Source organism: Falco peregrinus, chromosome 6 (genome assembly GCF_023634155.1).
Source record: "Falco peregrinus isolate bFalPer1 chromosome 6, bFalPer1.pri, whole genome shotgun sequence".
NCBI lineage: Eukaryota > Metazoa > Chordata > Aves > Falconiformes > Falconidae > Falco > Falco peregrinus.
The window spans coordinates 90439432-90550777 of record NC_073726.1 but is presented as its reverse complement, the minus strand read 5'-3'; the positions used below and the strand labels follow the sequence as shown (position 1 = coordinate 90550777).

General features: G+C 49.3%; 2 protein-coding genes across 2 annotated transcripts; both read left to right on the top strand.

The window, feature by feature from the left end:
* Window positions 1-34605: 34605 nt before the first annotated feature.
* On the top strand, window positions 34606-88387 carry FSTL1 (follistatin like 1). Its single transcript, XM_055808487.1, has 11 exons — window positions 34606-34734; window positions 34807-34866; window positions 73511-73615; window positions 74850-74979; window positions 76130-76162; window positions 77798-77928; window positions 80720-80838; window positions 81634-81746; window positions 82941-83051; window positions 84694-84791; window positions 85055-88387. The coding sequence occupies exons 1-11, from the start codon at window positions 34732-34734 to the stop codon at window positions 85097-85099; spliced, it is 948 nt and encodes a 315-aa protein (XP_055664462.1). The 5' UTR covers window positions 34606-34731; the 3' UTR covers window positions 85100-88387.
* Window positions 88388-91875: 3488 nt separating this feature from the next.
* LRRC58 (leucine rich repeat containing 58) lies at window positions 91876-109560 on the top strand. Its single transcript, XM_055808400.1, has 4 exons — window positions 91876-92418; window positions 102011-102139; window positions 103463-103740; window positions 105215-109560. The coding sequence occupies exons 1-4, from the start codon at window positions 91913-91915 to the stop codon at window positions 105421-105423; spliced, it is 1122 nt and encodes a 373-aa protein (XP_055664375.1). The 5' UTR covers window positions 91876-91912; the 3' UTR covers window positions 105424-109560.
* The last annotated feature ends 1786 nt before the right edge of the window (window positions 109561-111346 follow it).

The window sequence follows — 111346 nt, the reverse complement described above, 5'->3', positions numbered from 1 at the left end:
GGCACTTGGACAGAGCAATATTTTAGAGTGTCTTTTATTTTTGCTTTTACCATTGGATTGCTGAATTCCAGTTCATATCCATATTATCTGCAAAAATGAAAACAGTGTTTACTATTGTTCTTCCTTATTATTGACTGCTTTGGTAAGATCATGTTTGCCTATTTTGCATGGACTTTTGTTCATATGGATGGAAAATAAAAGTTATTTATAACTCCATACATATTTGTATCTAAACAATTGTATTCATCATGATGAAAATTAGTAGTAACTAAGGATAAACAAAATCTTATTTCATCAAACTAAACCAAAAAGTTTCACTAATTCAGTTTTTTTGTTTCTTCTGACTTCCAATATTTAAAAACAAAGTTTTGTTATTCTAATCACCAAGCCAAAAACCTGACAATGCCAGTGTTGGAAACCAGGCATATGTGCTTTATCAGGAACAGCAAACAATTTGCCAGCACCTCACAACCTGAAATACATTTGCATAAACTCTTGGATGAACACTCATCAGTGAGAAATACATCTGGGAAATTAGTCCTGAGTCCTCATACAGCATCAAAAAGCCCATGCTGGTTTGGAAATACATTTGTTAGAGAAAAGGTGGCTAGTTTTGCTGCAAGGTAAAATTTTTTGTTTCCCAATGACTGTTGGAAAGCCTCACTGTAAACAGAGTAGGACTGAGCCTCAGGCTGGTGCAAATTACCATGCACACAGTGTTTCTTCTTTGTTTCACTGTCAGTGTTCCTGAATTCACCTTACTGTGACTTCCCAACGGCATCCCTAACATCCTATATTTTACCCTGTATTTTATTTATAGTAAAAAAAGGGGGTAAGATGAAAATGGTTCAGATCCATGGTTGCTCTGGTTGGATTTCTATTGTCACCTCAAAGCAGAGGATGTGCTGCTTGTCACACTGTGCTGGCAGTGGCTGCTGAAGAAGACAGAAAATAAAACATGCTGTTTACTAGATGGTCTTTGCAGAAAAAGGTCACTGTCCTATTACTCTCTGCCCTGCATGCCGCAGCTCTGAGATGGCTGTGAAAAGGTGAGCATCCAGTTCAGTACCCTGCTTGCTTCCTCCAGGTAACAAGCTGCAGCAAGCCTCGCCTGCCCGTGCCCCAGCCGCTGCCTGGTGCCCGGCTGTTTGTCCTGGGGGACGAGGCAGAGGGTTATGACTTCAAGCAGAAAATCAGCTGCAAGGTGCCCAGTGCTGTCTTCTAAATACAAGCCCATTTCCAAGAGCTCTAGGGGGCAAAGAGGGGGGGTCCATTGCCTAGGACTCTCTTTATTATTCATCCTGCTATGACAAGGCTTTTCAGACATAGGGTGGCACGCCTCCTTTGCCTGAGAAAGGGACAGTCCCTGATGCTGAAAACAGGGGAGTACAGGCTTGCACAGCTTGTCCTGTAGCACCAGGAAACATCAGTGGCTCCGAGGCAGGGCTCTGGTCGCTGCACAAACCTGTGGCACGGTGCACACGGGGCAGAGCTGAAGCAGGAGACACGGCGTGTTGGGGAAGCTGCCCCTAACCAGGGTCCACGTGGCGTCAGGGTGCTCTCCCAAGCCATGCAAAGCGACAGCTGGCTGCCTTCCCTTTCACCTCGGCAAAAATTCTCAGGTACTTTCTTCTTCTCAGGCAGGTCTTGAGGTCCAGCCAAAAGGCTGAAAAGCAGGTATAGGGGGAGGGGGCAGGAAAAGGACATCAAACTCCTCCAGCGGGCTATACACGCCCGGCGCCGCCCTTGCTGACTGATGCTTCCCCTGGCAGGGGGGGAGCCCCGCCCTCTGGTGGCAGAACACGGGAGAAAGAAGTTTCGAAGTTCCAAATCTCCAGTCCGAGGGCACCAAGGCAGGATCTGTGTACCCTGAGCCCTGCCAAAACATTTGGCCGCCAGTTAATCTTGTACTGCCCTTGAAATTCAAGCGTCTCCCCTGTGAGGTGGGTTCCCCCACTGTGGTCAGGGTTTCCTTGCTGCAGCCAGAGGCTCGCCTGTCCTGGGTGCGCTGTCATCAGGCCAGGACAGTGGATTTTGGAGAAGTCCTCCAGTGACTCACTGAGAGCATGCCCTGCTGCCCAGTGCAGCTGTGCAGCTCCTAAGTATGCAGCCATTTGAGTGCTTCGATACCAGCTCGTTGCATGGCACAGTTAGGAAGCTTTTAATAGTTCACACTGAAAGATGAAGTTGATAGGGATTCAGATATGGGCGAAAAGCAAGCAGCAGAGTTTTGCTGCTTGCAGAAAGAGCCCAGAACAAATGGATTTTGGTAACACCTGTGATTAGGGTGAGTGAGCTGTTTATCAGATGGTGAAGCTTTCATTTCCTATGCATGGCGTCTTTATGCTTCCGGAGCAATCTTCTTCTGCACAGTGGCCATGTTGCTCTTGGCATTGGTGGTACCCGTCCCACATGGGACTGTGGCTTCATACCTTCCTGGGACCTTTCCCTTCATCCTCACTTTCTTCTTTGTGTATGAACTGCAGGTCCCCGGAGAATGAGTTTTAATGGTTGTTTTTCACCTAAAGTAATGTGGCAAAACCATTATATGTGAGCTACCTCAGCACAGCATCTGAATGGTGCTTGAGCGACTGACCATCCCCTTCCATCATGCTACAGATGCAGCATGGCACAGCACAGGCAGGAGCCACTGCTGTTGCATCCACTCCTGCTGAGGTGATCTTGCCACCCAAGTCTGGGGATCTTCAGTTTGCAGACTGTTTGGATCCTGGATGAAACAATATAGCTCCTAGGCACACAAAGCCTCCAAAAAACATCTGATCAATCCTGGTTCCTGTTAACTTTGCCACTAGAGGAGATCAGCAGCAACCTTTCTGCTGCAAAACCTTAACTGCTAAATGCTCCCCTCCCGCATCTTTCTTTGCACAGACAGTTGGGTGCAGACCACACAGGACCATGTCAGAAACCAGTGCATGTAGTAAAGAAGGGATAGAGGAACGTGATTTCTGAGCATCAGGTCCCTGGATCTGTTTCCTCATCAGTACAGTGGTACGTTATCACTAGCTGCAGTTGAATACACTAGATCTGCTGACTTTGAAAGGACTTTCCAAGTAAAAACTCCACCCAATTTCCCCCTTTCTGCCTCATCCTCAGCATTTCAGCAGTATGGAGCAAAAGAGCAAGGACAGCTTTCATCACAAAGGACCTCTGTATCTTGGTTTTGATTTTCTACTCCAGCAAGCCCACGGCTTGGTTCTTGGCATAACTCTTGCTGATGCTGGAGGGACATGGAACATGTTCATAAATATCTTTAAAGGTCTGCATATCACTGTGCTTGCAAAGATATCTCACCTAGTAGAGCTGTCTGTGCTTGGATATTATATTTTGGTGGTTAGTAGGATGTTCTGTTGTGGAGAGCACAGGAGAGCTTAGGTATGTGTGTAGCAATCTTTGAAATAATTAAAACAGCTCGTGTGAGAAGACTATATGGTCAGTCACACCTAAAATTAATTGCCAGGGAAGGCTGGTGCCATAAGTCTGTTAGCTGCGAAATTATTTCTCTAGCCTCATGCATAGCGGGTTGCTCAGTTCACTAAACCCAGTGGACCTGGAAAGACTGGTTTCAAATGGTAAAATAATATATTGAGATTTATTTTATAGGTACCCCACAAATGGGAACAGAGTGCACAGTCACGGGCTTTTTATTTCTTCACGAAATGTGTTGAGAGCCTAAAAGTGGTGGCTTGTTTTAATATTTTTAATGCTTAATTTTTGCTTTCAAGTGGGAATGCAAAGCCTGAAGTTTCATTAATTTTGTAGAGGTTTTGCCAAACCTTCAGCAGTGAAATAGGGATGTTGTCAGATCTAAGCTGAAAGGCTAGAAAACTTATCTATTCCCACAATTGTTTCTTTGCCATTTGAATTAAACTTTTTTAACATAAAGCAAACAAAAATAATTTTAACATATTAATAGCAATATAAATGACTTTTCAATTTAAATTTGTGCTCACTAGTGTATTATCTTTGTGATAATACTGCTATTTTTTCTGTTGCCCATAGAAAGTTCAAGAAAACGAAAAGTAGATTATACAGAATTAATCATGTAAACAACCAGTAGGACAAAAGAAAAAAAATTACTGTTTGCAGGAGGACTTTCAACTTCTCTTTTTGCACGAGGAGCAAAAGGTATTCTTGCCATTTGGAAGCAATTTTTAAGGATTCTGAATTACTAGAAAGGAGTACTTTCAGTTTCCATTCTATACTTGAGTTTTGCATAAATTGTTCTTGTTTGGGGACTGTATTTTTGTCATATGGATTCAGTATGTTATTGCCTTCAATTATTTATATATTTTGTGATAGATTTAGAACCTTTTCCACCCAAATACACATCTGGCCTATGTATTTCCAACTTGCAAAGTTGGAAATGTCTGTAACTAGATGTTAAAATACTGTCTTCGTTCACTGGTCCCTGTAGAATCAGAGCAATGATGCAGTAGCAAAATATATGGAAACTCCGTATCCCCTTGCAGCTGGTGGGGAAATATGATTTTGTAGAAGGTACTCTTTTTTTTATGCAGTGGAGGACTGCAGACAATGGCCTGCTGTTGGGCATTTTTTTCTGTCTGCGAGGTAACGTGGCGGATGGTTCTGATACCTTTTAATTAATTTACTTGTAATGCCTGCTTCAGCCACACTAAACAACCCTTCTAGTGCCAGACTAGTCACTCATGAGCAGTCTGTTGTATATGAGGCATTAAGAAGTGGCTTGGTAAACAATATCAGTTCTTCAGGGAAGATTCCTGTATTTCCTATAGTCTCCTACAGACTATAGGCTCCTATAAGCTCCTATATTTTATTGCGTCCACATTATCTATGCTGAGATGGCAAGAACAAAATGGGGAAGTCCTCATCTCAGGCAGGTTTAAATCTATGTTATTTAGCTGATGTTGCAATGTTGTCATCTTCTCCCTCTAGAATAACACCTTCAACTTTTGAAAGAAACTTCACATTTCTTTTTGGCTATTTTCACCTGCCTTAGCTGCGAAAAGGCAAAGATTGGAAACATCAGGCTCAGCCCCTTGCCCTGCTGTAAATTCCCTTTATGGTCCTTGGGAAACTGCTCTTGCTGTGGCTTGGTCGCTGATTTGTAATACAGCATATTGCCAACCAGTCTCCTGGTGCGTGGGGAGCAAAACTGCGTGGGTCAGTTACTGTAGCAAAACCTGAAATTGGGTGTGTATTTTCACAGGCACAGTGCTAGACATCCAGAGCGGTCCTCGGTGACCCGCAAAGCCCTGTGCAGCCTCTTCTGCTGCCTTTCAAACCTCCCCGGGCCTCATCTCACCTCTCTGCAGATGTGTGTGCAGAGTGGACAGCTGCATTTGAAGCACATCATGTCCCGCAAGGGCAAGGTGGTCAGTGTACAGCCAAGTGCTTGCTGCCCAGTATGTGCAGAACAGGATGGGACAGGGGAGAGGAGACAGCATGAAATTACTTTGGTCTGTGGGAGAAAAAGAAGGGGGCTCTCAGTTTATTCTGGTTTTTAGCAAAAAGCTAGAAGAGAGAGAACAGGAGGAGGAGGAGGGGTAGAGGGCAAGAAGGTAACAAAGAAATGTACTAAAGTGTTATTTCGAAAGCAAAGCCAGGCCACCCTACACACCCAGGCACTGAATTCGATTACACCTAAGGCTGTGGTGGGGGTGCCCCCAGGCTCCTGCAAATGGGGCTGGCAGCATAAAGTCCCCACCAGGCCTGAATGTGAGTTTAGTATTACCACACCGGGGAGGGGAACTATCCTGGCTGCTCTGCTACCTGCATCCTGAACATTATTTCCCTTCACCTCACGCTGGCTCTGGCACAGGGACCTTGGGGAGCTGGCAGCCATCAGGCTGGACTGCCCTGTCCACAAAGACAGCCAGGCTTCTCTAAGGGTGAAGTAACTCTTCTTCCAAGGCTTCCTTTTGCGGTGTAACAGGATGATGAGGAGAGGCATGCAATGCCTAGGGAGTCCCACCTGCAAGCACCTCCATCTCCCAGACTGTTTGGTGGCTGGAGGAAAAGTAAAAAATGCGGCTACTCTGACGGTGTGAGTCTCAGCAGTACCAGTGTGCTCCCACCTTGCATCGGCCTCTGCACTGGAGGGGTGGGCTTTAGTAGGGGTGAGGGATGAAGTGCATCAGCAGAGGTTGGTGAACGAGTCTGCAAGAGGTCTGTCTGTCCCGTGCCTCTGCGTGAGCAGCCATTCCCTGCCCTGAGAGGAGCGGTGCTCCCCAGGATGGCAGAAGTGCTTCTTTGGTTTCAACAGTCTGCACTGACTGGGAGGGAAAAGATAAAATTTGAAAGAAAAAGAAATGTTTTTGTAGCTGTTCCTTGTTTCAAACGTGCCAGCCTGCTTCCAGTCTGGAACAATCCCTTTGTTCACAAGGCTGGGACATTTCCCTTGGCCAAGAGGGAGCTGAGACACTTCAATTTGCAGCTAGTGCTTGGCATAGGGTTTTGCTGCTGCACACAGAAGAATGAATAAAATGAGCTTTGGGCTTCCAGGAGATCTCATGGCATCACAGCCAGGGATATTTATTATGCCTTCCCTGCAATAAGTGATCCTGGCTGGCACACACACAGCCCTGTGTTTTAGGTTTTAAGACAAGTTAGTTTTCTTTTAAATATGTTGCAAGAAAAAAAATATCTGTTTATTGTTACAGCCTGCTTTCAGGGGCATGGTTTGCCCTTGGCTGATTGTACTGAGCTACTTCTCCGTCAGAGCCCCTGCAGAAGTGTGCCAGGTTTGGCCAGCTGTGTTAGCAGAGGATTCATCTATACTATTAAATCTAAACATCTGTGCAGCTTAAAGATTAGCGTGCTCCCTGGCCATGTTTTGGCTTGTGTCAACAGGCTCCAGCCTAGAAAAGGCCTGGACACTGTTTAAGTAAGAGCTCATGAAGGGACAGTTCCCATTTATTTATTTATTAATCAATTAACACTGAGTCTCATCTCAGTTTCTGTTCACATCAGAGCCCCCTGGACAGGTCTGAGATAAAGCCAGCATTTACTTTCAAGGCTCTGAAGAACATACTGCATGAATACAGGTAACACCTTGCCTGGTGTTTGGCAGCATCTCTAGGTTGATGGACATATCAGCAGGCAAGAGAAGTTTGGATACAGCCATCCCCTTTCAGTGGAGAATTTTGGTGGCCGGACATGACTCATACCATGCCCCTCAGCTCTGAGATCTCTCCTCCTGTTTCATTTCATGACTTAGATGCAACCAAGACAAGGAGTGGGCAATCGCTTGGCTGGAGCAGCAGTGAGGACAACAGCTCCCAGGTAGTCCTGCTGCTGCCAGAGGCACAACCCTCCCACGCATGGAGGGGTGATGATGGCCTTTGTTCACCAACATGGGGCAATGCTGGGACCAGTGCAGGACACTTGGCTGCCTGCCACGCAGCAGCTTTCAGCAAGTCTGATCTCACTCTGCAGGGCCAGGCTGACAACTTTGTGATGGTTTTTTGAAGATACTTCTTCATTGCCTATTTGGCCTCCCCAGTGCAGATTGAACCAGACTCTGCATGGCCTGAACAGAGATGAGTTTACAGAGGTGACATTTCAACACAAACAAAATCTGCAGGAGATTATAGGATTGACATTCACCCTGAAGGCAACAGGGGCTGCTGAGCCTCTCAATGAGAAAAAGGAAAAAAAAAAAGGGAAAATGGAGAAGATCGGGTTAAGAAAACCAACTCTGCTTTGCTCAACTTGAAAAATGAAGCTGAGCAAGCCTGCGAGGATGGAAGAGGGCTTGAGCATAACAAATGTTCTTGCTATTGCCTGGCCCCAGCTCACTTATAACTTTAATAAATAGCACAACCTGGTGACAAGGAGCAGAAGCAGATGCCATAGTCAGTAGTGTGCCAGCTCCAGAACCGAAGTCAGATGTCTCTGGCTGCAGTAGGAAGGCAAGCAGAAGGAGAGCTGGGGTTGAGCTGCTGCTTTAAGAGGGCTTGCTTTTTCTCCTGCTGCTGTGTTTTCCAAGACTCACTGTTGGTTGAGCAGAGCTGATGTTTATTCTGGTCCCATCTGCTCTTCGCAGAGCTTTCAGTAGCAAATTCAGCTATGGCAGCCTGATATTGCTTCACAAAATTAGCCCTCAAAAGTCTCTGGGACAGCTGCTGAAGGGAGAGTCCCACATTAAAGAGCAGAGCAAAGCTGCCAAGAAATGGCATGGCGCTGCCACACACCCACAACATATGGACACATTGGCCATAGGCTTCCTTGACACAGTTGGACCTCTGCTCCCTGCAGAAGCCCATAGCAGTGGTTGTGTTCTCTTGGCAGGATCCAGCCCAACAGGATCCTGGTTCTCAATTGGGTTTCTGAGATACTGGTGACGTATAACCAGAGTTTCCTTTATCTCTGTCTTCTATGGAATGAAGTGTTTCAAAGACTCCTTGCCGCCTACACCAGGCATTACTGGCTGCTCACACCCTGCACATGGCATGGCCAAGTGGTCTGATCTCCACCTGCACAACAGAAACACAGATGCATGTAGCTTTGTCATGAGTTTCAAGTTTGTAGCTACAACCACAATGTTATCTCCCTTGCCTACAGCTGTTGCAGCCGGTGAGGATCAGATGTGGTGTCCTCCATAGGAGCGTGGCACTCTGCCCATTCATACCTCCAGGTGCCTCCTCAGTCGAGCTAAGTATTGTCTTAAAACCTGGGTGCCCCAAGACAGCCATTATCTGCCTGTTATTTCAGCAGGCTCTTGAAGAGTTGTTTTGTTTTCATTTTACAAGGGTACCTATACCAATCTGCTCCTGGTATGAGCCTTTGGGGATTTTGGTGCACAACCCAAATTCCTCTCGGATGCCTTTAGAGATAAAAAATGTCTCCTTTCTTAGTCATATTTTGTGTTGGTTTTATTTTGTAACAGTGGATGTTGGTTCACCTTCCTTTTTTGTTGAAATCTTACTTATATTGAAAATGCTTTATTCTACTTAATGCCCACGCTGCTTCCAACACACCTCCTAAAGTCTTACAGTTTCTCTGAGAGTGACATCCATTGCAGATATGCCTTCAGATGAGAGACAAACACTCCTCTGTTACTTACTCAACACAGAATAGGTGCAGCAAATTCCCCACGTGCTGCTGTTTCCTTTGTGGAGACAAGGGCAGACGCGAGAGAGTATCTCTTTGGGGATGAACAGATGCTTCCCAGCAGATCAGGGTGGTAGCTAGGCTGTGCAATACTTGTATGATCCCAGCCCATATTCCAGAAGCCACCTCCTGGAGCTCCTGCTCTGAAAGACAAGGAAGGGGTCTCTGCCTGTCTCCTCACGTAGACCTGCTGTCAACCCCTCTCCATGCTCTTGTACTCAGCCCTAGGTCAGAGGTACTTTCTGCAGCCCCAGCCAGTCTCTGCAGTGCAGGATCTGTGGAGCAACAGTTCACCTGTCCCTCCGTAGCTGCTCCAGCCCCTGTGTCTTTTGGCAGTGCCTATGGGATGGATGCCATGTGCCGCCAGCCATCCTGCTTCCACTCTATAGACGGTTTTCATACAACAGGAGACTTCTACTCTTCTGCTCTACCTGCATGGAGGATCAGGAAATGTATTTGTTGGTAAACCAGCCTGTTTTCCTAGCTAGGACTAAGTAACTACCATTCCCAGAGTTACTGATGGGTGGACATTTTATTCTTTAACATAAACCTAGACAAAATAGTTCATCAAAGATTTGCTATGCCTCTGCCACAACCTACTGTGAGAACAGCCCACCTCCACCTACTAGATCTTCTGTAAGCATCTTTTATAAGTACTCCTCCAGTTCGGCCAAGCTAGGGTTGAGGGCTGAATTTAAGCAAGCAGACCATGTCACCTCACAAAAAGAGTCTTTGCTCTTGAACTGGTTTGGATGTACAGCAAGATGGCCAACCTTCATAGCCTGGATACTTTTCAGATAGCTATTTATCTTCCATTGGCTATCAAATGAATGTATTGAAGCAGATGAGATTGTCCCAGATTTACACAGGTAGGAATGAAAACATCTTGCCTGGGATTTTCAGATGACTAAAGTGACTTTGTGTTTTCAGATCAATCTGCCACAAAGTGACAGGTGCAGTGGAGAGAAGGCAAATTTTATACTGGGATGTCACTACACAAATCAACCAAACTCAGATTAGAAAGGCAAAGCAATAGAAAGGAGTTTCAGAGGGGGGAGAAAGGTTAAGTCATATCTTCAGTCTGTGTAGACTTTTATTAATGTGGTATTCAAGAGAAGTGCTATTGTCCTCCTCCCTCTGCAGTGTCCTTTGCACAAAACCTTAAAGGAAAAATTGCTTTTGCTCTGTCAACATGGACATTGCTGCCACTTTTGCTCAGCATCAGCTCTAGTGGCACTGGGGACTCCAGTTTTTTCTGCCCCATGTCTGTCCAGTCCCACTGCAAATACTGGCTATCTAGGCCCTCGATTCCCTTTCGAGACCCAAAGGGAGACCTGAGCAGGTACCCACGATACAGAGATGTAGGTGATAGCAGATGAGCCTCCTGCTATTGTGGCCCCGCTACGGAAAAAGCTACTCAGTGGAAGAACAGGAGGCTACGAGCTGGTGGCAGAAGCATAGTAGCCCTTGTCTGCTGCACCAGGCCTCTGAGTGCTGGTAACTTTTCTCACTGCAGCCTTTGAATGCCACCTCCATCTAGCTGTGCCAGCCTTGCTCCCTCAGGGGTGCAATTTGGTCAACAGGAGTGCCTTGGCCCATACAGGTTATGCTGTTTCCCCAAAGAGAGCACAGAACTCTGGCTGAAAGGATTTTCTGGCCAGCATAATCACATTTACATGAAGGCTTTTACCAGCTTTGCTATATCGGTCAGAGGTAGGGAGTGGGCTGAGGGTAAGTGATACTCATAGAGATAGAGCTTTGCCAGAAAAACTTTTAGTGTGGCTTAGTCTAAACCGTTGCCATTCTGGTGCTGTATCTCCGATATATTTAGTTTGCCTTTGCAATGGACAGACCTGTACCTTTCTCATTAATAATGTGAAATTTGCCAAGTTCAGAGTGCACATTTTAATTAACTCAGTGTTTGCTCAAAAGAAAATGACACTACTGCACTTTCATTTGATAATTCAAGTAATACTCGCTGAGTGTTCACTCCTGACCTGCAAGCCCTCATATTTAAAACAAGCCAAGGGGTGGTGTGGGAAGAAAGGCATTTTTTGGCAAGGAAACTGCTGCCCTCAGGCTATTAATGCATCTTAATCCTGAAGAGAAAATGAAATCACCCTGGGCAGGTGCCAAGCAATGCAATAACTTTCCTCTGATTTCAGGGAGTTCTTGAACAGCCTTTCCCGCATGAAGTTAAGAGCCATAGTCCTATGGCTTCATTCTGCTTTTATACCCATTTTATACCCCTGCCAAGGCAGTGTCCCAGCAGAGTTTCCCCAGTTTAACAAAAGAAAAGCAGACCCCATTGGTACTGTTATTTATTATTTGTATTATGGCTCAGGGCCCATATTTACTGTTGCTGACACTGGACTTCATGCCTGCAGAGCCAGAGGGCACATTTTTTTTCCTGATTGTGCTTTTGAGCATAATTACCTCTAAGCTGCATCATTTGCTGGTCCCCTGAGAGTGTTACTCAGAAAGAAAGATGTCTGAACATCTCCCTGCAAGGCAGACCTGTGACAGTCATCAGGCTGCTCAAAGAAACCAAATAGTATCCCCTCGTCACTGATTGTGCTGGGGTGTGGGGTGTGGTCCTGTTTAGCTACTCTGATGCTGCAGTGCTGACAAAAGGGGCTGTCCCACTTCACTTCTGCTCCCTTGGGGGCTTCTGAACACCTCTTATCCTTCCACATGGAACTGGCATGAGAGGAAATGTCCACAGGGTGAGTGTCCTGTTCTGAGTGGCTGCCCAGCCATGCAATGATGGGGAGAGGTGCAGGAGCAGGATGGCTTCGGCTGCTGGCAACCCACACGTAAATATCCTCTGAGTAACAGGCGGTAAGATGCTGGCTCCCTGCTTGACGTGGGCAGAAATGCAGGTACAAGAGAGGAGCAGGAGATAAGTGGAAGGCACAGAGGGTAGCAGAGCAGGGGAACGGGGGATTTCTGGAAAGACAGCAAAAGAGGTGGGCTGGAGCTGAACGCTTTGTGGGCTGAGAACTGGTGAGAAACTTGGGGCAAATGGACAGGAGACAAAGCAAGCTCAGAGGGAAATGACTGGAAGGAAGCAAAGCACAGATGGGAGGAGCTGGTAGGGAAAAAGTGCAAAAGAAGTTGTCCAGAGCATAACAAAGTGTGGACAGAGGGATGTGATGGGGAATGGATGCTGCTGCCCCCAGACCTGATCTGGACCCCAACTTGCTGACTCCCCTCCCCAGCTGTCCCCACGGCTCCTTGCCATGGAGTGAAGAAGACTGGAGCAGAGGAGAGCTTGGATGGGTGCTCCTGAAGAGGGGGGAGCACAAACAGGGGATGTCTGCAAGGGCAGAGGGTGAGAGCAGGGTCCTGGGAGGAGGAGAGTGTGACCAGGGGTCTGGAGGGGAATGGCGCATGTAGGGAAGCTCTCCAAAAGAAAACATTTCTGCCCAAACACATATTATCCAGGAGAAAAAACCAAACTGGCAGGATAAGCCTGGTGGTGAGTGGGTTGCTGAGGCTATAAGGAAAACTGCTGTGACAGGCAGCAATGGTGTGCTGAAGGAGAAGGTCTTAACAGGGTCAAACCAGAAAGGGGCACAGAGAAAATTAGTGATGGAAGAGCTGTTTAGCACTTGAACAGAAGGGAGTCAGAGAGCACAGGCATCTAGAAGAATGTGGAGTGGTGGTACCCCATAAAACAGAGAGCCAAGGACAGCAGAGTGCCATGGGCATTGCTGAGAGAGGAGGGAGGAAGCGGAGGGCCCGAGCTACATCCAGCAATTAAAGCGAAATGTGCAGCAGAGAGATGTCAGCAGGATGTCGGTGAGACGCATTGCACTGCACAAAGCAACCAGCAGACCTGGCTCTTGGGAGTCCAGGTGAGAGCTTGTCATTGGAGCAGGTGGAGGGGTACCTGGCCCTACCCACACGTGTGACTGCAGAGCACCTCTGAGGACACCAATTCAGCAGCAGTGACACTGCACTCCTGACATGGCGCAGAGCAGGAGAAAAGCGGTGAGGCATCTCGAATTCTGGTAACAGGGCTTAGAAGACACGCTGTTGACACTGCATCTTCCCGTGGGGGCACAGGCCAGCCACCACCCTGGGACAGAGTAAAGGAGAAGCACAGCCCAAGCCACGCTGTGAACAGCTCTGTGAGACTGGCAGGATGCAGAGACTCGCATTTGGCACAGCAGGGAAATGCAGTGTTTCATGCAGGTGTACATCAACATGTCAAATATCTCCAGTTCTGTGCTATAGAAATGCCAACAAACCTAATCCTGGTACCAAAAGCCTTCACTCCCTGAAATCTGACAAAAAATCTTAAAGCTTGCCTCACAGTAGAGAGAAACAAATGTTTTCCTGGATTTTGAAGGCAGGGGATGGAGTGGAAAACACATACCTCATGAACAGTTTGTCAGGGCCCTGAGTGCACTCTCTACCTTCTAGCATTTTGGCTGGCAGCTCCAGACCAGCTAGCTAGTCAGAGCTGGTGAGGAAAAAAAGAATTGGAAGAAGTTTTTGTGGAGGATCCCCTGCATAGCTCTGCTGAGACACTTTTCTGGGCAGTCCCTGCTCCTTAGCCCAGGAACAACTTGTAAGTCACAGCTCTCTCACGCTTGGCCCCCGCCTGAGCTGTGCCATGGCTGTGTTCATGCCAGGGGTACCCTGCTGATGGGAGCCCTGAGCCTGCCTCAGGGTCTCGACTCCCCAGCTGAGCCTCAGGCTTGCCTCATCACTTTGGGCACTGCTGCTTCCTGCCATGGTTTCATTGAGGCTGCCAGGCTGGGGCAGGGGCACTTGTCCAGCAATGGAGCTGTGCTGTGGTGGGGGATGATGGATTATTTCCCCTCTGCTGCAGGGGAACTGAATCAGCAGGAATCATTGGGGATTACACCCCAGGCTCCCTTGGGATTCCCTGGCCGGTACAATCCCTCCCTGCAAGAAAGCAGTGGCTGCCTAAAATTATGAAGCCAGAAGAACATGCACCATGTCATCCGCCACTGGCAAGACTCAGAAAAGACTGAGGGGCAGAGCCTGTGCCGCAGCTGAAGACAGCTAAGTGGGTGGAAGAAATATTGGAATGATTTTGCTCGATAACCACAGGGAAAGAGAGATTATATCATATTATAATCTATAGCTGCATAGACTATTGAGAGACAAAGAAAGCAGTAAGAGAAAAAATTGCTCTTCACGCACCCAGGATGAGATCACCTATCTGCTCTCTACAGCAAATATACTTCATGTACTAACTGCTCCATCTGGGCACTAGCAGCTCAGGCTGGGCCAAAAAAGCAGGGTGTTAATGACTTTGGGAAGACAGCATTTCAAGTGGCTGCCTCTTAAAATGCTGCCTATCCTGGAGATAACCCCCAAAAGATTCATGAAATAACACAAAGCCAGTGAAGAGTGGGAGTCACTCTTGATGACATTCTTACGCATGACAGACCCAATGAAAAACATGACAAAACCCCCCTAATAGCATTACCTACAGGCAGCAGAGAGTGCAGCCCGAAACTGAGTCACAGCAAAATGCAAATCCACCAGAGAAACTGAATTATTTTGTCCACGCTGCAGAAAGCGGAGACTTCAGATTTAATTCAAAATAAAGAAAGCAGCTAATGAACAGCAACTTCCCCCGAGAAGTCAGCAGCTGCACAAGTAATATTGACATACCTATCAATATTTATACCATGAGCAGCATAAATGCACGCCTTATGAATTGGGAAAGGGTGTAAATGAGGAAAACTAAGAAGGGGTAGTGGCAAGGAAACCTTGAACAAGACCTCCAAAGCAATTGCTTGGAAATCAGGCTAAATCAGCAAAAGCCAAGAAAATACCATGTCAGAAAGTTAAAGTAGTAGGAGGGAGCTCTGGTAGTGTAGGGATGAACTGAAGCCAGTGCTGCGAAACTGTGTTCCTAGACAAGCACCTGTTGGCCATTGTCTGGATGTCAGAGTTTTCTCTGGCACGTCCTGGACCCCCGGCTAACATGGCAAGTGATCCACAGTCCCCCAGGAGATGTTCTTCACAAGCCTCATGCTCCTGTACCACCAAGTCATTAGCACATCATTCTAAAACTAGAAAGATTCAATCTGAAAGTGAAATTGTAACAAGGGAAGACAAATTCTTCTAGCATATCTTCCTTCTTGAAATTTCTTACAGAATAGGAAAAAAAAAGGAGGAAGAGTTTGAGGAAGGAATCCATAGTGATAGTCCAACACTTAACAATGTCTACAAATAAGTTATTAAAAATAGCAAGAGAAGCAGAGTGTGGGATGTGCTGGATTTTAAAAAGAAGCAAAGAGAGCAGTGACCTGCACAAGAATAACAAGCTTCCTCGGCTATCACAGACTTTTGGAATGAAAAAAGCATTGTCTGCAGAGAAAAGACTAAGGCCGAAAGGTAAGGAGAAACAGTGATTCCTAGCAAAATGGATACAGAGGACCTGAAAAAAGATGGGTAGAGAGCATTTTGCTATAGCACTTTATAAAAAGAAAGCAAACCAAAATGTAATTTTTTGGCATAGTGTGAAAGCACAGGGAGAAAGCAGGAAATACTGGGCGTTCGTGAGCAAACAGAAACAAGATGGCAAGAGAATCGTTTGTGTTGTTGGCAGCAGCTGACAATTGATGCACTCCATAGAAGAGATGCCACAGCCTTCTTACCATGAATTATTGTTAAAAGGTAGCTTTTGTTTGGCTATGCCATTACCTAACAACTTTTCTGGCACTGCGTTGAACACCACGAAGGCGGTATTCACTTGGTATCCAACGACGCCTGCAGTTCTTCAGATAAAGACAGTGGGATGAGATGTTTCAGGAGAAGCCCCTGGGATGTCATGTGCTGTCTGTGTGATTACTGTGTCGTGTGTGGGGACCATGAGGAGCTGGGAGCCAGCTATCATCAGAGACATGGCCAGAATTGTTGTACCGTTAATACTTGTTATCATCTACAATTTCTGAGGTGGCCTGAGAAATGTGGTCACTAGCAGGGAGGCCGTTTATACCACATGGGCTGTTCTCACTAAATGACACACTAGAGTTCAAATGCAATGGCAAGCTCTTCCTCTTCTGTCCACTGCCTCCTCCAGCTGCCCCTTATTTGAATCGAATGGCAGCATACGTCATGCTCTGAGCTTTTTTCCATTTGTAGATGGGATGTAAACGTGGGGAGGTGAATCCTAAGAGAGACTCGGCAAGTGATTCTGGGATCCTGTTTCCTTTTGTTTGCATACGTGTGTGTGTGTGGAGATGAACTGAGCCGTGAGGTGGGAGGAAGGCTTGAAATGTTGGCTTAATTCAGTGCTGATCACTGTTTGCTGAGGGCAATTGCAGCTAAGACAGTGCAAGACTGCGGGCGTTTGATGCAGTATCAAAACTGTCAGACTGACTCCTGCAATTTAGGGACATGGTTTAGTGGGACTTGACAGTGTAAGGTTTACAGTTGGACTCAATTATCTTAAAGGTCTTTTCCAACCTAAATGATTCTATGATTCTATGAATTTTGACATTGGTTAATTCAAAGAAACCTGTGGTTTCAGACCAAAAGATGGAAAATGTCACCCAGCTAGAACCAAAGACTGAAAGACAGAAGAAAAACTTTGCCAACTCCTATGTTTTTCTGAAAGGCCAACATGAAGCCCTCAAATTTCCCACACCTCCACAAGGGAACAAACAAACGCTGAAACAAGGATGGCTCTTCAGCTAGAACAGGTGTCAGAAGAAAGAGGTAAGGGTTTTATCTTCCCTTTGACCACCAAACAATATTTTGTATTGGTCCCAGCTGTGTTCCAATTTTCAGCATATCCTAACAGAAATACTTCAATTTTGCAAGGGGAGGGAGATGGCCAGCAGGACTGTGCAATCTCAGTCTCCAACCTGAGCATGCAGGAAGGAGAAAAGAGAGCTTTATTTAAGATTGGGCTAAGCAGCATCACATTTGCACATTTTGCATTTGCAAAAGACAAGCTGGTCCTGGCCCATCCTAAAGTGCCAGGCTCACCAAAAATATCAGTGCCTCATGGGGCTCTTGTGGTTTTCAAAGGTCTGTGGTGTGAACATTTTAGGACATTAAGGAATGTAAGCTGTTTTGTGAGATTAAGGAATTCCTCTGTGAAACTTCTGTTTTCAGTCCTGCTGCACTGTCTTTGAAGGTTTTAGCCAACAGGTATCTACAGGCTGAGGTCCCAGAGATTGGGGTTACTTATCTGAGGGGGCTCAGATGTCTCAGGTACTGGTTTTAGTGGACAAAGTTGGTGGGAAGGGGGGTCCACATCCCCAGAATGGTTGCCACACAAGGGGAATGAGTCTGGGAATATGCATTAACCACTCCAGGTTATAACCCCTGAGGTGACTTTGTTCAGCCCACTCTGGCAAGAATGGTTGTGAGACCCAGTGACCAGATTACTCACAGCAGACAGGTGACCATGCAGCACTGGCCGAGGATGCAGCACAAACTAGCAGCGGGAGGGATGAATGCTCCATATTTACTTTCTGAAAATCAAGGCTTTCATCAAGTACAAGTTGAATGCTGGAGACAGCAGGAGCTGTGTGAAGTTTTGTGCCTTTGAGTTATGGGTTACCCAGCTGTAGCCATGTGCTTGTCTCCTACCCTAGGCAAACCACAACTATAAAACCCCGGCTGTTTAAGCAAATCTCAGTCCTGTTGTTTGTGAGGTCCTACAGTTGCACATATTCACAGAATCAGAGAGCAGCGTGGGTGGGAAGAAACCTCTGGAGGTCTCTAATCCACCCCTCACTCCCAGCAGGGCTAATTCTAATGTTAGAGAGAGCTGCTCAGGGCCAGATGAGTCCTAAAATCTCCAAGGGAGGAGATTCCCCAGTCTCTCTAGGCATCAATACCAATGCTGAACCCCTTCACACTGCCAAAAAATTCCATCAACATTTTTTTTGTTGTTAAATCTAGTTGGAATTTTCTTTGCTGCGAACTACATCCATTGCCTCTCATCCTTTCAGCTTGGATCTCTGTGAAGAGTCTGACATTCTCATAACCCTCTCTTTAGTCAAAGACAGCAAGCAGGTCCCCCACAACCTTATCTTCTCCAGTATAAACAAATCCAGGTCCCTCAGCTTCTCCTTGTACATTAAGCGCTCCAGATCCCTGATCTTCTTGGTGGACCACATTCAGCACATCAATATCACTCATGCTCTGGGTAGACCAGAACTGGAAACAAGGGCCCAGATGCAGCCTCATGATTGTTGAATAAAGGGAAATAAACCCTTCCCTTGGCTTGCTCTCTTGCTTCTGCAGTCCAGTGTGCATGTGGCCTAAATTGCTGCTGAGGTGCACTTCTGAGCCTTGTTCAACTACTAGTCTCCTGGGAGCCTAAGGTCTTTTTCTGCAAAGGTGTTTTCTAGACACCAGCCAGCTTCCGCTGGGAATGGGAGCTTTGCAAGCAGTGCAAGTGCATTTGCCATTGTTGAACTTCATGTGGTTTCTGCCAGCCCACTCCTCCAGCCTACATAGGCCCTGAACGGCAGCACTGCCCTCCAGCATGGCCACCACTTCGCCGAGTTCGATATCATCTGTGAACTCATCAAGGAGTTCTCTGCCTCTTTTTCCTCCTGTAGGTGAGGATGTTAAATGGTATGGGTCCCGGTATTGACCCCCTGAGGAATGTTACTCATAACTGCCTTCCTGTTACTCTTTGGAGTGTTGACTTCTACACTTTAAACTCACCTGTCCAGCCTGTTTTTCACTCACTCTGCAGTCCACTCATCCAGTCCATACCAGCCCCTGTTGGGTACATGGATACTGTGGGCCAATGTTCTAGTAATCCAACACTTTGTTTTGGTTGGGAGAGAAATACACACGCACCTAGACATGAGCCATCAAAGAGTTTCCCTGTATCACATTTGGCCCCATCTTCTCTGCTGGCAATAGATCAGCTGGACTGAAGCTCTCTGGAAAGTGGTGGAGCAGGACACAGGGCCAGAACTTGCACATGGCAGTAAAACTGTCAGGGAGTTATGGCAAGTGGCCAGAACCACAAGCTGTGCTGTGCCAGTCACAGATGGGAAATGGAAATTTGTGACATTTTGTACTTCAACCCAAAATCTGAACAGATTTTCATGAGACCACATTAAAAAAAAAAAAAAAAAAAAAAAAGCAACTTATCTCTGTCTCCCTGACTTAAGTAGCCTGCCAGACTTCATAGTCTTGCCTCAACACGGCAAGTATCACAAGAAAGTCACAAAAGGGTTGGGGAGGAGCTTTTTTATTTTATCCAAAGGAATGTGCCAGGCTGTCAAGACTTAGGAGCGTGAACTTCTCTGTAAAATCAAAGGAATCAGGATCCAGTTTTCAGCCAGGGTCCACTGGTTATTTCTACCGGTTGGCCACAGCAACCAGTTAGCTGTAGCCCAGAAAGACTGGTATTTGTGCTGATAAATCCAAACACATTTTCCTGAGGGGTCTGATACGGTCAGCTGAGGATCTGAAAGAAAAAAATGAAGGGGATGACTTGTCTCTCATCTAAAGTTCTTGCTTCAGCTCCCTGAATTTCTACTCCTTTCTGGAATGGTTGGAAAAACAAGTCTGCGCTGTTAAAACTATTCTTTTCCCAAGCCCATTTTCAGAAAGCAAAGATGCTATTTCTGTAAGAACTTAAAAGGAAATACATGTCTGAGACGGAGGGTAAGAATGGAAAATTTCAGTACAAACAAACGGTGAATGTTTGGCAGCTGGGAGCTGACAGGGTTTTGTAATACGCTGTAAGTGAGGGGTTGTCTTGTTGGCTCTACCAACAGTCAGATTTCTAAGGAAAGAAAAAAATGTGCCTATTGGAATGTTTTTTCTTTTGCAGAAAATGCTCCAAAAGGCTGTTATGGGGGAGAAGTAGCAGTTATTTTTTCAGATGGAGTCTGGTATGTTCCCAAAAAATGTCTGTCCCCTCCTCCTCTTCCTTTCCTTTGTCCCAGCCTTGGCCGAACTCTTTAGCCACAACTTTTTTCTCTCTCCTGCTGTACTCAGCCTTCCCAGCTCCAACCCACTTCCTTCTGCCTTTATTTTACTGAGATCAGCCTTGCCAGCAGTGTGGAAGGTGAAACAAATGGCTTTAGCTTGTGTTTTCTACACTCCACAGGGCTGTAAAATGATGGGAAGCTTTGGTGCAACGTTACCTGTCTGTCAGGAAGGTCAGTTGATGTTAAGTACCTTCATTAGAAACACAAGACTTCAGCCACCAGGTTTCACAGCCTTTCCCATGTCCCATCAGGAGATGACCTGAGGACGTACATTTCTGCATAGATCATCTATTGCTTTTCCCAGGGATACAAGGATTGTTGTCTTGAGAGGGCTTTGCTTTGTTATGTTTCCGTGCACAAACACTAGAATGAGCCATTTCTACTACAGAGCAATATTTTGTTTGAGCAACCAAGGATAAGAAGGTACAATGGAGCTGTGTCTGAGAAGGAACTACAATGTCCATATCTCCATGTCATCACACCAGGTGAAGGCCGCTGAGATGGCCTTCACTCTTCCAGCACGCTGGGCGGGTACGTGGGTACCAGCTCTGAGCTTCTTTGCTTTGGGTGAGGACAGCAGCATGAGTTTCTTCACAGGGTGGATGAGTTTGCCGGTTTGATTCCCAGCTAGAGGCAGGGAGCCTGTTATTTCTATGCTCTTCGGATGCCTTTGCCAGCTGCTCAAGAAGCTTGGAGAAGGAAAGGCATTTAGCTGCAATGCAGAACACCGTGGCAAGGACCAGAAGGGACTGTACTGGGGACAAGCCTCCTGGGCCCAAAATAGGGAGGAGGCAGTGACTGGGGGTGGCAAAGGGTGACCAGGGATGTGTAGGACAGGAACAGTAGGATATGAGCTACTGGGGGAGATCAGACTGGGGGTGGGGAGACACAGCCAGAAGCAGCTGAGGTGGAGGGGCTGTGGAAAGCCTGAAGAAAGAGACTGGGAAGGTTGGGTGACTGGACAAGGAGCCGCAGGATGGAGCCAGGGGCGGGAGATGGATGTTTGGGGGGAATACCAGGGAGAAGAGGAAGGAGACTGAGCCTCAAAGCTGGAAGTAGGCAGGTGCGTTAGGGTTAGGTGGAGAAAGGAAGCAGGGGGCAGTTCTGAGGATTGGAGGCAGTGACCAGAGAGAAAATGGGACTGGGATGAGAAACCAGCCCTGGGTACAGGAAGGACCAGGGCAAGGCAGCAATGAAGGAATCAGACTGGGAAGCTAGGGCTGGGCCATGCTGTCACTGGGAGTGCTGGGCAGCAGCCACCCATCTGCTGCCCACCAGCCTTGGTGGGACATGCTGTCAGCACACGGGCAGCATTCTCTCCTCCTGCTGCTCTGCGTACAGAGGCTGTCACTCCCTCTTGGTGAAGGCTCCAACCCCACTGCTGTTCTTAGTGGGTACCCATCTGGTACCATGGCTTGTGGGTTTGTTGTTTGTGCTGGTTTGGGGATTTTCTTATTGTTTTAGAAGACAGGACACATGAGAATCTTGCCAAGTTGAAATGCTTTGAACCATCAGGACACGGAAGGTTATTTCAGATTGTCTGTTGCATCGCAGTGAAACCCCAAGTGACCCCCTCACATCCATTGCTCCTCAAGACCTCCACACATGGCCTCTACCAGCCTGTGTGCTGTCACCTCAGCTAGGACACCCTTGCTCCCCACGTGCTTTTCTCTTCCCTCTCCTTTTCTGTGGGCTGATGTCTGTCTCCTCTGGGTGACGCACTCACCTTCTTCCCTGAGCAGGTACCTCAGGAGACATCTGTGTGCGCTTGCTGTATGGTCTAACCACAGGCTGCTCCGGAGCCAACCAGTACCTGCAGTGATTGCAGTGTGCCCTCTGCTGTCTTGCTATCTGCCTAGTCCAGTGTTTCTGAGATTTACAGAAGCTGAGCCTCTGCCCAGGATCAAAAACATCTGTGAATACCCCCCCGCTCCTGTTCCGCCTCACCAATGTGTTACCAGAGGTGTCCTCCCGAACTGAGGGAGCCATGGAAAGTGTTCTGCAAACGGCTTTGCCAGGGCTGTACCTCCAGGCTACGCCTGACAGAGCTCCCTGGATATCAGCGTGGCTCTCTTGCATGTGTGCTGTGCACCCCGAAAGGACAGCAAGACCCCAGCCTCAAACTTTTGTCCACAGAGTAGTGATTAAGACATTGAAATGTAAGAAAACACTATTTTTATGAAAGAAAAAGATCCCGTGCAGGTAGGTCATGTGTGATCTCATTCTGTTAACTATCCTCGTACTTCACCAGGTATCACTCTCTCCCTGAAGGACAGATAAAACTTAATTCTTTCCTTTCCATGGATTTTACCAACTGTCCTATCTTCACACTCTCTGATGCATCCCTCCAGATCCGAATTCTCCCAGTTTACGTGCCTCAGTTCTGTCACCTTTTTTTACAAACATCAGTATTTCCTTCTGGTTTTCCCCCCTTTTCCCTATTCCCTCTTCTTGCTTCTAGATTGCAATAGCTGGTGTCTCTCCTTGGGCGTCTTGTATCTCTCCTCAAACATGTATGAACTGACAAATGATCTATCACCTTCTTACCAGAGTGTCTCATCTGTTCAGAACAGATTTCACTCGGGCAGTGTTTCTTGGCAGCCAAGGAAAAATCACCATTGCTTTGGGGAAAATGCCTGATCTTTGCAATGACCGAACAATGTAACTAGGTTGTTTTTGATTTTGTTTACCTTACCATTGCAGTACAATGTTTGCAAGAAATGAATGAACAAGATATGATCCCCGAAGGGGAGAGAAAATCAGCTAGATGAAGCAGTATACCATTAGTCTTAGCTAAATTTGCCATTTCCTATCTTTGCTGTATCTGTGCTCAAAAAACAAAACCAAAACCAAACCCCCCCAAAAATAGAGGTCTTGAACTAACCTTATGCCTGGTCAGTGCAGGAGAATGGGAGCAGGAGGTGGCTTTGTGCAGCCAAATGCCTATTTATCCACTATTAACGAAAGAAATGCAAGTGGAGGGATTTGTAGAAAAGAATTAATGTAGTTAGTTATGCATTTTCAGTCAGCATTTTAGATTATTTTTAGGTTTGCAGCAAGTTTACACTATCAATGCCTGAATACAAAAGTATATAATGACCATGGCTCCTAATTTGGAGCCATAGCCTAAATTCAAGCTAACTCCCGATGTCGAGTAGACTGTAGCGCCAGAGTCTTTGGCAGTGACTTAGGTCATCTATGGCCAAGATCTATGCGGTTCCAGGAGGTTTCTCAGAGCAGACAACAGCTCCATTTTAGATCACTGATCTCCTACACATGGAGATCCCCACAGACACCAAGGAACCCCATGTCTGGGGACACAGGAAGGGGTAAGGGTAAGTTTAGGGCTGGTGGGTGAACACTAAAGGCTTCACTGGGGCAGTGGTGTGACACTGCAACAGGTGCCCAGGGAGGTGATGAACTCCCCATCTGCAGAGATTGTCAAGACTTGGCTAGGCAGAGGCATGGTCAGCCAAACGCATGTTGGCAGTAGCCCTGCTTTAGGTCCAGGAGGCTGAACTACACGGCCACCAAGATCACTCCCGAGACAGCATTCCTGTGATTCTGCAGGACCGCCCAAATACCCATGGAGCAGAGTGCTCAGACCACATCCCTTTCACTTTGAGTCAGTTCAGCTCTGCAAACAGCTGCCAAGGAAGTAGTTGCTCTCCATCTTTCACCATCTAACCAGGTGCATGGAGCATTTATCTGGACTTGGTGAGACTTTTGCTGAAATCATGGGGCTTGCAAGTGAGAATAAATCAAACTCATCAAGCCAGATGAAATGAGGTCTGGTCCAAAAGGTAGGGGTCATGAGCTCTGATCCTGGAAACCAGGCCTGCCTATGCCTTTTTCTTCCCAGAATAGCCTGATAAAATGCAAAATACAGCCCTGGGAATAGTATATCTCTGCCCAGAGTTCCCTTGTCCTAGGGCAGCCCTTGCTCATGGAGCAACAGAACCCCAGTCCTTCCTGGTTAGGGTGCTGACAGAGGAGTCCTGGCAAATCTTCCTGCAGCAATGTAAGATGTGGTTGTATGTTTTACATCTCTGCTGTAGCTTTATTTCAGTTCCTTGAGTTATGTTGGCTGGAAGGGGCCCTAAGCGTATGCTGTAGGGAACTTAAATTCATTTCTGGATAGTTCTCATCTAGTGGATTCTTAACTTTCTCACAAACACAAAATAAGGCATTGCAAACTTTCCTTCTCAGGGCAGAGATGAGATCATGTTTGAAGAAGCTTCAGCAGAAGACCCCAAGGATGTCAAAGTTATGTGAGGTTGCAGAAAGGGGCTTCATGGGTTCTTCAGATGGGCCCTTCCAGCCTGATGACCTCCTCTGCAGCTGAGCTTGATGGGCTGGGGAGTGTGCAGAGCAGAGCCTGATGCCATTCCAGTGGCTGGTTTGTGTTTGCAGGAAGGGAGCTGCTCGGGTCTGTGCAGTAAGTGGGTGGTCCAGCTCCACACATGTGGTTCCCCCCGCCCCCAGCAGAGGATGATGGTTTGAGAGGGAAGAAGAAGAATCCAAACAGAAAGCCTTACTGAGTTTTCCTTCCCTTCCTCCACCCCCCCCTTTGGTAGTTTTCTACAGCAAGGGCAATTTGACCCCCAGACAGGGGCGTCTCACAAAATCTGAGTAGGTCTCAAGGGCACAACACAAAGGCCCTTTGTGCTGTACACTGCAGAGTTAATCATCAGTTGCAGTTGTCTACCACCACTCTCTACAGCCAATTCCACCCAGTGTGATTATACGTCATCAAAGTTAATTTACCAAGCTGTTCAAACGGCTGTACAGTACAGTGAGCCTCCTCCCACCACTAGCATCTTTTTCAGCTGCTCCCCTGCTGAGGATGCTTCAGGCTGGGTGGTCCCACCGACACCCTGCAGCATTTTTCAGTCTTGTCAGCAGCCTGGAATAGGGTCCTTTCTTCTGAGCTCTTGGCTTCGTTTCCCAGCCTAAGTTACAGGAGTCCTGTGGAAAACGATTTGGAGGACAAGAGGCAGCTCTGATAATGGGAAACGTCTGTGAGGGATTGGAACATTGGCTTGTAATCCCCGGACAAAACTGCCTCATTCAGAAAAAGGCAGGGAAAAAAGCGTGCAGAACAAAGATCTTATTTCACTTCATGAAATGAACACGTGATGTTTTCTCTGGAATGCCTCGCTGACAAATGGGCCCAAATTTTTCCAGGGACCATGGCTTTTATTTAGGCGCAGAAAAGGCCATAAATGGCTGAAAAGTATGTAAATTCACAGCTTATGTTAATTTGTCATTTCCAGGCTTGACACAAACTCAGAGCCAGGCCAATGCCAGGTTTGCATTTCCTGGGGAGTGGGATGGCGGGAGAGGCCTCTAACACCCCTGCCCCAGAGCTTCTGGCCAGATCTTGGTACATCATGCACAGCTTTGCATGGGGACAGAGCTACAAGACACGGCTCCATCCAGACCTGCCTGTGTCACCTGCCTGCCGAGCTTCTCCCACCAAACTGGCACCCACAGGAGCCAGAACTGCCAAGCCAGATGTTTTGTGTGGAGCAGATCACCTCGTACCTTGCTACATGGAGATAGATGCAAGCTTGTGAAAGATACTGGAGGTCTGGGTTCAGTGGAGAGGTTTTATTCAGCATTTTGGACTCTACCAGAGCTATGGCTAAATGGCTGCACCTCTTGCTGTGGGAACTCACGGACACAGACATTTAAACACAGTCAAAGGTTCAGATCCAGCAGACTCCATTTCTAAAGGTGGGAGTGCCCTAGTTTTAAAGTCAATGTACTTGCGAGTGTTGGTTGCCCAGCTGGGATTTGAGGAGGAGATGCCACACTTCCATCATGAATCTGTCCCCTCCCTCAGCCTCTCAGTGCCAGGCAGGCCCCTCCAAATCAGTGCTGTCCAGCTGGAACCTGCCTGTCCCCCTTTCCAAGCCCTCTGATGGCGCTTTCATCCTTTCCTTTTGCTCATGGCCTGCTTTGCTCATCTCTTCCAGTCTGTTGTTCCGGCAGAGAGGTATCTCTCATCTCCTTCGCCTCACCATCTAATGTCATTCAGTGGTCTCTGCAGCACTGCACTGGCCCAGAGATAGTGAGTACTTGCCCACCCTGCCCTTCCAGTTTCCATTCTCCAGGGACAACTTGTCCAGTTTGCAATCACAGATTCTTATGCACTTTGTCACTAACATTTCCAATCCTAAATCTTTCTTCTCCCACACAGGTTGAAAGCGATTACTTTTTTCTTTGGATTGGCTTTGTTTACAGCTCTTTGTCCTCTTCTCACATGTCAAAGGTCTGGCATAAATCCTGACCCACGGGGGCAGCTTGGCCGCAGCAATTAAACGCCAAAATGCTCAAATATGAGTGTCTTAAGGACAGACACTTTCTCCACACTTACAACCTAATGTGACAGCCTGATTTGCAGGTGCTCGGCACCTGCGCTTGCTAGCCTCTGCGGTGGAGCTGAGGGTGCTTAGCACCTCCTACACAATGATAGCTCTGGTTGAAGACAAGCATTGCACCTCTGCGTGGATGAAAACTAAACCCCCTTGATTTCCACTGCCTAGCCCAGGGCTGGGAGGGGAATAATGATTTCATAGCATTGCTAAGCAATGACAAGAGCTAGTCTCTAGGGTGAGCTGTGTTTACTAACACATTGCACATTTTCTTGCTTAACAGAGCAGTTTCTCATTTTATAAGAGTTCCTGAGTTAAAGTTTGTGTCCTAGATCAGCTGTCCAAACTTACATTGCCAACTCCCGAGATTTCTCATATAGGCCACCAGAACAGCTATCCCAAATCTGTGTACTGAACATTGCAACAGTGTACAGTTAAAGAAGGCTGTGTGGACCTCTCCTTCTGGTCTCACAGACTTCTGGTGACTCACAGAGCTGCTGCTCCACACCCAGCCCCCATTGATCCAGGCACTACTCACACAGCTCAAATAAATTTTGGGCAGCAAAATTCCTGAACGCCTTCTAGCAAGCATCCCAGGCTCTGCCAAGGGCTGGGACAAATAGCTAAGTGTGTTTGAGCACATTCCATGCTAGTGGGTTGCCCATCCTTGGAGGATGAGAAATAGCTAGCAAAATTATTCAGAGTGTGAGTAGGAGAAGCCAGGAACTTGTGTCCTCTGAACCGTACACCTGACCTGCACAGTCGATGAGAGGTTTTTGTATATGTACAATGTAAGGGTAAGGAGTAGGTGGCTACAGAGCGCAAGTTCGAGATGCATTCTGACAGTCCTGTAACAGTACTGAGAGCCAGGATCTGCTGTGGTGATTGTTTGAGTGGATCAGTGGCATCCTGAGGTGCACTCAGTTTCAATCATCACACAGCTGTGGACAGATTACACGGGTTAGGAGACATCCCCAACCAGAGCTGTTCTGCAGAGGGTCACCACAGAGGTCTCTGAGGCCCCATCTGTCATAGATGGATTGCATGGTGCTGAGGTACAAAGAAGCCTCTACATGAACACCCCACCCCCATCCCCCATCTCACCAGGATCATGAGCTGTGTCCATGCCCTCCCTTCCCAAAAAGGGGCTGGCTCCACACACCCCAGCACCTCCTGTGATGCTCGTATTAAACCAGGTGCAACCCAGCCCTGATGCCTCAGCTGTGGGACACCCGATAGACCTTTCTCACCAGATTCCTTCGTTTGAAGAAGCTGATTTCCCCAGCCAGCCTGCTCCCACCAGCAGACACCTATCAACAAGCTCTGAAGCATCCTCCTCCAGGGGCTCTTCCACAGCACCTCCTCTGCCTAGTGCTGGAACAACTCCTCAGCTTTGGCTGCAAGCAGTGCTTGAGGGGGGTTCAAATGCTGCAAGGAGGGGAGAAGGGCATTGCTGAGAGAGCGTGGGAAGGGGGATAATCAACACATCCCCTCCAAATGCCCTCTGGCTCTTCTGGCATTTGGCTCTCTGACTTGGTAGTAAAAGCTGTGGGTCCTACAGCCAAGCCACAAGTGATGACCCTTGGTTGGTGAAGAGAGAGTGCCTGCTTCTTTACAGCAGGATGGCAGGTGTTAACGTGCCTCTGGAAAATTTTGCTGGGTGTTTCATTCGAACGTTAACCTTGCCCCTGTGTGACGGCAGCGACTGAGGTAAGACAAGTGAGTGGCATGTGGAACACTTGTGTTTTGTTGCGATGTAATTCATAGGTTATAATGGCCTGTGCCTGAGCTCAAGACATCCTGGGTTGATTTCCTGCTACATTCAGGAGCACAAACCCCCTACTGTTTCAGCTGATGGAGAAAGTGCTCATAATTGTGTGAATCAGGATTTGTTGGTGGGGCATAACTGCCTGTTCCACAGCAACAGCGTGTTGGGGTGCTCGGGCTTATTGCATGGAACATGGCAGAGCCAAGTAGACCTTTGTAGCTCAGCGATGCAGAAAGACAAAGCAGATGAAATTTCATGTAGCCACAGAAGAGTCCTGGGTTTGACTCTGTGCTCCGCCAAAAACGACCTTAGCAACTTCTCAGTGAATGTGTCTGCAAAATAAGGGAGATAATGGGCAAGGAAGTGGAAAGCAGTGATGATTGTTTCCTCACTTATGGAGAATAATGTCATATTTAACAGTCTGCGCTGTGAAGTGCATGTGACGTTAGCAGGTGTGGAGGCAAGTTGGGGCTCTGCCTTGAAGTGTATCTCCATGGCAGTATGGACCTGCAAGCTGGTTTGTGATGTAGCTTTACACAGTAGGAAATCCATCTTATGAATTGTACAGGCCCATTCAGCTGCCTGTACGATGGACAACAAACCTTACCTTGATGCCAGTCCTAAGGCTTATTTTGCCTGACTCCTGCAGTCGCCTGCTGCGCTACCAGACCTCTCTGAGGGGCTTTCTGGGGTCAGACTCCAATCCAACCAGTTGTGGCAGCAACACGTAGGCTAGGACCCCACAAAATAACTGTGGGTACAGATGTCTTGCTAATGAAATTTGGAATAAGGTTCTTGCTTTTCTAAGCAGATAAGCCACATCTCCTCTACACCAGAGTGGATGGGCTGGGCAGTCTCTATGATCCAATCTCTGTGACCAACGAGCATCTACGGAATGGTGGAGGCACACATCTGGCAGCTGGGGCAGCTCTTATTCCACCTGGGGGTGAAGGGTGGCTTCCAGGGGCCATGGGTCTGCCTGGGAACTCTGTTTCCTTCATGCCAGCTACTGCTCCAGGTGTGTGACCAAGTTCACGGTGGGTAAGGAATCACAGCAATGCTGACAGGACCTTGTCTCCAGAGGACAGCCAATGGATTTGTCAGCTCCGACCTTTTGGCCGTGGGCTAGTAGCATCCTAAGGGGTCAGTACCAGTCTGCTGGCTGGGCAAGAGTTCTTTTGTGAGAGTGCTTGTAGTTTGAAGGCAGCAGCAAACTTATAGGACAGAACAAGTTCATTGGATAATCCAGGTTGGAAGGGATCTCAGAAGTCTCTAGTCTATCCTCCTGCTCCAAACAGGGTCATTTCTCCAGGCTGAACAAGCCCTGTGCCCTCAGCCTCTTTACAAAGGGCGCATGCAATAGCAGAGTCAAAATCAGGAGTATTTCACTTACCTGTGCCGCATCACGGCCTGACGGTGGCTGGAGTGAACTCACACAAGGAACATGCTGAGACAGAAGCATGTTATGCTGTTCAGGATGGAGGGAGTGTTTCCACACCGAGGTTTTGAGACAGATTTTCCTTTCTCGCACTGTGACTTGGACGAAGCGTAGTTTGAGTCTATGAGTCACAGTGAATGTCAAGTTACCCTTGGCCAGGCTGTGGCAAATGCAGAGTGGATATGGTTACACAAGCTGGACGTGGGTGCAGTTCTGGGCCCATTCCTGGTGGGCACGGCTTGCCTGGGCTATTGCACCTGGCTGCTGGGGCTGGATGAAGTCTGTGAGGAAAAGACACCTTGGGAGCTTGTCTTAGGTTAGAAAACCTCACCTTGAATAAAGGATACCGGGGGTAAAGTTTAAGGGCCAGGCTGTCAAAGGTATTTAGGCATTTTACTGCTGTAGCTAATGGAATATTCAAAAGCCCATCAAATGCATTAACCATTAGAGAATGCATTTTACACAAATCACATAGCCTGCTAGTGCCAGTGCCAGACTTGTGTGCCCTTTGGTTAGCAATATCCTCAGTAAAACCTGCAAAATAAAGACTTTGGATGGGGGTGGGGGGATAGGGGTGGGGGCGGGCATGGGGAGGGGGAAGGTGCAGCACTTTACTACATCGGGTCTGAAACAGACCTTTAAGCCATCACGATTAGTGTGGGGCAGGAGCAAGGAATGGGGAAACCACAGTGAGAAAGAAAATTAAAAAATCTGAGAAAACAAAGCAAAAAGCAGAGCTAGAAGAACAGAAAAAACCAGCAGTATTTAACAAAGTGCAGGCTGGAAGGTGACCAAACTACAGGAGAGTGATATGGACGTAAGAAATAACTGCACTGTAAAAAAAGGAGATTTAACATATCTGTGTGTCGTGTATATCCTCACATCATGGTTAACCACACTTACTTCTTACCTGAGTTTGAATTTTGGCCGGAAAAGTATCTTCCTGAGTCACGCTCCCTGAACCAGAGAAGGCTTAGACCTGAGTTAGCTCACCCAGCTGTGCACAGACGCTAGAGGCCCATCCTATTTCAACTTCAAGAGTTTGGGTGGTGTGCTGCAGCTCAGAAGCTGGGATAACGAGAGTCATCCAGCAGCTTCCCAGAATTCAGGAATTCTGGGAATTAGGAAGCTGCCTCCTTAATTCTGCGCTGTTCCGTCCTGCTGACCCACTGCTCCCCGCTCACAGGCTGAGAGCAAGGTGCTGGTAAAGCTCCTCGGGGGGGTCAGGACACGGCACCCTCTGGGGGTGCTGTAAGTCAGCACTGCCACGGCAGGGGACACCTGGAGAAGGCTGCTACAGGCCTGAGTTCTCACCCAAGGTGGTGAGATGTCCACATGATCCATGTGTGACAGCCCGGGGGACTGTCACGCCAACCTTGTGGTCACCCTCACATTCATTCGGGTCTGACGCCCGCACCTTTGTGGGTGTAACCCCACTCTGGGCTTCCCTCTCACGTCTTGCAGTCCTGGCCTGTTCCTGCTGGGAAAGCCCAGGTGTCCCTCAGCCTTTCCTCTGGTGCTGGTGCAGACCTCTACTCTGGTCCATGAGGAGTCACTGCTCACGTAGCTCAAGATGATGTAGAAGTCTCCTGTCTCACACAAGCTAAGCCTTCTTAGCTACGACCTTAAGGCATTTCCTATTCAAAAAATAACACCCTGCTTCCTAATTCCACCAAATAATGTCGCTGCAAATTTCCTGTTCTTCAGTGGGATGGATTATTGCCCCATCACGAAGGCCACTTGCCAAACAACTTGGTTTCTTGAATTGTCACCTAAAATGCAGCGCAGGCAGGGCAGTCACTGGCTTCGGCACAATGCTGCAAGCGCAACGCCATCCCTTAGGGTTGACGTTTCGTATGGCAGGGGTGAAGGAGGAGACGTGAGGGATGTGGGACGTGGAGATGTGGGAGTGAGGTAATGTGGAGAGGGTGATATCATGGTGTAGCCACAAGGGCTGGGTGAGAGCTTTAGAAGTAATGTATTGACACGTGTTTAGCCTGGTTTCCCTGGGAAATGAGGCTTACACAATCACTTTGGGTGTATATGTGTGCACATGCTGTAATAAGGGGGAGGCTGCGGCTTCAGAGTAAACCTCATGAGACACCAGAGTCCAGGGGAGGGATGCTGACAGCGTCCCAAGAATGGAGAAAGCTTCAGCTGGAGCCTGCACTTTATTAAACACAGGAGAATGTATCCACCCATGAGATACACACTTGCATGAGTCCAGACTTCTGCTTCTCAGGCAACAGCTTGTTACTGAATTTCAGTTGCATGGCCACTTGGGCGTATGTGTATGTTATCTCAAAATTTGCGATCCTGTATGTACAACAAAATGTTTGTTTTAGAAGTACCAGTGACTGGAAAGTAAGTGTCAGCAGAAATGAAATACTGATGCATGTAATAGAATAACATCTCCTCTGTACAGCAATGATTCCCAATTTCTTTGGCCCACCAGAGCATTGCAACCTTCAAAATTCCAAGCAGGCGGCGTTCACCATTGTAATGAAGCTTTTAGCTGAAAGCTTTTTTATGATACTACGTTGGTTGTGTAGCCAGCAATGATAAATTACCACATCCATTATAGCCACAGCTTGAAGCCACAACTGTAAATGCGCTTGTTTCCCCTTGTTCTAGTGCTTCTGATTCAAGCTCCCTGTTATGGGTCCATCACGGAAGAGCAAAGATTCCCGGCAGATTTACTTCTTATGCATTCAGGCAGTATAAACTGCTCCTTTGCAGTTTACAGTTTTAAATGGTGAAGGTTTGGAATACAAGTGAATGGTTTGTCAGGTGTTGTGTATTTGGTTATAAAATGTGTGCCTTTGTACACAGCGTTAAGGCTCTGGTGTCTGTGCGGAGATTGTTTTGCCCTGCCTGTGACGGAAGAGAGAAGACACCTTTTCCCTGCCTCAGTACATTTCCTGACATGGCAGACACCCACGCTCCACAAACAACTCTGGCTCTATCACTGTCATCTTTCCGGCAAAGGGCTAAGGACTGTTCTCAGGCCTCATCTCGCACAAAAGTTTTATCTGATTTAAGGGGGCGGCTGTACAAACGCCTCTCTCCCCTCATGGGTGCCTGTCCTCCTGTGGTAACGCTCTCTGACGCTTGCATGAGATGCTTTTTGGTTTTCACCTCTAACCATTTCCACATGATAAAAACTAACTTGAAGAAAAAAGCTTGTGTACCTAAACGCCAACGCAGAATGGATGATTTAATCCTTTACCTTGTGTTTCGAATTCAGTCCTTTGAGTACACAGAAAAAAACCCGTGCTCCTGGTGTCCTATATAACCCAGTGCCGTAGGTAATCACACTTATATGAGGTGACTGCCCATGGTACCAGGGAGGGAACGTGGGAGCTGGGAGACCCCTCCTAGTGCTCAGTTCCCAAGAGTGGTATGAGTCACTTTTACCCTCTGGAAATAGAGAGCCTCCTGTGCAGCATCACTTGCGCAGAGCCAGGTGTCAAAAGGCGAGAAATCGATGAATCTTTTAAAACGTATTTATCATTTGCCACTTGTTAGTTTCTTATCGTGGCACTAGCATCAGGGTGACTCAGGGTGAACCTGATCCTACCGTGCTTCTGCAAACTAGAGGCCAGCTGAGTTCAGCCATAGCTCTGCCTGTGCTGTGTCATGAGGCAAGGCAATCAATGACTCCAAAACAAAGAGGTGCATTGTGAAAGGTGAGTTTAAAAAAAAAAAAAAAAGACAATGAAAACCACATCGCTCGGCATCAGCAGTGAAATAATTAGACTTCTTTTCAGGATAGATTTATAGGCTAGTATCACGTACAGACAGCAGCAGAACTTGCTGGGGAGGATGCTTTATAAATGCAAAATTAGTAACAGTAGTCCTAAAAAGAGAGTGAGGAAGTGAAGCCTGAGGAAGCACAGAAAAGTGGCACGGCTGCCACAGACAGACCAGATGCGGGCTGATCTAGGGTAACCCTTCCCCAGAGTTTCCTCCTTCCAGCGGGATGCTGGAATGATCTTTGGTCTTGGTGAACGATGAGGGGACACACGCCAGCATCTCCCATGGTGCCTGCCTGTGTTGTGGGCATAGAATAAAGCAGGGTAAGAAGATAAAGACGGCTTATGGGCATGCTTGGTTACGGGGCGAGATGGGATTTCAAAGCCAGCGGTGTCATTTTTGGTTACAACCAACCTCAAAGCTTGAGCACAAGCCCTTGACAAGTGGTGCCATGGCGTTGCTTGCTGTAACAAAGATTTCTGTACGTGCCCAGAGCAATCAGCCCCTCTTGCGCTGTCAGGTCCTGCCTTCCAGCTGGCGGAGGCTTCCGAAATTCGGAGATGAAGAGATTTTTATACACAAATGAGCACCACCAGGCATGCTGGGCAGGATTTTCTCCCTCTGTGCCTGGCACGACACCCCAGTGGGGTGCTGGGCTCAGCCAGTGCCATCCAGGCCCTAACACCTGTGGCCTTCAGCCCTCCTTTCCAAACCTCCCTCCACCCGTCAGCAACGGCACCTGCAGCCGCGGGCGGGACCTCAGCGCGGCCTCAGGGCTGGCGCAGGGGCACGGTTTGTACGGCTCCTCCCGCACGGAGAAGCCACCCCGTGCCTCAGTTTCCCCCGTTTTGCGACAGCGCGGGGGGCGGCTGCGACCCCCCTGAGGGGCGCGCTGTGGCTGCGCCTGGCCAGGCTGTCCCCGCCGCTCAGGGCCCCCCCACGGGCAGCGAAGCTGCGAGGCCGGGCGCTGCGGGCCGGCACCCCCCTCCCCAGCCCCACGCTGGGCCGGGGTCCCGAGCCCCTCGGCAGCCCCCCCCGCCGCCCCTCGGCCTCCGGAGCCGGGGCGCTGCCCCGCGGGGCGCTGAGGGGCCCGGCAGCGGGAGCGGCCGCGGGGCGGGGGCCGCCCCCTCACGGCGGGCCGGGGCGGAGCCGGCCCCGAGGCGGGGGTCGGGCCGGGGGTGGAGCCGCGGGCTGGCGGGCCGGGGTGCGGGGGAGCCCTCCCCTTCCCTTCCCGAGCGAGCCGGAGCCGGGGAAGGAGCCTCCTCCTCACCTCCTGCCCCGCCGGTGCCGCCAGCCGCCCGCAGCATGGTGAGCAGCGGGGCCGCCCGGCGGGAAGTTTGGCGGCGCCGGCCCCGTGCTCACCGCCCCCCTCTCTTGCAGATCTGGAAAACTCTGCCGCTGCTCTGCGCCCTCATGGCCGTCGCCCGCCTGCGAGCTGAGGTAAGCGCGGGGCCCCTCGCGGCGGGCCGGGGAGGGGGGCGGCGAGGGGGGGACCCGGGGGGTTGGGGGGGTCTCCGGGGTTTTTTCGCCGCGGGGCGGGGGGGGGGGGGGGGGCTGCTGGGGCCGCGGAAGGTGGCACCGGGGCGAGGAGGGAAGTTGCGGGGCCGCCGGGCCCCCCCGGGGGTGAGGGGGCTGCGGCCGGGCCGGGACCCCTAGCCTGCCGCAGGCGGGGCCCCCCGGGAGCCCCCTTCCCTCCCTCCCATCTTTCCTCCTCGCCCCCTTTTCTTTCCTTCTTTTCTTTTATTGCAATGACATTGAAAACCACCAAAAGCCCCCAACTCGCAACCCCCCAGCTCTGTTGACAGAAAACAAACGGTGCCTGAATTCCCGGGTTGTGGCGGCCTCCGTAAAAGTGAGGTCAGAAACAAAATATTTGATAATTACGGCAGGGGAAATGTGGAAGTGATTTGAGGAAAATGAACTCAAGCTGGGCTGGGGAGGGAGGCCGAGCCGCTTTTGGAGGGAAGCGGGTCCCGCTCGGGGGGCGGCTCGTCCTCCCCGCCTGCGCTTTTTCTCCCCACATATTTCTCCCAGATGGAGAGACCCACCCTAGAGCATCACAGTTTGGCTCTGCACAAAAAAAAAAAAGAAAAAAGAAAAAAAAAAAAAGCATAAACACACCAGACTTCCTACACATGTTCCCTCTTTCTGCCTCCCACCCGTGGACGGTGCTGCCCGGGTTATGGCACGAGGGGATGAGGTGAAGCCCAGCACTGGGGCTCCGGCCCCCTCAGCAAAGCTCTTCGGCGAGGGACGAGCGGTGCGAACGCTGGGGCACGTGAGGAGCAGAGGAGAGACAGGGCAGTTGCAAGCAGATGCTGTCAACCTATAGCTCTGGTCGCGGCTCTTGTGAAAACCCAGGGGAGCAGGACTGAGCTGTAGCACGGGCTAACATTTCACATCTGCCCGTACATGATAATATTGTAATACACTTTCTTCCCGAGGCGTGACATACTCATGTAGTCAGCATTTCCACGCATCCTCTCCAGCGCTGTCCTGAAAAAGCCGGATTGGTTTTATTCACTTTCTTAGGAACCCTAAATAAACCTTAAGCGGTTCCGGTCAATCTACAGCAAAACCTCTGTGGGAAGGAAGTGCACAGCAGCGCATCCAGAAGATGAATGATAGTAACAGCTAAATAGCGGTGGCATTGGTCTGAGAAAAGCCTCTTGGAGTCAGTAGACCAGAGAAATATAGCCAAGATGTGTTTAGTCCTTGATTTCCGATTTCACTGGCGCTGCTAGCGTTATGGTAATGGTCACAGTGCTAAATCCTGCTTTTTGCCTAATGTACCCTCATCAGAGTACCTGGATGGCTTCCCAAGTCTAAGTACTGTCATGTCTCTGTGCCTCATCTGCAAACTGAAAGAAAAACGTGCAGCTATGATGTTCAAAAATTGCTTTTAAAGACCGGTTCATGCTTGAATGGATAAATGAATGATTTGACTCTTTTCAGGTATAATGGTCCAGGTGTCAAACCAGTGAATGTTTTGGTTCAGTTCCACTCTAAGTTCAGCAAAACTTGAGAGCGATGACTGAGGTTTCAGTCTGGTTTCAGGGAAAATTGACACCTCGGACAACTCTTGTTTTGGGGTTCAGTTTGATTCCTTATTGCTGGTAGCTGCCGAGTGGTGAACATCAGTTTGTCACAGGTCGTGTCCCACCCTCTGGGGTATCTAGACCTCCTTGTTTTCTGGGGAGTGGACTGTGCCTGAAGGCAAGCTGCTTGCAATTCGGAGACGGCTTTGATGTTGTTTCCTTCTAAATGTTTCTTATTACCACTCTGCGGCATCACTGCCATTTAGTAAGATCAGCATGGCATTTTCCCGTGCGCTTTCCCCTCTTCCAGATTTTGGAAGTGATAACCTCTCTTATTTCTTCTGTTTCTGCTGCAGTTTGCACTCTGTGCCTTTCAGTATGTTCAGAATATTAACACTGAACCTTAAGCTTCTAATCCTTTTGTCGGCAAAACTGTATCTGAACTGTGCTAGGTTTTTTGTACAACACTCGTTTCTACGACATTGTTAGGTGCATAATTAGAGTCTTTAAAGAAAGAAAGAAATTGCTTCAGTAAATGTTCCTGGCATGACTTTGTGCAGACTGGAAAATCTGAGACGTGCCAAAACTTGGGAGCTTTTCTTGGCCCGGTTCAGTAATAGTCACAAGAGCAATAGACGGTGAACTGTACTCCTCGGATGGAAGCCAGCCACCAGCTTCAGACAGCCCTTTTTATCTCTTTCTTCCTGGGTCAGACTCTCAGCGAGACGGCCGTTCACTTGTATTACCAGGGATGCAACAGAGCTGAAGTTGCTTGTGTTCTCAGCTGGGGCTTTCCAAAGCAGATGGAGTGATTTTTGGGAAGCATCCATCGTGATAGAGGAAAAGGGAGAGGCTCAAAATGTCTGATGAATGTATTAAAAGTTAATCAGTTGTTCACATCCTGCTGGAGTAAGTCACCTAGTTAACACTGGAGAGGAGTCCAGTCGCTGTTTGACTGTGTCTGTGAGGTCTGAGGGGTGGCGTGTGGGAGCACTTCCACTGCTGGTACTGCTGTAATCACCATTACATGTCCCACCAGGATGCTAACTTCAAAATAAGAGTAAAGGTTTTTCTTTTTTCATTTTGGGTTTAAACCTGATTCAGAATCATTAGGAAAGTTGTTTTCACTGGAAATTTTAGATGTGAGCAAAGAGGCTTCTACCAGCATGAATGTATTGGTGTGGGCTGTGGACAGAAGCCCTTTCCTGAATCCAGACTTGCCAAGAGGCGAGGTTGCTGCCCTGGCCCACCCTCTGCTCCTTGCCAGTTTTCTGGCTGTTCAGGTTAATCTCTGGGACCTGTAGCTGTTCTCCTGAACTATCCTTAACCCATTTCTGGCCAAATGACCCAGCCTTTGGAAAGAGCTATGTAAACAGTTTAATCTGACTTTGTCTCGTTTTGGCTAGAAAGGGCTAGAGGAGGAGGACTAGAGGCTCTCCTCTTGCAAAGAAATCTACTGATGGATCTGAGGGGGCTATAACCCCCAGGGCAACACAGCGATGACAAGCAACTGGAGGCAGATTTATAACCTTTTCTAATAGCACAGCATCTGCTGTAACCCTGGGATTAATTTTTTTCACCCCACCTCCTTTTCCCTCAGTTTAGTGTTTCTGTGTGAAAAGCCGAAAAGAATGTTACGGGGAAGAGAAAAGACAAAGGTTTTGGCTAAGGTCTTGTTTGCTTAACTCACCTGAGCGCTTCCTCGCAATCCGATTTGACTGCGTTTGCATGTAGGGAGGGCAACACTTGACGCTACCAAGACCTGTGTCTTTTTTTGCCAGCGGAGTGCTTTTGCGACCCGGGGGAGCTGGAGCTGGGAGTTCAGCTGGGCTTCCTAAAGCCTGGTGTACTTCCTCCCATCGGGCTGTTCACAGTCTGGCCAGCATCATCAGCTTGCTTTGCTTAAACTTTTCCCACATTTTTGCAATGGTGAAAACTAAAGACTGCTGTCTTATTAAATGAAACTGAGTAAGTTAAAGTTGAAATCCTGATGTAATTGCATGGCTGTATTTGGCCCTGAAGCCATCATTTGAAGAAGGCTCCATTTGCCTTTGAAATTTAGTGATAAAGACTTTGTGGATAGTTCAGTCCTTCCCTCGCTGATATTTTGTCCATGGCAGTTCAAGGGAAGATGCTGTGGTGCCAATCATGTGGGTAACTCAGGCTGGTTTTAATATGCACTGGCTTTGTGCAATAAAACCCAGCGGTTGTGTGTAACCCACTAACGTAATAAAACTGGCTTCCCAGTTCTAGCAGGCACATCTTCAGTGGAAGGAAAAATTGCATCCATTTTTCTCCTTGAGCTGGTTTTGGAGTGATAGGCATCTTCCTCCTTGAAATCCTGCCCTTGAGTGCTAGACCAGGCATTGCTGGAGTCGCATCTCAAGGTGATAAGTGTGTTTTAAATGGGGAGGCAGTGAAAAAGTGATGCTACCCTGGGCGCACAGCCTATTTTTTAAGGTGCATGCTGTGCTGTCGAGCAGCTGCTGTGCTGCAGATTGTCCCAGGGATCAGAGTCTGAGAGTCCAACCGAGCGGTTCTGTTTGAGGCACCTCGTGTTGTGCCGAAGCTGCTCGCCAAATGCCCCATGTATGAGTGTTTAAACAACCTCCCCAGCTGTTTTGAAGGGACTGTAACCTCCAAGCAGCAGCACGCATGGCACAAGCTCGGAAGCAGCAGCAGTGTCGTGTAGCACATACATGTGCTACACCCTGATGCTGCTTCTCAGATGGAGCTGCTGTCAGATCCGAGCTGCTTTGTGCAAACGCGCTGTAGCTGTGTGAATGGCTTTATCTGCCAGAGTGCAAATTGCTTGCTGGTAATTAACAGGGGGCTGCTGCTGGGGACTGCCTGGGAGGCAGCTCTGCTCCCAGCGCAGGGGAAGGGACTGCCTGAGTCTCCTGTTGGATTTTCCAGCTGCTGTTATTGGTACAGCTGCTTACCCATCAGGAGGCACCGGGGCATCTTTGATCTTTCTTGTGTGGTGTTACATGAGCTGGGGAATGTTTCTCTTTGTACAGAAGAGTTTGTCACAAATCTCAGCCAGATGTGTCTTTCTGGGTTTATGAGGCTCCCATTACCCAGGCTGTTTCTGCCACATATCCTGTGAGCTAGATGAGATTGGTTCCCAGAAATACTTTATTTAGCTGGGTTGCATCTGTCTTTGCAGGGGTGCTGGCTTCTGCTGTACTAAGTTATCTAAGATAATCTGTGAGTAACCAGCACTGCTTCAGAGAGATTTATCCTTCATAGCATTGTCTCCAAGTTCAGCAAAAGAAAAGAGCAGACTGCTGCTAGGCTGTGAAGCATGCTTCCTTCCAGAGCTGCGTCTGGGTGGCAGGCATGGGATTATACGCGTCTCGCCTTTCCCAGAGGTTGTAGGTTTTGCCACAGCTAGTGTACAAAGTTAGATGAGAGCTAGTTAGAGCAGAGACTTCCTTGCCTTTGACTGTGGGGCTCTGATTTGAATTCCTAGGCATTGCAGCAGTAAATAAACAAATGGCAGATAAGCAGGCCTGGAGGCTTTGGTGGCGTTCTGTAACTGTAGCACTAGTAATGACTGCGTGGCATTTTCATGCATGCTTTCAAGTGTGCTCCAAGTGTGACCATGTTCTTCCTCTGCTGTATGAACCAGCTACCCAGAAGTGAAGTTCATGTAAGTTCCTGTGAGATCTTACTACCTGCTCTATGCCTAGTCTCTCTCACTTACTACACTGTGTACCTCTCGGTTTTGACGTTGGACCTGTGGCTGCTTGGGGCAGCAGATTAGATGTAGGCTGCCTGTGGGAGGTGATGAAGAAGAGCAAGCTCACGCTCCAGTTTGCATATGTGGAATTTCTTGAGACGTCCACACCTAGTTTGGAGTGCCTCAAGGGGTTCATAACCTGGAAACAGTTTGAAGGCTCCTCTTGGACCAATTTGGAAAGAACAAGGAGCTTGGGGTGGATGATTGGGGAGGGATTTGGTATCTCATTAGCTCAGCTGTAGGTGGATCCCACATTTCCACTGTTTGACAGCTAAGCAAATATTTTGGCAGAAGAAACTAAACACTGCTTGAAGACTGGAATCTGGTTTTTGTCTCACTGGGCGGAGGGTGCCAGTTCTCCTGTGCTTCTGAGGAAAATACCCAACGCACCAGGAAAACAGGAGGCTGAGAGGAAAGACTTGTTGGAACCCATCCCATTCACCTCTGTGTGGGCATTGCAGGATGGCTCTTTATATGGCGTTTCCCTTGGCTGTACCCTGTCAACTGCTGTTCCAGAGAGGAACATCTAACTACTTTCTCTAAATACTGTAACGCTAGGTAATGGACCCCATAGTAATCAGCTTTTCTTGTTCGTTCTTTATCCTTCTCTCATTTCATTCTGCAGCTCTGTTACAAAGGAGTAAAGCTGTAAGCTTTAGAATTTGAGTTTTGGTTTTTTTCTCTTGATTGTATCTCTAGAGGGTTTTGCAATGCAAAGAGCAACAAACCAGCTTGAAGGAACAATGGAGTGAAACAGATAAAAACACCAAGGCAAAGCAGCTGGCTTTCATTGGTAGGAGGAGACGGTTTGCACCCCTTATGCTCCAAGCATGGAAAGACCAGTTGGACTGCTATTTGTCACCCACTGCTGGTTGTCCCTAGCCAGTACGTGTTCTTCCTGATCCCATCCCAGCTCCTCGCTCAGAGTCCTGAGATGGGATCCAGGGGGCTTTGGGAATACGGATGCTGGTGGAGCTTTCTATGCTTACCTTTTTCCCCCACAGTGAAAGTTTTCAAGAAATAGTAATAGCTTCAAAGATAACCTATAGCCAGAAACAACTTCTTTGTTTCTTTATCTGTGAGGAGAGCTAGGGAGGTAGTGGAATTACTTGCTGCAGCAGTACCTGTGGCAGGGGTAATACTCAAGCCTGAAACAGTCTTCTGAAGTCTTCCAGGTTGGGAGAGGGGAGAAGAGGATGTTAAAATCTTGAGTAAGAGGGAAGCAAACGTGGGGTGACAGGGGTGGGCTGGCAAATGTACCTGCTTCTGATGGAGAGATTTATTGGTGAACCCTGTCCTAACGCAGGAGCCCGTGGGTTGGGTGCGCCTCCTGCCATCAGAAACACTGCCCCGGGCCACTCTTTCCTCGTCACCCCGGCTGCCACGGCAAAGCACTTCAGGGCCTGCATGTCAGAGGGGCAGAACAAGGAGTTTCTGTCCGTCCACCCGGACGGAGGAAGAGGGAGCGTTTGGCAGGCGCTGGCCAGTTGCCGGGTTGGCCTCCAGCACTGTGCTGTCCAGGGATGGTTCTGACAGCAGTGTCTGTTGCCGTTTTCCCGACAATGAATCAATTTGGAAGATGATGCCTGGATGGGGGGGGCTCTGTGCTGGAGCAGCCCCTGCCATTTAAGTGCTGGTAATTGTAGCCTGAAGCCAAGAGCTTTCCTTCTACATGACGTAACTCTTTGCATATGTACTCCTTGCTGCTCTGGGACTTTCTTTCCCCTCCTGTGTTTTGGCCACTTTTTTGTGTTTATGTTTGAGGAAGCTTAAGTATGAGGGATTGGAATTGTTGTCTCGTTTCCTATATGTAAGAGGAAGCTATTTCCTCAGGGAATTTTTGCTATGTCTGGATCGTTTTGTTGTCTGGGTGAGCAAAATTCCTCAGGGATAACCAAAAAGGTTGTGACCCAGCTCTGGTCTGCAGCTTGCATATTCAAACCCAGAGCTCTGGAAGATTAAGGTGGCAGGGGACCAAGCGTTCACGTTACAGGCGTCGCCTTCAGCTTGGCAGAAAAGCTGCGGTATTCCTGTCTGAGGACAGCGGGTTTGCTCTGTGTGATGCAAGCTCTGGGGTATTCCGGCCCCAAGATGATGAATGCCGCATGAGTACTATCAGCATAATCTTCTTCAGGCAGCGCTCCCCTTCTCCTTGCCCTGCAGATGGGCGGTGGAGAAGTCAGGTTGCAACAGAGGCTCCATTTCTCATGGACCTGCATTTCTCACGTCCCTAGGACTGGGGCCTGGACCCACCGGTAGTGGATGACATGTAAAGGTAAGGAGGAGTAGGGTAAAGAGGGAGTACTTTTTTATTTTTTATTTTAACTGCCTGATTTGTACCCAGTCTGCAGTTGAAGAGCGAGCCTCAGTGCCTGAGCTTGCTCAAGCACCAGCAAGCGGCACGCTGCCCTTCGCATGAGCAGGGCTGGCAGGTGGCCCACGCTGTCCCTGGCAAGGAGCGTTCCCATGCTTGACCTGCTGCAGGGCTGGGGTGGCACACAGCGGTGGTTGCTCTCAGTGCCTGCTTGGTCACAGTCAGATGGGGTGGTGTGGCCAGCCCTGCCTAGCTGAAAGGAGCACTTCCAGGAGGGCAAGAGGCATGCCCTCGGGCCTTTATTCACCGGAGACGCGTGTGCAGGAAGACTGTGCGCACTTGCAGCATGATTCCCTGCGGCCTGTGTGTTTTGCCAAGCTTTTCAGAGGGGCTAGTGACAAACGTGATAATGCTTTTTGAGATCATTCAAAGCAGGATGCTTTGGAAAAATTGATTATTTTTTCTACAAGGTATCATTGTGTGCCCTGGGCTTAGTAGTTGCTTGTACAAACCATAGCCATTAGCGTCTTGTCAGATCCAGTTTTACGCATCCCCAATAAGTGATGTCCCCTTCCTGTTCTGTGAAAAATGATACCATGCTCTGGAGTATCTCAAAGTCAGTAAGTTTATTTTCATGGTCCTGTTCTGTGAGCAAGTAGACCATTAATCTTTTTATTCTGTCCCAACAGTCCTAATTATGCCTCTGCGTTCAATGATAATCAGCGCCTCCCCCGTGCAGTTATCTCCACCTTGTATGTGTAGCTGGTTTATGGGGTCCCTCAGCTCTCTGCTTAGCCTACCTCTTTTAACCTCCCTGTGGCTCCCTTCCTCCTGTCAAGGCAGAACATTTTTCCCTGGCTGCTTAAAGAAACAGAGCTTTATGTGATCTTATTCTCTGTTGGTACCTTTGAACCTCCTCAAATAATCTTTAAACCCAACAGCCAGTTTCAGCCATGTTTAGCGAAGTATATTAATTTTCTATGAGATACTGCATTCTTCTAAGTTTTGTAAAAATAGACACAGGTACTGTACCGGCACCAGTTAGTGCCCTACCTGTGGGAAAAGGTCCAGCTTGACATCAGCTCTTACTACAGGCCAGAGAAGCGTTTGATGAGTATTCCCCTTTATCGGAGTTTGTACCTTCACAGCCACCAGACGCAACCAGCCTGGAGACAGGAATTTGTGGGAAGCAGCTTGCAGAACAGCTTGTTGCTGTTCAGCTTTGGTTTGTCCTCCCCTCTGTGGCACTCAGAGCTGTGTGCAGGCCCCCAGGAGGGTGTCATGGAGGAGCCAAAGATTAATCATGGGGCACAGAACATGGTTTGTTACACCTTGTGTGCACACACACACGCATACAGAGATACCTTAGTCAGTCCTCTTATGGAGTAACTTGCCAATAACTCCTGCAACCAGATCTGGGATGGGGGAGTGGAAGAGAATGCAGTAAAATTCACAATTGATGTGGATTATTTGGGAATTTTGGATGCTATTGGGTGAGCATTGAATCTCACTGTGGTATATGAATAGCCTGAAACCGCAGTGTCAGTGTAGTGCAGGGGCCGCTCCTAACTTTGTGCACGTGAAAACTAAAAGAGACAGGAGAACAGCTGGGCATTAATACCTCCTCACAAATCACTGCCAAGCTCTTCTGCAGTGCAGCAGCACACATCCAGACACTGGGGTGAGCTGGGCCCTCCTGGCTGCAGATGCAAGGTCAACAGTAAACCAGCATTAAACAGAGACAGCTGTTGGTGTTTTGGTTGGTTTAGCTTTTTTGATGGTTGGGGTTTTTTTTCTCCTAGGTTTGTATTTATTTGCTGTGGGATTTTGGCACAGTGGTGGAGGGACTAAAGGGGTCTCTGAGCATATGTGGTTCAAACACCCTCAGAGCCTGTAGGCGTCAAGAAAATGCAAACAAACTCTTCTCTCCAGACCTATTTGTTCTCACTCTTAGCATAATGCCATGGTTTGTATGTAGGCTTTGTGCAAGGCACCTAATTCCTCTAAGCTGCAGTGTTCACATCTGTAAAATAAGGATAATGATGGTGCTGTGCCTCTCAGAAGGGTTTATGAAGCTGAATGCATTCCTGTTAAAAGTTTAAAAGCTCTCATGTAGAAGGTACAGCAGGCATTGTAGAGGGTCATTATCCTTATCAACAGCGATAACAGTAGTAAGGAAAGTGGAGATGAAATGTGGGCCACAATTACTGTGTGATACAGCAATTTCTTGCCAGGCAGTAAAGATGTGCAAAAGGGGCTTGTATGGGCCACATACAAGATGTGAGCCGATGGCCCGCGGGTGGGAGGGAAGAGGTGGTTGAGTGTTTTTATGGAGCCAGAGAGGAAGAGCATAAGGTGGGAGAGCTGAGGGGTCTCGCAGTGGGGATTACATTTCTGGAGTGTGTTTGCTTTCGGAGGGGAGCAGCAAGTATCTCTCTGGATGTTTGTATCTGAGAGGAGACAAACTGGAGATGTGTTGTAAGGGGAGCACCTGGCATTACAGCAATGTAGATTTCCCTGTGAGCTGTATGTTCTAGTTAAGTAGAGAATCTTACACTGGGCATGGTCGCTTGCTTTCCCTACAGGTCGCTTGCTTTCCCTGACAGGTCTGCCAAAGATTGACAAGGGAGAGAAGATGGGTTAGTGATTTCCATTGGTTGTCATGGTAACTAATGGAAATTACTCTTTTTTTTTTTTTTTTCCTTTTTTTTTTTCTCTCCTTTGGTCTGTCTGTTGTATATGAAGATATTTGTTAAAACAACTAAGAAGCATTCTCTCTCTCCCCCCCCCCCTTTTTTTTTTCTTTACATTTCTAACTGCTGACTTCTGGTCTTAAAAAGTACGTAGTTACCAGATTTTTCTAGGGAGGTTATATAAAGTTTTTGAGTGCTGTAAAGTATGTACTGGGGATGAGCATCTGGAGAAGGCAGTTCTGTATGCTGTGTCGCTTCCCACCCTGAGACCTTCTGCAAGGTGCCTGCATGAAGGTTTTCTCATATAAAAGACCTAAAAGTGCCCAAGATGACAGGTAGCCTGTGTACTGTTTCCCATGTAAATGGTAAGCACGTGATTAGCTACGCCGAAAAAGTTTAAGCTGGATGAAAGGGGGATGATAATGCCAATTTACCAGCCAGTGAGTTGTCAGGCTTGCTAACACAGTGGCAGTAAGAGCTTGGAGAATTTCAGATTAGAAGTGTGAGTGAAATGCAACATATTATTACTGTTTCATGTAAACGTCAGCATACCTTGTCACTGAAAGTATGGCTGTCTGCCAACTCTGCTGACAGTAAAAGGGGCCATTTTCCCCATAGATTGGTAGATGGTGAGGCCAGAAGAAGCTATTGTGCTTTACTTCTGCCCTCTTGCATAATCCAGCCCATATATCCAGCTTTTTTTATTAATTCCATTTGCTCTGACTCTTAAGCGTGCCTTAAGAACATCTAGTCTTGATTAAATAATTACCACAAATGGAAAATACCACTGTGTTTGGTAGGTTGCTGCAGTGGTTAATTACCCACATGCTGTTACACCTCATTTCTGGCTTGCATTTGTCTGGGTTTGATCTCCAGATACTGAATCTTCTGTTTAATCTGCTAAACAGAAGAGGCCTTTAGTACCATGTGTGTTCCCCACCATTGTAACTGTGGCCTGCAAGAAGGACCGCTCCCAGTCCTGTCTTTGGGAAACTAAACAGTCTGAGCTCCTCAAGCCCTCCCCTGGTAAGGTAGGTCTCCTAGTCCCTCCATCGGTACTGGGTTTCCACACATTGCATCCCCCTTCCCAGTCTGTTAATGCTTTCTCACCACGTGGTGACGGGGCATCTCCGTGGGCTGGGAATCCATACAGCCTTGGGCAATATAAGTTGTAAAAAGAAACCAGACAAAACCAGTATGAGCCCTAATTTAATATTAGGGCATTCATATACATTAATGCACGCACCATCAGGAAGCATAGCTGGCAAGGTTGTCATGACAGGAGCCTTCCACACGCAGACGTGCTGCTGTCATTACCAGCTAAAGTCTTGGGTTTGAGGTTCCTATAATACACGCTTAAGTTAAAGCTCAATTATTTAGAGGCTTCTTGACCCCACGGGGGAGGTTTGACTGGGTTGCGGGGGGTGCACGCTCAGTGCTGCTCGTGCCCTGTAGTAGGCAAAGGGCCATATAGCAGCACTTGGGCCAGCTGGAGCCTGGCCGCTGGCGGGCAGCTTCAGCTGGGACCTGCTGGAGCTCGTACACTCCCCAGGCAGTGCCCCGAGCGCTGTGTCCCTGCCCGAGCGCTGTGTCCCTGCCCGAGCAGGGCCCTGTGCACCAGCCCACCTGGCAGGTGGCCTCCTGGGCCGGTTTGAGTGCACAGGCAAGAGCAGCTGACAGTCTGCGATGCAGCGGCGAGGAAATGCGTGGGCTCTTGCATGCCTACACTTAACGTACCTAAACTGAGCAGTGATGGTTTGCAGACCTGGGGCCCGAGAGCTGTCAAAGGCTGCGCTGCTGACATGGTTGAGCACGTCTCTGTGCACTGTGAAGTCACATGTGAGTGCCAGCACGTATCGCTGCTGCTCTGATTTCTATTACTTTCTCACAGCAGAGACTGGTCGATGAACTAGGCTTTGACAGGACAGAGCGCGGTCTCTGATAGCAGAGGCTGAGTCTATTTCTAGGTGTGACTTGGCTTGTTTTACATGCAGGTGTCCACCCTGGGACTGAGCGAGCCACAAAGAGCGTGCAGGCTACACACCCCAGACAGCTCAAGCCAACGCTTGCGAGTCTGACCCTCATTGCATACAGTTAAAGAGCTGCAGGCAGAGCCAGATTTCTTGCTGTTCACCCCACCCTTCTCAAACGATCCATTTCTAACCAAGTAACAATGCAGGAATTTATTCCAAGAGCAAATCTAGCTTGCTTGCTTGCTATCCCAGGGGCATGGACTCTTCTGGGATGGCTCTGTACAGGGTTTGTCACAGACTTGGCTGGATCTTGACTTGGGCAGCTTCTACACTAAAAATGCATAATAAAGATTCAGAAGCTATTAAAATACCCCTTTTTTGTTTCTCTTTCCATTTCCAGCTTTGTCTTTCAGTATGGATGTCTGGGGGTTTTTCCTCCTCTCAGAGAAAGTAGAAGGCTCTCTGCATTTCGTGTTCCCAGGTCCCTTCCAGTTCACACCTCTGGATTGGGCTAGGCTGAAGGTTTGTACTTTCAGAGCTTTAAGGCATCTTCCTGCAAGGCAGCCTTAACTGGGTGGCAGAGGCATTGAATTAAAGAAGGCTCATGCACTTTTTCTGTGGGCAAGCTAATTAGAAGTCTTTTTTTTTTTTTTCTCCCCCCTGTTCAGTGATGAGAGGTGAAAGGAGGTGGTTTCCTTTCCTCCTTTCAGCAATATTTTCATCCTGTGTTCTGCCATGAGCTTGAAACCCACATTTTCATAAAAGTGTGGCAAGAGGCAATAAAGCCCTGTGTTCCTCATAGCTGTGATTTTTAAACTTTTAGCCAAACTTCCTTGCCACATACATCTAAAGGACCAGTTTCAGAGTGGATGCGAGCTGTTCTGCCCATGAGCTGCCGTGGAGAAACATTAGCACCTCCCATGCTGCTTTCTCTTTGTGCTCCCTCTTCTTCCTCCTCTGCCTCTTTGCAGCTGCAAACTGGACTCTGCCCCCAAAAAACTCCGGTTGTCAAGTGCTCATTTATTGCAGAGACAGGATCCAGAGGGCATTAGGTGATGTGGTCAAGGACACAGGGTACCATGACTGAAGGATGGATGCTTCTGCATCCATCAGCTTAATTCTTCCTGAGGGGGGCTTTGTGTCCTTGCTCATACTCATGCAGCGCGTGGGCAGGGTAGTGTCATGGACCGAGTGCAGTTGTTGGCAGAGGGGTAGGGATGGGCTTACCTGGCAGGACTTGCAAGGCCCAGTTTTGCTTCCCAAAGACTTCTGATGTAGTACCGGATAAGCCACTGAAACCCAGGGTGCTGAGGAAGACTAATATATCTAATGTTCACAGAGAACAGGGGAGTGAGTTTCCTAAACTTGGGATCTGGGGCCAAGTACTTCAAGCGGGGTGTTTTGGTGGAACCTAAGGATTTTCCTGGTCCTACATCAGTGCATGAGATTCCTAAAGGAGAGCTTTCCACCCAGTGACCGCATTTAGGCGATAACGTGGAGCAGTTCATGCCTGCCCTCAGGAAGAAGCTGTCCTACACAGTGGTGGAGAACGTGCATACAGCTGTCTCAGCTTTCAGACCTAGGGCAGTTTGTTTAGCCAGCAGGTGTTCACACAGTAAGTACCAGGAGTCCCAAATTTGTTCCTTTTGGCCTCTGTCCCATCCACCAGCATTATGTGTTCCTGAGAGGTTGTTAAAAGCATTAGAATGTCTCGGGGAGGAGTGCCCGTATTTGCATCATTATTTTTGATAGGATTTAGCTGTTAGAAGCCAGGCACACTGTGTACTGCTGTCTGCTGTCCCAGTGTTGGTGTAGTCTGATCTCTCTGCAGTTGTATGGTTTCTGATGGGGAAGTGGGGAGGGGGGAATTTACAGTGTGTTGGCTCAGATGAAGATACAAAACTGGGGTAAGATGAAGAAACAGTGAAGTCCATGCATGGAGCATGCAGAAGTAAAGCGTGTGTCTCGTGGACTGTTGTTTAGTGTGTGTGATGACACATGAGAAGGGGAAGAAACGACAAGATTTAATGGGACATTGATGTGACTGAAGGAACAGGGTCCCTATGACAGGCCTGTGCTGATATCCTGGTGTTTTGGAGGATGTGAGGCTCGTGAAAGTCAGTTTTGTTTTGCTATAACAAAGAATTTGGAGGATTAAACTTGGGCAGCTGACCAGGGACATCTGCTCCACCCTTTGGCTGAAATTGCCATCACGCAGCAGGGATAACTGGACAGGTCACAAAGTCTGTCCTGAACTGCTTATGGCACAGCATGCATGGACAGCTGAACTTGGGTCAGCTTTCCTGGGGTGGATGAAGCAGTAAGCTGCAACACGTCAGGAGTGCTTCACGACCAGTTCAGGTCCCTTTGCTGTAGAGTATTTCATCCCTAGAGGGGAGAAGGAAGCAGCCACAAGCAGTGTGGACACTTGATTTTCACCTGGGCTTGATGTTGCTGACTGCAACATTAAAGGCTCTTGTAGAAATGATCGCTGCTGGGACGAGGCTGTGTTTATGTGCAGGTTTCACAGAGTCAAGGGTACCAAGTGCAAGAGCAGGTAATACTTGCGTGGGTAAGGGGTTTTGTGGTTCACACGGCAAGTGGGAACTGGTGTCAGGGGCCCATGAGTGGCAAGCCCTTACAGATCAGCACAGACATGGTAGGTGTTCGTGTTCACTGTAAGATACTTAGTCTCTCTTTGGTCAGGGCTGTTTTCCTCTTGAGTTAGCACACTGAAGTGACTCAGATTGTGCTAGAGCACTTACAAGGCAAGGAGGGACATAGAGCTAGCAGCTGGATTTGTGTAGGCTCTGATAAAGATGTTAGCTGTTGAGATTCCCGTAAATCTTTCATTGCAGGCTAAGATTATTTACCTTATCTTGCTTTTGCCATAGGCTAGAGGAGCACATGCATACCATTCCTTCAGCTCGGTAAGATAACTTTCTAGAGCTGGTACTTACATGTGTATCTGACCTGAAGTGTCTACACCCTCAGAGGGTCTGGGTGTTTGGCAGGGAAGGACTGGGGTAAGCTTTGCGTTTTATCCTAGGAGAGCTGTTAGACCTGTAACAAGGAGCTTTTGGGGCTGCTTTGGGTAGTGGGGGTTTTGTGGGGTTTTTATTTGTTTGGTTTTGTGTTTCCTTTTTTAATTTATTTCAAACTGAGCTCACCCAAATTTCTGGGGAGCTGAAAAGTAAGGTTTACTGTCTTTGAAAAACAAATCAAGAGGTTTCACTCAAACTGAAGTTTAGTGTTGTGTTACCGAACCTTTCATTGCACTGTGTATTAGACTTCCAATAATTGCAAAACCCGAAGGTGGCCTGCAGCACCCTACTTCTGTTTGTTGTGACTCAATACATTGTTGTAGTATCACTTGCTACTTCCAAAATCATGTGGAGTGAAACAGATCATGTTATATTTATTTCCTACAGCCTGCACGTTTGTACAGGTAGCATGTAATATAGCCTTGTTCAGCAAGGCAAGTGTGACGTCCAGTACATGAGAATAATGTCTGTGCATACACAATGATTAAGTACTTAAGCAATTTGTTCTCAGGATTCAAAAGGCTACCACTGATTTCCTGGTGTGCTTAAGTCAAAGCCAGCTCTAGGGGTAAGCTTTTAATAAATGCTTTGGGTGTGTGAATTTCCTGGGTTTTCTTAAGTCTTTGTTGAAAAAGAAAACCTATTGTCCCTTCTGAGTTTCCCATCTTAATTTCTTTTGACACATGCCATTTTACCACTGAAATCTCCTCTGCATAGGAGAACAGGGTCTGGTTACATTAGGAACTGTAAAACTAGACTGCCTTACACATTCAGGCAATGTCATTCCTGGAGCCAAGCCCTGGAGAGGGGAGGGCAGTGTCACAAGTGCAGGCCTTAGGGTCAGGACAGCTCTTGGCTTGGTTTTAGCTGGTTCTAGCTGGAGGCGATGGAAGATGCTCCCCCACTCTTGCAGTGGGCTCTGGGCCAGCGTGGCCATGAGCAGTGGTGATAACTCCTGCAAGACCTGGCTTTATGTTTTTGCACCTACAGTTGCCTTCACCTGGGGTGAGCAGTGGGTAGCCAAACCAGCCTTTCCAACAGCAGAAGAGAGGCGCTGCAGCTATTTCTGTAGAGAAAACATTTAGCCCCTTTATTTGCTCATTTTCTTTCAAGTCTCTTCTAAGCCTTTCACAGCAAGGGAGACATTTTGTTCTGTTCTTGTCTGCTCTTCCCCTCCTTGGGTATAGAGTCTGAGATCTTACTGAAAAGCAATGATTGTCGGCAGTTCAGTCTAATACACTGGGCTGCGAACTGTAGTGGCTGAGGCACAAGCATGTATTTCTTTCTGCTGACTTTATTAGAGGAGCAATAAATTCTGGCTGGCCGACAAGGTGGACAGCCAAGGCTGGCAGACAGCTGTGCAAGCTAATGTCTTAAACTGCTGCGGCTGGATTTGCTAGAGGCTGCCTTCTGAAACCCTTAGTCTGCCTCGGTTTTATGTCTATTGGAGTTCATTTTCTCCCCTCTGAAAGTAATGGCAAAAATCTGCTTGTCTTCCCTGGGTGCTGCAAGAGAACCTGCTGTTCGGCAGGAGTATCTCCTCTCACCTCCCCAGTGCAGCCCCATAACTTTGCACATGGACTTGGCTTAATGGTGCAGCAGAAACTGGGGCTGTCCCGTGCTTAATTGGAACTGCAAAACCAGTGTGACCTTATTTTCAGTTGCTTGCCACATTCATTAAATGGGAAATTTTGTGTAAAATACCAAAATTGTTTATACTGCGTTGTGAGGGAAATTTGCCAAATATTTTATGCTTGTTTAACTTAAAATATGTCCAAACTCAGTGTGCTCCCCATGTCTTTGATTTGATTTTGACATAAAGCATGTAAAACGCCAAGTTTCAGCCTGCCGCAGGTGCCTCTGTGGCATCTATACAGTTGCACAAACAAGGGGATTTGTAGAGAAACATTAACTCGGCCATTTCTACGTCATTGCTAACAAAGGGAGAGCATGGCCGCTGCCCTCGCTTTGTGGAGCTGAGTGCCCCAGATCAGAGAGGGTATTTTCAGGCAGTGTTAGGCTGGTGTTAGACTTCTGCCCTGGCAGAGGAACCAAAGCAGGTCGGATGATTTTCTGTTAGAGGGAGGAGGTTAGAGGGAGGCATGCGGGGGTGTATACAAAAGGTAAATAGGAGACATCAGTCTTTTGTAGCATGGTTCCCAGGAGGATGCGAAGCCAGCCTCAGGTGATCAGCGGGGTCACCTCCGATTCAAGTAGGAGTGGCAGATGGGAACCCCAGTGGTTGAAAGCATTGGCAGGGGTTTGTTTGCAAGTTGCATCACAGATACTCCCTCTGATTAGGGAGGCCTAGCAAAAATTCCTGATGTCTGGCTTCTTGCTGTTATATGGGAAAACACATACACACAAAAAATGTAATCATTAAATGAGCAAGCAAAAAAACCCCATGGAAATAACCTGTCCCCAAGCCAACTGAGCTGGCTTTGGTAATTGGAAATCTGTTGTCTGTGCAGAGATCTTGGCTTCCACTGCTGCTATAAACTTTCAGGTTTCTGGGACATTTCCCAGGGTCTGGCACAGTCACCTTCACTGCTTGGGGAGGAATGGCTGCTGTGCAGGTACTGTTTACTTCTGCATGAGCCACTGCCTTGTCATTTATCTTGCTCCACCACCTTTGTTTCGCCTTGGATGCCCCCCATCCTGTGTTGCTGAGCTGCAGCTCCAGCTGCCATGAAAAATTCATTTCTGTTGGGAGATATGTGCTGCTTGGGTGGCTGCTACTTGTGTGATCAGGGTAAGTGGCACTTGGAGGCAGTGCCTTGTGTTGGCAAGACCTGGCTGCCCAGAAGGACCCTGGCCCTTCTAGGAGTGAGTGCTGTTCTCCTCTTGGCGAGGAAGAGACCTGGGACCTGTAGTGCCGCTCTCACTGCGGTTGGTTTGGCATTCCTCAACAGTGTTTGCCTCTGTGATGCAGATCATTTGTAATTATGTTTTGCCGTCTGCTGCATCATCTATCTCAGCCCATTAGAGCATTTGCTGGTTAATTACTTAAGCTGCCATCAAACCTCTGTGAGGTAGGCTGTTAGGTCTCTCTTCCTGCAGGCAAAAACAAGCAAATGAAGCCATCGCCTCAGGTGGTCTTCATGCTCTATCTAGAGATATGGTGGTGACCGTTGACTCCGTGCTGCTAAGAGCACAGGACTATGCTTTTATTTCAGGAAAATATAAAGAAAAAAACAGTTGAATGTCAGAGATGAGGTGTGAGCTGCCCCTGTGCTTGGCTCTTGGATCCACAGCACTTGCTTACTGAGTGACCGAGAGGGACAGCGGTTTCAGCAGTGGAGCAGCAGTAGCTCAGCCACCTTCACAGGCAAAGGGTTTGTAGCGCCTGTGCATCCAGAGTGGTGCTGGTACTCATTCTGGCTCTGAGCTGGATCCCACCCTGTGACTGGCTTGACGAGGTAAAACGTGCTGGAAGCTGCTGTCACAGGGTCCAGGTCCCACGTTGGGCCCTGGCTTCAGGGGATGGTCATGTCCTACTGCCCTGCCCTCTTCCCCCTAGTCCCAGTCATGTCCCGAGCCTGCCTCTTCTATGCAGAACATCTGCCGATACAAGGGTGGAGGACTGAACTGTTTGTCCTCAATTACTGTTTTCTTCTGGCATCAGCCCGGCTGGCTGTGATGACCGATGACCTGCAAGGGAGATGAGTCCCCAGCCTTTCATTTCATCGCTCCATGCTGTACCCCAGGCAACAGCTGCCTGTGAAATCCTGCAGTCCTGGAAGAGAGCTCGTTTGGTCATTGTGTTCAGCTAGCGTTTGGGCAATGCAATCAGGATCTGTGAGCTGTAAGGGGAAGAATTGTTCTTAGCAGGGACTGAAGTATCAGAAGTAATCAGACAGACACTCAAAAGGCCACCGACTGCCTATAAAATGGTGATTACTGTGAACGCTCACATACACTTGCTAAAGTATTTGAGAGATGTGGGTAGCTCCCCGCGAGCAAGAGGCACCAGGTTGCCTCTCCCACCAAATTCAGTCTCTTGCAGAGGTGCTGAGGACTGTTACGTGTTCTGAGCACAACTAACAATTCCTTGAACATGGACAAAACAACTTAATCTTGTTCTCAGAAATCACTGACCTTTTCCTGTTGACGCTTTGAAAAGGAAAAGTCAGCCTGAGGCAAACACCTGGCATGGAGAATTTCAACCTGAGCAGTTCAGTGCCGGCAAAATCTTCAGCACCAGAAAAGACAGTTTCATAAGGGGAAGTGTCAGGCTGCTTTCAAGTGTTGGGGTGCTACCTGTTCCACCCCTGATGCGGGGTGGTGCCGTGACTTCTGTGAATCAGCCAGCTTGACTGCCCTCCATCCCTCTAAGGACCTTCAGAGGAGGTCAGGCTGGTAAGTACAAACCCAAGCAAAGCCAGAGATGAGTTTGTTAGAAACACCGGTATGGAGATGAACTGACGCTGATAATTGACATAGTTTGATGCATGCCATGTAGGTGTCTTTGGGCAGTTACAATTTATAGTTATTGGCGACACAACTGCAAGTAGCGTAGAGGCTAAAGCTTGTGTAATTCCGTTGTCCAGTGTATGGGTTGTCCCCGCTGCAAAATTTCTTCTGTATTTCTGAGCAGTGGAGATATATGCGGTAAAGTGCATCTCCCACTAAAGCTGCTCTTGTCCTCTTATCTCTCCATGTAAAATTCCTTCACTGATTAACTCTATCCCAGCCAAACTGCGAGACAAAGGACAATGCTGCATTGCTGAGATGTTTAATACTGTAGAATTTGTCTTGGGAAATGATATAATTGTTGGGAGTTTTTTCATAACAAAGCCGTTATACTGCCAAAAGCTTAACTTTCTGTTGCATTAACCAACAGTCAGCAGAGATTGCTGGGAAAAGAAAGTGCTTAGCTTAACCTAAATTTTTTACAAGCAGGAAAAATGGGATGAAAACAAAATGAATTTATAATGAAATGAATTTATTTCTGGGCTTTCCTATTGTGCTGCTGTTTGCTTTCTTTGAGGGCATTCTGATTAGCAGCCCTGGAGAGAGAGGTCCATTATTTACCCAAAGAGCAGCCAGGAGTGGAGAGACAACAATGCAGCCACCCCCTGCTCCCTTTCTCTCTACTCCATCCTCTGCATCCCTGCTGCATTCCAAAAACAAGGCTCAGCTTTGTCCTGAAGGCGTCATTCTTCATCGGGGAGAGGACAACTGAAGTCTGTGTGGTCCTGCCTTCCGCTGGAGATGCCAGCAGAGGCAGAGGATTTGCTGGAGGCCTTCAGGTCCCCATGCTGGGGAGGAGCATTGGATGCCTTCCTGGACTGTGGGAGGCAAAGGGCTGGTGTGAGTGTCTGAACCCCGTCTGTGCTTAACCAGCCTTCTGGCAAGCAGGGTCATGAGGGCAGTTTGAGGAATGAGGAGGAGGAGGATGGATGTGCGGTCCCACTGAAGAAATTTTGCAAAAGGCTGTCCAGAAAGAATTGGTTCTTTCTATGGGAGTTAGAGCTAGGGGAACAAAGTGGGAGAGACAGATGTGAGCTGGTCTGTGGCAGCATCCCTACCCTCCTCCTCCTCCCTGTCTCCCAGGAATCATTCTCGAGTCTTCAACGTACCCCATCTGTGGGGGCATGGGCACTTAGATACACGAAGAGATCCCAAGCCTCCATGGCAATTGAGGTGTGCAGCACGGTGTTTTTACTTGCGGGATACGTAGCCCTGGTTAATTGAAGAGGGTTAACCATGTGGGGAGAATGCTGCCTGTTGTCTTTCACCTGCCCATGGAGGTAACAGCATGGTTAATAATGGATATCTGCTCCAAAACAGTAGGGAACTTAGTTCCAGAGGGGGCTGCTCCCTCTCTGAGACACAACTGAAGCTGCCTCACATTAGGAGCTGTTGTTCTCTTCGTTCGTGGGCTAATGCAATCAAGAGCAAATCCCTTTTACTTTCTGTCTCCATCCCTAATCTTGCATGTCAAGTCTTGTTGTACAGAGGATTCTTTTTCCCTGGAAGGAACAGGAATTTGGCGGTCATGACTTATTGTCCTGATTATAATCTTGGCTAACCTTGCACTGTAGCAAAAATATTAAATTGGGGTTTGAAACTTTTTTCTTTGCCCTCTTCTGGCCGTAAAATGTTGGTAAACTGCATATTTGCACCCCTAATTTGGCCTGTCCCCCAGATTTCCACTGCAGTGGAAGATTTTTGGGATCCCATTCTTTGTTAAAATTTTTATTGATAACAGTCAAAACAGAGATTACTTTTATAACAGAGCGTTATTTATTAAGACGGACATCTGTTATTGCGATCTATTTTCCTCCCTTATGCTGTGCAGGATGAGGGAATGAAATGCCAGGGAGGGAAATGTGCTGTTTAAGTGCAGAATTCATATGCTTTAAGTTAAAGCACAGAATTTATTCATTTGCCAATACAAATAAATAGGTATGAATTAGCCATGAATACAGTCTTAACATTAGGGGAAGGCTTATAACTGTTGAGACCAGGCTTTCGGTGGGTGTGAGACAGGCAAAAAACATCATCCTTTAATCAGTGTCATGTAAATGGAGTTGTACGCAGAGGGAGCACTGGTAGCATCGAGATGGACTTGGTGACTCAGGAGGTGACTCCCAGCCCTGTGACCCCACTGGGAGCTTTGCAGTGTCACTCAAGGGCAAGTGTTGGTGATGGAGAGTGTTTCTGGAGGGCAGTAGGACCAGTATGTTGGGAAAGCGGGCACAGAAAGTCATCTGAACAGGCAGGGAGTGGGGAGCTGGAGCTTGGTGGTGGGGCAGGACATGATCAGACCTGTCTCTGTGGCTTGTGTGTGACCAGCGACTCCTGCCACTCAGGTCTTGCTAAGATCTTTTCTCAGTCTCCAGGGAGACTCCTGAACAACAAATAAAATTAAAGCTTTTATTTCTACCTCTTTGAGAGAATGAGGGCATGATGTCAAGTGATCAATGCTAAAAAGAAAGTGAGATCCAGTTTAAGATTCCTTTTGACCAAAACAGCCAAAACCCAAATTCTTACTCCAAAGTATTAGAAAGGATTGAAAGATTGTGACTAGCCAAACGCCTTGAGAAAACTTAAGGCTCCACCAGCACAAAGTTACAGGACTAAAAATCAATCAAGGCAAGGGGAAAAAAGTCTTCAGTTTGACACCACAGAGCAGTGAGAGCTGCTGGCAGCTGGAGGAAGTTCAGCACTAACGAACAGAAGGTCTGGCACTCCAGACAGAAATTTAACAGCCAGTGGACAGCAGGAAAGGTTGTGCGGTAGAGAGACGCTCCAGAGGGCTAGGTTTACTACCAGGAGCATCTTTGCTGAAAGCGCCACGCCACAGTGGTGGTGTGAAGGGAATGCAACACATTTTCCCTTTGGACTGGTGCCTTCGCTGCTCCGGCTTGGGGCTCCTCGTCCAAGGCGAGGCTGGGGTGGAAAGGAGGGTGCCCGGGGGACCCAAGGCTCAGCAGCGCTGGGACGCGGGGACAGAGCTGTGGCAGCCACAGCTCCTACAGCAGCCGTGATTGTGTTGGCGATCAGGGGGGTGTCACAAAGCTGCCTTTTCTTGCACTGCGATTTCTGAGAGGTGGTGTGGAAGATGGCTGTTTGACTGCCCCGTGGGGTGTGAAACGAGAATGATAATTGTCTTGGGGAGGTATGGGGAGAACGGACCTGTCTAAAGAGGACACCCAAAAAAAGCCAGTTCTTGGCTCCGTCTTCCTTTACTGGCTGTCATCAGTCTTGCGTGCATATGGCAGTGGTGCAGTTCATACGCTCACAGAGAAAGCGCACACCGTTAATTCAGCCCACCTCTGAGTCATGACAGTGGAGGGAAACAGGGTAGCGCTTGCCTCAAACCAGATGATACGCACAAACTGCAAGGACGCTGCTTTGCAGAGCATTCCCAACGGGAACAGGCCAGCCCCAGCAACAGGGCTCCCTTGCACAAAGAAAGGGGCATGGTGGCCAGCCAAGGGAGTCCCGTGGATTTTTTAACTGGTCCCCACCCCGAGTTGGTGTGCAGGCCTCTGGTTTGCTGGCACGAAGGAATGAGGGCATCGAGATCCTCCTCAAGACGGGGGGGTTTCACCTCTCATTTCAATGAGGCTGAGATTTTTGCCTTTGGATCTAGCTGGTTTGGTGGTTTCTCTTCCACACTCTCTGGTGGCCGTTGCTTTTTTAACGGGGCAGTGCTTATATCCTTATCTTGGTGTGTGAGGGAGTGATGGCTGCGGCCACCAGCCAGGCTCTGAGCTTATCTCTGCCGCAGCCTGTGCCGCAGGCTGGTGTGATCCTGGAGAGCTGCCTTTGGCTCTCCCGAGCTGTGCCAGCTTTGCCCTGCCAGGGGGAAGGGGTGGGTTTGGAGGGGCACAGGGGAGGCTGTCATGCAGGGATGCCCCTTTTCTTGCTGGTTGTGAGAGTTAAAGCTGAGCTTCTGCACCAGTGCCAAAATTTAAGTGGGAACCACAGGTGGGGACAGTCTGTTGGGCTGAAATCCTGCCAGCCCCTGGCAGGCTCGCCCTTTAGACCACGATGGGGCTGAGCTGGATGCTGAGACCGCAAGTGAGCTTCCTCCAGTGTTTGGTGTTGGGAATTTGTTTTAGCTTGTGCTGGAGCTGGGCAGGGGAGATGGGGTGCCCGCAGACGTCTGCATTGCAACCCTCCAAGCTCCTGCTGGCCTCTCGGGTGTTGCACAAATCCTGAATTTTCTGCCCAAGACCTCAAGTGCTCTTTGGGTTTCCTCCCCATAGCACACTTTCCCAGCAGTGGGCAGTGATGCTTCATGTGTTCGGTGTGTGATGTGCTCTGGGAGCTGTAGGGACAAAAGAGATGAGAAACACATGTTGTTATTAAGCAGGTTTGCATGCCGATAGCATCATGCCCTCTACATTTTGCATCGTGTCTCCTTAAGGCCGTCATAGCCCTTAGGAGAAGCAGGGGAGCTGCCTTGTGTTCTGCTGGGCTGGTTGGGAGCCCCAGGGGGTCGTCGCTGGTCCCAAATCAGAGGATTGTGCTGGGACCTTGCAGCATACCTGGCAAGCAGGAGTTTGCCAGCTGGCAGAGTGGCAGCCCTCTGGGCTGGGAGGCAGCTCCTCCCCGGCAGTGCACCCGCAGCTGCTTCGAGGAAAGCCTGCAAGCCAGGAGTGCGTAAGGGTGCCGGCATCTGTGCGCGCTCACGGCCTTTCATCTCTGAAACGCGGCCTGGCCAGGCCACAGGGCAGAAAGCAAAACATCCTGGGAAGAGCTCAAGAAGCATTAGAGAATAGTTCGTGCTTTTGGAGGCGATTCAAGGAGTGATCCCTCTTCTAGGAACGAGGGCTGCGGGAGGTGTGGAGAGCCCCAGGGTCACTAGCTGGGCTCTGAGCCCTCTCCATCTAGCCCAGGGCATTACCAGAGCTCACAGCAAGTCCCTGATGCCTCGTCGCTGTCTCCAGAGCAGTGAGAAAAGAGACAGGCAAGTGCTTGGGTTGTCATTGCATCTGACTGGCACTGGTTGCCTGCCTTTACTGGTCTGGGGCCAGCCAGGATACTGAAGTTCAGAAGCCCCATTTTTAGGTGACTGCTGTGATGCACTCAGGTCTTTTACATCTCTGCAAGCTGAGTCACCTCTGGGTGCGTGTATAAGCAAAGATACAGCTAGTCTCTTGAAATTGCCCATCGGGGAGCGAGAGCTAGAAAGAGGACCCAGGCACCTGCTCCCCAGCCGCAGGCAGTGCCATGTTGTCTCCGCGTGAGTCCTGGGCACTCTCTGCTTCTCAAGGTGAGCCAGAGTATCTCTGCACCTCTCCGTAGTGTGGGGATCAGCCTCCCATTCGAGCTTTGTGCAAACCATCAGCTGGCTGGCTGCATTGGGCTGGTGCCAGCAGGGGAATGTTGCTGTTCTCTGCCGAGAACTGCAATGCCCACTGCATGCCTCACCAGACCAGGCACAGGCTCTTGGCGGTCTGAGGGACGGGAAGCGATGAGACAGGACTGAGCATTGGAGCGGGGAAGCGGAGCAGGGATGGAGAAGGGGGTTTGCAGCCCTGGTAGTTTGGGCAGGGAGCTGCATCATTAAGTCTCTGCCGATTGCTTTGCTGAAGCAACTCAGAGGAGAGGTTGCTTTCCCCAAAGCAGCATCTATCTGGGTTATCAAAACCACCAAATGGAGCTGTGGCTTTATTTTTCTGTTTATTTGTTTGTTTTTTAAAGTCAAGCCATAGGACTCGCCATCGTCTTCCCAACTAGACAGGAAAAAATTCCATGATTGCAGAGAGAGGGCGAGAGAGATGTCTGCAACAGTTCTTTGTTATTTCCAGACATGGTCATGAAGAGCCAGATGGAAGGAGATGAAAGAATGAGAAAAATGGGTTTCTTTAGACACCAAATAACAATGTTTTAGGAATAAAGCCATGGGAATAATTTATTTTTTGTTTTAATTCCCTAGCTGAATCAGAGTCAAACAAAAAATTTCATTTCAGGTCAGCTGAAATTCATTTTTTATTCTCAACAGAAAAGAAGGACTGACGAAACAAAAAGTTGCTAATCTTATCGAAACGTGTTTTTTATTTTTCTCTCTTTGATCTTTAAGTTTACACACAATCCTTCGTGAAATAGATTTCAAAATAAAAAAGGGAAAATAGTTCACTTCATCTTAGAAATAATTTTGGAATCAAAGCTGTTCCCTGAACTAGGCACAATTTTCCAAATAGTTTTGGTCAACCTCAAATTGCATTTTCTAGTGAATTAGCTCTCTGTCTGAAAAATGTTACCCAGCCTTATTTAGGAATTACAGGGAATCGATAATCACTTCTTTTGTTTCTTAATCACAGAATTGCCTTTGGGCTGCAAATGCTGGCCAGTCCGTGCTGTCAGCATGGGACAGAGGCCATGGGGTGATGAGGGGAGCTCTGGGCTGGGAGAAGTGGGGGTGACTGAGTCTGCTTCCCTGAGACTACACACGTGGGTATGTGGCGTGACACTCCTAATGAGCACAGCATTGGATTACATTTACCCTTTACTTTGTATATTGCTCCGCTGCGGTGAGGGGGAGCATAGTTGTAACGGCTGCATTGTGAGAGCAACAGATTGTAAGCTCACGGGTCGGAGGGGTGGCAGGGAAATACCATCCGTCTTCCTCACTGATAGCCCACGCAGCATAGTTTATCTCCTGTTCCCCTTCTGTTTGTGCTGGGTTAAATCAGGAATGAGGTGGGGACCCATGAGGACACACGGGTGTAAGCACAAGCAGCTTGCCTAAGAAAAAGCCTCGGTGTTTGGCCAAGCATCTTGAGCAAGAGCGGGTTCAGCACGAGCTGCAGGGAGCAGCGCGGGGGCAAAGGGGCTGCAGGTGGCTGCGGTGCCGATAGCCCAGGGCGATACCCATCCGTGGGGCGTCCATGGGAAGGCTGGAAACCCTCGGAATTCAAAAGTTTTCTTCTTTCCTCCCAGTGTGGCAGTTACCATAGTGACTGGGTGTTAACAGCATATTTCATAGTGATGCTACCAATTTTCTCATGGCCTTCTCGCCTTATCAGAGCTTCCTCTTGGCTGCCTCAGTAAAGAGGTCAGCCATTAAGGGCGAGTCAGAAAGACTTACGGTGCTTTCCCTATCACAGAGGGAAGCCCCTTCAGGATAGGTGTGAAATGGTGTTAGCTCCACACAGGGACGGTTTCAGGTGCTGGTGCCTTTCTGGGGGATTAGTAGGGGCCATAGGAGTTGAAAAGAAGTAGCTGGTCATAACTCAGGGCCTAACACTGCTTCCCTCTCTGGTCCCTTGTGGGGCTGCAGGGTGACTGCCCTTGCAGTTAGATGGGATTTGCTTGTTGCTGATGTGGTGTTTTCTGAGAGCAGAGAAAAACACATGCGCATCTGTCCCTGTAGTTTGCATGCTTGTGCAGCCCTCCCCATATTTGTCTTGCAGCAAGGATTTTCACTTAGTTTTTACAGCAGCGGTTTTTCTCTTTCCAACACAGATGGGTAGGCGCACACATCCTTCTGCCAGTTGTCAGGTCTTCAGTAGTGAAAGCTGAGGTTACAAGAACCTGGACAGTTTTCTTTGCATCTGCCCATCTCCTGAAATCCTAGTTTGCATTTTGAAGGCTGTAGTATGGCAGAGCTTTGGCAGACCTGCCTTCAGTTCCCTCTGGCTACAGGGACACAGTTTAACCTCTGATGGAGCTGTGCCTTTTTGACAGATGTACTACTGATAAGCTGATAAAATTACTGATAACCACTGATAAGATTAGTTCCCCAGCATTCCCAAACTTCTTCCCTCTTGCAGGTTTGTTTTACCTTGCTTCTATTTTCAGATTTTCCCATTAGTCTGATAACCACTCCTGGCTATATGGTTTCAGGAACGGGGTGCTCTGTCAATGCCATGGGCCAAGAAAAGTTGTCTAGCCAAAATAATGCCTCATAATAGGGTTTATTCTGACCCTTCCTCGCTGTTTGCACCGTGTAAAGGGGTTCTTAAAACCTTTCGTGTAGTAAAGAAGCTACAAAGGTAACAGAGAGCACTGTCCCTTGGGGGTTCACTCTTGCAGGGCCATCTCCAGCAGAGCCATGGGGTGGAGCAGCCTTGAGCTGCTCAGCATTAGCAAGGAGCTGAGCAAGTCCTTGACCAAGGCTAGAAGATGAGAAGCGCAAAGCTGGCTAATGTCCAATTCTGTTCTCACCCTCCCTCCCCCACCAAGGCTGACTCAGTGCTTCCCTCCAATTGCATAGCAATTTCAGTTGCATAGTGATTTCCATTGCTTTTTTGTGATGTGATGTGATGTGGTAGAAGGTGGGTAAAGGCGGACCAAGGCACGGAGCTGGGAAGAGGGATCATCACATCCATTGCATTAGTGATGGGAACAAAACTACTGAGGTCTCTTGCGTAAGAAGTTGGAGGCTGCTGGTAAACCTCAGCATTTCCTGCACTCTACATTCCTCTTGTGTATCCAGTTACTGGAAGAGGTGAGGAGATGCCATAGGGTTGTAAATCCTAACTTGCCTCCAACTGCTCAGCTCGCTCTTCCCTTTGCTCTGCTCCGTTGGAGCCAGGTGATGGCTGAGAAATGTGCCAGATTTGAATCCCATTCAGAAATAAATCATCCCAGCTGGCTGGGAGAACAGGCAACAAAACTTACTGGCAGGACCAGTAAAATCTGCAGAACTTCTGAGTGTGGGAAATTAGGGGGACGAAGGAGGGAAAAAGAGGGACTGCCATGACACAGAAAGATCTGTGGGTCACCACAGGTTTAGGGGTTGAAAGGGAACATTTGAGATTGTATGTGGCACAAACCTCTTCAGATTGGTTAGTGGGTGGGTGGGTGTTAGGGGGTGGCTGCTGGGCGAGTGCACCCCAAAATGGGGCAGATGATCTCAGGCTCCAGTGCTGGACTCTGAGGACTTGGACTTCTTGCGTCCTGAAGGGAAGGGAGGGGGATGCCTTTGGGAAAGTGCCATCTGGCAGAGAAACCTTCCTTTTACTGCTGAGCCTGAGTGTGCTTGGAGGAGAGAGGTGATGGCATCTGTGTTTAATTGCTAGGAGGAGTCTGTGCCTCACAGCTCTGCCCTGGTCTGGAGGCCAGGGACAGTGCTCCACCTCTGCCTGCCCGCCCTGAGGAGGAACTGCTCTTCATCCTCCTCCTTCACACCCTCCTGTTGGCAAGGGCTTCCTCTGACCACTCCTGTGGTGCTGCGACTTGTCTCATGTACTACCCGCATACAGAATGGTCCCCTCCTGTTGAAATTCAGGAGTCATTGCTGGTCTTGTTTTCATTTTTGTGTTTTAAGCAAAACAGGATGGAGAATTTCAGTTCCCAGAAGCCTAGCCTTGGCAAAACGGAGCCTGGCCCAGGGCACTCAGGGTCTGGGAAGGAGAGTCATGCCACAGCGAGGAGCATGACTTGTGTATCAGACTGCAGAGTGGTCCTGGCTCCGGAGCAGGGAGCCAAGGGAGCTGAGCTGCTGTCTTCTGGTCATTCTTGAGCAAACCCCCTCCCTTGGGCCTTTCTTTTCCAGTCTGTCACATGGGGAGGATAATACCAATCTCATCCCACAGGCCCTGTGGGACTAGCTTCGTTTAAAGGCCTTTCATGCGCACTGACATCTCCCCCCTGTGCACGAGGGTTATTTTCTTATCCAAATACGAAGTGATTAACTGGATTCCTCCCCCTGAGAGCTGTGGTGCAGCGGCAGCACCACCTCCTCTCCTCCTGTGGGGCTGACTCTGCCCTGCTCACAGCTGAAGCCTCTCCAGCCGGTTTGGCATGCGCAAATCGGTCTCTGATCTCCTGCCTCCGTGCCTTGCTGGGAGCCAGAGCTCGCAAGAAAGTTCCTGGTGGCTGCTGAGGAGCTGGCAGTTCCACTGCATGATGCGGCAAGAAGGAATTGAGCCCCTTCTTCCAGAAGCGCTGCAGGGATGGGTGGAGGGAAGAATGCTAAGAGACAGTGCAGTCTGGGGCCATTACATTTTTGAGGCTCTGAGTGTAAGCGGGGTTTTTGGGTGAGCAGCAGAGTGAGCCTGCAGCAGGGAGAGCACTGCCAGACACAAGCTCCTTTCCTTCTAGCAGCCATTTTCCAGACTTGTTTGCGGTAGAGATTTCCTCTTCCCCAGACTCTCATGTCATTGTTCCCCTTTTGGGGCCTCACCCGTCATTGCCTTGTGGTGGAAAATATGAGGTTGTGGGGGCCAGAGCACAGACATTCCTTCCAGCTTAAAAGGGAAAACAGAGTCCTCATGCAGCGGAGTCCCCAGGAGAGGTGTGCCTGGCTCTGTAACTGTTCACAGCATCGCGCTGTAAGAGAAATCAGCTGTTTGGCAGATGCCTTTCCCCTCTTGATGAGGTTGTGGGGAGAAAAGCCTCCTTCCTCCCAGTTCCTGCTTCCCTTTCCTTGCAGGCACCAGCCCCTGCCTCCTTGCTGTGGGACACGAGAAGGCCGTGGCTGGTGTGTGAGGGCTGCAGGCCCTGTCAGGGGGCCAGGCCATACACCCACCGGGGTCAGGGGCGGGGTAGAGCTCTCTGTATCCACTCCATGATCTCTGCAAGGCAATACTGCCCAGGCAGTCTTTTTTTGTAGCAGTAGTAGCGTCAGACATCTCCATCTCCCTCATAGAGAGCCATGGACAAACTCCCACGAGCAGGCTTCCACAAGCAATGTTGTTTTTCCCTGGTCCCGCGCAGAGGTCGCTGACTTGACGGGCCCCCTTTATCCCAGAGGTTAGTTAGAGCCCCAGGCTCTGATACGCTGGACACGAACAGTTTGTGGATCATGGACGGAGCAGCCAGCCAAGTAGGAAGGGTCTCATGCAAATGGACGAGGTACAGGTTTTGCAGAGAGGGAACCTACTCAGAGCTCTGGGAATTGCAGGTCCCTTCCTTTCTTGCCTGCTTGTCTCTGCATCCAGGTTTTCAGGGAACGTGCCCTGATTCCCAGCATGGGCAGGGATGTATGCTCTGGCGTGTTTCCCATTAGCAAAAGGCAGCTGCCATTAAATAATTCATCTTTTAGAAATTTGGAAGCCTTAAAGCAGTTGAATTTTGTTGTGTGATTTATTTAGTGAGCCAGTCCTGGATGTCAGCTGAGAATAGGAAGAGATACAGGGGAAGATTTGGGAGGGGGGTGGGGTGGTGGTGTCTGGGGTGTGGGCTCCTCCGTGGCAGGCATCCTGCCCGGAGCGCAGCAGCTCCCGGCACTGTGTCCGGATGGCTGTTTGCAGCCCTGGGTTGCTGCCTGAAATACCTTGGTGGTGGAAGCTCTGAGGGACGGATGAAAGCAGGAGAGAGATGAGGTCTGTCCTCCAATGCAAGGAAAACACTGGGGAGGACCCCAAGGGTCAGCGTAGAAGGGGGGCTGGAGTCATGGCAGCGGGCTGGAGCGAGGACCTGCCCCCAGGACCGCAAGCAGCGGTGGTGTTGAGTCTGCTGAGATGAGAGGCTGGGCCAGGGAGGTGTTCTGTGGGGCTCTGCAAAGGAATTACAGCCTGGTTCCCTAAGGAAGCAAAGCTATGTCAGCAGGCTGTCCGTGCCTGCCTGTCTGTCTCTGGCCTCCAGTGACTCTTGAATCCATCAGCCTGTTTCCGCCACAGCTGATAAAGCGGTGGAGGCCTCCAAGATAATGGGATCCAGCTGGTTTTGTGACTCTAGGTGACTGCCTTAATGAGAGGGGCCTGCAAAGACCCCCCCTGAGGAAGGAGTCCATATGCTGCTCTGTAACTAGCTGACGGACAGGCCGTGCAGAGCGAGCTGTTGGAAGCTGGGCTTCATTAGTTCTGCTGCTTGCAGGATGGCTTTAGGATTCAGGGAAGGAGGAATCCTGAAGTTTTAATGGCACTGGACCCCTTTGCATCCAGCGCAGACCTCATGCTGACACCCTTCAAATGGAATATTGTTAGCATTGGGAACACTGTCAAATCTGTCTGGTCACAGTCCCCTGGGGAATCAAGCACTGGTCCAGACTTTGCTTGACAAACATCTTTTCCTTTTTAACTAACTAGCTTAGAGACGGCCTGTTTTCAGGCCTTCTGAGCTGCCCATCGACACCATTGCTGGTCTGAGCGGTAGGACGTGTACCGTGTGCCTCCCAGAGGCAAGGGAAGGGGGAGTTCGGGGGGTCAGCGGCTCCAGAGGGTGCCACTTTGGGACCACGTAACACCAGACCAGAGGGAGGGTGCAGCTGATGACCCTGCACCAGTGTGTTCAACAACCTCTTGTGGCAGGTTTCCTTCCAGGGTAGAGGATACGGATCCTTCCATAGCCCACTATACCATCCTAATAGTGATGATGTCCTGGGAGGTAGGTTTTACTGGCGAGCTGAACTGGGAATCAGACATGGTTCAACCCCCCCTGCTGGGCTTATCTCCATCTTGTCTTTGACAACTGAAAATTAAACCTGATTCAGACTTAAAGGTAATTAGTGTGGGGTTTCTTCCAGAGTCTGCAGATGTCCTGAGGCAATAGCCTTAAGGAAGAGAAATTGCAGTGTTCGCCTTACCTCTCTATTTATGGCACACCAAATGTCAGGGGTGCTCGCTTGTTTCGTGCTAATCTGCTCATTTTATGCTGCTGCCAAACTTCCACCCTGTCACACCAGTGTGTTAGAGGATCCAGGGAGCTGCCACAGGAATTAGGTCAGGTTTGCGGGGAGGGATGAGGACTTTTCTTGTTAGCCACAAACCAGAACAACAGGACGAATGAACGTGCTGTCAAGAGCCAGTGGCTGAAATGGCCAGAGGTGACAGGCTGCCTGTCCGTGCGTGCCGTCCCGCAAACGCGGGATCTGCTCTCCCTGGACCTCTGCAGGAGGGCATACTGCCCAAAGAGCTGTTTTGCCAGGAGATGCACTTGAATAATGGGATGAAATCATGAGCCAAATGTTTTCTTAGTGCCACCACTGTACAGGAGTTGTGAAGTTTTCCTGATGCCCCAGAGCTGCTCTGCTGCCCAGCGCTCTTTTTGAATATAGCAGCACAATGCAGTGCTTCTCCCTGTCAGCCCCACAACAGGAGAGGAGAGAGAGGTTTGAGAGTCGAGACATGGCTTCTCATCTCAGCTTTCTGCATCCTTGACCTAGCACCTTGTGTCTCCCAATCTTTCTGCGCTGAGAAGAAAACATTGCCAAGACAACAGCTGAACAAAGTGCTAATTTTCACGGCTGGGTGTAGTTGGTTTAGAAATTGTGCAGGCAGTGCTGTTTACCAGTGGCACCTTGGTGCATTTGGGGACCCCTTACATCCCTACTCGGGTGTCAGCCGTGACAGGGAACAGGCAAAAGGCATGTGGATGGGAAGCCGTAGGGAGACCGGGCTGAAACACGTAGATGCAAAGCTTGTCTCTCCCTGTCTGTGTGGTGGGAGCCCATTGTGAATTGTACTGGTTATATCTGAAAACTTCCAGCTTTGGCTGCTGCCATCCCTAAAGCATGAGAATCTGTTCAAGTCATGCAACCCCACGGATCGTTTTGGTGTTCTTTGGTTTTGCCTTATCTGTGTGGTACTCATGTTTGTGTGACACGTGGCCTTGCCTCCTGGAGTAGCTTTCAGTGCTACAGGTCTAGAGCACTTTGATTTCCTCACATGTCAGGCAGGGCAAAGCCTTGATTTTACAGCAAACATCACAGAGCATTATGTGAGGAGTTAAGTCATTTTACAGACTTCCACAAACTGATGCCAGAAGAGGAAAAAGACCTACAGTTGCTGCTGATAGCAGAAAAGCTTTTTAGTCGTGTCAGTAGGAGCAGGACGGCAGGTAGTGTTTCTCCAGTGCAGCGTGGGCTGCTGAGCAAAAGACTTTTGAGATCTCCAAGAGCAAATTTTGTGTGGAAGGATGTGCAGAAAGCAAAAACCAATCTTGAGGGATCGTTTTCAAGCACGTTAACTCCCCACCTCCTAGCAGGGCCAGCTCCCTGCTCGTTTCCCAGAGCATGCGTAATGGCAGAAATCCCTCCTGCTCCCTGCGGGCAGCGCGGCGAGGTGGACGTGCAGCTGCTTGCACGGCTCTTCTCTGCAGGTGGAAGCTTGTTCTTCCTTACAAAGGTGTTTTATCGCTGAACTGTTAATGGTTTCAGCTTTCACGGGCTGGCTGGGAAAGTCGGTGTTTCCGCCAAGCGACACCAGGCAGTTGTGGCTCGGCAGGGGCCGGGGAGGGAGCTGTCAAGGGACAGCTGCAGGGAGCAGCTCCCGTGCAAAGGCAAGGAGCCACAACCGCCTCGATTCCTTCGTGTGTGCCTTCACTCATACATTCGCTGCAGACATGGTGCTGTTTCCCTGCAGCCCCACCGGCACGGAGGAGCACGGCAGCTCGAGGACCTCGGGACCCTGTGCAGACCCACCCGTGGCGCTGCCTGTTGGTGTGTTGAGCCACGCCGGGTGCTGGACGTTCGGGTGCAGGCAGGGGCTCGGAAATGCTCCTGACATCTGCACTTAGGCCGTGTTGGAGGTCCGACTCCTCAGCACCGGTTGCTGCTAGAGATGAGAAACAGCCCTCCCCGCTGCTGCCTAATTTTAGCTCTCTACCTTGAGGCCCCGCACTGCTGGTTGCCATGGTGATCCCTCACCACCGGCAATGCCACGGGCTTTCTCGCCAGTGGATGCCTTGGCAATGTCTCTTTTTTTTTCCTCCTTGCTCCCTGGGAAGCAACAGCTGAGGCAGAAGCAGTGCGTGTGGCTCACTATACTGTCAGCTCGTGTCTTCTGCTTGGCACTTGCCCATTTGCATGCAAGAACCCTCGTCCATGGGAATGCACTTCCCGGCCCCCCGAAAGCGGCGTGCGTTCCCATCCCCGTTTGGCAGACAGTCTGGGCTGTGTGTACATGATGCTGCGGCTGCCTGGTTGCCCTGAGTTTCTGGCCCGTGAGCCATGGCAAACAGCTTTCTCCATGGTCTTTGCCTGAGAAGACGTCTGGGGCGGTTGTGCCCCTGTGGAGGTTGCGGGGTGAAGAGTCGGGAGTGCCCCTGTGCCATGGCAGACGCTCCGGAGTCTGGGTGCTCCTGCCCTGGCTTCATGCTCCCTGCTTTCACACCTTCCCACTTGCTCTCTGGGCAGCAGAGGAGTCATTAAAAGCATTGGCCAGACAGAGGGAGCTTGGGCATCTCACCCGATGAGAGGAGGAGCAGCCTTGTCACGGCTCGCGGTGTAAATGCCACCATGCAGCAATTAGTAACGACTCTCTGCCCTTTCCCTTCCACCTGCCTGAGCGCGCTGTGCACAGGGATGAGTGGCACTTCCCAAGCCCACGGTGACAGAGAAGGCAATGGCAGCTTGCAGGGAGGAAGCAGTGTAAAAACCATGATTCCAGCCCCCACATCCTGAAATTCATTTAAGGGCAATGCCATGGAAACACTGTGGAGTCTTTTTGTGTGTGTGACCTTGCATTTAAACCTTTGCAGGTTGTATTTTCAAGTTTTTACATGGTAGGTGCGAGGACGAGCTATTGAATATTGAAGTGGCAGCTGCCTTCCCCACTTACTCACATGACTCCGGTAGATGGGGCTTTATAAAGAGCAAACATGACAAGGTGCAAGGTCAGATCAGACTATCTGCCACAAGAAACTAATTTGTCTGGGGCATCTGGGAGGTCATCAGAGAATCGGGAATGAAGATTATAAAGCCTCATTTGCAGACCTCTACCAATACTCATCCGTTCATCCACCGCTGTCTCCGTTACACACCCGGTTACGCACAGGAGACTCGGGCATTTGCTGGGAAGGTGGCCACGAGCTGCTAGAGCAAGCAGCCATGGTATGCCATGAGCCACCTCGGAGCTGCGTGGCTGTACCAAACAGCAGCGGTGGCAACTGCTAACTTCATCTGTGTGCGGGCTGGTGGAGGAGAGTGTTTTCTGACTCTTGCAGGAGGTGGAGGCAGGATCTGCAGCAGCAGCTGCCAATGCCTGGCAGAGGAGCGCACCTCACCCTGCAAAGCAGCTGCAATGGGGCAGGCTGCAGGTGAAGGATGGGGTAGAGGTAGGGTGGGAGAGTTGAGGTCTGGTGAGGGAAGGAAGTGAGGGTCTCTGGGATTTTGGGAAGGGGGCATATGAATAGAATGGGCTGTGGTTTGTAGGTTGTAGGTGGTGAAAGCAAGGTTTGTGGGGTTAGCGTTGCAAGGATGGGGGGCGTGGGGAGCTGGGGTGAAAGCTGAGAGCTGCTTTCACCAAAGGTGGAACCAGCACCCGGCCTTGTAGCTCCTGCCATGGTCGCTGCTGCCAGGAGGGAGGATGAGCAAGCTGGGCCTGAGAAACCCTGTGCCGGCGAGGGGGCAGGCAGGCGGAGCAGCGCGATTCCCTTCTCTCCCCGGCCAGACCCCTGCCGCGGAGCCAGCTGTGCCAGCTCCAACCCACTGCCCGCCTAGGACAGCTGCAAGCAGCAAGCCATATTGCTTTGGTTAATAAGAGAAGTCAGAGTAACGCGGCCTTCTGGGCTGGCGGGAGGCGGGGTGTGTTCAGAGGCTGCTCTGGTGGGGTCACTGCCAGCATCGCCAGCCCAGCTCCCAGAGGAAGAGCGGTGGGATGGCTCCTGGGCTCCGGAACTGCCAGGGAGGGAGTTGCAGCCAGGATGACCACATCGCAGGCCTGGTTTCCAGTGAGCTGGCATGGAGAGAGGGATCTTGCGAGCCCAGCTAGGTCCCTGTGGACCCTGCCGAGGCCGGCTGTGGTTGCAGCAGGTGCCGTAAGCCTCAGTCCAAGGCAAGAGGCAGGTTTGGCATCGGTGGGTCAGGCGGGAGCCTGCTGCTGGCAGCCCTGCCTGGCCGTGGGAAGGAGAGGCAGGGTACTGCCATCTATTGCCAGGCGCCTGGCCTGCACACCTCGGCGGGCCGGGGTTCGGAAGCATCTCCCTCTTTTTTTTCCTGGTCTTTGGCTCAGCGAAAGGATGAGCGTGTTGTTTGAAACCCTTTAATTGGATCAGCACGTCGGTGTCTGCAGTGCATTTTAGGTTTGTGAGTGCCCTAGTCGGACTGCAGCCTGGGAGAATTTTTTTAGTTTGTGCTTTCTGCAAAATGAGTTCTTCTGTTCCTGCCCTAAGTTGTGTGAGGTTGCTTTGCTCCATCCCATCCCAGAAGCACCTAGGTCATTTACCCCAGCTCTCCACCAGAAGGCAGTTAAAGAGGAGTGGGTGCAGCAGAAGGGGCAGAATGCCTTTCATAGCTCAAGAAACAATACGTGAAAGGAGGATGAAGGGGCAGAGGGAGGATAACAGACTGTCTTCGTGGGGTGAGCAGGCCTGGGACACGGTGTATGTTTCTGAGCTAGGAGGCTGATGTGTCTCAACACTGTATTTTTATTTTACAGGATAAGCAGCAAACGTTTTGCAGAACATTTGCAGAAAGTCAGAAGGGTGTTTGCTACTGTGTGAACCTGAAGGGAATCCTGTAGTGCTTTGAGAAGACCTCCTTGAGCTTGATGACTGTGCAGTAGGCCAACAGACAAAATATTCTGAAGACCAGGGCAAAGCCATTCAGAAACTCATCTGGCCGTCACTGTGGGCTGTTCAGTAAAGACAGCAACTCACTGAAATTGTGATTTAAAAGCAAAACAAAAAACCGAAAGAGGATAAAGAAGCAACAAGAGAAAAATTGTACTCAGCATTTGTCATTGTATGTTATCACTTGCTCCTCAGGCAAATTCAGCTCCTTTTTGATCACCTACTTTCAAAAGTGTATGATGGAAGTACAAAGATACCACAGATGAGCAAAGGTTAAGAATAACACTCAGATCAGAAGGTGAAAACACTTTTGTGTATCAGAGGAGTTGCAGCAGATGTGATTGACCTATCCCACTGATTATTTTACATTCCTCTGTACAGGCCTTCTGTCTCTGATACAAAACTGTTGAGGAAGCCAGTTGACTGGCCTGAACCAGACACTTAACATACATGTGGAAATGTTAGATTAAATGAGAGTCACAAAGGAAATTAATGACAAAGCAGGGAATTAAACCAGGGTCTTCTGAGCCTGAACCCCTGGAACCGTCTTCTCTTTTAAAAGCCTAAGGAAAAAAATATCCATTAAACTGATAAAAGTAAATGGTGGTTATGTTGAAAACATGATTAACTTGGGAAATCTTCCCTGCTAGGTGTCACCAGCTTGGGAATGCAGTGGGACTTGAAAAAAAGGAATTGACAGTTACACAAACCCCAAGAATACTTGTGATGACTTTGGCTAGAAGAAAACTGTAAAGCGTATAAATTGTGCTGCAGGGCATAAGTCAACTGCTGGCTGTCAGGGACCAGGAAGAAATGTTCTTTGTGAGAAGGTTACTGTATAATTATCTATGACAGTGTTTCTTCCTTTGAAGTGTTTAATCTTGACTGGTGGAGTTAAGATAATGGGTCATGTAGTTTTGTGAAATATTTTTGTGATGGGGGCATTATCTGGTGCCTGATGGCGTTTCCTTCTGCCTGTTTGGTATCACACCTTTCTCCAGGGTTATGTTCACCTTCTTCTTAAATGTCTCCAGCAAAAACATTTCTGCTTCCTGCCCTCCATGAAAAAAAATTTTGAAGACAGCAGTCGTTGACATGAGCAAATTATTCTTGCCATTCGTGCTAGACTTCCTCTTGCTCATGTTTGCTCCAGTTCTCCTAGGTGATTTTTCAGGACTGATGTCAGGGAAGCCCTCTACTGCTGGGGCTGTAGCCGTCGCTCTTGTATCTGCTCCTGATTATTGTCTCAGCTGTCTTGTCTATTGCAGTCATGTCTCTCTTGTGCTGTAATCTGTGCCTTACCGCCTTGGAGCTCTTTGGTCCAGTCTACAAGTTAAATGTGTTATTTTTAAAGCTGTGTTGCTGCTCTTCTGTGTAACTTGGTGTATTTTGTGTCTCTTACTTTGTATCTTGCAGGAAGAGCCAAGGAGCAAATCCAAGATCTGTGCCAACGTTTTCTGCGGAGCTGGGCGGGAGTGTACAGTGACTGAGAAGGGAGAGCCAACCTGCCTCTGCATTGAGGTACGGGGGCGGCACAGGGTCTGCATCTGGGACGGGTGTCACCACCATCACCCCCCAGCTGAGTTTCTGTCGCTGGAAGGATCCTGTGATGGAATGAGGCTGTGGCTGTTTAGAAGCAGCTGCAAATGCACAGCGGCTCTTCAAACACCAGTGTGCTGTGGGAGAAGAGCCCTGCAGGGTAGATATTGTCTGTGGCTTGCAGCTGTGCTGCTTGCACAACTGCATAGGGTCTTAACGTGCACGGGGGACTTGGCTGGAGGTCTTTTGCTGGGAAAGCCCAGTAGGGTATTGATATGCAGCTGGCTCTGGAGGGCACTCTGGGGAGTGGTCTGTAAGCTCCAAGGCAGCCTGCCCTCACTCGCATCTTGTTTGAGAAGGTTACAAGCACCCTACTAAAAATCGGCTTTTGTAAAATGGAGATAATTGTGGTAGAGTGCTGTGAGGATGAATAGCTTCATCCAGCAGGGAGCCACGGGTGATTAGAAGAGTCTTTCTCAGCTGTAGAGACACAGTGTCTCCCTACTCTGCTCTGCCCCGTGCTTTCAAACCGTTCCTGCCTGGCTCCTGGGAATGGGCATGTGGCTCTTTGTTCCCACTTCCCTCGGAGTCTGCAGCTCTGACGTGGCCAGCCTGGGTGCTGGAGAATGAAATGCCCTGCTGACAGGAAGAGAGTCTGTCACTCTGGGTAGGCTTGGCCAGACTGAAAGGGACGGGAGGAAGAAGCCCACAGCCTGAACAGCAGCCCAGGTGAACCCTCCCTCTGCTGTAGGCCCGTGGCTGGTGGCTTGTTCTGCATTCGGTTGCAGAAGGGGGGAGCAGAGTCTCCGAAGAGACACAACAGAGCTGAGCAAGCAGAAGTGCTCGGAACAGATTTGCAGAAACACCTCCCGGCAGGCATGTCCATGCCACCAGAGCAGCACTTGTAGCAGTATGTGCAGTATTTATGTCGGGCCCCAATATTTCTGCTGAGCTGTGCTTTCAGGAAGGCTCCCGTCATGGTGGTGGTGACAGAGGCTGGGATAAAGTGAAGCCTTTGAACGCCACCCACAGAATTCCCTGTGCAGGCTTTTCTGGGGTGATGATAGGTGGACTCAGCCTGCTCCAAATACTTTTTGGGCCAAGGAAGCTGTGCCAAGGGCCTCTGTTGAGTTGGGCTGGTGCTGAGACTCGCCTGCCTCCCTCTAGCTGTCCCAAAGAGGCAGGTAAAATGCTGTCTTCTCTGGCTCTCTCACAGCAATGCAAACCTCACAAGAGGCCTGTGTGTGGTAGCAATGGCAAGACGTACCTGAACCACTGTGAGCTGCACCGTGATGCCTGCCTCACTGGCTCCAAGATACAGGTGGATCACGATGGCCACTGTAAAGGTAACCCCATCGATAAGGGCTACACTCCAAGGGAGGGAGAGTCGGAAGCCAAGCATGCTAAGGCAAGGCAGGCGCCTCACCAGCCAGGACTTCGTCCCACAGTTGCTGAGTGGGGTAAACAGGGCAAGCCTGGGAATGACAGCCAGGTTCAACTGAGACTCCAGATCACCAGGCAAGTTTGTGGTGATGAAGGAGGCCTGAAGTCAAGCCATGGAATCAAGTCTGGTGTTAGTAACCATAATCAGGCACAGGCCAGAAATTGCCAGACAAGTCCGTAGTGACGTAGTCTATAGCAGGTCTGAGATCAAGGTGGGAAGGCAGTCACCAGGTCAGGGCCTAGATCAGCAGGGTCTGTGGCAGGTACAGGAATGGTTGCAGCAGATCGGGAGACAAGCATACCTACAACGTAATCCCAGGCAAGGGCTAGGGCCTGAGACATCAGCTGAAATGGAGCCCCTGGGCTCATGCGTAGAGTGTGGATGGAGGCCCTAGGTAAGGTTGGCAGGATCGTTAAAACCTCATTAGTGCTCTCAGGACCCTGGCACCGTGCCTGTGGTGAGATCTTGGAGCTATTGTCTCCCTGGGTTGCTGGGAGCGGGGGGACTCGGGAGAGCAGGGCAACTTCTTGCTCCCACCTGCCTCTGAGCCTTGTGGAGTCAGCCAGGCAGGTGGCTCAGTCTACCAGCTGAGGAAAGGTCAGACTAAGGATAAACCCCTAAAATCCATACTACCATCCATATTCATGAGGGACTTCAAGAACTTCAGGAGCAAGGGTTTTGCTCAGTGGCAGGGCTGTTTAACTCCTTCCCATGCTAGCTGTGCAGTAAAAAAGTGGTTTCTCATGTTCAGACTGAATTTCATGTGTTTAAATATGTACCTGCTGCCTCTTGCCCTGTCACTGGACACCATGGAGAAAAGTTAGGCTCAGTCTTCTTTATTCCCTCCCATCAAATGTATAAACATGGACGAGATTGTCCCTGAGCCTTCTCTTCTCCAGGCTAAACAGTCCTCAGTCTCCCCTCAGGGTGACAGATGTTCCAGTTCAGGACTCCCAGGCTCTTCTGCCCTTGCCCAAGCAGCACCCAGGGTGGGAGGAGGTTCGTATTGCTTCATGTTGCACCAGAAATGTCTTCTGTCTTTCCATTAACAGAGAAGAAGTCTGACAATCCAGCTGCAAGTCCAGGTAAGAAGCCACCTCCTTTCTGGCTGGGGCCTCTGTATGCATTTGGGAGAAGAGATGGGGAGGGCGGCCTGCTGGGGAGGCTGCACAGCCCTGTGTAAGTCATACCTCTGCGCTGGCTGTAGCAGAGTCTGAGCTGGTGAATCAGCTGAAGTATGTTTGCCCGGCTCCTTACTCCTGCGTAACCTTTCAGAGCTCGTCCATCTCCTGGGCTCTTCACTGTGCTGGGATGTCTCAGGGACTCAGCACAGACAGCGTGCAATGAAACCCAGTTTGCCCCTAGGGACACAAGCTGTGCTTATCACCCAGACTGCGGTGCTCTTTTACCTGTTTCATTGAGGATCTAAAATGCAGTAACTGTGGAGCTGTTGTCCCCAACTCCGAGAGCAAGGAGACTTTGCTTTAGGAGTGATTAACCGATGGGCGCAAAGGCAGAGGCAGCACTGCGTAAGGAATGGGGCATGGTCCGGGGAGTCGGGAGGCAGAGCTGAACTGCCTCCTTCTGTCAGCCAACAGATGATCTTAAAGGTCTCTTCCAACCTAATGATACTATGAGAAGTCTGTTTGATTCCCTGTGCCCGGTTTCTCCCTTTATGCATTGCCATGTGTACTTAGACTATGGATTTTGGGGCTGTGGCCTGTTCCTCATCAGGGGACCCTTTTCCCGTCCATGGCCTCTAAGTGCTGGAGCTCTATAATTTTCAAGTTCCTCAGACAGATGAGAGCAAACCCTCATACAAGCTTAATGGAAAGGGCCATGTCAGAGCATGGCTACCACCTCAAAGCAGTTTTAAGGAAGTTCAAAACTAAACGTGCAGAATCCCTACAGGTTTGTTTTTTCATCTGTCTGTCTGGTTGTGATTGTAGTCACTGGATTCAGAAGAAGATTCTTAGTGTGTGTAAGTGACATCAGTGCACACTGATTCCCCTTCTGGTTCCGTTGACCTCTGGGTGGGTGTGACAACTCGCAGAAGCCAGAAGATCTAGGCTTTCATTTTGCTTCTAAGTGCATGGTTTGGTGCTAGCACACACAGTCATGTCCACTAGAGAAAGCTGTGAGAATACTGTGAACAAGCCTGACTTGATCCCTTCTCATTTCCAGTCAGACAAGTCAGGGCTTTGAAAAGTCAAAATCTTCTGAGGCAGAAGGCCCTAAAATCTGAGTCCTGGGGACAGTGTGGTGGGCGGGCTTGCTCTTTGTCTACTCTTTGTCCTTGCAGAGGATAGAGGTTTTGGTATCTGAGGGATGGCAGCTGGTGGCAGTGCTGCACAGCATCGGGAAGCCTGGGGACAGCGTCAGGCACCTTCCTCCCTCAGTCTGGGGACTCTTCACACCAAGATGAGTCAGCTCTGGGTTGTTCTTCCAAAAGCCTCAGGGCTGGGAAGGTGGTGGAGCTTTGGCAGGAGTGTCATTTTCTGGCCTTGCCACATGGTGTCACCCACAGCCCATCCGCCGTTCAGCACATGGCACCCCTGCTTTGCTCTGGCAGTGGTCCATCTCCAAGGGACAAGGGCCTGTGAACTGCCATCAAGGTGGCCTGGCTGGCTTTTCTTTCCAGTCGTCTCTCTGTGATCTCCCTGCCAAGTCCGTTTCTCTCATCCTTGTTTTTTCTTCTGCCACACCTTCTCCCATTACAGTCGTCTGCTACCAGTCGGACAGGGACGAGCTTCGTCGCCGTGTCATCCAGTGGTTGGAGGCTGAGATTATCCCAGATGGCTGGTTTTCCAAGGGCAGCAACTACAGCGAAGTCCTGGACAAGTATTTCAAGGCAAGTAGAGCAGCGCCTGCCGTGGAGGCCAAAGAACATTTCTTTCCCTGTCACTGCAAAACAGCTGCCATGGCCCCAACCCAAGAGGCTCCAGTGTGTGACGTCCCTGTCGAGCTGGGGGCCAGGGAGCTCTGGTATGTCCTGCAGCGCGATGTGTTACGGGGTGTCTGCAGCAGTGGCTGACGGAGCCACTGACAAGGCTACGTAAGAACCCAGACCTGGAGCATCCCTGGCTCCTGGTGTCTGACCTGCCCTGGGAAAAGAAGTAGGGCAGGCCAGATGCGCCTGCGGCAGGGGAGAGAACTGATCTCAGGGGACAAAAGATAGCCAGAGGAGAAGAGGTGGGTGAAAGTGCTGGAAATGCAGGTAGAAGGAGCAGGAAGCTGGGGCAGGAGCTGCCGATCCTTTGTTCCAGACGGTCCCCAGGCCATGTTGAGATGGGGATAGGGGATGCCTGGGGGCTTCAAGGGGAATATTTGCTTGCAAGGATTATGGCCCAGTTGTGGCTGAGAGCTGGCAGTCCCTTGGTGCTCTGCAGAGAGAGAGGAGCCGCCCATGAGTGTCAGACCCTGCAATAATCCTGTTCCTGTTCCCTCCTCCTTGTCAGTCTGTCCCTCAGCCCATCCCCATCCCCTTTTGTAACTGGCAGATCACAAGCTTCTCCCATGCTCCTGCTACATGCACTGCTGCCACCCTCCCCCTCAGGCCTGGCTCCAGATAAAGACTTCAAAGTATTCAGCATGGATCTGCAGGAGCAGGTGGGGAAAGGGGGAGAGTGTTTAAATCATAAGCTGTTGACAGCAAGAGATTAATGATGCCTGACAGGAGTTAGCACTGCAAGCAAATTTGCCATGGCAATGGCACCCCCTGGTGAGACAGAGGAGCTGGTCCCCACGCTCCAGAGAGCATCTTCGCCTCTGTAGCCATTAATGCTGCTGTCTGTGGAAACCGGCTGTGGCCCACTGCCTCAGGCACCCCCGCCAGCACCTGCCAGCACCCAACAGCCACAGCAGCCCATGGAGCGGAGCTCCTCGGTTGCTCCCCCTGCAAACGTGCTGTCCCCAGCCACCTTTGCAGAGAGTCTCCCCAGGCCATGGGCTTTGCTGAAATGCATGAGCCAGCCACAGGCTTGCTCCACTGCCGTGCGCAGCCCAGTCACCCCTGCCGGCCGCATACCTGTCAGGGCACTGGGGAAATCCCATGGCCACCACTCAGAGGCAGCAGCCTCACGTTCTCTTTACTGTCCCCCTTTTTCTGGTGCACTGATCCCAGGCACAAGCAGGTGAAAGTTTCCATGACAAAGCAATACCTTTTCTCAGACCAAATGGGGAATTTCCTTCTCTGTCAGGTGTAATCCACCATATCAACAACACTTAAAGCTTTTAAATACTTTCTAAAGCAGAATTCAGAGCTTGGAACCACTTGGGACAAATCCAAGCAAAGCAAATTAAATGTGTTCAAAGACACATAAATTTGTGTCACCAATGAGGGTCCACTGTCACTGGAGGAATTCTGCCGTGCCCAGCCACAGAGCTCTGCATGCCTGCCCTGCAGATAGCCTGACTCCTGCCCTGCAGTTAATAAACACTGGGGGCAAAGATGACATGCAGCTTTTCCCTTTTCTTCTTGATGGGGAGGTTTGTAGATGTGGCATTGAGCTGTTTCCCTCCCAGAAGCCTGACTTGTGCGGATCACTGGGATGTGGATTGCTCATCAGGCAGGCCATGACCTTGAAGGATCTTGCTTCAAGAGGTGTGAGGCCAGTAATGGGAAGCTGCTCTGTTGGAGGGTCTCTGAGGTAACACGTAAATGCAGACCATAGCATCAAAAGGCAAGAAAACTAGTTTAATTGTGTCTGGGTCATTAAGAGAACTACAGCCACTTTCACAAGAAATAGCGGGACAAGAGGCTTCGAAGTCCAGTAGAAGTCACCATGTTAGCAGAGCAGTTATGCAGGCTGCAGCGTGCAGGGTAGTTTTCCTAGCCCTACAGGTTTCTCCTGAACGACATAGAGGTAACATCAGGCAGTGTCTTTTCCAGCATTCCTGGAAGCGCTGCACAAGGAGCCACAGTGACCTGCCCCAAGTCACACAGCAAAAATTACCCAGCGGCAGTCTTGTGTGCAGAATTCATTTTCCCCTCACTGCAATGCAGCTGTCTCTGAGGGGGCCCGGCAGTTCCTGCTGAGTGCCCAGCACTGTGATATGACATCTCCAAACAGGAAGGCAAAATGCAATTACTTCTTTGGGAGTACAGCCAGGATTTTGGGGCTAAAAATCCTGCTCTTCAGTGCCAGGAGTCCTGTCAGGACCTTGAGAAGTTGGTGGCAAGGCGTTGTGCTGTTGCATTAAATTGTTTGTTCTTTGGGATCAGCAGAAAATTGCTTCCTGTGATTTTCCCTTTCGTCACTGTCAAGAGTCCAGGCACAGCTTTGAATTTACACGTATTGGAAAGGCGACACCTCCTTGAATGCAACTGGTCTGCTCTGAGGCAGGAGATGTATAAGAAGGCTAAGAGCTGGCTGAACAAAGAGAAGAAATGGGGTTAGAGCCATAAATCAAGCAGCAGGAGGTGAATGAGAGGCAGTGTAGCTTACCGGTGAGCACAAGGGTAGGATCGTGTCTCCCAGTTCTGATGCTAGTATGGATATGTTGCTGCTTTTCTCTGGGCCTCTGTGCAGAACAGGGACGATGCAAGCTTCAAAAATGCTAAGTACACGGGAAGAGGGAGAAGGGAGGGGTACCCTGAACTGATACACCAGACTCTCAAATCTGCCCATTCTTCCCTGCAGAGCTTTGACAATGGTGATTCTCGCTTGGACTCCACTGAATTCCTGAAGTTTGTGGAGCAGAATGAGACCGCTGTCAACATCACCACCTACATGGACCAGGAGACCAACAAGCTGCTCAGGTGGGCAGTGGACAGGGTGCCAGAAGAAGGGCTAGGGGGTCAGGTGTGGTAGAAGGGGGCATGAAAATCCACTCATGGACAATATCAGTTAGGCCTTGCACTAACAAAGGTAGCTGTGTATGAAGTGGCTTCTCACTTGATTAGGTGTGGATACCACCACAAGGAGCAGTCCCACCCCTACCCTTCGTGTTAGGCATGTATTCCAACACTCTTTTGCCTTAAATTTAGTAGGTATGCAGCCAGAAGGTGAGTTGGGTGACAGAAAATTTGTCTTCTATTTTATTTCCTAATAAATGGCCTTTCCAGTGGACTCTACTCACCTTTTGCCTGCTAGATCCAGCGCAAAGAAGATGGTGAGAAAACACAGCTCACAGACAGCCTGCAGTTAGAGCTGGTGCGTCACATGAAGGTGTAGTTTGAGAGGTTTCCCTTTGTGTGTGCGCCACTGCGTGCCAGACTATGAGAACAGGCTGCTTGTGGTTATGCTGTACTTGCATCTCTACTCGCGTGACAGCATGTAGATGTCAAGAGGGTCATGTTCCTGCTGTTCTGAATATCCCCCAACTTCCTGGGCCTTTGCCCAGCAGGGAGTATTTTGTGACCAGGAAATTTTTTGTGACAAAATTTTTCTTTTGTCTGTATCCAGTGAGGTATCCGTACAGAAGCTGCTTCTGCCAGGCATCTCAGAGCCTTCCTGGTTATTACTGGTTTTATTCATCGGCACTCCGAAGCCAGCAGAGCAGGGACCAGCCTAGCGCAGCCCTGTGCAGAACATGCCTCTGTGTTTCCTTTCAGGGGACTCTGCGTAGATGCCCTCATCGAGCTGTCAGATGAAAATGCTGACTGGAAGCTCAGCTTCAATGAATTTCTCAAGTGCCTCAGCCCATCCTTCAACCCACCAGAGAAAAGTAGGAGCTCCCCACTTGTATTGGGGAACCAGAGGGGTCCTGGGAAGGGAGGAAGGAAAAGAGACCAGCTTTGGGCCAGACATTGGATGCTGTAACTCTGTTCCCAGAGATAATGTTGATACATGCCTACCTCGCATCCGACAGCATCCCGTTTGTCCCTGCATTGTGTCAAAAGTACTGTATTTTCTGTCCCAGAGCCCCCACCGCTCTTGTGATGAAAAAGGTTTGGATTTTAGAAACAACGGCATAGGTCAAATGGATATGGTATGCTCAGAAGGTCAAGGCATGTATTTAACAGTGTGGAGATAAATCATGTGAGGAGTTCACGTCTGGATAACTTAGGAAAGTCAGACCAGACCAAAGTCCTGCTACGCTCTGCCTTTCACACAGAGCACCTCCCTGATGAACATCTCAGAGTTCGCTGTCCTTCCAAATCCTGCTTGGTGCCACGGTTCACGTGGAAGCAGCTTGGTGTTCTGCTGACCAGGCGTGCCTGGCCATTCGCCTGATTGTCCCCTCGGGGGGTGCTGGTCCAAAGGTGCCAGACTTACTGCAGTGGCACCGAGGAGCAGGCAGAGGCTACGCTTGCCAGGGAATATGAAGTTGAACCCTCTTGCCTGTTTCAGTGGGAAGCTAGGGAGGCTGCACCTCCCCCAGGAAACATCAGCACCTGGTTTCCACCTAACACCGTATGGGCCCTTGAGTGCTTTGGGGGCCTCGACCTAGACATATAATAGAGCTGTGAGAAGAAATGTGAGCTGAAATGAGAAATATTTGTTTTCCTTCCTTTCCCTCTCCCAGGGTAACAGCAATTACACAAATCATTTCCCCAACTTCTACCCACCTAGAACAGGAATTGTTTCAGAATAACCAAACTTTCCACTTTGGGCGTACTTTTCCATGTATAGCAGATCAGAAAATTCAAACAAATCTGACATTTGGAATTGAGAAATTGAAATGTTTTGTTTTGAGGAAGCAAAATTACGTGTTTGACTTTCCCAAATTATTCTCTGCCTGATTTCAGATACCAAATTCAGCATGGAAGTTTTAGTCATTATGAAACTTTTGGTGGTTAGGGGAAGGAAGGCCTCCTCCAAAACCTTGTATCTCTTCCCTCCAAAGGCTTCTCCAAATATGTTACCTTTAGCCTGCTCACTATCTCACGATGACTGCCCTTGTTTTGTGCCTCTCTAGAGTGTGCCCTGGAAGATGAAACCTATGAGGACGGAGCAGAGACCCAGGTGGAGTGCAACCGCTGCGTCTGTGCCTGTGGGAACTGGGTGTGCACTGCCATGACATGCGAGGGTCCGTATGCTCTCCCGACAATTACTGTATTTGGTTTTGTACAAAAGAGATTTTTGCTTCTATCCTTCCGAGGCCACCAGCTATCCAGATTTCTTCTCTCTCCAGCTTTTCCTCAGCTTCTCTATGGGTGGCTTCTGCATCACACTCTCGTGCCCCGTGTTGGGCCAAACCCAAGCTGGTTCTGTTCTAGAGGTCAGAAAGTGTGTAACTGGGCTGGGGGCAGCGCTGCCGGGGTTTGTAGTTTGGATTCGGTGTCGCGAAAATTCAGCACCAAATCTTCCAGACCTCTGTATCTGGCTGGCTTGGGGCATGCACAGACCACATAGGTCACTGTCTGCAACCATACGTGTAGGTGTGAGTAAGTCAGCTTTCCTGTCTGTGTGTCAGTATCCACACTGTATCTGCGTTTACGCTATCCATAAAGCAGGAGCTAGGGTCCTGTCCTGCCCCAGGGGGGAGATAGGAGGCTTCATCCAGTAATGCCAAGAAAGTATTTTCGCTTCTTGTCATGAAAATTGTAGAAGAAAATCATGATGGAGACGAAGGGAGGTGGTGTTCATACTAAGGCAGGGTGGTTAGTCTGTCTGTTCTTCCTTTGGAAGGCCCTTCTTGAACTTTCACAGCCACGTTACAATTGTGAGAAGTCGTGGTGAGGTTGTGAACGATGGCTCTCTGTGTTGCCTTCTCACAGATGGTCCAGGGCCAGTGGAAACCCAGCTTTCCCCTGCCTTGGGAAAGGCACGGGTCCTCCTCAAGGAGCTACATCTACCCTCCCAGCACTGCTCTGCATTTTCCTGGCCTTCTTCCCTAGAAACCAGGTTTTTGCATGAGCTTTGTTTTCAGTGTGGTGCGGGAGCTGTCAGCAGTGTGGTAGTTCAGCTCTCTAGTCAGTAGTTTGGCCAGAGTAGGAGAGAGGGGAACAGCAACGAGTATGCACAGGGTTTCTTTCATGGTTATCTGGCCTTCTGCTGCAGAGGCTCTGGGATCGCCTCAGCCCAGACCTGGCTGTGGCAGCAAGGAACTCACCTCAGAAGAGGTAACTGGGATACTGGTAGAGCTGCCAGAGGAGCTCTGCGTAGGTCTCGGAGGTTAAGGAACAGAATGAGAGACTCTTGCTGCCTACTTCGTTCCCTGCATCCATGGCAGAAGCATGCAATGGGACAATTCCTTGACTTTCTGCCCATGTCAGAGCAGCAGAGGGGTTAGAGGTTATTGTCAGAGGGATAATGAAAGCAAAGAGTCAGATCAGATACATCAGCAAGTTGCATATCCACTGAGCGAAATTACCTCTTCATTAGGCATCAGTTACAGCACTGAGCTTCCATTTATTCCTTACAAGAGGCCAAGATGTTTGAACTCATTCTAGGTGGTGCTTTTAAATAATAGGCAGCCTCTTCCTTGTGGTTTTATTATTTACGATGTGGGAGAGACGGGGGCAGACTGGATACCCAGGTTCTGAAGTCCCAGGCAGCCACAAGGCCCGTTCTCTTCCTAAGAAGCCAGCCCATACCCTCCTCCAGCAAAGCCTTGCTAAGCTTGAGGTGCGCTGTGGCCAGCCTCCCTCTTTTTGTTCTACATGGTTCAGCCTCTGAAATTTCCATCCCGTACTTGTGATAATGCTGAACTCTGTTTCTGTTTGCAGGGAAGAATGAGAAGGTGCCTGCTCAGAGACAGCGACCTGATCAAGACTTGACTGAGGAGGAGCTGGCTAGATACATTCAGGAACTGCAGAAGCATCAGGTTAGCGTGAGGCTGGGAAGCTCTGCTTGTACTACACCTCTCCTTGCTAGAGGCGTTCCCTCTGCTTCTGTCGCTTGGGGACTTCTGGTAGAAGGGGGAGCACAGTAAAGGGGGATCTCGCTTTGCCTGTGGGGACAAATCCAGGTGTGAGGCTTTGAGACGTAAGCCAGTGTCGGCGCTGCTTGTGGATGGACCAAAGGCTTCAGGGCACTGCCAGCTCCTGTGTTGGTGCAGAGCTTCACTTTTGTGCTCTCTTTCTCTAGGAGACGGCTGAGAAGACCAAGAGAATGAGCACCAAGGAGATGTAAGGGGCCTCCACACCGGAGGAGCCCAGGAGGATGGGCCCAACCTGCCACCCTGTCCTCCAGTGCTGATCTCAGTATGCACAAGTGTCTGCTACAGTTGCCCAGTCACAGATATTTACATTGTATAGCGATGGGTTATTTGTTTTGTAATACACAGAGAATGGGGCCAGGAAAGGGGAGTAGAGCCCACCTGTTCAGGGAGCTTCATTGCTGGGGCCTTCGAAGGCTCAGAGGGACTTACGGCAGCCTCTGGGACCCTTTCCCAGACCAGGCAGCTGCTCCCTCCAAAAATTAACAGGTATTTCTTGTTCCCCTGGATCCGGGGAAAGGACGGAGGTCAGTGCTGGATGGAAAAGGGGGTCTTCAATCGATACAATTTTCAGCACCAGCCTTGGCTGCAGAAATACGGGCCTGGCAGTTTTGTGGCTGAGCACGTGTGCTGCAGGGCATCATTAGCCAAGGACCTTGCCCTGCTTACCCTCCCTTTTGGTTCTTGCTCCTCAAAGCTGGTCAGCCTGGTGTGACACCTGGAAGTCGTGGTGCCATGCTTCTGGCATGAGTCCAGCACGTTCCTCCTTGCTTTCCACCACTGTCCCCAGCAGCTCCTCCAGTACATTGTGGGCTCCAACACAACATGGTTCCTTTTGACCTCATCTCACTCTTACTCTCCCTGCCCCCTCCTTAGAGGTGCTATCATGTTTTTTTCTTATCACATTGACATGCTGACTCCCCCTTTTGTTTTGGTTGTTTGGGTTTTTTTATTACTTTATTTCCTATGGTAGTAATTCAGCTTTTGTATGTTTCGTAGCTCTAGGTCTTTCAAGAAAACCCAGCCTGTGGGGTTTTTTTATTGACAGTGCTGTAATGCCCATACACAGTTTGTATCGCACTGCGCTCAGACACCGCAGACACCACAAGCAACTTGTGAGCCCTGCACTACAGGGTATTTCTCAGCTGGGGATAGCAATGTCCCTCGTGGGAAGAAGAGACAGGGCTGGATGTAGTTAGTTTCACCAGGCACAGATTGACACTGCAGCTCTCTAGCTCTTGGTCCCTTAGCTAGCGTTGACCACGTGCTCAAGGTCCATGCTCAGGCCTCTCTAAATTGCCCAGAAAGAAGTGCCAGGTAGTCTAGAGACAGAAGGACCGGGCCATCCTGTTAGTAGGGTATCTTAAAAGACTTACCTACATGGAAATCTGTTTAGTGGGAGTCTGGGCTCTTAGCCATCATCTTGGGCTTTCCATTTCCATCTGGGGTGAGGCAGCAGCATTAGTCTTTGATTCCAGCTCTGAGTTTGGAGTCAGGGCTGGAAGCCTCATTACTGATGCGTTTTAGAGTTTGATCAGACCATCTCTAGCCACCCTCACATCCATCCCTTCATGGGTCTTTTTTGTCTGATTTTTTTCTCAGAGCATTGGTCCTAGATAGATACAAATGAAATGCTGTTTCGTTGACAATCACCTCTGTAGCCTCAAGCCCAGCTCATTTTCTCCTGCAGTTGTCGAATGTACTTCATGCACTCACACACCTGAACATCTAGTTTCCACATTCCCTTCATGCCCCAGCTGTGCATCCCAAGCAGTTGCATGTACCCCGAGATGACTGCTAGTGACTTCCATCTTCCCTCTGTGAGCAACTTCAGCGGTTGTTGCCAGGTTTCTTGCAGTCCCTAGTGCTTCCTCAAGCAAAACTCCACTTGCATCTGCAAAAGAAACGTTCTGCTTGAGTAAAGGTCAGCAGGACTTTTGTCCCAACCTTCCCCTTTTTGCACAGCGCTTTCCTTGGAGAGGAAGAATGAACTGGTACGTAGCACGTGTAGGAAGAGAGGAAGGCTTGGTCCCTCCTGTGGTCTTGCCTGTGAGCCAGGTTTATTAAAGGCTCTCTGGTCTTGTAGCTGTTTTCCTGTTGTGAACCCAGAGGATTCCTATTGCCTTTGGCACAGTGCCGCACTTCCAGTGAGAATCATAATCTACCCCGCCGTGCTTGGAGGTTTGGGCATAGTAAATACAAAAGGGGGCTGGTTCTTTTCCCATGGGGGTCTGGATTTGAGAAGCTGTTGCCTGTGAAGGTGAGGGGAATGCATCCACAGGAGCTGAGGGTAACATGGACAGCGCTGCACTGGGACAGAGTCGCTGTGTCCTGGTGGCGCTGGAGGAAGCAGCTGGTGGAATAGGAGCACCCGTTAGGTGTGCCCTATTAGGAGCACCCTTGCTTCTCCCCAACTGTATGAGCAAAAGAGCCTCATGTGCTGGATCTGGCAAAAGAGCCTCATGTGCTATTCTGACCCCACTCTGAAAAGCAGTTTGTGCCTCCCAGCTCACTTCCTTCCAGCTTGGATCATTAAAGTGCCTTAGAGGAAACAACAGCTTGCCTTAAAGGCTTTCCCTGGATGGGGATAACATCTTATTGTCCAGACAGGAATATCTCCAACTGGAGGAACCAGAGCACACGCAGGAGCTCGGAGGCTAATCCACTGCAGAAGGGCTTGTGTAGGCTGCGTTACGCAATGCGTTCTCTGGTCCCCTTCCTGTCTCCTGTGGATGTGCTGTTGTGAGGATGGCTGCTGGGGGCAGCTGGAGAGGTGGGTGCTGGCAGGTGAGGTTTACAGAGCTTGTGCTTGCACCAAAGGTGGAGGGGTGGCTGCTAGCTCGGGCGAGGCGAGCTGGGCTCTCTGACAAGCTATACAGCCTAGCCTCGGGTAGCCTGGGCCAGCGGGGCGGGAGCACCCGAAACGGGCCCCCACGGAAAGGGCCGCTGCCTGCAGAGTCTTTTCTTCCTTGTGCTCTGCGGAGCCTTTTCCTCCTTGCGCCCTCAAAGGGAAGCGCAGAGAGCGATGCTGGTTCTAAGGGCTACAGTCCCCAAAGGGGACCGAAACATCTCGCCGCCATGCCGAGGGGAAGGGCAGCGTTAGGTGTGCGATGCCCAGGCCGTACCCTGCAGCAGGCTGGTCGGTTGGTAACTTCTGCAGGGTGACGTGGCTGCTGGGGAAGGAAGTGCTGGATTCCAGCCATTGCCCTCTGGGACAATTGCTGTACAGACTGCAAGGGGCAGGGAAGGCATTTGGTTTGGGGTTTGGTTTTTGTCGTTCTCTTTCCAAAAAAAACAAATTTAAGCAACAAACAAAAAAGTCCCACTCCTCCCTTTGTATTCCCTCCTGTACATGTGTGAAATTTATCAGTATTCTGTAGGTTTCCTTAGTGCACTTATTTTACTTGATTTTGTAATTTTTTTTTGAAGCAGGGGGGTTTGGATATTACTGCCAAATAAATGAAACAAAATTTAAAAAACAAGAGCTGTTTTGTTTTATTTCTTACAAGCCATATTCCTCATTTTCATCTTCCCCCCCAAAAAATAAACTGTCTTTTTGCATGTCTATATGCAGTTCTCAATGTGCCTGACAAATGCGAGACACAACTGTCTCCGGTTTGTGGCAAGGTAGCGGCAGAGATGCAGCTGGCAGCCGCGACTCCTGCCTCCCAGCCACACGCTTTCAATGAGGAGATTGCTCCCCGAGGCTCTTAGTATCCCGTTCGTTCCCCTGGCACACACTCCGTCTGTGCTGCTGGGAAAGAAAATCTTAGCAGCTCTCCACACGTGATGTGGTCAGAAGATGAACTAAGGTCATGCTGCCGACAGAAAGGCAAACCACTGCAGAATGGGAAGAATTCAGAGGGACACAGGCAGTCAAATACGGGGCAATTGCTATCCCATGTGGCATCAGGGGAGCCTCAGCTGGCGTGCCTTCTGGTTTGGGCAGTGCCTTTCATGGAACGGGTGGATCAGGTGGGAAGACCCCAGAGGCAAGTAAAAATAATAACTAAAGGTCTTGAAAATGTGACTTACAAGGACAGACCAGAAGCCTTAGGCACAGTTAAGGAGGAAGGCTCTGAATGGTTGTCTTAGGTGGAGACTGCTACCAAGTTGAACATACCCATCTCACTGTGCTGGATGGAATGCTAGCTTCAGTTGTGGCAGTCAAGGCAGGTCTAGGTGAGACATCAAGGAATGCTTCTGAATGCCCAGGTTAGCAAAGAACTGGAAGACGCTTCCTTGATATTTCAAAGATTTCCTCCCTGTATGGATTTTAAGAAAAGACTACAATAACAACTATCGGGACCAGACCAAGTACAGCTGACCCTACCCTAAGGTGGGAGAACAGGCTGGTGACCCTCCTGATGTCCCTTCTGTTTCTGATATGACCTTACCATAGGTCTGGACAAGGCTGAATAGCCAGGGTCACCTTTGCTGAACTGAATGATGAAACGGCCTTCAATGGTCTCATATAACAGAAGCATAATTTCTTACCATTCATGTCCCCCGTAACTGTATTGGACTTAGCAACTTCTGCTACTGTGAGTTCTTCTAAGGAACTGACAGTCCGACAGAAGAGAAGGCTGCCTTGCTTTGTTTCACTTGGTGTGTTCATTCCAAAGCTGTTTAAAAAAAACCAACACAAACATTGCCTCTTAACACGTTACTTTTCACACCAAATGGCCCCTTTAGGGTGTACCAGCTGCTGCTGATGCAGCCTTAGCTGTGGCGTTCCCTGCCCGTTCACTGCTCAACTGCAGAATGCATCTGCTTTATTACTTTAATTTCTAGTGCTAGACTTTCCAAGGATTTTATAAGAAAGGAAGTGTCATCCACGAATTTAGCTAGATGGCACAACAAATACTTTGCCTGGTGCATCATGGGTGCTTACTGAAGCAAAATGATGTTGGGGTGGGAGAGAGGAAAAGCCAAGTCTGTTGCCCACTGCTAGCAGAGGCCTGACAAAAACTCCAACCTGTCTGTTTATGGAGGGAAGCACATCTGAATATTAGAAAGTTGCTGCACTATAGCTACGCACACTTGACTGCTTCACAGTTCTGCAGCACTGTTAAGCTTCAAACTGAGAAACAGGCTATTTAAGTGGTTGATCAAGACTCCGAACTGCATTTTTAAGGTCTTCATTAATTTTAATTCTGAAGATGGGAGCAAACTGATCTATAATAAGACTCAGCTCCTGAAAAATACTGAACCAGTTCATAGGAGACAACTTTGGGAGAACGCAGACTTAAAGCACTGCAGAAGACAAGAGCAAAATCGAGGTGACCTTACTCCTGTGCTTTCATAAACCCTTCCACAAACTGTCCTGATCCAGCTGAAACAGCACAACCTTTACAGAGTGGGCAAAATTATATTGAAAAAATATGTTTATATATTGCACCTGTAAATCCGTATAAACTTATAAAACAAATTAAACAAGTCCAATGGCAGGTGACCTGTTCATGCCCACCCACTCTAGCATACCCCTGCTCGAAGGCTGAACGCAGCCCTGACAACTCCTGCTCTCAGGAATGGGAGGCAGCACTTCAAAATATTTGTAGTGGTAAAATCCCAAGTTCATAGGAGCACCAAAGGAAGGACAAGTGGACCATGGGTTTCATCCGTAATATTCTGGACGCCTTTGAACTCAGCATTGTTACTGCTTCACGTGTTGTTTTTAAACTCTTGTCTGATGCAAACCAACCGTGGGTTGTTTGTGTTTCTTCCACTCTGACAGAGACTTTTGTGTCTACGAAGTACTTTAAGCAGGTGGGCAATTGCCGCCCCCTTCTTTTTGGTTCCTCTACATATCACGAGTGTTTAAGCCCACACTTTGTCAGGTCAAAAGTTCCCTTGGGCTGTGAATCTTCTCATTGTCATCACGCGCTGCTGCTGCTGCTTCTTCCAATGGGTGATTACTGATTACACCGCTGTTAACCTGTGTCCAAAGGGCGATGAATTGAAATCACAAATCTTGAGTTGCCTGTTCGTGTGTGGGTACACCCAGGGTCAGCTCCACATCGAGCTGTAACCTGCACCAGGCCTCTCCACCTGACAGACTTGGGTGTAGCAGATTAACTCCCACCAATGCCCTGGTGCGGGATTAAAACTGTCTTTTCACATCCAGGCAAGGAGATACACCCAGGTACTTCTGGGGGGCACCTCTGCTGGGCTCCTCCAGCAGCAGGTCCGCAGGGACTGAAGCAGACACACCGTGGCCACAAGGCCAGGATGTCACAGGCCGGCACACCACAGGCCGGGTGACCACAGGCCGGGACGCCACAGACCGGGACGCCACAGGCCGGGACGCCACAGGCCGGGCTCCGCCACCAGCAGCTGCCACAAAGGCCTTGTGCCATACAGGGGACTGCCGGTGCCTTTCCCTCGGGGCCTGAGGGTGACTGAAAAGGCGAGGAGGAAGGCTGTGGTTTTAATTTTTCAGTCAGAAAGAGTCAAGAGCTTTAGTATCCGGCTCCAGTGAGCCTGGCGTAAGAGCCTGTGAAGGGAGCAGGTGCCATTTCCAAGCCCCCCGCGGGCACCCAGCGGTTCTCCAGCAGCCCGGCTGAGCCAGGCCCGCCGGCAGCGCGCTGTAACGGTAGCCCGGAGGCCGAGTACCGGTCCCACGGGGTCACTAACCGGCCGCCGGGGGTGCCGGCCAAGCCTGCACATCTCCACAGACGCGGCCGCCGGCCGCCCCGCCTCCGCACCTTCCTCGCATGCGCGTTCCGGGGCCGCGACGAGGCTCCCTCTCTTCCTGCCGCCCGCCCGCGGGCGCCCCGCAACCTGCATAAAGATCTCTCACCCCTCTGCAGCCGCGGGGGCCGCTCTCTCCTCAGCGGGCGGCGCGCCCGGGATCGAGCATAGCACCGTAGGGCCGCGGGGTGGGTGAGGGCGGCGGCGGAGCTATTCAGATTCCGGGGCGGGGCGGGGCGGGGCGAGGCGTGGGAGACCCCGGGGTGACGCAGGGGCGGCGGCGGCGCGCGGGGACGGCGGGCGGTGCGGGCGGGATGGCGGCGGCGGGCGGCGCGGCCCCGCAGCCGGAGCCGGAGCTGGAGCTGGAGCGGCGCGGCCCGGCGGCGGAGGGCGAGGAGGAGGCGGCCGAGGCGGAGCTGGCGGCCGAGCTGGCGGCGCGGCGCAGCGCGGAGGCGCGGCGGCTGGTGCTGTCGCCGCGGCGGCTGTCGGGCCCGCTGCCCGCCGGGCTGTCGCAGTGGTTCCCGGCGCTGGAGGTGCTGGACGTGAGCGGGACGGGGCTGGCGGAGCTGGGCGCCGAGCTGCTGGCCTTGCCGCGTCTCCACACGCTCCTGGCCAAGAACAACCGGCTGGGCGGGCCCGGCTCGCTGCCCAAGGGGCTGGGGCAGGCCCCGCTCGGCCGCTCCCTCCGCGTCCTCAACCTCAGCGGGAACCGCTTCGCAGAGGTGCCGCCCGCCCTGCTGGGGCTCCGCGGGCTGCAGAGCCTCAGCCTCGGCGGCAACCGCCTCCACGGCATCCCGCCCGACATCCAGGAGCTCCGCAGGTGAGGGCAGGGCGCCGGGCGGGACGGGCCTCCCGCGCCCCCGGGGCCGGGCCTGGGCCGTTGCCCGGCGGGGGTGGGGGGTGAGGGAAGCCCCGCGGCTGCCAGGTAAACCCAACCGGATTTTCTGGCCACCGCCGGCAGCACGCCTTGCACCTCGCTCCCACTCGGGGAGTGAGTTTTGCCCAGCCTCAGCTGTCTCCAGGCACTGCAGCCGCTAACGTGGCTCTTCCCCTTGGCCAGGCTCAGTTGCCAACCACTGGAGCCGCTGGCCAGGCGGACAGTGGGCACAATGGGCGGCTTGCTTGGGATTTCCCAGTCCGCCGGCTGCCTTGGTGAGGGGAGGCTCCTCAGAACGATGGCACGGTTGGTAGGAGCATTGACGCACAGCAGGCACCCCATGGCTCTGCTCTAATGCAGATCTCTAGGCGAGAGCAAAATAAAACCCCCGGTCTCTTGCAGCTGGTGGCTGTGCGGTGGGCTGCACGGGGAAACAGAGACCTGGCTGTGGCTCGTGCAGACAATAGGGCCTTTCTGATACAGCTCCAGTCTCATCTGGGTGCTTGCTGGCATTGGGGGGGGTGGGGGTGGGGGGTGTTGTGTTTCTCTCCACCCCTCTGGCTCATGTAGATCCGGCAGATCAGCTGACAGGCCTTCTGAAGCGTTGATCCCTGGGCCGCTCGGATGCGGTGGTACATGTGGCTCCGGGGCTGGGCCAAACAACCGCAGGCCCATGGCATGGAAACCCATGGCTGAATCACGGCAGTTCCTACCAACTGTTCCCACCCCACCAATGCTTGGTAGGACTGGGTATTGACTGCCCACGTTGACCTGGGGTAGGTACATCTGAGGCCTGGCCTCCTCCTGGGCAAGCTGGAGGCCGTGTTCCGACTTGTGTGTTACATGCAGGCACTTTGGTGAGTCCTGCTGGTTTCTCATGCCGCAGACTAGCCCCTGCATGGCTCTGTGCTAAGGCTTTGGGTCTGAACTCTCTTTGCTCCAGCTCTTTGCCAAAGGACTCACCTGAGGCAGCCTCTTACGCAAATTCCAGCAACCTTGACCCTAAATAGCTGGATTTGCCCTGATGGCTCAGCAGAGCTGCATCCAGTGGAAGCACTGGATGTTGTGTGTGGGATGCTGTCTCCCACGGCCTGAGGTAGGCAGGTTGTGCCAGAGCTGCTTGAGTGCTGGTAGGGTATGGTTTTGTCTGCTGTAATGTAAATACAGTTGGGTATGTGACTTTTGCCCAGGTGCACCTCTTGAGGATTTGGAGCAATTGTGGGTTAAGTGAAGTTAGAGAGATGCTATGAGGCATTTTGAGTGGTAGAGAATGCCCATGTCCTTGGCAGAGTTGGGATGCGTCCTGCGTTGGGGCTGTCAGGGGAAGGAGGAACCTCAGTTTTCTCTCTGTTCAGTAGCCGTCGCTTCAGGGATAATGAGGGAAATGAGGACAGCGGCACCAACTTCAAAGGAGAGGAGGCTGATGGAGGAGGACAGTTGTGTGGGAGATGATGCATGTTGCCTCTGTGGCATGCCTGGTAGCATCCAGGATGTGGTTGGGATCTGGTTGTTGCTGCCACCTCTGAGGCAGAGGCTCCCTGCTGCTGCTTACACGCTGTCATCTGTGGTTGTGATTTTTTTTTTTTTCCTTTTTTCCCCAAGAAAACAAACCTCAGCCCTGCTTTTTGTTACACTGCTGACCTCGGGAAGATAATCAGGCTGCATAGCACTGCACATGATGCCCCAGTGGGCTATGCTCCGTGCTGTACCCCTGTCAAATTCCTGGTGCATGGTTATTCTGCTTTGTTCCTCTGGCCTGTCCTGAAGAAGGGCTTCGGTTTGTCCTGTCCTGCAGCTTTTCTTGGGCTGGTCATGCTTGAACCCCAGAATTCTGAGAAGGTGAATGGGGACAAGACTATTGAACTGTCTGGTTATCATTACAAAGTGATGTGTCAGGTAGAAAAACGAGACTAGACCCAGCTTGTGTCTGCTGCCCGCGTAATTACTGCTAACTCATTGAACTTCTGCTAATGTGTCACCATAATATAATTGAACTTTAGCTCAAGATAGCGAATTGGTGCTCCACCAGGATTGTCAACTTCTTTACCACTGTGCCATCAGTGACCCTTCTGTATCCGGGACTGCTCAAGTAACCAAAGGAAGTGGCACACTTGCTTGCCAGAGCTGGGAGAAAACAATGCTTTATAATCTAATGTTCCTTCAGAGGGAATCCTGAATCTACTCAGTGGGAGCCAGATAACCAGTGACCCAACACACTTGCCAAAAAGATAGTGAATGTGTAGAGAAACTGTTGCTAGATCCTCCTCTCGCCTGCCAGCAAGAGGGGTGTCTGCAGTGTGAGTGTGCGTGGTGTTGAAGTGGGTAAAACGAGCCTGAGTGAGGACAGAGCAGAGCCAGCTGCTGTGGCAGGGCAACACGGAGACCTCCCCATTCGCTTCTGCACTCTGGGCTGGGAGGCGGCATCTGGTGTAGGTGTTGGGGCTTCTGTTAACCTCGCAGCTCGAGCCGCAAGGGTCCATCTCGCTGTTGCTGGCAAGCCAAGACTCTGAGCCTTTTTCCAGATGCAACCTCCCATGAAAAACATTTTTTTCATGTTGTATGATCTCTGAGGCCACAGAGGAATGAATGCAAGCAGCACTTTGATAGGACACGTTCCTCCTGCTGGTACTTGAGCTCCTGAGGCCAGCAGTGCTCTTCTTCCTGTGACCCTGGCAGCTTCCCATTTCCTCCAGTCACTGATTATAGAGCAAAGCAGAGCTGCAGAGATCTAGAAATACTACTTATGTTTCCAGGGAAGGTCTGAGCTCTCGTGAAACTTTTAAAAAATTCTTGATAACTAAGCAGTTAAGTCTTTCCTCTGCACCCTGTAGTTTCCTGTTGTAGTTTCTGAAGGGGTAGCATGTTGGTTTTAGCGAAGGCCAGGTAACTCCTGCAGCAGGTAAGGAACCTGCATGGTGAAGCTGAAGGACTAGAAAGCTGATGGGTCTGATATGCCAAAGGAGAAGGAACACGCTGGCAGCTACAGAGGCAAAGGCCCTGGAATGAGACACGTGTGCCGTGCGGTGTTACTCACATGAAGATAATAAATCTTCAACTTCTCAGAAATCTGGGGTCAGACGTTCTGTGCAAAAACTTTTCCCTAGCATGTTCCTGGTGATCTGGCAAGCTAATAAAAAGCAATTAAAAACCACAACCGGTCCTGCTGCTGTCTTGTCTTACTCCTTCCAGCTTCGGCCATCTGCCCCATCCTTGCCCACACAAATCTTTGTGTGCAGTGCAGGATCCTGCGGGGAAAGTGAGTGCCTTTCGCCTGATTATCAGTTACCTCCTAGGCTGTTGTAGAAGTACCACCCATAGATAGATGTCCTGCTGCTTCAGACTTCTTCGCACTGCTTCATCGGTGGATGATCATGATTGCTCTGGTGATGGCAGCAGGATGATGCTGATCATAGCATGCTGGCACCAAGGATCAATAGCCTTTGATTCATGTTTTCCATTAGGAAAATGCAACTCTCTTTCCTTCCAGTTCCACCATAGGTGTCTGTGGTGACCAGCAACAGCCTCATGTTTCTGAGAAAGGTAAGTGTGGGCCCTGCTGAAGGCTTTTGTTATGTTGAGGCTGTGCCAGCTCCTTCGGTAAGCCTGCCGCCCCCGGTTCAGGCAGCTAGCAGTGTCAGCACAGTGCAAGACCTCAATTGCAGCGTTGGCTGTTGCTGTGAATGTCGAGTAGGAAATGCACCAGGTAGGTGAGAGCAGCTCTCTTTGCATTGCTTTCCTGTTTGATACCAGATAAAAGATGAGCTTAGCGTAGGTAGACCGAAGTGTCATCTTTTCTGTAGTTCTCCCTCCGACACTGACCTTGCTGAGTTTTTGGCGTGAGATGTTATAGGCAGCCTGTCTCTCTCAGACTCAATTCACAGCCCCCAGCAGCTCCTGAACTGTGATCTGCGTAGGCATCCCACCGCTGCGCTGGCTGGGTCTGTCCTTCCTCTGCTGATCCAGCTGGGGATGCGCTGAGGGACAATGTGTGTTATGGCTGGTGAGCTGGAAATGTGGTTGTCTACTTGTCCCCGTTCTGGATGAAATCTGTTTGGCAAGTCTGGTAAAACACAGCTCTGATGCTTACTGTCCAACTGTGGCTTTTGACTTAAGGGTGTGTGGATTGCCCTCGTCAGCATGCACGCCTGCAAGTGTCCCATAAAGAGAAAAATTCTCAAGAGCTTAGTGAAATGAAGTTAATACCTTGAATCTCCAGACGTGAATTTCAGGTTTAGTCTGACTCTTCCAGTGAATACTCTCATGCTCAGTAGAGCACCAGGAGCAGGTGGAAAGAGCTTGGAAAAGAGCCAGGCTCTTCCCAGGTGTCTGCCATGCATGCTTCTTTCCTTCTTGCTTGGATCCCTCTAGTAAAGCCCAGTTGTGCAAGGGCTGGGATCAAAGGCCTCAAACGCCTAACTGGATTCATCCAAGTTTTGTGTAGAGGCTTAGGTGCCATGAAAACCAGAGTATTTGCTTTTATTTGTGGGTAGTATTAAGCGTGTTAGACAAGCATACGCTTAAGAAGGGCTGTTACAGTGTGGGAAAAATGGCAAGGGAAGCTTTGATAAAGATACAGCATTAGGAAATCTGCTTGCTGCCTCCCTTTTTCTTCCCCTCTTCAAACGTTTTGCAAATAGTTTTCAGACAACTGTTTGATCTTAAATTTGCGTGTCAGCAAAGGCTATGCAGTTCTCTCAGGAATTAACAAATTGCAGAACAGGGTTAACAGGAGTGTACTGTGGGCTGCTTTTAAATTCCTGCCTTGCATGAGCCTCAAAACTGCCCTGGAAATTTCTTGCTAAAAAGTTTATCTTAAAAAGACCTGGAGCTATTTCAGGCTCTGTTGTTTCTTTTTAGATTACCTATTTAGATGCATCTGTTTGATGTCAGCTGTTAAATTTTACCCAAAGAAGCATCTGTGGGGAAAGAGGGTGGATTTAAAATTTGAGTATCTTCCATGCCAGGAGACATTCTCCCCTTGAAACACGACTATGAAAGCGTGGTAATTGATAGGGTATAAAAAAATACCTCGAGTGTGTAGAGTGGGCTCTTATTTACTGGGTGTTTTGGGGCTTTTTGATTTGTTTTGTGGTATACGATGACCTGGAAACCTTAAGGACATACTCAAGCAGAAATGTACGGTCTCTTGGCACGTTAAACTTTGCTGCCGCAACCTGAATCGATTCATGTTCGGGCATTTCCCCACTCTAACAGGATTTTCACTGCCACCCTGCAACCCGGTGGTGTGAAATCCCCTGCCAGAGAGGAGTGACACACGAGGGGCTTGTGTTGTGGTTTAACCCCAGCCAGTAGCTAAACATCACGCAGCTGCTTGATCATTCCCTCCGTGGGATGGGGGAGAGAATTGGGGAGGGGGGAGTAAAATCAGTGAGTTGAGATAAAGACAGTTACTAGGGCAGAAAAGGAAGGGGAAATAATACTAAATGATAAAAGGATTAGCATATACAAAACAAGTGATGCATAATGCAGTTACTCACCCGCTGACCGATGCCCAGCCGGTTCCCAAGCAGCAGCCTCTGAGCAGCTTCCCCCCCCAGCCCCCTCCCCAGTTTATATACTGAGCATGATGTCCTATGGTATGGAATATCCCTTTGGTCTGGTTGGGTCAGCTGTCCTGGCTGTGTCCCCTCCCAGCTTCTTGTGCCACTCCAGCCTGCTTACTTGCTGGTAGGGTGGTGCGTGAGAAGCTGAGAAGTCCTTCATCTAGTGTAAACCCTGCTTAGCAACGTTACCAACATTACTCTTATCCTAAAGCCAAAACATGGTGCTATACCAGCTGCTAGGAAGAAAATTAACTGTCCCGGCCGAAGCCAGGACAACCTGGCGTGCTGGCTGCTCCTTGGCACAGCTCGTCCTGGCTGTGCGGAGCGAGGGACCTGCTGGCTGTGAGGCTGAAAGGGCCTCGGGCTTTTTATTAGTGCATTTGTAAACATTGCTAAAAAACAGGAGAGAAAGTGTCGCCCCCCATTAGTTGCTCTGTCAAATGGAGGGTTTTTTTCAATTTTTCTGAAGACGGGTTTTGCTAGTGTTTGTCGCCCCTTGATACTTGTTCAGCCAGAGCCTGTGTGGCCGGTTGGAAGCACGTAATTTATTCTACCTTCAAAAATAGGAACCGAGCTTACATTTGTTTGAGGCTGGCTGATCTTTCTTTTTTTTCCAAGTTCCTGGACTGACTTTTGAAAGTACAGAAAAATTCCAGCTCTCCCTCTGTGTACACAGTGATGCATGAGACCTTAGCCGGCTTGTCCAAACGACTACGCAGATTAATGATTGTCAGAAAAACTGGGTCTTGGTGTGAAAGGTTAGTTAGAAGTATTGGCTGAGCTCCGTCCCGTCTCTACTGTGGTCCTCCGGTGAAAAAACGGTAACCGTGGTGGATTGCCTTGTTGCAGGCTCTTTCGTGAGGAGGGCAGAGCTCAGCGCTCTCTTGCTTGTACTGAGCAGCAAACTGCCCTGCGAGTAGGACATGTGGAGAGCCAGCGTTGCCATGGCCTCTGCGTATGCGCTGGGTATGGCACAGGATCAGGCTGGGAGCAGATGAGCTGGGAACAGACTGTGGCCCCGGTGGTGTGGTTGGCGCTCCTTGCAAAAGGGTTGCATCCCGTGGAAGTCCTTGCCTGTGTCGTGATTCGCTTCGCTCAAGCAATTCTTGACACTTCAATTTGATGCAGAAATGACTGGTGTTAGTTTTTTCCATCTCGCTCAGCCAACACTAGGATCTAGCAAATTATATTTTGGGGACAGGAGTTACACATCTCTTTTGCCTACTGAGCCGTGTTTCAGTGGAAGCTGTAAGAACAACTTTAAAATAAGTTTCTTTATAGTTTCAAAACCTCCTCCCTGTGCTTTTTTAAATAAATTTACCGTCTAGCTCATATCTTAAATTGATGTTGGAAATTCTGAATTTGCTGTACTAGACTGGGCCCAGGGACTTGTTAGTCTGCTGACCTCAAAAAAGTGTTTCAGAAGACCGGTAAAAAGAAAAGAATTTTTAAGAAACCCTTTGCTGCCAGTGAAGGAGTTCCCTTATTTAGTGGAGTTTTTTTTTAGTTAGAAGCAGTTTGTTGTGTGTTGTGTGGAGCTTTACGTCCTAGCTAGTATAACTGAGTGTTCTTATTACTCAGACTTTGCAAAGAATGGATTTGAAAGCTGTGAGTAGTTTGTAGGCAGTGCTTTTGCCTGCTTAGTTTGCACAGTAAACTTACACATTTCAGGCCTCGCAATGACTCTCAGAAATATTTTTTACTATGTATTTTGCACCCGTCTTCTCCTCCTCCTGGTAGTATATGTTTTTATACAATGTGTCTTTACAGACATGATTGTCTTCAGACACAGAGGATGAAGAGTTAATTATTCATTTCTCCTAGGAAGTGGAAACTTGTACACATCTAAACCTTGTTTAAACATTGAAATCCACGTTACTAGAATTCCCTTGCCCAACAGTTTTCAGTGTGGGCTCCAGCAATGGCATGGAGTTAAAATACGCCTAGGAATTGTGTGGTCAGCAGTTAAGTCCCTAATGAGAGCCGAGCAGCCTAAATCCACCTTGGGAGACAATGGAAGCTGAAGGAGGAATTTTGGTTAAAACTTGGGGCTTTGTGAGGGGATCAAAATTTAATTAAAAATAATCCCCCTTGATGCGGTCTCTGCGCAGCAGCCTTCCTCCTACCCCTGCTCCTCACCTACAGGTTCTCTGCATAGAAGAGGCTACTGTGAGCAGTGGGGTAGTGGTGGTTTTCCCTGTGTACTTTCTTGAGTGTTCAGAGTAACCTTCCCGTGGCTGTCCCACTTGATCTCTCAACTGAAGCAAGGGTAGTTCCTTCCTTTCATATAGTCAAATTCAGTTAATTTGTGCCCACTTTGTGAGATTTCAGTTGTTTGGCTTGCCTCTGATGTACTCCAGAAAGGCAGGCGACTCCGGAGGAAGTGAAGTCTGTGAGTGTTGTGTTGTGGGGTCTGTTGTTCTGTTCCGTGCTGTTGGGCAGATGGACCTTTGTGCTGTGTTAGTGGCCCCCGTAGCCCAATTAGGTGCTGTCGTTGGATCTTTGAGGTTCAAGTTTCTTGCAGGAACTGAATGAATTAGTCTCTTTCTACTGGTCTTCCGCTCCGTCCCAGGGGAAGCCTCAGGGAGGAGCTACTCCGGTGCTCCACACGTGCTGGGGAACAGTTTTAGGGTTCAGACCTGCCTCTGGATTGACCACAGTGTCCCTTGGGTTGTTTGGTCCTGTGTTTCTTTGCCGGTTGTACCCAATACCTTTCCCAGTTGCTGGAGTGGGGTGAAGGTATCTTCCATTCCAAGGAGGTTATAAGCTGTTCTTAAAGCAAGGCTGACGGAGCCTGGGTGACTTCTCTTTCCCTGAGCTGCGGGGAATGCTTGGTGGATCGCAGGGGGACACGGCTGGAGCTGGGCAGCTAACCTGACCGCGTGCTGGCGATCTTGAACCAGCACGGGCAGACAGGACCATGGGATCCACCCCATCGTCAGGCATGGGAAAAAGCATCGGGACCGTGATTAGCAGTGGTGTCTCTTCCCAGCCAGAAGTACCCAAACTGAACTTGCCTTTGCTCCTCTTCCAGGCAACATCTGAGAACGGGGGGTGGAGGGGGTGGGGTGGGGAACATCTGACTCTTTGAAATAGGGACTCAAAAGCTATTATGTTGAAGAAAAGTGCTTGCCAATTTTTTTCCTAGGAGGGCAGAGATGCAGCAAATACTGGCTATTCCACCTGGCCGAAGGGATCTGGTGCCTCTCTTTGTTGCTGTCTCCCATCCACGGAAGTTCCACAGGACATCCAGTGATTTTTGATACTATATTTTTTTTCTCCCCATTTTATTTAGGCCCAAACTGCAGTTAAGCCCAGCCAGTGCTTTTGGTAGCTTTGGGCTCCTTGACTTCAGTATAGTGAAATCAACGTGTCTGAGAAACTGTGTGATGTACTTGTGTGGCTCGGGTGCGCTCTGCACTGTTGCAGCTGTGGTGGTGTCAGCATGTGAACTGTATCAAAGCAGGACTGGCAGCCTCTGACTTCTGCTGAAAGGTTGCAGTTAGACACCGAGGAGTCAAGTGATACCATAAAGAGCGACTAGCACTTGTGCAGGGCCAGGATTTTCAGGGAGAGCCACTGCTGTCTTGCTTTGCCCCTCCTGAAGCTGAGAACCCCCACTGGCTGCAGCAGGGCTGCAGACCCTTGTGTACAGGCTGCTTTTGCTTGGAAATACCAGCAGGAGCTTTGTATGCGGGGTTGGTGTAGGAATATGTAGTGGTCTGGCACCTGCCGGCAGATAGAATGGTGACTGCAGGAGGCTGGAGGTAAATCTCAACATTATCTGTTGTGAAACAGCAGCTCTGTTGTAATTTTGATGTGCAACTCAGCTTCACCCCCCCCAGCAAATTATCTCATACATAGTATTCTGTAAGTTTTCTTTAAAAAATGCAGGAGATGAGAAGATCTACTGTTAAATGAAACTGGAAACAACCTTAATGAAATAATGTGTTTTCTCTTCTCTTTTTCAGTTTAGAGTTTCTCTACCTTGGAGGGAATTTCATTACTTCAATTCCACCTGAACTAGCAAACCTACCTTCTCTAAGCTATCTAGTTCTGTGTGACAACAAGATCCAGAGCATTCCACCGCAGCTGGCACAGTGAGTATTTACTGTCATCAGCCACCAGCCGTAATTAACCCTTTGAGCTTTTCCTTCTGCATGTGTGGATGAGAGCACCTGGGAGGACCTATCTGTCCTTCGCTTTGTTGGTGTAACTAGACTTGAACAAGAAGATCCTTAGCATGGTGCACTGCAGGCAGACCGTGAATATATAATATGAAAATCTCAATCAAAGACTCAGAGAAAAAAAATATCACTGAGTGTACACTTTAAGGTGAATTCATAGATTTGTACAGAAAGCCCTGGGAAGTACTTGGGCGACTCTGAAAAGATAAACTGCCGTGCTATTGCATTCTTGGTGATGGATGCTTGGTCAGTTTTGTCTTTCACCCAAAGCCTTTCTGCGTGTGGTTTTGTGTTGTACCATCCCCTGTGTTCGCTTGGCACTTCTTACTCTGGGATGTCAGAATGTTTTAGTGTTTGTAAAATCCCTCAGCAGAGCCCTAGAGGCTAAGTTACTGCTTCATCTGTTTCATAAGGAGGGGAAAAAAGGACATGCCCAACTCTGGAGGGGTTGGCTAAGATGGCAGGTGAAGAATTCAGTATGTAGCTGTAACCCCAAAAGCAACTGACTGAATGACAGCATGGAGGTTTCAGAGTTGGAATTGGATGGTGTAGTGGTTTTGTTCTTGATGTACGATGTCCAATTGTCCTGTAACTTGTACTGGCTTGAGAGCATCCCTGGATGCTGTGCTGGAGCATTGCTTTGTGCTTCCTGATGGAGAACACCTCCTCCAAAAGCCAAAAACCTGCTTATCACGTGTTCCGGTGCTAGCCTGGCCTGACCTTGCTTAACATTGGAGATCTGGTAATATCGCAGCGTAAGGCGATGCAGCCGCAAGCAACGAAAACACAGGGTTTTCCAGAGCCGGTTGCCTACCGGCGCTCATCTTTAATGCATGAGCAAAATCAGGTGACTTTCATTCAAAGTACTGCGTGGAACCACTCTTGATGCATGCACTGGGTACAAGGAAGCCTTATCTCCCCTGAAAGCACGCAGGTTTTGTACTGTTGTTCTGTGTACCCTCTTTTGGGGGGTGGGAGTGGGAATACTGAGGGGGACAGCAGCATATTTAAGACTGTGTTTCTTGAACAGGCATTCTGGAGCTGCGCCAAGTTTTCTAGGGCATTGTGTGTGCTAGAGTAACAGCAGCTTTTTTAGCACAAATTTATGCTTTTAAAAGAAGAAATGCCAAAGAAAAAGAAATTGGTGGGAGAGGGGAGAGTAACCAGGTGTGCGTAATGCAGTTGTGGAATGATTTTGCTTGCACATCTTGACTGAGTTTCCATCTCTGTTTGCAGGCTGCATTCCCTGCGCTCCCTTAGCCTGCACAATAACCTGCTGACTTACCTTCCTCGAGAGATCCTTAACCTGGTTCACCTGGAAGAGCTTAGCTTGCGTGGGAACCCCTTGGTGGTTCGGTTTGTCCGTGACCTGACCTACAATCCCCCAAGCCTTCTGGAACTGGCTGGACGCACAATTAAAACTCGCAGTGTTCCCTACGCTCCCAGCGATCTCCCGGAGAATCTGGTCCGGTATCTGAGCTTGGCCAGCAACTGTCCCAACCCTAAATGCGGGGGTAAGTTCACCTTCGCTGCCCTGCTTCCTGCTTTCACCTGCTGGGTTTTCTTCCCTCTGACTGGCCGTGGCTTTAGTAGCTCAGTCGGGTTAGGTGTGGTGTTGCACCCAAATTAGAGTTGTATTTCATCAGCTCCGGGCCACCTGCAAACTTGTCCTTAGGGACCCGTGTTCACTTGGGAGCGATACTCAGCACTGTAGTGCTGGTTTACTGTGTTTGCATGGGAAGGTAAGACGGTGTTTCCGTCGGAGCCTTCGCAGCTCATCCCAGCACTCCTCTCCGCCCTTGTGGTCTGAAGTTTCCAATCCATTTGCCCTGAAATAGCTCAGACTGAGCAATGGACAGAACTTTTGCAAGCTCTCTTGCTGAACAGCAAGCTTCATTTCTGGGTGGAAAAGAGGAGAGAGACTGTAGTGTGTGGCAGTTACCAAGAGTAATTTGTTTAGCTCTTGCTTGGGACTAACAACATGTAGTTCCTGGAAGGAGAGGACTTCATAGAAAAGCCTAGAATGCTTGGGCCTAATTTGGCTTAATGTTTAATCTTTATCCAGAGTAAATGATCTGCTCATTTAGCCTTCAGAAGATTAAGGAAAAAAAATCGTTAATTAGTATCTACCCTGCAGTCATAATGCAGGCTGTTATCTTATCTCCTCACAGGACAATATCAAAGCATGCTCCATAAGCTAAGACGGAAGGGCTGGAACTTGTGTTGTAAGGGAGAGAAATGTTTCCTTTTTTAGAGTTTTGCACAGCTTGGCTAACAGTGGATTGGGTTTGCTCTTTCTCGCTTTTCCTTATGAGCTAGGACGGTACTGCGGTGTTGCTCTAGTGCTGCAGGAGAAAAGTTTACTCCAGACCAGCTAGGACTTAAAACACTGCTGGAAACTTCTGAAAATGTCAGTGTCTAAAATCACTTGCTGTGACGGGAAGAGAACGTAATTGTGTGTTACAGCAACGCTGTTGCCATGGAAAGTGGCATCCAAGCTCAGCATGGTGACTTCGCTCAAGCAGAAGAAAAGTAGAGCTATGAAGGTCTACTTGTGAACCTGGTTTTGCTAGCTGGTAGAAGAGGTTTTACAAGTTTGAAAATAGAGTGGATGAATTAATTTGACATTTAACAAGTTTGCAAATTCCCAGCCTGGGTGAGATTTCTTTCAAATGGTTAGAAAAAAATTGCTGAATTCTTTGGAAGTAGCTGCCCTGTGTCTTTTCACGCAGAATGTGCCATTCTGAATCGCCTCCCAGATACAGTTTTACAGTTTGGGTTTTTTCTTAATAAGAAAAGAAAATCCACATTTCCACAGGTGTCCCGGTCCCTCCTTTTCCTCCAGCATCCCTTGTGCTTCTGCGTCTGGAGTGGTGTCAACTAAATCCTAATTCGAGGCGTTTGCGCCAGCAGCCACAACCTTGCAGGATTTATGGCTTCCTCTGCGTGGGGTCTCACGTGTTGTTCCCGTTGCCTCTGCCCTTACAGGTGTCTACTTTGACAGCTGCGTCAGACAAATCAAGTTCGTTGACTTCTGCGGGAAGTATCGCCTGCCTCTGATGCACTACCTGTGCTCCCCAGAGTGCTCCTCTCCCTGCAGCTCTGCCTCCCAGAGCTCTACTTCCCAGAGCGAGTCCGACTCTGAGGACGAAGCCAGCGTCGCTGCGCGCAGGATGCAGAAAGTCCTTCTGGGATAAGAGGGAGCGGGAGGGGAAGACGGGAAGGAAAACATGTTTGAAAAGCAATAATGGAAAAACGAAGCCCGAGCCTCTGGCCTGAAGGGCTCACGAGAAACTGTTCTCAAGTCGATGTAAGGGGCAGAACATCTTAGCCAGCCTAGACCTGCTGGGCGCAGCTGCTTAGGGAACTAACTCGGTGGCATGCTGCCTTTAGGGTGCCTGGGGTTGTTAGAAACATCTCCTGTCTGGGAGACACCCCCTCTCCCTCCTGTGCGCTGGGGAGGGGGATTTGTTCTCACTGGCGGATTGAGAAGAATTTTCATACGTGACACTTTGCTGGATTTCAGTCCTCCTGCAGCGCAAAGGAGACTGTCCAGCTCTCTTAACACTGTGGTAGATCAGAAACAGGCTAATGATGCCATGTGAGTACGTACGGACCCCAATGTTTTATATAGCGTTTTGATTTTTTGCTGTCTCCTTTGATTTCAGTTACAGATTTTACACCCATCCACTACAAAATTATTTTTTTTTTTCTGTTCAGGAGGAGATTTTTTCCAAACTCTGGCTACTCTTCCTTCGCCTAGAGGTGTAGTGTGTCTGTGCTGTCACAGATGTTACAGCCGTGGTAGAACCGAGCCACCTTTTTTTCTTCCTTGTTATACCAAGCTGCTCTTAGTGTTTCCTCCTAACTGTATTTGTTATTTTTCCTCCCTCTGCCTCTTCCCATCACACCTGGAGTGTTGCTGTCTTTATGGTGCCTTCAGAAAACAGACAAGTTGTTCTGTTGAGACTCAGTATTACTCCAGACTTGTGGCTGTACACACCTGCGCAAGGGTCCAGATGTGATGCTCTGCGTCATGGTTTTGAGTCTCAGTTTACTGGAGCAAATTTGCTTTTTTATCTGTGAATTGCAGGAAGGGTCTTGACTGACATTGCTTGTTTCTGAACAGCCATGTCCCCCGGCTGCCGCCAGCCCTGCTGTGCTTGGCGCAGAATTACTTTCCATCTTTAGGGTCATCTGCTTGAAGCTGGCAGCAGCTTAATGAATTGGAAGTATGGAGAGAAGTGCTGGGGTGAATGTTTTGTTTGTTGGTGTTTTTTCTTTTTCGTAACTTGAGAGTTAAAGCTGGTAGGGAGGCTAAGGTGCGTTGTCTGAGTGTCTTGCACAAGGTGGTTTTGAAACCTCTTCCTTATTTATTTGTTTGCATTTGCTCTAGTTACAATAGCTTTGTCAGTCTGTTGGGTTGCCGAAATAACACATTCAGTTATCTTAAACTGTGTTTAGAGGAAAGCTGCAGAAACCAGCTCCGAATTTTGAAGTATTAAGAAATAGCTTATAAAGGTTAGCATTATAAAATGACATATATCTGTAAATGTACTTTAAGGGGCTGTTGTGTTTGGCTCAGCGAGAGCTGCCCCTTTATCAATATTTCATGGCAGACAGTCCTTTTGATGCAGTTTCAGATAAAGCAAATCCAGCTGTGCCTTTGAATGCATGAGCAGGAGCAAATACATTGGGTTAAGAAGCTAAAGGAATGAGAAAAACTTTTCTTAACCCACTTTGGCCCTACAAGGGAAATTAAAAGCCTGTGCTCTGCTCCGGCATTCAGAAAACACAGGTACCTATTTGAATGTCTTATGGCAGCTCTGTGTTAATGGTCCTGTTTAATTACATTTGACACTTTATATATTAAAGCACTTTGATAATTCTACTCATTGTAACTAGATTTAGTGATTATTTTTGTTAGTAGTAGTAGACTACAGTGTTTCCTTTCATGTGACCTGAAGAACGAGGTCTGTGAAACTTTGCACATTCCAGTCTGTCATGGTGCGCAGGTTGATCTTCTTGCCTTGCATCTCCTTGACAGCACTGCTCATTCCCCAGTTTCCTTTGGAGAGAACTGGAATTTGAAAGAAATTATCTGTTTGTAAAATAGCACCCTGTCCGTTATTAATCATTGCAACTTAGTACAAAGATTTCCCACATGCACAGATCTGCAGGGACCTAAATTGCACGTGCTCTGTGCCTTTCCAAATAACTTTTTTTATAGTCTATTTTTAAGACACAGTAAGGTATATGTGCAAAGCAACTGGATGTCACTTTAGCAGATCCCGTGAGGTTTGCTTGGGAAGAACAACCTATAGATTTTGTGAGAAACCTGCATGCTGTTGGGTAAACTGGGATCAGAGGGTGGCCTGTACTTTGTTCTTCATCTCCTCTCTCAGATGATGCTTCCTGCCCCAAGTGAATATTGTCATACCAGCGCTGGAGGACAGTAAACTGATTGCAGAGCCCCGATTTCCAGCGAGCTGCTGATGTAACATTAGCGACTGTGTGATCTAGAACTTGGCTCTTCTGCCAGGGGAAGTGAGCCACACCAGCTGAGATCTCAAGATCTTCTGAGCTCAGGGCCATGAGGTACCACCTCCTCCGTCCCTCTCTTTAGCAGCAGCTCTCTGGAGGTCATGTGTTGGTTTTTTTTACACTTCACAAAGTTAGATTTCACCACGGTTCCTGTTGGCACACCAGCACTTCTGTGTGTGACGGGTTAGGACCGGTGGTGGCTGCTTCTAATCTGGCTTGATCCTTAACTGTATTTTCTTTCCTAACTGAACAGGCATCCCATTTCTGCCCTTATTCTCAGAGGGCTAACAGGCTAACCTTTTTCCACAGCTTCTTCACTGTAGCCAGGTCAAAACTTGACAGCTTACGCGGTTGATATCTCTACGCATTTTTAGACTTGATAAAACATCTCTTAAATATATATATATTCCCAAATGTAGCTACCAAGTTTTCTTTTTGCTGCTGGGCTTTAAAGTGCAATTCAAGTAAGTCAGGATGTAAAACAATCAAGGACTTGTAAGAAAAACCAATCAATGGTTGATTGGTTGGTTGGGGTTGGGGTTTTTTTTCCCCTCTGAGATGTATTTGAGAGGACCAGGGATGCAGGTTTGTCCTGTAGTGCCTAACGTACTGAGCCCCTGAGAGTCAGCTTGTTCAGCAATTGTTAGCCCCCAAAGACTGGAAAATGTACTGGGCAATATTATAGGTAAGACACAACTTGAAAATACACGGCTAGGTGGTAGGGATTAGTTCCTACCACCCCCTTCTCAGGGGCCCTGAGAAGCAGACGGTGGGTTTGCCAGCATTACGGCTCTCTTTGTCAGCTTTAAATAGTGGGTTTCAGTTCCTACAGATGCATCTGGGAGTGAAGCCTTCAGTCAGTGTTTTGGTATCAGTCCCCTTGTTGCTACAGCAGCCCAGCACGTCTGGCTTTTGAAACTGTTCTTGAGCTGAGACACAAGTGTGTGAAGCAGAGTTGCTCATTCCTTCCTCCCCGCAGGGCCGGGGCGCTGCCCGCATTCATCCCCTGCCCTTCATCCCCTGCCCTGCCGCCGCTGCGGGGCTGGCTGCATGCAGGTGCTCAGGGGTCACCTTAGAAAGAAGCAAAATATCAATGTGACTGGAAGCAACTGACACAGTTGCCAATTCTTTTATGTTTCTCTTTCTTTAATAGGAGGTGAGACTTGAGGAAGTCAGTAATGAATATTTAAACATACTCTGAAGTGGCCAGATGCAGTTTTTCATGGGCTTCTGTCCTGGTCATTTTAAGTCTTTGAAACCTTGTGTTGAATTATAATGGGAGTGGGGGGGAGGGAGGGGAGAACCAGCTCCTTTTTGTTCCTTGCTCTTGTTGGCAATAATGAATGGAAGGAATTTAATCCAATGAAAGTAATGAAACTTAATCCCTGCGATGTGTCTTTGTTACCCAGTTCAAAGAACATTTTAATGCATCTTATTCACACTATGCCCTCCCTCCCCAACTGAAGGTACTTCAAATAGACTACTTCAGAATGCACACTAATGCAGCAATAACTCTGTCTTGGAAACCTCTCTATTGATTATTTCATTTGCCTGCCTGACTAGAGGATTGATCTTTTACTGACCTGAACGTTAAGGCTAGAAAGGATTCTCATCCAGCCCTTTGGGTGAATTTTTATCATGAGCATTTGTTTTAGGCCGTCTTAAAGTGCCTTATGTTTTTAAAAGTGTATTTTACTAGAAATGTATAAATGTAGAATATCTTTTAACAGTATTTCATTATGAGCTGTAAAACAAATCGCAAACACTAAACCAAAAATGTTATTTCTACAGTTGTCTGTCCATTATTTGCCGATGTCTCAATTCCGCTGTTGCCGCGGGCAGAACCCTGGCAGAATTATAAACGTTAAAAACGGGGTTAGACGTGGTCAGGGAGTAGATGGGAGGTGACCTGTGCTGGGAGTGGGCAAGACTTCCAAAGGGAATGCTGGAGCTCTTGGCTTTTGGGGCCCACTTGTGACAGACCAGCGTGTGTTACACACCCGACCCATTTACTTCTGCTGTAGTGTTGCAGAAATCTGCTCCGTGGTTTAAAGGCAGGAGTAACTCACAAGCAAGATAAATATACGAACAGGAGAAAAACGGTGTCGTGGTAGTTTTCCAGCAATACGAAACAACACTTCTAAACTTCTTGAATTGTTTCCCTCTTAATACACTAAACCTGTAAATGAGTTTTTGAATGTTAATTTTCTGATCATGTTAACTGGCTAATGTGTTCCCATTTCTTGTGTAATCCCATGTTTCCTCCTACATCCTGAGGAGTTTTTGTGATCTATTGCCAAAATGTTTTGGATCCTGCCGTGCAATTAGCAGTTGTCAGTGCAGAAATGTGGTGTGTTTGAAAATAGGACGGTGGGAAACAAGAATTGGTTGATATAAACTTCAGCAGGAACTGTTTCAGAAACTGTTCAACTTCATTTGTAATGAAAAACCTCTCAAATATGCAGCAGCCCCATTTCAAATAACAAAATACTGAGGAATGCAGTGACCTTGCCTGTAATAACCAGGCTGAGAATATTCTTGCCTCTTTTTGTTAACTAATGTAAGATACCCTTTTCTGGGCCTTTTTAGTACCTTTCTTATATTTGGAAACTGGAAGTGCTTGTTCAAAGGAGCTTCGGGTGGTCTCCACTCCAACCTCTTCATTTAAGCAGGACTGTTGCCAGCACGAGTCCAGGTCGCTGTGGGTTTTTCAAGCTGAGTCTTAGAAACTTCCAGGGACGAAGAGCCCACCACCTCTCTGCCTCTGGTGCTGTAATCTCCTCCTAGTGCAGAAGTCTCTCCAAATGTCCAACATCTTCCTGATGTTTGTTGCCTGTCTTCTAATCTCAAGGAGCAAATCTTGGCTCTCAAACTTCTCTGCTTTAGCACTAATGCAATGAGAAGAGTGCAAATGAAACGTGAGTTACACAGATGCCCGAAGCAGATGCTCAGAATGTCAGATTGACACTTCAGGCTCATGCAAAATTGTATGTATCTAACAGGGAGCATTATGTCGATGCCTTGGAAGTGTTCTTCATGAAGTAGAGCTGTATGTTTCCTGCTGGGATGGGCTACCTTATGTGTTCAAGACAGTTAGAGCTGAATGTAGGCACCTTTTCCCCTGCGCTAAGGTTGTGAGTTGCAGTTGCCAACCATTTCACAAAATGACCGGAAGGAAGTTAGTCCTAGTGCTGCACTGAAGGTGGGCAGGGCCATCTGCACCCTTGGTTACGGTCTGGAGATGGCATGCCATGTCCGAGTGTCTCTTCCCTTTGCAGCGGCCGCTGATCCGTGGTGACTTGCTGGAGGAGGGTTGAGAGCATGTGGTGGTGTACCACGGTGTGCTGCGGGCTCCGCTCTCAGCAGTCAGCAAAGTGGAGGGGTTTGACAAGGAGTTTCTAACAGCAGCCAAGGTCCTTTGAGGCTGGAGGAGAAGGTAATCCCCAGCAGCGCCCAAGTCCTGCTGCCAGTTGGTTTGGGGCGAGGTGAGGATGCAGCTTGGCTGGGGTCAGTTCAAGAGATGGGTCCTGCTGCCAGTTGGTTTGGGGCGAGGTGAGGATGCAGCTTGGCTGGGGT

Excerpts from the sequence above, each read along its gene's own strand:
- FSTL1 (XM_055808487.1), top strand. Across the intron at positions 83,052-84,693 it reads CACTGCCATGACATGCGAGG|GGAAGAATGAGAAGGTGCCT; the intron begins GTCCGTATGCTC and ends TTCTGTTTGCAG. Across the intron at positions 84,792-85,054 it reads AGGAACTGCAGAAGCATCAG|GAGACGGCTGAGAAGACCAA; the intron begins GTTAGCGTGAGG and ends CTCTTTCTCTAG.
- LRRC58 (XM_055808400.1), top strand. The coding sequence starts at position 91,913 with ATGGCGGCGGCGGGCGGCGCGGCCCCGCAGCCGGAGCCGGAGCTGGAG. Across the intron at positions 92,419-102,010 it reads GACATCCAGGAGCTCCGCAG|TTTAGAGTTTCTCTACCTTG; the intron begins GTGAGGGCAGGG and ends TCTCTTTTTCAG. Across the intron at positions 103,741-105,214 it reads TCCCAACCCTAAATGCGGGG|GTGTCTACTTTGACAGCTGC; the intron begins GTAAGTTCACCT and ends CTGCCCTTACAG.